This window comes from Saccopteryx leptura, chromosome 4 (assembly GCF_036850995.1).
Source record: "Saccopteryx leptura isolate mSacLep1 chromosome 4, mSacLep1_pri_phased_curated, whole genome shotgun sequence".
Lineage (NCBI taxonomy): Eukaryota > Metazoa > Chordata > Mammalia > Chiroptera > Emballonuridae > Saccopteryx > Saccopteryx leptura.
The window spans coordinates 108,036,645-108,180,823 of NC_089506.1; the positions used below are offsets into that span (position 1 = coordinate 108,036,645).

Below are 144,179 nucleotides of genomic sequence, written 5' to 3' on the forward strand. Positions count from 1 at the left end.
TGGAGTGTCGGACTGGGATGCCGAGGACCCAGGTTCCAGACCCCGAGGTTACCAGCTTGAGCACGGGCTCATCTGGTTTGAGCAAAGCTCACCAGCTCGGACCCAAGGTCGCTGGTTCAAGCAAGGGGTTACTCGGCTGCTGAAGGCCCCACAGTCAAGGCACATATGAGAGAGCAATCAATGAACAACTAAGGTGTTGTAACACGCAATGAAAAACTAATGATTGATGCTTCTCATCTCTGTCCGTTCCAGTCTGTCTGTCCCTATCTATCCCTCTCTCTGACTCACTCTCTGTCTCTGTAAAAAAATAAATAAATAAATAAAATTTAAAAAAAAATTAGCAAAGGACCTGAATAGACAGTTATCCATTGAGGACATATAAATGGTCAATAGACACATGAAAAATGCTTAAGGTCACTAATCATCAGAGAGATGCAAATTAAAACCATGATCAGATGTCACCTCACACCTGTCAAATTGGCTACCAGTAAATCAACAAACAACAAGTGCTGGCGAAGATGTGGAGAAAAGGGAATGCTGTGCGCTCTTGGTGGGAACGCAGACTGGCGCAGCCACTGTAAACGCAGTATGGAGTTTCCTCAAAAAATTAAAAACTGTCTTATGACCCAGCAATCCCACTTCTGGGAATATGTTCTAAGAAACCTAAAATATAATTTGAAAGAATATATGCACCTCTATGTTTATTGCATAGCCAAGATTTTGAAGCATTCTAAGTGTCCATCAGCAGATGAGTGACTAAAAAAGCTGTGGTACATTTACACAATGGAATATTTCTTAACCATAAAAAAGAAAGCAATATTACCTGTTGCAACAGCATGGATGAACATGGAGAGTATTATGCTAAGTGAAATAAGTCAGTCAAAGAAGGATAAGTATCATATGATCTCACTTATATGTAGAATCTAATGAATAAAAAATTAACATACAAAATAGAGACTCGTAGATATAAGAATAGACTACAGCTCTCAGAGGGGAGGGATGCTGGATGTAAAAGGTGAAGGTGAAGGATTAACCAAAAACCCCCAGTGACTCATAGACACAGACAACAGTATGGTGATTCCATGAGGGCAAGAGGGTGGGGGAGGTAGGAGAGAGTAACGGGGGATAAAGGGTGATGGAAGGAGACTTGCCTTGGGGTAGTGAACACACAATACAATATACAGATGATGTATGATAGAATTGCACACCTAAAATTTATGTAATTTTATTAGCCAATGTCACCCCAATAAATTCAATAAGTAAAAATATAAAAACACAAAGACTTCAAAGTAAAAAATGTAAGAGAAAGGCTTAGGAGGTATTTTAGTATTCAATCATGTATGTATTTATGAAATTGAATTTTTTCTCATGTGCCCAGGCTTGTCCTAAAAGCATCTCTTTAAAATTTATTTATTTAGAAATCAAATTTAATGGGGGTGACATTGGTCAATAAGAGTACATAGGTTGGCCCTGGCCGGTTGGCTCAGTGGTAGAGCATTGGCCTGACGTGTGGAAGTCCCAGGTTTGATTCCTGGTCAGGACACATAGGAGAAGCGCCCATCTGCTTCTCCACCCTTCCCCCTCTCCTTCCTCTCTATCTCTCTTTTCCCCTCCTGCAGCCAAAGGCTCCATTGGAGCAAAGTTGGCCTGAGCACTGAGGATGGCTCCATGGCCTCCGCCTCAGGTGCTAGAATGGCTTGGCCGCAATGGAGCATCGCCCCATAGGACAGAGCATCGCCCTCTGGTGGGCGTGCCAGGTGGATCCAAGTAGGGCACATGCGGGAGTCTGTCTGACTGCCTCCCAGCTTCCAACTTTGGAAAAATAAATAAATAAATAAATAAATAAATAAATAAATAAATAAAAAGAGTACATAGATTTAAAGTAAACATCTTTATAGCATTTGAACTGTTGATGGTATTGTGTGCCCATCACTCAAAATCAAATAATTTTCTGTCATTGTATATTTGTCCCTCTTTACTCTGCTCCCCCACCCCTCCCTCTGGTAACCACTTCATTTTTATCTGCGCCCTTGAGTCTCCTTTTTAACATATTTCTCATGTATAAGACATGCCTTTTCCAAAAAATTTGGGATCTAAAAACTGGGTGCATCTTATACAGTGGTTGTAGATTTTTTAACTCACATTTCCCACTTTTTTGTGCTTGTTTTTACGCTCATTGATGAAAACAGTGATTGGTCATCAGACACAGATGAGGACGTGCTAATGGATAGGAGTTTTGACAGTGATGAGGAGTTGTATGAATAAAACTTGAGTTCAATAACTTTATGTAGTACATTTTTTTAAATTTCGGGCCCCAAAATTAAGGTGTGTCTTATACATGGGAGCATTTTATACAAGGGGAAATATGGTATATCCACCTTTGTGTGAAATCACATAATTCTTACCTTTTTCTTAATTTACTTATTTCACTCACTATAATGTTCTCAAGGTCCAGCCATGTTGTTGTGAATGGCAATATATCACAATATATCATCATTTCTCATGGCTGAATAGTATTCCATTGTATATATGTACCACATCTTCTTTATCCAATCATCTATCGAGGGACACTTTGGTTGTTTTTATGTCTTGGCCACTGTGAATAATACTGTGATGAAATGGGGGTGCATGTGTCTTTATGTACCAATGTAAAAGCATCTCTCTCTTTTTTTTAATTTTAGTGAGAGGAAGGGAAGCAAAGACAGACTCTCACATGTGCCCCAACTGGGATCCACCTGGCATGCCCACTAGGGGGCAATACTCTGCTCATCAGGGACCCTTGCTCCATTGCAACCGGAGCCATTTTTTAGCACTTGAGGAAGAGACCATGGAGCTATACTCAGCACCTGAGGTCAACCTGCTCCAATAGAGCCATGGCTGCAGAAGGGGAAGAGAAGAGAGACAGAGAGAAGCTAGAGGGGAAGGGGTAGAGAAGCAGATGGGCGCTTCTCTGTGTGTCCTGACCAGGAATTGAACCTGGGACATCCACACCAGGTCAATGCTCTATTACTGAGCCAACCAGCCAGGGCCAAAAGCATCTCTTAATATGTGAAATCTCACTGATAAAAAAATCTTATTGGCTAAAATAGTCTTTTATTAGTCATGGGCTTATATTAGTCATGATTTTACTTGGTTTTTATTAGTAAATTCTATTAAGTTATCAAGATTAATAAGGTTTTAATTAGTATGAGAAATTGGTAGAAACTCCTTATAAAATTCTCAAATTTCAAGAATAGTTTATAAGTGGATACATTTCATTTTAATTCAGTTCACCTATTCTATTTTGGAGTGTTGACCTGGTGTGTCTATGATGAAAGGACATGATAATATGAAGTGGTTTGGTGGAAATTTTGTCTTCCTGTCAACTGCTTCTGTTGAGTGAAAACTGAGTAACTATTTTTCAGATTCCAAGGCAACACAGTCCTCCCTACAACTGCATGGTTTAATCCTAAACAATGACATTTTAAAAAATCATATTATTGGCCTAAATGTAGTTTAACTATAGAGGTGAAAACTGCTTTATCTTGATTCTATTGATTTATTTGTTGTAGAGTATTCGGCATTTTGCTGGTCTTTGTGGATGTGTCCCTAATCATTATTGACCTACTTGTCACCGATGGCACAAAGTATATTCCTTTGGAATATCGTCTGATTTCTTTATCTATTGCTTTATTTTTTTTAATAGATATTCTTCTTCAAGTATATATAGAAGGGTAAGTTTGATTAATATTTATACAAGCACATAAAGCTATTTTTTACTGCTATGTAAAGCATATAATATCCCCCAAATAATATCCAGATCAATCCAACCAAATGGGTCCCTCTTTATTAAAATAATTCTCCTGGAAGGCATGGTCCACAAGAGAAACAATAACCCAAATCATAACTTCTTCTAGATTGTGCTTTAATATTATTTTTGCCACTGGCACTCCACGCTCTGACAATGTATTCTATTATAGATGATTTCTTCAGCAGGTAAACCACTTTAAGGTTTGCAAAATGGGGTCAGACAGGAATGTGTCTACATGCAAAGTATTAAGAGAAATGTATATATGAAGTCTGTATAGATATTAATATTTCATTAATAGTTGAATCTAAATAAAAGCTGGTAATAGACCATGAACAACCCCCTACCTCAGAAGAAATAAAAAACCTTTGTCAAGGTAGACAAAAGATCTGAGGCATCAGTGAGTGTTGAGACTGAGGCAGCAGCTGATTTTCTCTGCTTGCTGGCTTTCTGAGAAGGTTCATAGGATGAGCCACGCCTTGGAGCTGGATTGCTGTGGGGGTCAGGGACTAAATTCCCAAGGCTCGCTTCACACAGAGCATTTCAGAAGGCATTTAGTCTCCCTTGCTGCTGATCTATCCTTATGCTTTGAGTTAAGGACAGTGCCCACGCCCAGTAACTCAGAGGCTAAAAGGGCTGCCCAGAACTGGGAAAAGCTTTCCCTGGAGCACCGGTGCCTGACGCTGGCTGGAGTACCAGTTTTGGGGAGGAAGGTGCAGTGGACAGAAGTTCAGCTTTCATCAGGGATTTTACTCTGGGTACAAAGCCAGACAATAAGTTTGGAGGTCAAAGCAGTGGACCCTTCTCCCTCTCTCCAGCTCCTCTTTTACATACTTCACAGCTCTAGTTGGTCTAAGACTCTAAACTGTGTCGTGTTCAGCCTCCATTACCCAATAGTACTGCCAAATGTCCTCCCTTTCCCTTGCACTTATGTGAAGGCAGTGCTTGCTTCTTGTTCAATGGTTGGCTGTATCTTATGCTTAAATTGCCATGTCGATGCTCTTGTTTTATATATATATATATATTATATATATATATAAAATAATGAATATGAATATTGTCCCCTTAGTCTAGTTTAGAAAATGAATTTTAAATCATTCATTAAAGTAGAATTCTTTATGAGGATTTAATCAAATAACTTTTGTTTTAAAAAATATCCCTATCTCTTCTTTGGGAAGCATCAACTTATATTTCTTTTGTTTTGTGTTATAGGATCCAACCATATTTTTCTGATTTACTTAATTCCATAGATGCTGTCATTATTGTGATGACTCTGCTAATTGATTTCAATTATGCTTTTAATGACTTTGAGCTTTTAAAAGATATCCCCAGGTAAGAAACATAGGATTTATCTCTCTCAAATATTCCCCTCCCCCTTCATTTTCTGTGGCTGTCATTCTGGGTAATCTTTTTAGCTCCTGATTCTGTGTCAGGTAAGTTTCTTGAAAGTGAAATATTCTGATAAATTTCTACATACTTGGAAACTATAGGCTTGGTGGCTCCACGAAGGGTGTATACACTAAGTACCTTTAGCTGAATGAAGCTTCAATCACAAATTCCTTGCACATGAAATTTCTAGGTTTTTCTACAAGAGAATATTGATTTGAGCATATTGGAAATTTGAGTGATTCCAATGATAATTCTCTAGAAAGGAGCAAACGGGACATCAAACTAAGTGACACAAATAGCAACACACTTGCAGTGTGGTGTATTTACAAGGAAGAAAACTGAGGTGAAGTTAGAATGGTTAGGGATTAGGAAACTAAAAGGTGAACGAGACACTGATGGCTTTTTCTTCTTCTCCCTCTCCCTACTCTGGCGCGAGGAAAAGAAGAGTGAATGTGCACTGGGGTGAAGATGTTGGGTGGCTCACTGGGCTTCTTCATTCTTCAAACAGCTTGCTTCTTTCTGCACTCTAGCTTCCCAGGTTTCAATGAGACCTGACATTATTTGATAGACTTTTAAAGTTGTTTGAAAGTAACTGGAGCCAGAAGGGTCGTCTGACCAGCAGCATCAGCATTGCCCAAGAGCTCTCCAAAAATTGAACAAGAGAAGCACCTCAGTCCCCATTCTAGACTTACGGAATCAGCATGCACAGTCAAGTTAGGGAAGCACTAGTCCGACCATTCGTTCTCTGCCATTGTGTTTTTCTCTGATGTCAGGAAAGATAGCCACTAGCTCGCTTGGAAAGTATCTCAGCCTGCTGCCTGCCTGATGTGTTCGCAGCAGCAGTGTGAACCTCTGTTACCGATGGAAGTAACAAGAACCCTCAGTTTGTATAGATGGGGAAAAGACTGAAAAATACTCATCTTAAACGACAAAAGTTAAATCCGTCAATTCTGAGTGTCCATGATACAACTGTTTCTTTAAACGAGAGATTCTCAGCTCTAGCACTGTTAATATTTGGGATCAGAAGTTCTTTGTTATGGGGCTGTCCTGTGCATGGGTAGTTAGCAGCTTTCCTGAACTCTACCCACTGGTGCACATGCCACCTCTTCACACAGTTGTGACGACCAAAACTGTCTTCAGACATTGCCAAATGTCCCCCGTGTGCCCGGGTGGGAAGGTCGGGGATGCAAATTACCCCCAGTTAAGAACCACTGCTCTAAACTCAGTTTCCATGGACAGATCCTGTTTCTGAAGCGAAAATTGATCTTTCTAATTTATTGTTAGATTGGTATTTTTATTTCGAGCTCTACGACTTATCATTCTGATGAGAATTTTTCATCTGGTTTACCAAAAAAGACATCTTGAAAAGCTGGCCAGAAGGATGGTAAGTGGGCAAAACATGTTTATGATTCAGAAAAATGTTGTGTTTTAGGAAATACTGGCAAGTGTTATATATAATGATCTCTATTTTTGTGCTGATTAATGTTTTACAAATTAATGGTTGTTTTAAATGCTCAGGTTTCAGAAAACAAACAACGATACAAGAAAGACGGATTTGACTTAGACCTGACTTATGTTACTGGTTTGTGAAATTTAACTGTTGACTTATGTATATTAATTTCACATTTTTCTTGTATGTGAGTAATTATGTATTTATTTTGTTCTTGTCTTGTCTAAGACATGTTCCTTCAAAGCATTCTTTACCCATGAAGAGGGATGCCACTGTGGTAGTGTGACATATTTGTAGTTCTAACCCTGACAGTATTTTTATCATCTCAAATTAGGTCTACTTGGTTACAGTACGGGAAGTTGAATGGTTTTCAGCTGACTTCATTTGTTTGATTTAGAATTTATTGAGTTCTAGTAGTTATTCTAGGTCCCAGGGATCCCAAGGAAATCTGTTCTTTTCCCAGAACTCCAGAGAATAATGTCATTGCTTTGTAGATATCAGGATTCTGAGCCAGGAGTCCTGGAAAGCATCCTGGGAGTTTTTGCCATCACTGGAGCCCAGATCTCTCTTTTTTATTATTATTTTGGGTGTTTATTTTTTTAATTTATTTAGAATTTAATGGGGTGACATTGGTCCATAGGAACACATAGATTTAAAGTATGCATTTCCATAGCATGTGAACTGTTCATTGCATTGTGTGCCCATTACCCCAATTCAAAATACTTTCCATTAATGTATATTTGGCCCCCTTTACGCCCCTCCTCTCCTAACCCCTCCCTCTGGTAACCACTTCACTTTTGTCTTTATGTCCATGAGTCTTAGTTTTATATCCCACCTATCTGTGAAATCATATCACTCTTAGCTTTTTCTGATTTACTTACTTTGCTTAGTGTAGTCTTCTCAAGGTCCGTCCATATTGTCACAAGTGGCAGTATTTTAATTCCCACCACAGGGGGAGCTCCAGAATGAGGTCAGCACAAATCTGTTTCTTACGGCTGGAACCAATTGAGCTGGGAACACAGGGGAGTTTAATGGTCATTGCATTGGATAATTTAATATATTATCTTGATTATTCTTAGGGTTGGCTAGCTTTTTTTCTGTCATTCTCAACCCTGAAAGTTTTGTGTGTGTGTGTGTGAAAAAAAATCTAATTGTATGTAAATTAAGTTCTCGTATATTACTTATCATCTGTGACGACACTCACAGTTGTAACTCTCCTGACTTCCAGAACGTATCATTGCCATGTCATTCCCCTCTTCTGGAAAGGAGTCTTTCTATAGGAACCCCATTCAGGTAAGAATATTTACCTGACAAATGCTCATATTTCTCAGTAACCATAGACAGAGGAATTTTAAGTTTAAATTGGCCCAGAGATGGAAATAGTCTCCTAAAAATTTATTCATCCAGGTAAAAAATTATAATTGATTGATATAAATAAGCTTTCGCTGTGTTGCACACCACCCAAAATCTTGGTGACTTATAACAGCAACCATTTGCTTAGCTCATGATCATATGGTTTGTGAATTTGTGTTGGCTTTAACTGGGTGCTTCTAGTGATTGCAGACAGGCTCGGTTCATCTCAGCTGGGCTGACTCATCTACTTTCAGGCACCGACAGGGCATCTGAGGATGGGTTGGATGGCTCCATGTGACGTCTCCTTCTCCAGCAACCTCGTTCAGGCTTTTGCACACCTGTGGCGGTGGCAAGGATCCCACGAGCAGTTTTCCCAATACCATTTATTGAAGAGACTGTCATTCCCTCATTGTACATTCTTGCCTCCTTTGTTGTAGATTAATTGACCATGTAAGTGAGAGTTCATTTCTGGGCTATTTTGTGCCATTGATCTGTCTGTTTTTAATGGCATACCATACAGTTTGCTATCAGGGAAGTGTGATATTTCCAAGTTGGTTCTTTCTCAAGGTTGCTTTGGCTATTCAGGGTCTTTTGTGATTCCACATAAGTTTTAGGATTACTTTTTTGGTGCTGAGAAAACTATTTCATTCGTATTTTGGTAAGGATTGCTTTCTGCAGTGTTGACATTTTAATGACATTAATCCTTTCAATCCATGAGCATGATCTATATCCTTCCATTTGTTTGTGTCCTCTTCAGTTTCCTTCTTCAATGTCTTATAGTTTTCCAAGTACAGGTCTTTTATGTCCTCAGTTCAATGTATTCCTAGGTACCGTATTTTATTCTTTTTGATGCAGTTGTAAATGGGACTGCTTTCTTTTTCTTTTTTTTTTTTTTTCTGAAGCTGGAAACAGGGAGAGACAGTCAGACAGACTCCCACATGCGCCCGACCGGGATCCACCCGGCACGCCCACCAGGGGCGGTGCTCTGCCCCCCAGGGGGCGATGCTCTGCCCATCCTGGGCATCGCCATATTGCGACCAGAGCCACTCTAGCGCCTGAGGCAGGGCCACAGAGCCATCCCCAGCGCCCGGGCCATCTTTGCTCCAATGGAACCTTGGCTGCGGAAGGGGAAGAGAGAGACAGAGAGGAAGGCGCGGCGGAGGGGTGGAGAAGCAAATGGGCGCTTCTCCTATGTGTCCTGGCCGGGAATCGAACCCGGGTCCTCCGCACGCTAGGCCGACGCTCTACCGCTGAGCCAACCGGCCAGGGCGGGACTGCTTTCTTAATTTTTCCTTCTGATCATTCTTTTTTGGTATATAGACCTGCAACAGATTTCTATATATTGGATCTGTATCTTGCAACTTGACTGAATTCATTTATTACTTTTAGTAGTTTTCTGGTGAAGTCTTTAGGGTTTTCTATATATAGTGTTATGTCATCTACAAATAATGACAGTTTTATTTTTCCCTTTCCAATTAGGATGTCTTTATTTCTTTTTCAATCTGATTGCTGTGATTAGGACTTCCAGTGCTGTACTGAATAATAGTGGTGAAAGTGGCATTCTTGTCTTATTCCTGATCTTAGAGGAAAAGCACTTAGCTTTTTATAGTTAAATATGATGTTAGCTGTGGAATTTTCATATACAGCTTTCTATACCCATTATGCCAAGAGTTTTCACTATAAATGGATGTTGAGTTTTATCAAATGCTTTTTCTACGTCTATTGAGATTATCATATGATTTTATATTGTTTTTGTTGATATGATGTTTCACATTAATTGTTCTGTGGATATTAAACCATTCCTGCATTGTTGGTATAAATCCCACTTGATCATGTTGTATAATCTTTTTAATGTATTACTAAATTCAATTTTCTAGTATATTTGCATGTATATTCATCAGGGATATTGGTTTTTAATTTTTAATTTTTATTATTTATTTATTTATTTATTTGGTAGTGTCTTTTTCTGGACTTGGTATCCAGGTAGATTGAGTTTGGAAGTGGTTCTTCCTCTTCAGTTTTTTGGAGTAGTTTGAAAAAGATAGATATTAATTCTTCTTTAAATGTTTGGTAAAATTCACCTGTAAAGCTGTCCATTCCTGGGCTTTTGTTTGTTGGGCGTTTTTTTATTACTAGATCAATTTTATTGCTAGTTATTGGTTGTTTGGATTTTCCTGGTTTAGTCTTGGAAGAGTGTGTGCTTCCATAAATTTATCCTGTTTTTCTAGATTGTCCAATTTTTTTGGCATATAAATGTTCATAGTATTTTTAAATAATTTTTTTGTATTCCATGTTGTTCGTCGTAATTTCTCCTCTTTCGTTTCTGATTTTATTTATTTGGGCTCTCTCTTATTTCCTTTTTGTTTCTTTTTTTGCTTGTTTGTTTTGTTTAGTCTTGCTGATTTGTCCACTTTATCCTTTCAAAGAACCAGCTCTTAGTTTCATTGATTTAAAGAAACTTTATTTTGTTCATGTCTCCTCTGATTTCTATAATTCTTTTCCTTTCACTTATTAAATTCTGTTTGTTCTTTTTTAGTTCCTTTAGGTGTAAAGTCAGATTGTTTGTTAGAGACCTGTAACTTATTTTTAGTTTCATATCATGTGGTCAGAAAGGATACTTAATTTCAATCTTCTTAAATTTGGTAAAACTCATTTTGTGCCCTAACATATGGTCTATCTTTGAAAATGTTCAATGTATTATTGAGAAGAATGTATGTTCTGCTGCTTTGGGATTAAATGTTCTGTAAATATCAATTAACTCCATCCAATTTGGTGTGTCATTTAAGGTCATTGTTGTCTTGTTGATTTCTTGTCTGGAAGATTATCCATGTGTTAAAACTCCCTACTGTGACTCTGTTGCTGTCGATTTCCCCTTTAATGTCCATGAAGATTTTCTTTATATGTTTAGGTGCTCCTATGTTGGGTACATAAATGTTTACAAAGGTTATAGCCTCTTGTTGGATTGATCCCATTGGTATTATGTAGTGACCTTCTTTGTCTCATTACAGAACTTCGTTTTGAAGTCTACTTTGTCTGATATAAAAGTATTGCTACCCCACCTTATTTTTTTGTTTCCATTTACATGGAATATTTTTTTCCATCCCTTCACTTTTAGTCTGTGTTTATCTTTTTTCTAAGATAGATCTTTGTAGACAGTATATATACAGGTCATGTTTTCTTACCCATCAACTATCTTTTGATTGGAGTATTTACTCTGTTTACTTTTAAGGTTATCGGTACGTACTTATTTATTGCCATTTTATTCTTTATACTTATAGTTCTCTCTCTCTATATATTTCCTTCTTGCAATACTGGTTTGGTGATAATGAACTCCTTTAGCTTTGTTTGTTCATTTGTTTGTTTGTTTGGGGAGCTCTTTACTTGCCTTCAATAGCCTTGCTGGATAAAGCAGCCTTGGTTATAAATCCTTGCTTTTCATCATTTTGAATATTTTATACACATCCTTTCTGGCCTGAAATGTTTCTGTTGAGAAATCAGCAGGTCCCCAACTTGGGGACCCTGTGGTCAGGCACTCAATGAGGACAATGTGACCCCTACTCTAGAGCCATACCACTAAATCTTTGTCAGAGTATCCAACTGTAGCACCCCCAGGAGGGGCAAGCCTCAGGTTCAGGTTGGATGCATCCAGCTATGCCCTCTGTATGAGGAAGCTCAGGAGAGCAGAGCCACCAGGGCTTGGGAGAACATCAAAAGGTTCATCGGTGAGGGTGAAGCTGGCTAAGTCTGCAGGAGGAGGTCAAGCACTTCATCTCCGCCCTGCTTCACAACCAGCCAAACCACTCAGCACCCATCAGAGACAAGAGACTCCAAAGAGACATGTTCTGAAGATCTCAGCTATGAGCAGCACTTCCTTCTCCCTGTGGTGCTGAGTTTAACAGGGTAGGGCCAGCAGTAGACATTGCTCTGAGGGTTACTCTAATAATCAATTTTTGAACCATTTGATAGTTGTTTTTGTTGCATAGAGACACATGCATGTGTGTTTCAGATGGATAAGTTTTCTGACATATATTAATGTGGTCATCGTAACTGTATTTTAAAAAATAATCACTGTTGCCCTGGCCAAATAGCTCAATTGGTTAGAGCATCACTCTGAAGCACAGAGGTTTCTGGTTCAATACCCAGTCAGGGCACATACAGGAACAGATTGATGTTCCTGTCTCTCTCTCCTCCTCTTTCACTAAAATCAATAAATAAAAATAAATCACTATTTATTTATTATTTATTATTTTAAAAGTTATACACATATACACATTATATGTATATACATGTACACACTTACATATTCATTTTAGGAAAGCAGAAATCATGAAGGAGCCAAAAAAGTCTCCATATTACCACCACTTACCTAAAATTTACTATATTGTGTTTATCTTTTTTATCTTGCATATACAAATAATTATACCTGTTTTTGCATTTATTTATTTAAATAATGTTTAAGAAGATTTTAATATCCAGATAATTATGTAAAGGACATGTTGATTTAGAAACAGACTTATAGCTACAGAAAACATTTTGACCATTGCCAGATGGGAGAAGTGTTGAAGGGGTGGGTGAAAATGGTTAAGTGATTTAGAAGTACAAATTACAGAATTGTCATGGGGAAGTAAAGTACAGGATAGGTCAGTGGCTTCAACCTTTTTACACTTGGGACCAGTGAAAACAGGAGAATTATTCAGGTGACCACTAAGACAGAAATCACCTAGAGCATAAGTGAACTTGACTAAGGTCACTGAATCTATAATCTTCATTCAACATCAGGGTGGTTAACTCTTTCCTGACTGGCACGAAATTTCTGGAAGACCAGTCTGCAAACCAGTGGTTGAAAAACAATGGCATAGGTAATATAGTCAATAATATTGTAATAAAGAGGTATGGTGTCAGATGGGCACAAGAGTTATCAGGATGATCACTTGTATAATGTCCAATCACTAGGTTGTACACTTAAAACTAATATAATATTGTATGACAATTGTTACTGAAAAATTAAAGAAAATTATTAAAAGACAAAAAAATAAAAAATAAAAGAAACTTCACCCTTGCCAGTTGGTTCAGGTGTAGAGCATCAGCCCAGCATGTGGAAGTCCCAGGTTAAATTCCCAGCCAGGGCACACAGGAGAAGCGCCCATCTGCTTCTCCACTCCTTCCCCTCTCCTTTTTCTCTGTCTCTCTCTTCCCCTCCCGCAGCTAGGGCTCCAGTGGACCAAAGTTGACCCGGGCGCTGAGGATGGCTCCATGGCCTCTGCCTCAGGCACTAGAATGGCTCCGATTACAGCGGAGCAACGCCCCAGAGGGACCGAGTATTGACCCTTGTGGGCATGCTGGGTGGATCCCGGCTGGGTGCTTGCAGTAGTCTGTCTGTCTGCCTCCCACCCCCTGCCCCACTCACTGCTTCTCACTTTGAAAAAATACAAAATAACTAAATAAATAATAAAATAAATGTCAATTCAGATTTAGATCTATATATATAATATATAAGAACCATATATTACTGTGAATTAATGATTTGAAACAAATTTACTTACTGCTAGTTAACCATCTAATTTCCTTTTCTGGTAGCTTAAGCAATATGTATCTATAGTAGAGACCAGTCAGAGTGGTCAAGCACAACTTTGTGGGATATTTGAAAACGATCAGTGGGTTAGATATTTCTTGGAATGTACATAACCTCATATTTCCTGATTCCCCCATATAAGGTGCTAAGTAAAGGACAAGTGAATGAAAGGAAATAACCATTTTAGGTTACTCCTAGAAAATGGGTGTGTTGGTGCCATGTGGATATATGTAAGACATGTGACATGTGTTCCCCTTTCTTAGGAAGTTGTGCAGTTCCTGGATACCAAGCATCGAAACCACTATCAAGTCTACAATCTTTGCAGTAGGTACATGACTAGATACTTTGCTCCTACAGATAGAAAACAGATCACTGTACATAAGAAGATGATTCATTTTTACATTTTATTTAATAAGTATTTGGTAATGGTGGGAAGTGAGTTGAGAAATCTTCATCTTGTGCTGGCCCTATTTGGTAAGAAAAGATAGCTCACCCACACAAATGCCCTGTGTAGCAGGCAGGAAGCTGGAGTGGAGGTAGAACTGTGTTAGGAAGGATCTACTCTAGTGATATTAGGTTTAGGAAAATATTTCTGTTTTTCCTGCCAGTTTGTGTATTGAAGACAGACAATTCAACAAATGCATTCTTGAACCCACTAGGAGTGGGGTGTGAGGAGAGTAGGGCTCTATACAAAGTAAAACAAAACCCTGTAGAAAACATTACATTCCAACTTACTACTCTGTCTCTCTTGATTTTTCCTCTTCCTGTTTATTAGACATTTTCAGGAGACAAGTATTTTTGTTGGCCACATTTGCTTCTATTCTGTGGTGTCTACCCTAGCATAATATTAGTAAGTAGTCTGCAAGAAAATAAAAAGTAAGGCCTATTAAACAAATCAAAATAAGTTGGACTTAAGTTACTCAAGATGGACAAACCACTACTCCCCTTATGTTTTTGAGACCCTTAAGCTTCTTTCAGTGTAGCAGGAGCCAGTCAGAAAGTCCTCTAAAGGCAACTGAGAAATTTCTAATAGAAAAGTATAACTTACTCATAGCTTGACAATTTACTATGTTAGGTATAGAGATATGACCTATGTATCATTTATTTTAGGTGAAAGAGCTTATGATCCTAAGTATTTCCATTATAGAGTCCATCGAATCATGATTGATGATCACAATGTCCCCACTCTGAGGTAAGAGTTATGCCAAGTTGGCTGTTAAAACAGAGCTAAATACATTGGGCGTGATTATTTTGGAAAGTCTTTTAATTCAACTAAAAAATCTTACATTTGAAATCAGTGAAATGGTGGAGTTTTCCAAAGAAGCACAGGATTGGATGGCTCGAGATGAAAAAAACATCCTGGTGATTCACTGTAAAGGAGGCAAAGGTAAAAACACGTTTCTTTTTATTTCTCTTTTTCTAAAGAAATTAGAAAAATATATTAAAGTACAAGAACAAGGTACACACTGCTATTAATCAGTATTAATATTTGTTAACATTTTAAAATATTGGCTTCAAAATTAAAGGAAAACAATGAAAGAGGGATGTAGACAAAAAGGAAAGAAGGAAAGAAAACAGGCATAAAAAAATTAAAGAAGATTGAGCATATTTTTTCTTCATTATTGACTATTTGGGTTTTTCCATTTTTGATTTACCAAAGTTATCAGTCAAAATAAAAACTGTGTTTAACTTTAGAAACGGTCAGAGCACTTTAATTTTATTTAAGATTTTTCTTCAACTTTGTAAGACCCCTTTAAGGTTAAAGGAGCCAATAGCAATGCTATTTCATAAACCAAAAACTATCTGAAATATTTATAGTATAATGATACAAAGAAGTTGGTTTCAGTAAGGGCAAATTTTTTATTATTATTAAGTGAGAGGAGGGGAGGCAGAGAGACAGACTCTTGCATGTACCCCAACCAGGATCCACCCAGCAAACCCCCTAAGGGTGATGCTCTGCCCATCTGGGTTGGTGCTCCATTGCTTGACAACTGAGCTATTTTAGTGCTGAGGCTGATGCACTTAGACCAACCAAGCTATCCTCAGTGCCCTGGGCTGATGCTGGAACCAATGGAACCACTGGCTGTGGGAGGACGAAAGGGAAAGAAGGGGAAGAGAGAGGGGGAGAGAAACAGATGGTTACTTCTCTTGTGTGTCCTGACTGGGAATTGAACCTGGGACATCCATATGCCCCACTGACACTCTATCCACTGAGCCAACCACCAGGGCTGAATTGAGTGATTAACTCATAGATTTTTAACCTTTCTCTTTTCTGTTTAACATTTAAAGCTATAAATTTTAGAACTGCTTTAACTACATTCCATACATTTTTATATGTTTTTGTTATTATTTAGTTAAAAATATTTTCTAATTTCAACTGTATTTGTTTCTCTTGCCCATGGGTTACATAGGAATGTACTTTTATTTTCAAACATATGAGAATTTTTAAATTATCTTTTAGTTATTGATTTCCAGGTGTATTGCATTATAGTTAGAGAGAACACTTTGTATTCTGTTAGTTCTCTGAAATTTGTTTAGACTAGTTTTATGGCCCAGAATTTAGTCAATTTTATCAAATGTTTTCTGTATACTTGAAAAGAGTATTTATTGTGCATTGATATGAACAGTGTTCTAAATACACCCATTAGGTCATTGGTTAATTGTGTTATTCAAATCTTCTATATACTTAATGTCATTTTATTTTGGTTTGATTGATTTTTTTTACAATGTAAGTCCTTTTTCTCACTCACTATCATTAGCTTGGAAGTCATATACTCATTTTCTAAAACTTTAGTAATTACCCTAAAGATTTATTTAGCTATTGATTTTTTTTTTAATTTTTATGTTGACCTTGTATCTAGTAATCTTCCTGAACTCCTTTATTAGTTTTAGGAGTTAGTCTACAGATTTAATTGGATTTTTTTATTCTGAAAATAATGAATATTTGTCTCTTCTGTTTTTATCCCTCCACATTTTGTTTCTTCTACTTATGTTAACACACTGACAAAGCCCTTTGATACAGTGTTAAATAGAAGCAATGAATAGTGTAAATTTTTCTGTAGTTTTTGGCTTTAAAGGAAGTACTATCAATATTTAATAGATAATACAATGTACTTGGTAACTTTTGGTAGATTCCTTTCATCAAATCAAGTTAAGGAAATTTCTTAGTTTTTCTTTATTTTTCAAATTATGAATATATACTGAAATTTAGTGAATGCTTTCTCCTGTACTTTTTGAGATGATTGCAAGGTATATCTTTTAATCTTTGAATATGATAGATTGCATTAATATAGATTTCTGATATAAGATGATCCTTGCATTCCTGAGAAAAATGGTACTCTATGATATATATTTTTTTATATTGCTGGATTCACTCTGAAGATATAAAATTCATTTTTAGCATCTATATTCACAAATGAGAGTAGTATAAAGTTATCTTTCCTTATATTTGTGCATTTTGAGGATCAATTATACTAGTGTTATTAAATGAGTTGGGGAATATTCTTTTGTTTACTGTTTTTAAGAAATTATAAGAGACAGAAATTATTCCTTCCTTATGGATTTGGTAGAAATCTCATCTTGTCCTTTTGGGGGGTGGTGATGAGAAATTAAATATAATTTTTAATGCAATGTTATTGTTCTATTCAGGTTTTCCCTTGTAGAGTAAAATTTTTATCTGAATTTTTAAATTTAAGTTTTAAAATGATGACACAAAGTGTTCTTGCAGTGTTTTTATATTTCTATTATGTTTGTAATTTTGCCCTCATTTTTATTTCTAATATCTGTGTCTCCCTTTATAAAATCAGGAGGTGTTTTTTGGGGGGGTATTTTTTTTTATTTTGTTGTTGTTTTTTAATTTAGTGAGAGGATGGGAAGGCAGAGACAGACTCCCACATGGCACCCTGACCAGCAAGCCCACTAGGAAGGATGCTCTGCCCATCTGGGGCCCTGGTTCTGTTGGAACCAGAGCCATTTTTTTTTTTTTTTTTAAGCATCTGAGGCAGAGGCCATGGAGCTATCCTCAGAGCCCGGGGCCAAGTTGCTCCAACTGAGCCATGGCTGCAGGAGGAGAGAAGAAAAGGAGAGAGAGGGAGAGGGGGAGAGGTAGAGAGGTGGAGAAACAGATGGGCACTTCTCCTTTGCGCCCTGACCAGGAAGGAATTGAACCTAGAACGTCCACACACTGGGCAGATGCTCTACCACTGAGCCTACCAGTCAGGGCTTGTAAAATCAGTTTTATAAGAGATTTTATATTTGTTTCTTGGTAAATACCCTGATGGTTAATGTTATTAAGCATTCTATTTTAACTTATGTTTCATTTATTTCTGCTTTAATATGTACATCATTTTTTCTACTTGTTTTGAGTATACAGTACTTGTTTTCTTTTACTACTTTCTTGAATGAAAAATTTTGCTAATCAAATTGTAATTTTTAAACTTTATTATCTATACATTTAAAGTATGTATTTTCCTGTTAATACTGCTTTAGCTAACTTGCAATTATTTTATAGGTGCTGCTTTTGTTTTTCTTTAGTTTTGAATAATTTATGATGATTCTATTAGTTTGTTTAAGTAATTTCAAATATCCCACAATTTTTTAAACACAGAGATTATGTAGAAGTAATTTTTTTTAAAAAAATCAGGATTATTTTTAAATTATATTTTAAATTAGCTAGTATCTAAGAGTTTCAGCCATATTTTATGACTGATTTTTCTTTGTGTTGGTTCTGAGACAGTGATCTAGAGTCAGAGGATGGTCTATTAGCCAGCAGCATGGGCACCAACTAGGAGCCAGTTAGTGGAGCAAAACGTCATGATCACTTCCGACCTACTGCATCAGAATCTGCATTTTAATTAGATCCACAGATGAGTTATATGCTATTGAAGTTTGAGAAACACCAACGGATATGATTGCTCAGTAATAGCTAGAGAGTTTTTTTACCTTTAATTTCTTCCTCCACTTTTTAATTAAAACTTTGCTTCACCCTGGAACTGATTTAACCATTTTTGTCCAGTGTAGCAAAAAGAGAAATGCAAACTTTTAGCATTGGGGGCCCACTGAAAGCTAACCTTTAGGCATGTTTGAGTCCTCTCTCCTTCTACCTAGAGGAGGAAATAAAAACTAATGCCATCCCCTGCATGGCACGTTTTCCTCAGTTCAGCCAGCCCGGCCAGACTGGCAGGAGAGCCAGCAAGACGACTCTCACGTAGTTGGGTCTATCATGTTCAATTCCACAGATACCTTTGACCTCTCACAAACGCATCACACTTTTGTCATACTCATTCCTTCTTCCTTTATTTTCACAAACAGTGCTTTCGCCACACTTCAGTGAGCCAAGGTTATTCAGTAAATCACACTTCTGCCACCATCTGTATCAGAGGTCCCCAAGACACATCTGCCAGATTCGGTGATTTTCCAGAACGCTCATAGGACTCAGCCTGTAGTCATAGTTATGCCTATGACTTATTACAATAAGAGGGTATACATACACCTGAATCAGCAAAGACAAAAGGTGCATGGGGAAAGTCAACTGTAATTGAAAAAGATAAAATTAAAATAGAAAGAAAAAAATTTCTCAGCTTTTCGCCATTTAATATAATGTTAGCTGTGAGTTTTTTTATTTATGGCCTTTTCTTAGGGTTCTTATCATACTTGGATGTTAGATTTTTCTGCATTTATTGATATGTTCATATGATTTTGATCCTTCACTTTGTTTATGTGGCATATAGCATTAATTGATTTGTGAATATTAAACCAACCTTGCATCTTGGAAATAAACTCCACTTGATCATGGCATGTGACTTTTTTATTGTATTGCTGAATTTAGTTTGCTAATAGTTTGGTTTGGATTTTTGGTCTATGTACATCAGGGATATTAGCCTGTAATTTTAATTTTTTGTATTTTTCTGTCTGATTTTGATATCAAGGTAAAACTGGTCTTGTAAAATGAGTTCAGGAGCCTTCTCCCTCTTCAATATTTTGGACTAGTTAGAAAAGAATACATTAATTCTTCTTTTGAATGGTTGGTAAAGTCCACTTATGAGGCCATCTGATCCAGGGCTTTTCTTTGTTGGGTGTTCTTTTTTGTTTGTTTGTGGGTTTTTTGTATTTTTCTGAAATTGGAAATGGGGAGGCAGTCTGACAGACTCCCGCATGTGCCCGACCAAGATCCACCCGGCATGCCCACAAGGGGGCAATGCTCTGCCCATCTGGGGTGTTGCTCTGCTGCAACCAAAGCCATTCTAGCACCCAAGGCAGAGGCCATGGAGCCATCCTCAGCACCCGGGCCAACTTTGCTCCAATGGAGCCTCGGCTGCGGGAGGGGAAGAGAGAGACAGAGAGGAAGGAGGGGGGAGGGGTGGAGAAGCAGATGGGCGCTTCTCCTGTGTGCCCTGGCCAGGAATTGAACCTGGGACTCCTGCATGCCAGGCCGACGCTCTACCACTGAGCCATCCAGCCAGGGTCTGTTGGGTGTTTTTTTTTATTACTGATTCGATTTTATTAGCAGTTATCAATCTGTTCAGACTTTCTGTTTCTTCCTGATTCAGTCTTGGGAGAATAGTATGTTTCTAGGAATTTATTCATATCTTGCAGATTGTTTATAGTTGTACAGCATAAGAGGAGAGGCCACACTGTGAACCAAGGTCAGCTGCTACTGGTGCTGGTCCTGGGACCACTCAGCTAGAGGCATACTCAGCAAGAGGTATGCCAAGGCCAGCTTCTACCTGCCTGGGGCCTGTAGACTTCTGAGAGTCTTCAGATAAGTCTGCAGTGCTGGCGCAGGCTGGCTTCCCATGAAGGTTAGCCACTGAAAGAGCTCAGACAGTGTGTAAATTGGGTGTTGTGAAGGAGTCACCAAGGTGGGGCAAGAGTATTCACCAGATTCAAGTGGTTTCAGATTTGGTGCCTACCTCTGCTGGCATGCTGTGTGGGAGGCAGGTTCAAAACAAGAACAATGGCAGCTGCTATCACTTCAGTCTCTTCTGGTCCTCTCCCTGAAGCCACACAATTCAGTTCCTACATATATGTCACTGGCACTTTTCAAGCTGTTGTCCCTTTTCTGGGGCTTAGGATGAGTGTTTGTGGGAGAGTGAGTCTGTGCTTGGGCCCTTTAAGAGAAAGCTTGGGTTTCCAGCAGCCCTCCATCTCATCTGGATGGAAACCCTGCTGCTTTTCACAGGCAGATATTGTGGGGACTTCTTCTCTTGGTACTGATGCTCCAGGCCAAGAACCTGGTATAGGGCTGCAACTCCTTGCTCTTCAGTAGCTCTACAGCTAAAGTACATTTCCCAATTCTCAAACACTACACGTGAGTGTGGGACCAATCTGTTTCTCATTTCCATCCTTGTTACTAATCTTGACGTGGCTTTTTCTTTATATCCTTAGTTAGAGAAGTTCTGTTCAGGTTGTCTTCAGATGATTCTTCAGGGTGATTGGTCTATAGTTGTAATTTTAATGTAATTATGGGAGGATGTGAACACAGCTTTTACCTGCTCTGGCACCTTGATTGGAAGTTGTGTTATAAATTTTTCATCATTTTGCATTCGATCTTTCTGTATCATTTTGGTTTAAGTCTCTTGAAAGAGCATGTATTTGTATTATTAAAAAATACAATATCAGAATCTACATTTTTAATGTATTTATTATGATTGTAGACATATTTGGACTTATTTATGGCATTCAATTATGTCTTTTATATTTGTCACAATTTTTCTGTGCTTCTTTTTATCTCCTTTCCTGCATTCTGTGGATTATATCATCCCTTTTTTCCTTATAATAGTTTATTTTGAGTTTCTTGACTTTGACTGCTACTTACCAGTTTGGTTCCTCTCCCCATTTCTGATCCTCTGAGTCTTTCTTGCCTTTTTTTTTAGTTGAGCCATGTTTCTTTCTCCATCATTTCCATGTATTTGATATGGAGGTTGGGGTTTTTCTTTTCCTTTTTCTTTTTTTGCCTTTTAATAACTTTATTATTTTTTTTAAAAAACGTTTTATTTAGAAAATTAAATTTTAACAGGATAACATTGATCAATAAGAGTAGGTTGGGGTTTTTCCAATCTACCTTTGGTGTTCAAACCACCATCTTGAGTTATAAATAGTCTTTTTAACTTAATCATCTTTGTTAGATTTACTAAACTCTAATGCAAATCGTGGCCATTTAATATTATCAGGACACTTATAGGCAAAGTCTTTAGAATTTTTTATTTACTAGAATAAACAGTTTTCACTTATAAAAAAAATGGTGGAAGAGAAACTTCCTTACCAAGTTTGCCAGATAAATACCAAAATATCTGAAATGAAGAAAATATAAATTCCAACAAAGGAAACTCCAAAAACAGTGACCCAGTTACAGTAAAGAAATACTGAAGAAAACAGGGCAGTCAAGCAAGCCTGTAGGTGTCTGGAAAAAGACACAAAAGAGCTCAGAACTAAGATATATAAATTGATTGATTGATTTCATAAATTTATACATATCAACTGTGAAATCTACTTTCAAGAGATAAATAGTAACATCTGTAAGATAGAATTTTGAGATAAAACTGAAAAGCCATAATAAACTTAAAAATGCTGTAGAACAGTGTTCTTCAAAGTTTGTATATTATTATGACATAGCGGGATTATTAATATTAAATTGTCCCTGATTTGGATCTTAAGACTATTTTTAAACCACTTGGAATCATTCTAAGCTGCAGTTTTCCCATCTGTAAAATGGGAATTGTAATACCTGCCTTTAAGGATTATTATAAAACTAAGATGAGTTAATGCATATTAAAATGTATAGTAGAACATGTGATACATAGTAAACAGTGAATAAATGGTAGGTATCAGAATCACTGAGGAGGAAATGGCAATATCAAGTGTAGACTAGGGATTCAAAAAGCTTGGCTATGCACCTGACCAGCGGTGGTGCAGTGGATAGAGCGTCGGACTGGGATACAGAAGACCCAGGTTTAAGACCCTGAGGTCTCCAGCTTGAGCGCAGGCTCATCTGGTTTGAGTATAAAGCTCACCAGTTTGGACCCAAGGTTGCTGGCTCGAGCAAGGGGTTCCTTGGTCTGCTGAAGGCCCGTGGTGTTTTTTTTCCAACGAAAAACTGATGTTGATGCTTCTCATCTCTCTCTGTTCCTGTCTGTCTGTCCCTCTCTCTGACTCTCTCTCTGTCTCTATAAAAAAAAAAAAAATAAAATAAAAAGCTTACTGTGAAAAAACAGAGAAAAATTAGTTGTTCAAGCATTTGGGACTGATAGTGTTTTTTATAAGATAGAGTGAGGGGACCTATGTTTATTTACCAAGGGAAAGGAATTAGAGAGAGAGAGAGAGAGACTGAAGCAGAAAAATGAAGACTGATAAAGTCAAGACACTGATCAAGAGAAGGGGATGTGATCCAGAGCCCAAGTGGAGTATCTGGCTGGATTAAGGAGGAGAAGCTCCTGCCTGACCGGTGGTGGCATGGTGGATAGAACTTTTTTACCTAGAATGCTGAGGTTTTCAGTTCAAAACCCCGAGGTCACTGGCTTGAGTGTGGGCTTGCCAGCTTAAACACAAGGTTGCTGGCTAGATCGTGGGATCATCAACATGACCCGAAGGGCACTGCCTTGAGCCCAAAGGTCACTGGCTTGAAGCACAAAGTGGCTGGTTTGAGCCCAAGGTTACACTGGCTTGAGCCCCCTGGTCAAGGAACATATGAGAAGCAGTCAATGAACAACTAAAGTGAAACAACTATGAGTTAATGCTTCTCATTTTTCTCCTCCCTCTCTCTCTCTAAAATCAGGAAAAAAAATTTTTTTTTATTTTTTTTTTTAAAGAGGTGAAACTCCTTCCATGTGAGATTCAAGGGAAGGGGTAAGGATAGATGTAACCATGGGAAGCCTACAGGGGGGACTCAGGGAAGCAACAAGTTAAGGGAGGTCTCGCCTCTGTAAAGAAAGAAATAGAAGACAGACAGAGTCAGAGGGAAGGTGGTTGGGTTGAATATAGGGAAAATTTTAACTAGATTCCACGAGAACTTGGACAAGAAACTGAAAACAACATATGGACGCGTCTTGGCTGCATTGAAGGCCCAGCTTACATGTTGTACTATTAATTGATGTTATTACCGATATGAAAAGTTGTGTGTTTTTTCTCCAGTAGTTATCTGCACCTCTGGTGTCTGTGTATATGTGGTGGCTTTATCTTTCTGGTGTAGGAATGAAGAAAGTGGGTGCCCAAATTAACCCAAGTGTTAGGCTTTGACAGAGTGGATACAGTCAAAGGCCCAGAAGCAAGGGAAACAGTGTTATTCAGTACTGGTAAAGCCAATAGTGATATTGTTCATTGTGCACCTAGGTGGGTGAGGAAGTAAAAAAGAATAATGAGAAAAAGGATTGTTGTGGGACTGGATGTCATGATAAATTGAAAGGGCAGATATGTTCATTCATTCATGTATTGAACGCCAGGTACTGTCTTGATGCAGGGTATATGACAGTGTACTGAGCAGACATATGCACTTCTCCCATGGAGACCACAGTCTATTGTTTACAAAGAAAAAATGGTATGTATTAGATGGTGATACATGCAACTTATACACATACACTTATCACTCTTCGTGTCTGGAAAATCAGCTCAGTGGCTTTGCTTACTGATTCAAGAATTGAGCGTGTAAATTCTACATAGCAGGCAGGGGTAATGGACATAGCCTGAGAAAGTAAAGCTTAAGGATTGCTGTGAAACATCATATAAGCTGGCATTAAGATGTTTTGCTACCTGACTATGTGAAAGTTTCTTAAACTTGCAAAACCTCAGTTTCTCCTTTCTCATGCTGGGTTATTTATCTCACAGAGTTGTTGGAAAGACTATATGAGATCTTTAAAGCATTACCAGAATTTTAGTTATTATTATGAAAGCCAAGAATTGCATTACATTTAGAGGTGCAAGATGCTTCTTTAGACCTCAGGATGACAAAAGCTCTCTACCGACTCCCATCTAACCAACTTGCTGGATTACATGATGCTCTCCATTCCCTTTGTAAACTCACCTGTTGGTGTCTATTAACATGTTAACAAATGGCAGCTAGTAAGCTTCTCTTTAGTAAGCCTATGTGTTTGTGCTTCTACCAGTGTCTGCCTGTTCTCCTTATTATTATACTTACGTCAGATAATCAAGTATCATGTAGATTTTGAAAAAGGTATAGTTTTATAAAACCTAAGTTAAATGTTTCAAGAAAATTAAATGAAATTGAGTAGCTACAACCAAAATTGCACCTGGATTAATTGCAAGTAAGACTAAGGTAAAACATTGGGAGAAAAATTCCAGTAGTGAAATCTGGAAGGTTCTGCACCTAGATTGCTTTCAAGAATCTGAAACTAGAAATTATAGATGATGCCATGGTTTATGCTATGGGTCTGGCCTTTCCAAGAAAGAATTCCAAAACTTTTGTCCAATAGGAGAAGTTCAGTGAATAAATATACATTTAAGTTTTAAGTGAAAATACGCAATATCTTTTTTTTTAAGTGAGAGGAGGGGGTGAGATACAGAGGCAGACTCCCATATGCACCCCGGCCGGGATCCACCAGGCAACCCCTGTCTGGGGCTGATCCTCTGCCCATCTGGGGCCAATCCTCACCACTGAGCTGTTTTTAGTGCATGAGGCAGAGGCTCAATAGAGCCATTCTCAGCACCTGGGGTCTACGTGCTTGAATCCATTGAGCCACTGGCTGTGGGGGTAGGGTGGAGGGAAGTTAGGGGGAGGAGAAGGGGTAGAGAAGCAGATAGTTGCCTCTCCTGTGTGCCCTCACCAGGAATTGAACCCAGGACTTTCACACGCCAGGTCAACACTCTACTACTGAGTCAACTGGTCAGGGCCAGCAATATCATTTTTATGATTCTCTGCTATACCTGATGTGACTAGATGAGAGGGCATTTACTGTGTCTGCAGTTGTATTATCCATAGCCACAAGAATACAAATCTGCAAAAGTGTTTTCACGGGGACGACACCAGGATTACAGAGACCCAGAGATGTCCTCCAAAACTGAAACATTAACGATCTACACACAACTGAAAGCCAGTTTGTAAGGAGCTTTTATTTATCATAGCATGGGGTGGTACAAAGTCCTCTTTGGAAGTACTTGACTTAGAACAGTGATTTTCAAACTACGGTTGGCAAAGTAAGTTTAGTAGTACATTTAAAAAGGATAGACTAGAAAATAGAGTGCATCTTAAGGTAAAAGGATAAGTTTGGAATTATATAAAATAAGTTCAACATATACTGGTAAGACAAGAGCTACCACCGATATTGTAGACATAAAAAAGCAACATATTTTTTAACTCAGATTTTGTATGGCAGGTCAAAAATGTAAATTAGAATAAAACATAAGGGGCTTTGAGGATAAAATGACATGAAATCAAGGATTTGTTTTATTTTTATTTTTTATTTTTTGTGACAGAGACAGACAGGAAGGGAGAGAGATGAGAACCATCAGTTCTTTGCTGTGGCACCTTAGTTATTCATTGATTGTATTCTCATATGTGCCTTGACCAGGGGGCTACAGCAGAGCGAGTGACCCCTTTTTCAAGCCAGCAACCTTGGGCTCAAGCTGGTGAGCCTGTGCTCAAACTGGTGATCTCATGTTTCGAACCTGGGTCCTCTGCATCCCAGTTTGACGCTCTATCTACTGCGCCACCTCCTGGTTAGGCGATCAAGTATTTGTTTTAAAATGCTTTGGTGGGGTGGGGGAGGGAGAAAGATGGAGGAGGGAGAGAGGGAAGAATGGAAAAAAGAAGAGAGAAAAATTAAACAAGTACACAACAATATAATATGATAATTATAGAATCTTAGGACCAGGTATATGAGGGTTCCTTATTCTGTTCTCTACTTTTATAGATATTTTGTAACATACAAACTTTAACTAAAATGGAAGGAATAATGGGTATTGCAAATGCTGGTTGGCATTTTGTGTTCTAACCATGTTCTTTTATTGATGTTAGAAAAACAGGGTATGTATTTAGTTCCTAATTGACGAGTAACCCTTTAGTGTCAGAGTCCTAGAGCAGAGCTGGTTGCCTCTGCCAATGACTGCAGTCCCAGTAGTAGCAACTCAAGAACAGTACACACGAGCATAGGTGTGTGTATGTACATGGTAGGAAGAAGTCCTGGGAACCTCAGAGCAATGACACAGCTTCAACTATTTCTGACTTGCAATTTTCTTATCAAGCACTTTCAATGAAAAGTGCTTGAATGAAAGAATGAAAGAAAATCAATTCAAAATGACCTCTGAATATTTCTGAGAGCATTTTTATACCATATACTACCATGAACAATGGTCATGAGCTAACTTATTTTCTTTTCTAGGAAGAACTGGAACTATGGTTTGTGCCTGCCTTATTGCCCTTGAAATATTCAGGACTGCAGAGGTAGGAAAGATCTTATTACACACTTATCTTATGCTGACTGAATCTGCTAGTTCTGAAATGTCACTGGTAGGATAGGATGATTCTTTGAGTCATGGTACTTAATGAAATTGTAATTGGAGAGGCTATTAGAAAACCTCTTTCGCATTTCTTTGTTTGACTTGCGTTAGTTATAGCTGATCAAGATAACTCTTACTCTGGGCCAGGACTAGGGTGAAGTCAGTGAGACACTCAACCTTGGGCATAAATGTAAAAGACTGCCAAAATGCTCACAGTTAATATAAATAATATTCTAGTGCAATATCAAAATTAATGCAAAAAATCTATGATGTATATACAATATCAACATTTTAAATAAAGACAAGACCCAACAAGGGCAAGATTAAGATGAGGTTAGAAAGGTTGAGTTATGCAAGTGCAAAAGAGTTCAGCAATCAAGATGCTTCACCTGTTTCAATGTGACCCTACTCTGACCAATTATGGGACTTCCTCCTTTCACACAAGAAAATATGAAGATTGATTAGGTAAGTTTTCTAAAGGACCTTGACCCTCAGAAGTGCTAGGTAGATAAGAGGTGGTGCTTAACAACACAGAACAAAGTCTCTCCCCAGTGTTATATTTGCATAGTCAATCTCTGTGAGTTCTGTGCCCTTTGGACATTTCTAAGAAGACAGAGTGGGCTGTTTCTACTTCTTAAATCAGGGTTATCAGTCTTTTTTCTGCCATGATCTTGCTGAGAAGCTAACCATATACAGGACACACACTCAATAGCTCTGCTCCTCATTTAGCCTACAGTCGAGTTAAGAGAAGCTGTGGGAGGCCCTGGCAGGTTGGCTCAGTGGCAGAGTGTCAGCCCGGTGTGTGGAAGTTCCTGGTTCAATTCCCGGCCAGGGCACACAGGAGAAGCACCCATCTGCTTCTCCACCCCTCCCCCTCTCCTTTCTTTCTATCTCTCTCTTCCCCTCCCACAGCCAAGGCTCTACTGGAGCAGAGTTGGCCCAGGATCTGAGGACAGCTCCACTGTCTCTACCTCAGGCACTAGAATGGCTCTGCTTGCAACAGGGCAATGCCCCAGATAGGCAGAATATCGCCCCCTGGTGGGCTTGCCAGGTGGATCCTGGACAGGCACATGCCGGAGTCTGTTTCTGCCTCCCCACCTCTCACTTCAGAAAAATACAAAAAAAAAAAAAAAAAAGAGTGAGAGAGAGAAGCTGTGGGTTATGCACAATGTCCAACACTCTAATTCCATCATCACCTTTTTTTCTAATTTGAGAAGCACAGGTTATGAAAATGTATGTTCTAGGACAGCAATTTTCAACCGGTGTGCCGCAAGAATTTTTTTAAAATTTTAAAATATTTAATATTTCTATTTTTTAGCTGCAAGAATTTTTAAAACATGCAATACCTGACTATTTAGTCAGGAGCACTGACCTCTTTTCCCTTAGATTTTCAAATAAAAACAGGTCAACAGCCACACAACAAAAGCCATCTGGTGTGAAAGAATCAAAATTATACCTAATTTTTTTGTCAGATCGGCAAAACATATACAATATTCTTCGGTGTGACACAGAATTTTAGTACTTAGTTTATGTGTGCCGTGAGATGAAAAAAGTTGAAAATCACTGTTTGAGGAGAGTTAATATTTAATAAAATACCGTATTTTTTGCTCCATAATATGCATGAGCATTTCCCCCTCCACTTTTGGGAGAAAAAAAAGTGCATCTTATGGAATAGATTAGGAAATATAAAAGGTAAATGTTATTTTGTAAAATTTTGTTTTAGTTGTGTGAGTGTGAGTGTGTGTATGTGTGTGTGTGCGCGCGCACGCGCACGCGTGCATGTGCATCTCCTAACTTTATTAATGTGGATTGCAGCTTTTTCAATAAAGAGTTTGAAAGCCATCTTCCTGGAGCCTTGGGCTGAGAGCCTGGCTTGGGCTGTCCCTCTGTGGCTGCCTCCATCTCCAGGACAGATCACTTAGGTTTTGGGGGTCTCAGTCTTCTCCATATGTAAAGTGGAAACGTAGTAAGACAAACCAGGTGATCTGATCTAAGGTCTTTCCAGCTCTAAAATCACACGTCTTTATGAATCTTTGAATGAGTGCTGACCTCAATGTGGCTTGGTTAATTTCCTCATTTGGGTAGCCTCTGCCCAAGGACTGCTGACTCTGGAAAGTATGTCCACTTAGAAACTTTAAGAATGCCCTAGACAGGAGAGGCAAGTGTAGATGAGCCATGATTGCATTGTCCCTATTTCTACAGGGCAGCCTTCATTATTTTGGAAAACGACGAACAGACAAAACCTCCAGTACTAAATTTCAGGGAGTAGAAACTCCTTCTCAGGTAACTTTTCTTATTAAAAAAGGGGTCCTCTGGGGAAGTGGGTTAAGAGCAACATCTGTCATTTGGTTTTAGTTTAGATTTCTCCCTTAGTGGTCAGGCAGCAGCCCGTGGGTGCCCTGTGACATGCCAGGGTCCCTCCCAGAGGCCAAGGGCAGCACCTCCATTGCAGCCTGAGCTTTGCAAGGTAGCCATAGGCTTCTCCCCTGAGCACAGTTTCCCAGTTTACTTCAGGTTTTTATTTTATTTATTTTTTCCCTTTGCCAAGTCAAGTCTCTACCCATCACCATTTATCTCCAATAAACTCTACCTTCCCCCGCCTTGCAATCATCACACTGTTGTCTGCGTCCATGTGTTTTCTCTCTCTCTCTCTCTCTTCTTTTCTTTTCTTTTTGCTCAATCCCTATCTCTCCTTCACCCAGTCACTCCCCCACACCCAGCAACAGCTGTCAGCCTGTTCTCTATGAGTCTATCTCTATGTTGCTTGTTAGTTAATTTTGTTCATTAGATTCCACACATGAATGAAATCATATGGTACTTGTCTTTCTGTGGCTGGTTTATTTCACTTAGCGTAATGCTTTTCCAGTCAATCCATGCTGTTGCAAAGGGTAAGATTGCCCTCATCTTTATGGCTGAGTAGTATTCCATTTTATAATGTATCATAGCTTTTCTATTCGCTCATCTACTGATGGACACGTGGACTGCTTCCAAACCTTGGCTGTGGTAAATAACACTGCAGTGAACATAGGGTGCATATATTGTTTCTAATCATGGTGTATGATCCTTTCATGTATTGCTGGATTCAGTTTGATAATATTTTGTTGAGAATTTTTAGCATCAATGTTCACCAGGGACGTTGGCCTATAATTTTTTCTTTGTCATGTCTTTCTCTTTCTTTGGAATGAGAATAATGCTGGTTATGTAAAATGTGCTTGGGAGTCTTCCCTCCTCTTGAATTTTTTGGAACCATTTGAGAAGGATAAGCATTAGTTCTACTTTGAATGGTAAACTTCAGCTGGGAAGCCGCAGAGCCCAGGACTTTTGTTTGCTGGGAGTGTTTTGGTTACTGCACCAATGTCACTAGCTGTAACCTGTCCGCACTTTACACCCTCGTGCCATTGCTCATGTGGGCCCTTCCTGGAGCCCCAGTTCCTTCCCAGCCTGAAGGAATCCCTGCTCTTTCAGGTCCTCTAGCCTTTGGTGTTTCTTTTCGGGACTACTTTAATTTACATTATTCTCTAGCTATTTGAAATGGTGACTCTTCTATTGCTTTTGCAGGCAAAGCCCATATCTTACTCATCTTTCTACCCTGGTGTCCCAAAGTACCCCATATAGCACCTCTTCTGTTTGGAGCAAGTGCCTGCTAAATATATGTCGGCCGCATGAACTCCTGCTGTGGGCCCTGTTTTTGGGGCGGCAGGAGAAGGAAGAGAGCCAGCACAGTGGCACGAGAGCCCTGCTCTGTTTGAGTCTTACAGGGAAGAAGGACAGTCACTGTCACGAGCCAGGGGCGCGTGGGGGCGGGGGCAGGGGGGTTAGCTATAACCTTCAAGGACTCTCCTTGTACGTCTTCCCTTCCCCATTTCCTCTGCATCTCTGCATAGTTTCTGTAACTTCGGTCCAGAACTGGCACAGTCTAGCTACAGCAGAAACTCTTCTGACCCAATGCAGGGCCTTGGTGTCAGGAGTTGTGTTGGCAAGGCCCCAGGAGCGAGCCTTCTGCATGAGGTGGTCATTCCCAGATACTGTCACGTTTGGACCCTGCACTGCGGGCCATCCTATATGGACGACATTTCACCCACCCCTGAGTTAAGAACTTGCATGAGCCTCTTTCTTTACTGGCCCTTTCTGGTGGAGAGTATATCAGTTAACTTTATTAACTCTTCCAATGGGTGGCAAGGAGTCGGTGAACTTCTTGGTCCAGTTGATTCAGTGCCAGAACTCTTTAAGCAGAGTGAGCAGCATGCCTTACTCTAAGAGACTGCCCAGAGTTGCCTTGCAAAATGGGAGCTGGGGAAGTGGAAAGTGAAGAAACGCTAGCTGGCAGGGACAAGAGGACAGGGAGCCCCGCAGCCTACGGAGGGCTTTCCACTGAGTTCTCCACGTGCCCACCCTTGCAGGCCCAGGAGGCTACTCGCCACCAAGCTACACCCTTTCCTTGTACTCGGCCACAGCTGAACTTCCTTCCTCAGAGAGGCTTGTTCCAGGCAGTGGTGAACTGCGTCCTGCTGAGATGTAGCGGTTTTGTTGGTTCTCATCCACGGCACTCTTAGTCACAGCAGCCTGTCAGCGACACCTGGCCCCTTTCTTGTTATCTCCCCAGAGCACTTTTTTCTAAGGTAGCTATTCAGTCATCGGGCAGCATTCGCAAAAATCCATAGTTACAGAATGGCAACCAATTAACGTGTCCTTACTTAATTTCTCCCCTTAAATTCTGTGTGAAAAGAAAACACAGACATGTTGACTTTAGACTTTTCATCTCCACTTAAAGCTTTTTTTTTTCTTCTCAGAATAGATATGTTGGATATTTTGCAGACGTGAAAAATATCTATAACTTGACTCTCCCTCCAAGAAAATTACTTACGATAAAAAAATTTGTGATTTATTCAATTCAGGGTAAGTGCTCTATGTATTATTGGAAGATTGGGTAGTGGGGCCAATGTTCTTACAATTTAGGAGAATTTTGCTTATAGTTGTACACACAGACAACCCCAAACCCGGAGCTGCCTTGTTTCATATCCTCACACATGAACCCCGCCCGGGATTGCTACCAGCCCAGTGGTGCTGTGGCTGTATACTGACCCTTAGATGTCATCTCTTTACCATCATTACACTGGGGTGCTCCATCTCCTTCCCTCTTCTCATGTTCTCACTGATATCTGGGGGTAGAGCTTTTCAAAGTAGAACCTCTGACTGAGGAGAGAAGGACCTGTGAGTCCTGGAGACCACTTCCTGCTCATCCTTACCTCTAGACCAAGTTTGTCTTGGCAGGGACATCCCTTTCTTACATCACCACCTTTCAGAGACCTTTCCTCCCTCATCCAGAGGCAGATTTAATGGCGGGCACACCGGGCATGCGCCATGGGCCTGACTTCTGAGGTGCCCCGCAAAACCCCAACTTGACACTTTTTTTAATGATACCAAGTTTGGTTTCATATGTGCAATTTTAACATTAATAGTACAAAATATTATTTATTTACTTAAACATATGATTAACATGTATTTTTATTTTCTCTGTCTCTCTCTCTTTTTTTAAGGGGCCCAATATTTTCTTCTGTGCCCAGGGCCTCAGCCGACCTTAATCCGCCTCTGCTCAGCACCCCAGTCTCCCTTTCCCTCCTCCTCCACCTGTATGTAGCTCCTTCACCTTCAGCAGCTCCATTGAGATGCTTAAATACCTGAACTACTAATGAATTTGATTGTCACAATTTTTTTTTTTTTACAAATAACTACCAAGTAATTGCTTTGGACCCAGACTCGGGCTAGTGTTTCTTTGCCCTTAAGAAATCCCTGGGTGGTCAGCAGAGGAAAGGAATCAGTATATAGATAAAGAGCTGACCATAGTGTCAGAGGCAGACAGAGGCTGGGCCTGTCCAGCAAAGTAAAGCTTTCTAGAGCTCACCACTTAGGTCTTCTTTACCTGGATCTACATAAATACAGGAAGAACTGGGAAAAACCGGGACTCTTTCAGTTCCCTAGCTGTTACCAGTTATTACCAGGAATAAAAGTCCTTATAAACTTCAAAAGATTTTAATAGATTCGTCACCCAGGGAAGCCGGAAAATCCATCCGATCGTCCATCTCTGGGAAAGAAAAGATAGGAGGTGTAGAGAGGAAGCTGGCCTCAAATCTCATGTCCATATTTCTCGGTCACCCACTGTGCATCCCTGTACAGCTCACCCTGAGGGCAAGTGGGAAAGCAGGGACCTGTCCGCATGGAAGGGATGCTGTTAGGTTTGTACCTCATTCTCCCCTCAGAGGGGCGACTCGGGGCGGAGCTTGCAGGCCCACGAGACAGCAGCCAGGCCGTGGGCCACGGGAGGGTGGAGTGCTGGCTTCTCAGGAGCATTTTGATGCCTGGGAGTTGGCATCCACCCAGACAGCCTAGTGTGTTCAGCCTTTTGAGGAGTCACATAAAAATTAGATCTAAACATCTGTTTTTTAACATTTCATTCAATTTTTCAGAAATAAAAGAATCCTTTAAAAATAAATAAAACTACAAAGTCAGAAAATGAATTAAAATTGGTAGTCAAAATATAAAATACTTTAAAAAATACTTTATTTACACCCCCCCACACCCACACACACACCCAAATCACCACCAGTTGTTGGTGGTGAAGAATTTTAATAGATTACCAAAAACAGATTACACAGGTTTCTGGCTTCTGAAAACAATTTCAACTCAGTAGCATTGCCTGGGTGGGAAATTTTGGTCTAGATTTCTAAATAAGCACTGTTCAGGCAGACCCATGAAACACAGCCTATTTTGGATTTATATACAACTTGTATATATGAACAGCTGTTTGTGAAAAGGCTTTGTAGATGGCATTCCTCTACAAAGACCATCATGACAGAGTCACGGGGTGTATGGGAATTATGTAGGGACAGAGTTGTACGGGAGCCTCGTGGAATCCCAGCTCTGTCAGGCCTCCTCAGGGATGAGGCAGGCTGTCCAGCAGGTGGTAGAAAGTAGGGGACACCAGTACCTTGCTCCCCCTGCAAATCAAGCTGGACTGCTTGGTTCTGCAGTGAGGAAGGCAACAGAGGTGGCTGTTGGAGCAGTTTCTTCCAATCAGAAATATAGCCCAAATATAAAACCAACTTAGTAGTGTGAGAACCCATGTTGTACCTGAATTTATACTCTGCCTCTTTGTTAATAATGGAAATAACAGTGTCTATACAAAATTCTATGCATATTAAACTATTCCAGTCAGGCAAACGGGCATTTAGTCTAATGGACTTTTAATGCATTTCTCTAATATGAACAATGAAAACAGGAACAGTTTCTCTAAATCCTAAGCTTAAAAGTGTTTTTAATAAGTTCCAGAATTTCATTCGCTGTCTGAATCTGCTATCATATCCTATCACTGTAACTTCTCTCTTACTATTTTGAGTTTTATTCAAACTCTGTGGAGACAGTTTAATTAAAATGTAAGGCACAGAAGTGGAGAACAGCAGAGCTCACCCACATTTGTAAGTACTCGGGTGAAAGCAAATGAAGAGGGTCATGGGTTTGGTTTCCTACTGTCAGACTAACAGGAAATAGAGGATTTTACAAGTCCAGGTTGCAGTTACTCAAAGACTTCCAGGTAGAGTGTTGTGGCCACCACAGCTGTTCAATGTAATGGGGGTCTAGGCTTACAGAGCCAATGTAAAAAGACCTACAGGGTAAGTTGAAGTTCTTGCTGCACCCATAAAAATACTCAGGCCAAACCTAATGGCATTGGCATTCTTTTGGAATAAGAATATCCCTCCTTTGAGATTGCTATGACCACGGCAGAAAGGGGGTGGGAAGAGAAACATGTGGAAGACTTTGAAATAGGCAGTGTTGAGGGCACCCTTCTGGGTTGACCCCACTGGTCACGTCTTTGAGCTGTTCTACAATTCTGTAAGTGGTAGAAAACTGATAATCATGCACATAATTTTTGTACATAGAAATACAAATTGGCCCTGGCCATTTGGCTCAGTGGTAGAGTGTTGGCCTGGTGTTTGGAAGTTCTAGGTTTGATTCCCAGCCAGGGCATACAGGAGAAGCACCCATCTGCTTCTCTACCCTTCCCCCTCTTCTTTCTTTCTATCTCTCTCTTCCCCTCCCACAGCCAAGGCTCCATTGGAGCAAAGGCCCAGGCGCTAGAATGGCTCTGATTGCAGCAGAGCAATAACCCAGAGGGGCAAGCATCGCCCCCTGGTGGGCATGTCGGGTGGATCCTGATCAGGCGCATGCAGGAGTCTGTCTGTCTGCCTCTCACCCACCCATCCACCCACCCCCGCTTCTTACTTCAGAAAAATACAAAAAAAAAAAAAGGCAAATTAGTAGTGTCCAGTGGAATGCAACTGATTTTCAACCCACTTGTGTCTATTTGTAAATTCATTTCACCATTCCTTATCTGCCTATAAATGTGCTGCACTTAGAGCTAGCTATAACATCGTACTGTTTCTTTCTTAATAAATGAGTTAAACAACTTTTGACGTGTTTTAAAAATGCAAGGTACAGGACAGTGCTATAGTATGCAACAATTTCTGTACAGTAAACAGGAGAGATAAATATGTATTCATATTTGTGTACATATGTGTTTTTAAAACCTGGGATGGGTTCTGTATATTTGATGGCATATGAATAAAACAAGAAATTAATAACAGTAGTTATCTATTTGGGAGTGGAGAAGAAATAGGTGTGGGATGAGTGAGACAGAGCCTTTTCACTTCGTGTCTTTTTTACCTTTAATTTTTAAATCATGCAATTAAAAAAATTTAAATGTGTGGGAATTAATTTAAGCTTGTAAGTGAATATCCTTTTCTTATCGCATGACAAGTATTTGACTTCGTTGAATTCTATATTTCACTGATTTCTGATAGACATCAGGAGAAAGTAGTTCTGCAGCCAGAATGGTACTGAGGGAACTGAGGCAAAGAAACCATGATTCCTATGACAAGCTTAATAATCTTGTTAGTAGAAACAAATGAAAACAAAAAAATATAATATGAGTGAATGACCAAGAATAATTAATATATAACTTTATTAGACTATTTGTTTTAGTTCTGTACCATTAGTTCTGTGCATTTTTTTATTTTTTATTTTTTTGTATTTTTCTGAAGTTGGAAACAGGGAGGCAGTCAGACAGACTCCTGCACGCGCCTGACCGGGATCCACCCGGCATGCCCACCAGGGGGCGATGCTCTGCCCATCTGGGGCATCGCTCTGTTGCAACCAGAGCCATTCTAGTGCCTGAGGCAGAGGCCACAGAGCCATCCTCAGCACCTGGGCCAACTATGCTCCAATAGAGCCTTGGCTACGGGAGGGGAAGAGAGAGACAGAGAAAAAGGAGAGGGGGAGGGGTTGAGAAGCAGATGGGCACTTCTCCTGTGTGCCCTGGTCAGGAATCGAACCCGGGACTCCTGCACGCCAGGCTGACACTCTACCACTGAGTCAACCGGCCAGGGCCAGTTCTGTGATATTTAGCTGAAGTATGCGGGGTTGAGAGGAAGGCAATAAAAATTAACTTGAGGCTTGAGAAACTAGCCCTTTGAGAGAATGCTAAAAAGAAGTGGATCATTTGAATTGAAAAAAGGAACAAGAGCCTACCCAGGTGGGGGCACAGTGGATAGGGCCTCACCTGGGATGCTGAGGACCCAGGTTCAGAACCCCAAGGTTGCCAGCTTAAGCGTGGGCTCATCTGGCTTGAGGGTGAGGTCACTGGCTTGAGCATGGGATCATGGACATGACCCCATGGTTGCTGGCTTGAACCCAAGGTCACTGGCTTGAGCCCAAGGTCACTGGCTTGAACAAAGGGTCACTCATTCTGCTGTAGCCCCCCAGTCAAGGCACATATGAGAAAGCAATCGACAAACAACTAAGGTGCCTCAACTATGAGTTGATGCTTCTCATCTCTCTCCCTTCCTGTGTGTCTGTCCCTCTCTATCTCTCTCTTTCCCACTCTCTCTCTCAAAAAAAAAAAAAAAAAAAAAAAAAAAAAAGGACAAGAAACCATTTGTCTATTTGTCTGTAACTATTTACTGAATGAACACCACAAAAATGTTTGAGTATCCTATACTTTTACAGAAACTGCTCTCTGGGAGCTAGGGAAAGAGGAATTTAGACTGTTACTATAAAACATCATGATTTGAAGTTTGAAGAAAGCAACACATTAGCAAGAAAAGTTGTAAGTCACTTTCCAAAATTTCTTTTTCCTAGAAAGGTGAAGCTTAGAAACTGAACTATAATTCTTTTTTTTTCTTTCCTCCAGCCTCATCAAGTTTGCTTTAAGAGACAGAATGGGCTTGAAGCCTTGTCTTTCAAAGAAAAAATTCAAGCAAACCCAAATGATTCAATATTAATACAGTGGTCTCTCGTCTTTCACAGGGGCTAGGTTCCAGAACGCCATGCAATAGGCGAAATCTACAAAGTACCGACCTTATATTTATTTTATTATTTATATATATTTTAAGGCTTTATTTTGGTTTAATATACTTTTAATATGTTTAATAAATATTTTTATATTTTTATACGGTTTTCGATCTTTAAGGCTAGAAAATGCTTATTTTACCACAAAAATAATTAAAAATTATAAATATATAACAATACCTATACACCGCAAAATCCTGTGATATTGCAAAAAATCCACAATACAAAATTAGATAAATATGATTTAAAAATCCACGATACAGTGAAACCGTGAAAAGTGAACCAAGGTATGGCGAGGGACGACTGTACACTGTTAGCTGGGATATCTTCTCTTTTTAATTCATAATGTTAGAAGTAAGACATTTTGATCTTTACTCTTTTTTTTTTTCATTCAGGTGTTGGAAAAGGCAACGGAAATGATCTAGAAGTACAAATAATAAGAGACCAAAAGATTGTCTTTTTCTGTTCTGCTTCTGAAAACTGTAGGGTAAGGGAAAGCATGTGAAAAAGCATTATTTTAAAGTTCAATGTCAAATCAGCTTGTTGACTTCCCCAAACCCTCACCACAGAGAGGCCATGTTGCTTTTCTGGTAACTATCCAACTCGGTGTCCCTTGGTTTGAATGCAAGTCAGAGCTAAATTAAACTCATTGTTCAAAATAGTGTTTTCATAGCATTTTCCAGAATATACAGTGTGTCTGTAAAGTCATGGTGCACTTTTGACCGGTCACAGGAAAGCAGCAAAAGACAATAGAAATGTGAAATCTGCACCAAATAAAAGAAAAACCCTCCCAGTTTCTGTAGGATAATGTGGCAGCATGTGCGCATGCACAGATGATGATGTAACACCGTGTATACAGCGGAGCAGCCCATGGCCATGCCAGTCGAGATGTGGACAGTACAGAGGAAAGTTCAGTGTGTTCTGTGGCTCGCTAAGTTTGAATCCATGACCAAAGTGCAACATGAATATCAGTGCGTTTATAACGAAGCGCCACTACATAGGAATAACATTACTCAGTGAGATAAGCAGTTGAAGGAAACAGGCAATTTGGTGGAGAAACCCCGTTCTGGTAAGGCCATCAGTCAGTGACGAGTCTGTAGAGGCTATACGGAATAGCTACCTAAGGAGCCCTAAAAAATCTGTGCATGAGCCCACATCGAACTGCACTGAATAGGTATGAAACTGGGAGAGTTTTCCTTTTATTTGGTGCAGATTTCACATTTCTATCATCTTTTGTTGCTTTCCTGTGACCAGTCAAAAGTGCACCATGACTTTACGGACACACTTACTTTCAGTTCAGAGTGATGCTTTGGTTTTCACTTTTCTACATGCCACACCTGTTCCATGGACCCATGAGAGTTTTAAATTCATGTGTCTGGTCATTTTTAGCCATATCTTTTCTTCTCAGTCAATTTTATTATATGACACTAATTCTGAAAGTTTAATATGCATAACAATGACCTAGGAGCTTATAAAGATACCAATTTCTAGGTTGCACCCCATAAGTATGGTTTAGGATATCTGGAATGAGACCTAGGAATCTTTAGACTTAGCAATGCTTAAAATGATTCTAACTCAGATGCTCTACTATGAGAAAAGAAAATGACATTGCAAAAGACCCCAAAGCAATGAGACTGGGTTATCAGTGTTTTCTTAAATATTGAAGAAACACCTAAGACTACAGACACTTTCTGAAACAATAAGAAAGCTTCCTTTGTGGGTCTAGGAAATATAAACTTTTAAAACTATCTCAGGCTTGTCTCTAGTTCTCATATCACCTCTCCAACACCCTTTCTTTCCCTTCTTTGCCCCTCCCCAACTGAGGGCACTCACCAAGGCCTGATTCTTGGCTTTCTGTTCTTACCTCTGCACATACTCTTCCTTGGTTCCACTCATCCATTCCTCTGCTTTAAACTATAATTGTTTTTTTTTATTCACTCAGCACATTTATGAGCACCCACTCATAAATGTGCGGTAGACGTAGAGCTACAACATAGATAGTCTCTGCTCCTAAATTCAAACACATTCATCATATTCATCTCCTCGGGCAGGGGAAACAAAAGAAAAAATAAACAAATGGGACTACATCAACTAAAAAGTTATTTGCACCGTAAAGGAAACCATCAACAAAATGAAAAGACAACCCATTGAATGGGAGAACATATTCACCAATGATACATCTATATGGAGTTAATATCCAAAATGTATAAAGAACTGATAAAACTCAACATCAAAAAAACAAACATTACAATAAAAAAGTGGACAAAGGGCCTGAATAGACAAGTCTTTAAAGAGGACATACAGATGGTCAATAGACATGAAAAGATGCTCAGTCACTAGTTATCAGAGAAATGCAAATTAAAACCAAAATCACCTCACACCTGTTAGAATGGCTATCATCAATAAATCAACAAACAAGTATTGGCAAGGAAGCAGAGGGAAGGGCACCCTTGTGCACTATTGATGGGAATGCAGATCAATGCAGCCACTGTGGAAGGTAGTGAGGAGTTACCTCAAAATGTTAAAAATGGAACTGCATCATCACCTAACAATTCCACTTCTGGGAATTTATGCGAAGAAACCCAAAACACGAATTTGAAAGAATATATGCGCCCTTATGTTCACTGCAGTGTTATTTACAATAGCAAAGATTTGGAAGCAAAGTGCCATCAGTAGATGAGTAGATAAAAAAAAGCTATGGCACATTTACACAATGGAATACTACTTCTCTGCAGAAAAAAGAAAATCTTAAGCTTTGCAACAGCGTGGATAGACATGAAAAGCATTAAGCTAAGTGAAATAAGCCAGTTAGAGAAAGTACCAAATACCATGTTTCACTCATATGCGGAACCTAATGGACAAAATGAACTAACAAGCAGAACAGAGACAAACATATAGAGAAGTGAGCAGGCTGACCGCTGTCAGAGATAAGGGCTGGGGGTGGAGGGTGGGGTGGAGGGATTGAGCAAAAAAGGAAAATGAAAGAGAAAAAACTCATGGACATGGACAACAGTGTGGTGAACAGGTGGGGGAAGGTAGAGGAGGGTATAGGGGGTACATGGTGATGGACAGAGATGGGGTGGTGGACACACAATACAGTGTACAGATGATGCATTCTAGAATTGTGCACCTGACATCTGTATAATCTTGTTAACCAGTCACCCCAATAAATTCAATAAAAAGAAAAAACCTAATCAATCAATATTATTCAAATGAGCTTTTCTTTTGCCTCTGTAAATGACACCTACATTCTCTCACTGGGACCCCCCACATTTGGTGTTACATTTGATAGTCTTTTCGTCTTGGCCTCCTAAATTCTGCTGATTTTACCTTGGAAAGCTTTCTTCACTCCCTTTCTCTCTGTTCCTATTGCTGCTACCTAGTCCAGGACCTATTTGCTCATACCTAGACTTCCACAATCGTCTCCTTATCTTGGTTTTCCTCCTTATACAATGCAGCATACAGAGTCCTACAATATGCATCATGAATACTGCTCTCATTAGGAAAAGATGTAGATAGAGCAGAAGATACACTGTACACCCATAGTCAAAGACAGTTAATATCTTTCTCTCAAGATTCTTATCTGTAAAATAAAGGTAACATTTCAAGTATTATAAGAGTAGAATTGGGTAATATATGCAAAGTTTCCTTGTAAGCTATAAATTACTAAGTACAATAAATGTTACCTAAAATAATTATCAGGCCACCTTGTCCCATAGGAAATACCCTGCCATACTCTTCAAAAACTTTATTCTTATTTGCCTGGCTCTTGATTTCTCAAGATGTAGCCCTATGATACCTGAGTTCATTTCCATCAGTAACTTGACCTTCAGACTCCCTTCCAAGCAGACTGGGACCCCATAGCCCTTGGAACAGAACCTTCTAATTTCTGCTTCATGTGTTCGCTGGTCTTTCTTCCTCTTCCCCCCACCCCCCCCCCCCCCCCAGCCCCCTGTTTGAACTGGATTCTTTGTTCAGAACTCCCATTGATTTATAACAGTGGTTTTCAAACTATTTATACTTGGGGACTGGTGAAAATATGAGAACTATTTTGAAGACTGCTAAGGCAGAAATCACCCTGAGTATAAGCAAATTCAACTAAGATCATTGGGTCTATAATCTTCATACATCAGGGTGGTTACCTCCTTCACAGACTGGCACGGATTTCCTGGTGGACCAGTCCATAGACTGGCAGTTGGAAATACTGATTTATACAGTCCTTTCATGTGCAACTCAATTTCTGCCTCTTCAGTGAAGCTTTCTCATTCTACACCTCCTGTTAACCTCTATGAAACATACTCAGTCTTCATAATACAGCTTCACACATAATTATGTGCCATTTTACATTTTTTTTTTTTTTTTTGAGAGGCAGGAACATTGAGCTGCTCCTGTATGTGCCCTAACCAGGGAATCAAACCAGCAACTTCCACACTCTGGGAGATGCTCCAACTGACTGACCTATCCAGCCAGGGCTTAATTTTTCTTTTTAGAGACAGAGGAAGAGAGAGAGAGGGGAGGGGGAAGGGAAGTATCCATCTGTTGTTCCACTCCCACTCAGTCATACATTCTTTGGTTGCTTCCCATTGTTCAATGCCCTGACCGTGGATAGAACCCACAACCTTGTCAATTTGGGACCACGCTCTTAACTGACTGAGCTCACTGGCCAGGGCTCTACTCTCATTCCTTAAGTGTATAGCTCCATGAATTACCAACCAAGTCTTCACCTTCTTTTGTATTTTTCACAGCGCCTAGCATAGACCTTTCTCATTGGGGTAGCACTGATACACAAGGGTGAATCAGTAACAAAGAAGCACTTAGTATAGCTTCAAGTTGTTCATTCCAGAAACTTGGGCTATTTGGTCACTTCATCTTTCAGGCTCCTATGGACAAGGCCTATGTGTAATGTCATCCAAAAATAACATTTTTGACAAAAAACAGGACCAGTTATGCATTGCTTTTTTTGAATGTGAATGCCAGCTTTAAAATTGAGCTTCATAGTGTATTCTCAACATATGAAAATCAGATGATGCACACACTTGACAGTAATGTTTACTTGGTGAAACTCTGATAGAAAATTAAATACTTTGCTTTTTAACAGTGCTCCACCATAATGCTCAAACACATTGGCCTGTTAAGAAATGTAGAAAAAAGAAATCAAGATACAAACAAGTGGAAGTATATACCATATTCATGGATAGGAAGAATAAACATCATTGAAACATCTATGCCTGACCTGTGGTGGTGCAGTGGATAAAGCGTCAACCTGGAAATGCTGAGGTTGCCAGTTCAAAACCCTGGGCTTGCCTGGTCAAGGCACATTTGGGAGTTGATGCTTCCTGCGACTCCCCCTTCTCTCTCTCTCTCTCTCCCCTCTCTATAATGAATAAATAAAATCTTTTTAAAAAAAGTCTATACTACCCAAAGTAATCTATATATTTAATGCAATTTCTATTAAAATACCAATGGCATACTCCACAGATATAGAACAAATATTCCAAAAATTTATATGAACCAAAAAAGAACACAAATAGCCTCAGCAATCTTGAAAATGAAGAATAAAGTGGGAAGTATCACACTTCCTGATATAAAGTTATTATACTACAAGGCCATTGTACTCAAAATAGCTTGGTATGGCAGAAGAACAGGCATACATATCAATAGAACAGAACAGAGAACCCAGAAATAAACTATCGACTTTATGGTCAATTGATATTTGACAAAGGAGTTAAGAGTCTACAATGGAGTAAAGACAGTCTCTTTAATAAATGGTGTTGGGAAAATTAGATAGGTACTTGCAAAAAAATAAAACTAGACCACGAACTTAAAATATTCACAAAACTAAACTCAAAATGGATAAAAGACTTAAATGTAAGTCACAAAACCATAAAAGTCTTGGAAGAAAACATAGGCAGTAAACCCTCCAATATCTCTCGCAGCAATATCTTTGCTGATATATCTCCATGTGCAAGTAAAATAAAGGACAAAATAAACAATTGGGACTATATCAAACTAAAAAGCTTTTGCATAGCAAAGGACACCATTAAAAAAATAAAACGACAACCCACATAATGGAAGAACATGTTTGCCAATACATCTGATAAGGGGTTAATAACCAAAATTTATAAAGAACTTCTAAAACTCAACACCAGGAAGGTAAACAATCCAATTAAAAAACTTGCAAAGGACCTGAATATATACTTATCCAAAGAGGACATATAGGTGGCCAATAGGGACATGAAAAAAATGTTCAATATCACTAATCATCAGAGAAATGCAAATTAAAACCACAATGAGATACCACTTCACACCTGTCAGAATGGTGCTCATTAAATCAACAACATAAAATAAGTGCTGGCGAGGATGTGGAGAAAAGGGAACCCTCCTGCACTGCTGGTGGGAATGCAGACTTGTACAGCCACTGTGGAAAACAGTATGGCATTTCCTCAAAAATTAAAAAATGGAACTGCCTTTTGATCCAGCTATCCCACTATTAGGAATATATCCTAAGAATCCCAAAACACTGATTCAAAAAAGATATACACCCCCATCTTTATTGCAGCATTGTTTACAATAGCAAGATCTGTAAACAGCCCAAGTGTCCACCAGAGGACGAGTGGATAAAAAAGCTGTGGTTCATAACACAGCGGAATACTACGCAGCTGTGAAAAAGAAGAAAACTTACCTTTTATGATGGTGTGGATGGACCTAGAGATTATTATACTAAGTGAAATAAGCCAGGCAGAGAAAGAAAAATATTGTATTATGTCACTCATATGTGGAATCTAAATGAACAAGGTGAACTGGGAACAGAACAGAGGCAGAGAGGCAGGGTCACAGGGAGCAGAGGGACAGCTGTCAGAGAAAAAAGGGGTGAGGGGATGAGATCAGAGAAGGTGAAGGGACTAGTGAAATTATATATACATAACACAGGGATACAGATAACAGGACAGCAAATCCCAGAGAGAAGGGATGGAGGGAGTTAAGGGGCGGAGGGTGTCATGGGGGGCATGTAGTTTGGGGGTGAGGGGACACTTGAATCCATATTGAGTGGGACACTTGAATCCATGTTAACACACTAAATTTAAAAATTTAATAAAAAAAAGAAATGTAGACAACAGTATCACATTTATAGAAATGATTAACAGTTGTTTATACAGGTCGCGATAGGGCTATGAGACCGAGAGTACTTGGCAAAGAGTAAACATGAACTTGACTGTTATAGTTATTTCGTTATCAGCTATCTCATTGTCTCATTATCTGAATTCCATGTGTTTATTCACAGATAGTTCATGATATCGAAAGAGACAGTGTAATAATTAATCTAAGCAACTGTCCTCTTCTCTGTGATGATGTGAAGGTGCGGTTCCTGTCTTCCTCGGTGAGTACCCAGGAAACAACCTACTGTTATTCCTGTCTAGCCTGTTGAATGATTCTGGTTCGGAGTTTCCTTTGCCTCATATTCCAACGAGGGAAACGAGAGATGTCAACGCTTAGCCAGGGAGGAAGACAAACACAAGTCAGATCCATAACTTTTTTTTTAGAAAAAAGAACATATGTAATTGAACACTTTTGCTCATTTGTTTTTTCTAAATTCTACACAGTTTTCATGTATTGATTTTCACATGAATAATACAAAAACTAAGATATAAAAAAAGACAAAGGTATGTTTTACTGCATAGCAGTGATCACATTTTTTTATCTCTTTAAAACACATGGTTCCCTATGACGTATAAAATACTTCAATGTGAAAATTTTACTTTCCTTTGAATTGATATATACTACATTATAAATGGTATTTTTAATCTAATACTTTATGAGAAAATCTAATACTTTATGAAAAATAAGAATGTCTGCTGTTGTCATTACTGAGTATCACGAGTATAATTTATATCGACCAGTCATAAAATGTTACGTGTGGGCATTACTCTGTATTTAACACATTTCTAACTCTCAATAGTTTCAGTTCATTTTCTTACTGAATCATAAACCAAAACGTCCAATAAGAAAGTATGTCCATCACTTTCAAACTTATGCCTGGGCCCTCCTTTAGCACCTGCCTACTCCCTTTGGGGGAAGAATCTACTAAGTATTGTGTTGGTAAATGTGTTGAAGCAAGTGACCTGTGCAGTCCCCATATTGGATAGTTATCCCTTGAATAATGGAGCCAGTCTGAGCTCTCTCTCTATCATTGGCCTCTATGCACTGATAAGGGCACTGGCCCAGAGGATGCTGGTAGTATCTGGCCTTTATGATTTTCAAGGGCTGTGAAATGAAATCACTTTCAAAAACTTTAGGTATTTCCACCATCATCAATAGACAGTTAGTTATATAATAGAAGCTCCTTGTAGAAATGGATGATGTATTTGTGCATTAATACACATAGGTCCTTAGCAGATTCTGTTTAGCACTATCTAAACCAGATTAAAATTTATAAATAACCATCATAGGAAAAAATACATTTCCTTGAAAATTTTGATAGAAACAGCAATCAATTAAAGCCTTTTCTTTGTGTCCTTAGTGTAATGTTATAGACTACAGTGCTGCACATTCAATGGCTATAGTTGTTTGATAAATTATAAATGAAGGAAGGGATTTTAATCCCTTTAGAATGATTAGTTCTTGGTATCAATTTTATTGTGAAAAAATAACCCTTTTTTTTAACCATGTATTTTTAGGGTCTTCCTAAATACTATGACAACTGTCCATTTTTCTTTTGGTTCCACACATCTTTTATACAAAATAACAGGTATGGTTTATGATATAACCCAGTAGAGACAGCCTATCTCCAATGTCTGTGTAAGGTGTAAGCTCAATTTACAGAAACCAAAAAATCCTTAAGTCACCATTCTTCATTCTTCATTCACATACTTATCTTAATCTGGTTATATTAAAAATATGGTTCTTCTTGAGACCAACTATTGCATTATCCCTAAGGTCTATGCCATATGACTGTGTTATAAATTAAGATGTATTGTAATCAGATGCTGAGTGTGGTAAGAAAGGCCTCCCAGGGAAGTTTGAGGCTGCTCAGTACCTTGAATATGACAGGTCCTCAGTGTGTGTTGATCTACTGATGATTGACCACTACAAATTCTGTGCCAAACTAAAGCATGATCTGAGAGCGCTTCAGCTAGTTTAAGAGCTGACTGAGACATATACATCTAGGGCAAAAGTAATAAGACATGGTAAGTATCCATAAAGACAACTTAAAAATCATCAGTAGCACACTCTTTCTTCTGGAGCACACCGGCTCCCCTCCCTCTGTCATCCCTCAGTGCATATTTCTCTCCCCTTTTCTCCTTAGCTCAAAGGGCCTTTCTACTATTTCTGTAACTTTCTAAATAAACTTCCCCTTATAATTAAAAAAAACCCTCATAAATAGTCTCCCATTCAAAAATGATTACTTATAACTAAATTGGGAACCACTTTTAAAAAGGTAAGTATTAATTGATTTGAAGGTTATTATTCCAAAGGACCTTCTGCCATATCTGGAAACTCAGATTCCTGAGTTTAGAAGTTCTCCACTTTACATATTTGTTCCACGGTGCTGAAAAATTGAGACTATCAGTATCACCATACCACCCAATACAAAAGAAGTTAATATTAAAAAAAACTGTGCAGGGTCCCAGGCCAGTTAGCTTAGTGGTAGAACATCAGCCCAGCATGTGTGTGTCCCAGGTTCAATTACCAGCCAGGGCACACAGGAGAGGTTCCCATCTGCTTCACCACCCTTCCCCTCTGCTTTCTCTCTATCTCTCTCTTCCACTCCCGCAGCCAAGGCTCCATTGGAGCAAAGTTGGCCCAGGTGCTGAGGATGGTTCCATGGCCTCCACCTCAGGCGCTAGAATGGCTCCCATTACAATGAAGCAATGTCCTGCATGGGCAGGGCATTGCCCTCTAGTGGGCTTGCTAGGTGGATCCCATCGGGTGCATGCGGGAGTCTGTCTCTCTACCTCCCCGCTTCTCACTTAAGAAAAATACAAAACACACACACACACACACACACACACACACACACACACTGTAGGCGAGTTTTGAAGTGTCTGTGATTGCATGTGGTATGAATTGATAGTTTTCGTTACATAAATCCTAACCCATTCTTCAAATCTGAACTGCATCTAATCTTACCTCAAGTCCAGTAAGGCAATGGTAAGTTGAACATATAACCTACACACATATAATACACATTTAATGGATTTTGAAAGAGTAAACTTGGGATTGATTAAGAATTTCTTACCAGTTTTCTTACCCGGATGTATACAAACAATAAACTTTGACTCATGACAGAGCAAAGTCCCTCAAATAGACATTTGGATGGAGACTCATTGAGTGCTACTTCTCAGAAGTGGTTCTAACTAAATTTTTTCCTTTGGCGAGGCAAAAGTTAGATCACTCTCCTTCTCACTTTTACACGTTTCTAAAGATTTCTTCAACATTCAAATTTCCATACTACTTGGTAGAGCTGTTTTTATTAGTTAAAAACAGTTTATTAGTTTGAAGTGTCTGTGATTGCATGTGGTATGAATTGATAGTTTTCGTTAGATTTTTAATCACATGAAAATGCCAACTTCATCATTTATAACAGTGTTTTTCAACTGCTGGTCCGAGGACTGGTGCTGGTTGGTCCTCGCACTGGTGCGAAGGAGTTAACCACCCTGAAGTTGTATGAAGATGACAGTCCCAGTGGTCTTAGCTGAATTCGCTTATGCTCAGGGCGATTTCTGCCTTAGCGGTCCCTGAAATAATCCTCCTATTTTCACTGGTCCCCAAGTGTAAAAAGGTTGAAAACCACTGATTTAGAAGACACTATTTTATTACTGGTTTATCACATATATAGTCTCTCTGGCTGACTTCTGTCACATATAGAAACTTACTTTATTAAACCCAGATGTCTTTAATTCCATAAAGGGCAATTTAAAAGTAACATGTTGTTACTGAAATTAAGATTTTTGCATCTCACTAGGAAAGTGGGAGCCCCGGCTCCTGGAATGCTGAAACACAGGAAAGGGGGCGGAGACTAGTCGTGGCCAGGAAATCCTTTTAGAAACTTTTAACAAGTGTGCCCTACTGAACGGCTTTTTTGTAAGCCCTAAAATGTAATTTTTTTTTTCTATTCTAGGCTTTATCTTTCAAGAGATAAACTGGATAATCCTCATAAAGCAAAAACATGGAAAATTTATCGTCCAGATTTTGCAGTTGAAATATATTTTGATGAAGTTGTAGCTGGTATCTGATCAAGTGTAGCTCCCCCTTTAGGATGGAATCATATTCTTCCCAATCCCTGCTTCATATTTATATCTTCAAGACCTATTCCCTTACTGGTATACTTATATTTACATATATGTACATATGTTCTTGAAAAATCTATTAAATATATATTAATAGAAGGGAAAATGTCAATGGTGATTTCTTTTTCCTTTTTGAAGGATTATACTTCACACAGTTTTTAACTGTATTGAGAAATTTGGACACGGTACATGGGAACATTAGTTATCACTTTAAAAAAACTTTAAAGAAAACTCTATCAAAATAATTGAGGTATTTAAGAATTGTGATTCCCCAATAGTGTTGGTTTGTTTCATTTACTTATATATTTTTGGACAAGTATTTATTCCCTGCTTTGTTTTACATTTGCAATTTCAGAAGAATGGTAACTTCTATTTTCTTCTTCCATTTGATTCACAATCTAACAAATAACAGGTTGGCAACAAAGACTGCTTTCAAGCCAGAAAAGTTGGAGAGTAAGGGAGAAGCCCCCACCCCAACACAAGTTGTTTCCTTTACTCTCCTAGCACTGCACGGGCATGACAAGCTTCCTTTAGTCACACACCCAGACATTGGGGAGCGCAGGATCTTATAAATGTGAAAAATAAAGAATCTTCAGGAACTTCTGTTTTTGTGTAACATCACAAGTGAAGTCAAAGGAAGTATTTTCCTGGGGATTTAGATTATTTTAAAATTCACCTGGCCCTGGCCAGTTGGATCAATGGTAGAGTGTCAGCCAGGTGTGTTGATGTCCCAGGTTCGATTCCTGGTCAGGGTACACAGGAGAAGTGATCATCTGCTTCTCTACCCCACCCCCTTCATTTCTCTCTCTCTCCCTCTCTCTCTCGCTCTCTTTCCCTTCCCCTCCCACAGTCATGGCTCAATTGGAGCAAGTTGGCCGTGGGTGCTGATGATGGCTCTGTGGCCTCGCCTCAGATGCTACAAATAGCTTGGTTGCTAAGCAATAGAGCAATGCTGCAGATGGGCAGAGCATCACCCCCTGGAGGCTTGCCAGGTGGATCCTGGTCAGGGCACAAGTGGGAGTCTGTCTCTGCCTCCCCTCCTCTCACTTAATAAAAATAATAAAATAAAATCCACCACCCCCACTAAGGACTGACTTCATTTAAGCTTGGGGAACTCTGTGAAGGAAGGTCACCTTTTCATTATAAGCACCACTTGGTCCTGTGTTCATGGGGAATCATTTTCTCTTTGGTACCAGGTATGGTTTTATTATAAGTACCTTCACTGCCACTGTACCTTTTATTTTTTGTTTTAGGGATTAAATTTAATGGAGTGACATTGATCAATAAGAGTACATAGGTTTCAGGTAAGTTTATTGCATTGTGTGCCCATCACCCAAAGTCAAATCACTTTTTCTTTTAATTAATTGATTTTACAGAGAGAAGGCAGAGGCAGGGGGAACAAGAAATATCAGCTCATAGTTGCTTTATTTTAGTTGTTCACTGATTGCTTGTTGCATGTACCTTGATCATGCAAGCCCAGGATTTCAAACCGGCGATCTCAGCATTCCAGGTTGATGCTCTAATTGATTTTACAGAGAGAAGGCAGAGGCAGGGGGAACAAGAAATATCAGCTCATAGTTGCGCTCATAGTTGCTTTATTTTAGTTGTTCACTGATTGCTTGTTGCATGTACCTTGATCACGCAAGCCCAGGATTTCAAACCGGCGATCTCAGCATTCCAGGTTGATGCTCCATCCACTGTGCTGCCACAGGTCAGGCCCAAAGTCAAATCATTTTCCATTACCATTTATTTGTCCCACTTTATTCCCCTCCCCACGTACACCTGCTCCCTGATAACTATTTCACTTTTATCTATGTCCACGAGTCCCAGTTTTATCCCACTTATGTGTAAAATCATATAGTTCTTCACTCTTTCTGATTTTCTTATTTCACTTAGTATAATGTTCTCAAGGTCCATCCACGTTGTTATAAATGGCAATATTGCATCATTTCTTATGACTGAGTAGTATTCTATTGTATATATGTACCACATCTTCTCCTCCTCCTCCTCCTCTTCCTCCTCCTCCTCCTCCTCCTCCTCCTCCTTCTTCGACAGAGAGAGGGACAGACAGGAAGGGAGAGATGAGCAGCATCAGGTCTTTGTTGCGGCACTTTAGTTGTTCATTGATTGCTTTCTCATATACTGGGGGGCTACAGAAGAGCGAGTGACCCCTTGCTCAAGCCAGCAACCTTGGGCTTCAAGCCAGCAACCTTTGGGCTCAAGCCAGTGACCATGGGGTCATCATATCTATGATCCCATGCTCAAGCCAGTGACCCTGCACTCAAGCCAGCGACCTTGGGGTTTTGAACCTGGGTCCTCTACGTCCCAGGCCAATGCTCTCCAGGTGTCCCCAAACTGCGGCCCCCTGAGGCCATTTATCCAGCCCCCACCGCACTTCCAGAAGGGGCACCTCTTTCATTGGTGGTCAGTGAGAGGAGCACTGTATGTGGCGGCCCTCCAATGGTCTGAGGGACAGTGAACTGGCCCCCTGTGTAAAAAGTTTGGGGACCCCTGCCACTGCGCCACTGCCTGGTCAGGCTGCATCACATCTTCTTTATCCAATCCTCTATTGAGGGACACTTTGATTTCCATGTCTTGGCCACTGTGAATAATAGGGTGAACATGGGGCTGCATGTGTCTTTACGTACCAATGATTTTGAGCTTTGGGGGTATATACCCAGGAGAGGAATCGCTGGGTCATATGGTAGTTCTATTCTTAATTTTTTTAGGAACCACCATACCTTCTTCCATAATGGCCATATCAGTTTACATTCCCACCAGCAGTGGATGAGGGTTCCTTTTCTCCACAGCCTCTCCAGCACTTGAGATTGTTTTGTTGATAACAGCCTATCTAACAGGTGTGAGGTGGTATCTCACTGTAATTTTGATTTACATTTCTCTAATAGCTAATGAAGATGAGCATCTTCTCATATATCTTTGTTGTCTATATATCTTCATGGGAGAAGTATATGTTCAGGTCCTCTCCCCATTTTTTAATTAGATTGTTTGCTTGTTTGTTGCTGAGCTTTGTGAGTTATCTAGTTTGATTGGTTGCCTTTTTGTTTTGTTGTGGGTCCCTTTTGCTGTGCCGAAGCTGTTTAGTTTGACGTAGTCCTATTCATTTATTTTTGCCTTTACCACCCTTGCCTTTGGGGTCAAACTCATATGTTCTCTATAACTGCCACTGTACTTTAAGGCCAAAGTTGTCCTTCAACACTTCTATTTTGGCTTTATTGAAATTATCCTCATTTGATTGGCAAGGCTGTCAACAATCTAGACCAAGTTCAATTCATCAGGAAACAAAGGTATCAACTAAATCATGCTAAATTCAAAACATCTGTCCCCTTCAACAACATCCATATTTTAATAATTCCCTCCAGGCTTTCACAACCAAGAATCCTGACAGGTACCTGACTCAGGGGTTAGAAATAAGAACTTTAAATATTCTTGAGAATAACAAAAGCAAGCTGAAGAAAGGGGGTTGGAAACATGCACAAACATGGGTTAATATATAGTGCTAGAAAAGGGGCCTGCGATAGTGGGGGGAGGCAGGGCAGTTATACGTCAGCTACCCCCCAACAAGACCAGCAGGAAACGCCCAAGCACTGTGTACACACATACTCCATCTGTGCACTGAGCAGACTCACCTTCATTTTTCGCAACACTGATACAGGTTCCGATAAACCCTGCCTGCTTTCCGGACATGGAAAGAACTTGAATTCTAGACTTGATACAGTCCACTGGGTAATAAACAGTGCCTCTGCTAAAACACACAATATTCATTCCTGAAAAACCCTGCACTCTACAGAATGGTCTGCATGGGGGAGATTGGGTTTGGGGTTTGGGGGCAGAGCATTCCAACTAAGCAATGTGGTAACCAGCACACTAACCACCAAGAAGGTAGCCCAGAAATCCTGGAGGTTGCCACGGTAGGTATTTTTTTTAAAAAAGGGGAACTAGGGCAATACTTTAATCAGAGAAGGGCTGGTGGGTGTCAAAGTGGCACAGGTGGGAGTAGAGCTCGGAACTGCCGGAGCTGCTATCATGGTCAGTGCCAGCAGGCAGCCTCTTTGAGGACATGCTGTCAACTTCCTTCCATGCTGTGACTGCACTATTTCGTTAATCTGTGTTACAGAAACCAGTGCCGTACTGTTTCCTTTAAAATTCATGCCACAATAATCCAGAGTGCCAATCAGGCAGACTTAACTGATGGGAGAAAATCCTTCGCTGGCTCAGTGAGGAGTGAGATCTGTTTCTCAATAGTGGCAAACTCCAGTTTTTAAGAATCTTGCTTTTTGAAATAAGGAGACACAGTTGGGGTTCTCTTCCTGTTGCCATAGCATAGGGTCCCCCAGGGGCTGCTTTCTGACCACCCAAGGTGAACAATTATTCGAACACAAGAAAGTTATATCAGAATGTATCAGAATTCTACTAGTTTTCTTAAACAGAATTCAATAACCTGGAATAGAATTATCCAAAACTTAATAGCAAGAAGTTTAACTCTTTTTTAACAAAAGAATTGGCATCCTGCCAAATCAGACATATCACATCCACAGCCCGGTGGGAGGAGATAGTGATTCTAGTGAGCCAAGTTTCATAATAACAGTGTATATAAAGAACTCATATATTCAAATATTAGGCAAATAATTTAATGATATAGAACACTAGAATTTCTCTAAACACAGTATTTCAAGTTGCCATATTTTTGTCTGGAGCACATACAGATCTGAAATGGCACAAATTATACCCCGATACTGAACCATGATTTAAATAGAATGAAAAATAAATTCCTCTGACTTTCCATTCCTTACTCCCACTCTTACTTGCCTCAGACTGTTTCTATTGAAGATATTTTATTAAACCATTAAAGGAGGACATGTGAGGTCGACTGTCAACAGGGTGAGATACCCTGACGGGCACCAGGCAGGGTCCTGTGGACTCGGATCCTGTTCGCTTCCTACAGGAAGTCAGTCCCACTGTTTGCTCATTTCTAGCCCATTCAAATGAAGTACCACTCAGACGGCCAAAGAACAGCAGCCATCCCCAAGTCTGTGGCAGTCAGATGCCTGCACAGGGCATAGCTTAATAAAAATGGTTTTCCTTGTTTCATTGCTTTATAAAGTCACACCCCATATACCGTCATTAAAATTCAAAGACAGCCAGTACCCAAATATGAGGCTGCAACATGAAAGAAGCATGATGGAGTTATGGACCCCAGGAAAAACTGGGTCAGGGGGCAGCCCTGACACGACTCACGGCGGAGCGCAAACACTGCCTTCTGTCTAGAGCTGAGGAGAGCGCTCCAGCGCAAGCACTGGCCCTCAGCCGCCAGACAGGGAATAGGGCTTCTATGGCCCTGGCACTCTGCTCCCTGGATGGATTTGCAATTGAGAGGTTGTCCAAAGAGGACTCTGGAATCCCACCCAGGCCAAGACCCAGAGACAGAGGTAAGGGCTGTTGTCGACCACGAGATCCTCACAAAGTGTAGTAGCACAGCGTGGTCCCCAGACCCTTCCTCGACCAGCCGAGAGGAAGCTCTTTGGGAGAGAATAATGGAAGTTGGCACAGGTGAATGCCACACAGCTTCCCAAGGGCCTGATACTTTGGCCACACCCAACAATATGTCAGAAAGTATAAAATGATCCCACCCAAAAAATGAATGGTACTTGTATTTTAACAGTAGAGCATCTTGGAAAAATCCAAGATGCCCACCCTGAAACTTAAATCAGAAACATGGAATACCTGTATACACATCAGCATACAGGTATATTCTCTTTAAAATCTAGATGGGTATTTTGGTTTTCACTTGGTATACTTCATGTGTTAAGCTGACTTTAAAAGAGACCCTATATCTAGGAGGGGTTAAGTAATCATCTATAATCATCTTCACAAAATATAGTTACCTCTGTTTTTCTGGTGTGATCTGAAACACAGAATAATATTGTGCTTCATTCACAACACATAACCATCGAAACCACATGTCTACATACAGGTTTATGCAAAATCCCTGATCTAACTATATTTAACTTTTTCTGATTAGGTACCGAGGGCCAGAGGCTCACCCTGTATGTCCGACTGAGGACAAGAGCAGCAACTATTATATTTCAATACAATTATTGGGCAGAAATTAAATAATATATAATAGAGGTCCTTCCATAAAGTTTAGGATTTGGGGTGAAAGAATGGAAGACAAGAAAAAGCTCTGAAATAAAAATAATTCTCCATTGGTCTTGTACTCCATGAAGCCCTGAGATGAACGATCGTCCTCAAACACTAGGACTTGGACCTGGGCTCGCCAGAACACTTCAGTCCGCTTCAAACTGGCTCATCATCAACTTCCTGCTGTATTCATAGGCCAAAAATAGTGCCCCATTGGCAGGGAACGCGCGAATCATAGTAGGTTTCAGTCCAGAATATAAGGCCAGTATTCCTAGAAGACAGAATGGTGAGCAAAGACTGAGACGCTCTTCCTTACAGATAGCCCATGAAGCTGCATAGCACAGATATTTTTACGCTTACAAATCCATACAATAGCATTAAAAACTAATATGTGGCCCTGGAGAGGTGGTTCAGTGGATAGAGCATCGTTCTGGCATGCTGAGGTCATGGGTTCGAACAAGAAGCAAACAATGGAACTAAATGAAACTAAGTGGAAGAATGAGTTGATGCTTCTCTCTCTATCTCTCTCTCTCTCTTTCTAAAATCAATAGGAAAAACAACAACAACACTGAAGAAAGGACTCATTTCCAGGTTTCCTTGGACTAATGGAACTAAGTAGACTCCAGGAAACTGAACAATGTCAGGTCTCCCAGCAAAGCTGTTTGAGGCTCAGGAAACAGACACCAGTCCCGCGCCTGCCCAGCTCCTGGTAGATGGAGTTGGCAGAACTGAGGCTTCACACAGGCAGACAGAAGGCAACCAGAGCCATAGTGAGCAGTCTTGCAGCTTCCCCTGGGGTGTGAAGACCACAAGGCATAGGGCCAGTGGAAAGAGCACTGAAGTTCAAGCCCCGCAGCTAGTTTGAGCATTGCCCAGGGTGGCTATGAATTAACCTATCCAATTAGATGAGGGAGGTACAAGTACTTTGTAAAACTATGAAGTATTATGTAAATTTAAAGAAGGGTCGCTGTTAGTAATATACGTACAAGATGTCTGTGCTCTGTTTGGGACACAAATCGAACAGGTTCTGCATACTGTTACTGTGCTCTCTCTTTTTAAAAATCCAGATGGAGGAGTTGGCACCTGAAGCTTTAAGGTGCATAGTGGATGTTGGAAGGACAGGTCTTCACTCACTAGGAGCATAAGATTGGCTTTATACAAACATTAAGTAAAAAATCTTCATCCTCCTATATCCCTCTAAAAATTTACAGGAAATCACCTTCAGAAGTTGCTTACTGCAATTTTAATTCCAAAAAGTCAGGATTAAGGATGTTGCACATCCTTTAAATGCTTTTAAATCCTTTAGTGGTTCTCTTAGGGTCATCTTCTGAAAATATCTGTGTTATATAAAACAAGCCATGCTAAATTCAAAACATCTGTCCCCTTCAACAACGTCCATATTTTAATAATTCCCTCTGGGCTTTCACAACAAAGAATCCTGACAGGTACCTGACTCAGGGGTTGGAAATAAGAACTTTAAATATTCATGAGAATAATAAAAGCAAGCTGAAGAAAGAGGGTTGGAAACATGCACAAACATGGGTTAATATATAGTGCTAGAAAAGGGGCCTGCGATAGTGGGGGGAGGCAGGGCAGTTACACGTCAGCTACCCCCCAAAAAGACCAGCGGGAAACGCCCAAGCACTGTGTACACACATACTCCATCTGCGCACTGAGCAGACTCACCTTCGTTTTTCGCAACACTGATACAGGTTCCGATAAACCCTGCCTGCTTTCCGGACATGGAAAGAACTTGAATTCTAGACTTGATACAGTCCACTGGGTAAACGGCAAGCCAGAGGCAAATTCCACCAACTCCACCACTTAACATCAAAGGGACAGGGCCTAGGGAAGAAAACCAGCAAACAGCATTTTGTCTCAAGAACAGCTGACGTGATGTTTTTAGAGGTCAAGGCAGTGGCTGCAGGTAGGTACAAATATAACCACTCTTGCTGTGGAGCGCAGCTCTCTGAGGCAACCATCACACGCTGAGCACACAGATTCCGGGTGGTGGTCTGAGTCTGCCCCCATCGCGCCAGGACCGGAGCCTCGGTGAGGGTCACACTTAGGCTGGGCACTGTGGCACTGGGGCCCTCCTGCCTCATCCTCCAGAGGGCTGTTCTGCATGGAGCTAGCAGGTGCCCGACCGGGGGGAGTGAGGCTGGAGACCACTGAAACACAGGTCTTTTTCTCAACTTTCTTATCCTGAAGTATTTTAATATTTTAAAGCCCAAACATCCCTGATTCTTCCTTTACTATGAAAAACCAAAGTTGTCTTATTAAACACAACAGTGAAGTCTCGGAGCCTGACTAATCCCAGAATAATTCCAAACCACTGAAGGGAGGTATTTAAGAAAAAAAAGGGGCCCTGGCCAGTTGGCTCAGCGGTAGAGGGTCGGCCTGGCGTGCAGGAGTCCCGGGTTCGATTCCTGGCCAGGGCACACAGGAGAGGCGCCCATTTGCTTCTCCACCCCTCCCCCTCTCCTTCCTCTCTGTCTCTCTCTTCCCCTCCCACAGCGAGGCTCTGACTGCCTCCCCGTTTCCAGCTTCGGCAAAAAGAAAAAAAGAAAAAAAAAAAAGGAATACCACTCATATAAGCCAAACACTGATTTACTGTGTCATGCAGCTAAAAGGAAAAGAACTATAAATTTCACTGCTCTCAAAACACTATCAAGGTTTATTACCAAGTTTTAAGCTTATTACAAGATAATTTATAGGTGATTTCCCATTTATTGCTGATTCCCTCCCTATAGGGAAGGAATTGCTGTATTTCCTCACCCCCAAAACGGAGCCAGAAAATGAACAAATGTTCTTCCAGTGCAGAGGTTTGGGATGACTGCTCCAGCCTGTCCTGAGGAAATCAGCAAGCTCAGAGGAAGGTGCCGGCAACTGCAGGGCCACGTGGCTCCCCAGCATGTGGAAACCCAGGGCAGGTACACCCCCACAGGTGGGCAGAGGGTGCAGAATCGCAGGAACTGCACTTGGGGAAAGCTGACACCATCAACCCAGCGTGAATACACGTACCTAGTTCGTCTTTGGATCTCCCTGACGCAAAAAAAGATCGACTCAGTTCATAGCCTCCAAAAAAAAAGAAATAGCCTGGTACTTCTCGAAGCAAAGTGCTTGAGAGTCCATGGTAGAAGCCCAATGGGCCATCCTTTCCAAGGATACTCTTCACGACGGACCAAACTGTACTGGGGAACAGACAGAGTGTGTTAAAAGACAACCTGGATTAGCACTCAACCAACAGACCAGATTAAGCTCTAGGAAGGAAGCCGCTGATTTTATAAACAGTCTCGGAGAACAAGAGACTTCTTTGGGAAGGAACTATGTCTAGAGAGCAATTATTCTATGACAAGTTGTATCACCTGAACTCTTCTATGGTAAAGAAATTTTATTAAAATGGTTACTATATTTCTAGAAGTCATAGTATCAACCATGTAAAAGAGCTGGAACCCCCCTTTTTATAACAGTGAGTAAGTGAAGTTACAATAAGGAGTATCCAAACCCAGCAAGAATGAATGGTATTCTACCTCCCCCGATTCCCATCCCCTCAATCTTTGGACCTGGTATTTTGGGAAAATTTGTTCAGGTGTTTTAGGGTTGTTTGGTTTTGTGTTAATGTAGAGAAATGAGCAAGGAAATAAATGTTACTTGAAGACAAAACTGAAGAAATTCTATGCAGTGAGCTACGAGTTCCTATAAGGCAAACACGGAGAATTTAGTTCTTAGAGAGGCAGGTATGCAACAATTTTTATTTCAAGTAGATCAGAGTTCCGCAGCAGAGGACGCAGGGCTCTCCTCTCTTCCTGATGGCCTGGCCATGGCGGGCTTTCTCCCTCCAGTGACAGCCAGAACCCACACACTCCCCCAGCCTCTCACTTCGTTCTCAAGTGACCTGGCTTGGGCCAGTGCAGGATCGAGCCCAGAGGTGGTAAGGACTACCTTCTTCTCACAATTATCTCCCTCTGAGGACATCAGAAGGCTCCTCAGGCATCACCCCTTAGCCAGGTCTCTTCCAGCAACCCGCCCTCACTCTGTAATGCAAACATGACAGAGCAATCCGATTGCACACAGTTAGCCTGCCTTCTGATCTGAGTCACCCCCAAACTACCACACACCCCTGTGTAAGCCCAGCTAGGCCTAAAATACAGTCACCCGCTATTTACTTCTGTGCAAGGTGTCCATTTACCTAAGTCCTTTGGGTCTAACCTTTTAACATTCCTTACACTACTTTCAAAGGACAAAAGGGCAACTTTATAGGTGCCGTTAATGGTCTATTTCTTAATCTGTCCACTGGTTATAAAAACATTTCATTTGTGATTACTTTATGACTTTTGGGTGTATATATTTCAATGAAACGTTTTAAAGACTTATACTTTGGGACCTCTGGCTATGAATACTAGATTCAAATTGGCTGAAATGAATCTCGAGGCTGCAGGACACAGGGTTCTGTTACCAACCCTGTCCTCACTTGGGGGGGTGGTCTACAGTTTCTTCCCAGCAGATGGACAGGCTCCGAGTGAACCATAGCAATACCTACCACCAGAACTGTCATCCACCAGGGTTAAGATTAAAAAAAAGCAAAATTTGAGATTAACAAAGATAATCAATTACTTTTCAATTCAAGTAAATTATATTGTATGTATTAGTCACAGAATAACTAGACTCTGTTTTTAAAACTGACTTGGAGAGTGACTTGATCATTGTAGAGAGCTATGCTTACAAGGGTTTCAGAGAGTTTTCAGAACCTGGGCCCTTTGTAGTTAACCCTGAAGGAGTAGGGAGGAGGTTAAGAAAATTACCACTAAGACCTGGGCTGATCAGCCTTTACACCCATGGAATCCTGGGAACGGGCATCAAATACTCATCTCTGAACCCAAATGAGCATTGTGAAGGCTCAGTTCTCAGTGCCCAGGCTGCCTGGCATGCGCTCTCCAACGTGGTTGGGGATCATGCCTTAGGCACACAGCAGGCCGAAAGGGGTATAACTCCTGCTTCTCCCCTTCGGAGCTGTTAAATATCTGTTGGGAGGGGTGGTGGGTCCAACCATCACAGACAGTCTGTTTAGGAAATTACCCTCTGACTGGCAGGGAGGAAGAGGTCTGGAAACACCGTATTTTGGAGTAGATAAATCTGTTTTCTATCTACTATTTAACTTTGGTACAGTATAAAATTGCAAAATACTCAATACCCTAAGGCAACAGAGACCCACGGTTTGTGCCTCGGGTGCTTACTTCTGGCTTTTGGCTATCCTTCCCGACGTCTCCATCTCATACATGGTCTGCAGCCGGCACTTCACGAGCTCGGTGGGGCAGAGCACCAGCGCGGCGAACGCGGAGGCAAAGGATCCGGCAGCAGCGTTCTGCAGATCACTGGAAGGACCACAAGCACAGGAGACCGGTTACCTGCCCCGTTCTCCACTCGTTCAGCACTCACGCTGAGACACTCCGGGGCAGAGGGAGCAGCGCGAAAGGTCAGAAACGAGTGCCCACGGGGAGTCTGCTCACGCCGTTTCATCTAAGGGTTCCACAACCCTCGGAGGTCGACAGCAATATACCAATTCCTATATGGGGAAGATAATGTACCTAGTCACATAGCTCCTAAGTGGAATAATAAAAGCTTTATTCAGAGCGCTTCCCAGACGATGTTCTCTGGTCCGCGAGACAGGGGTCAGAGAAGTCGCATGCAGTGCTAGGATTCAAACCCAGTTCTGCTGACTATCAAGTCCATGTTCTTTTTATTGGTCACAGTGCTTTGGACTGAATGTGTCTCCCATCCCCAAGTTCCTATGTTGAGGCCTTAACCCAATGTGATGCTATTTGAAGTGGGAGGGGCCTTTGGGAAGTGGTTACATTTAGATGAGGTCACAAGGGTGGAGCTCTTATGGTGGGATTAGTTCTCTTATCAGTATCAGTAGAGCCCAGAGAGCTGGCTCGCACTGTCTCTGCCATGCAGCACACAGGAAGGAGCTGTCCCTCTGCAAGCCGAGAAGGCCCTCACTAGACACTGAATCAGCCAGCACCTTGATCTTGGACTTTCCCACCTCCAGAACTTTGAGAAACAAATGTTTGTTGTTTAAGCCAACAAGTCAATGGTATTTAGTTATAGCAGCCAGAAGTAAGGCACACAGTGACACACAAAACAAAACATGGACAGGAGGAAAAATATTACCTATAGTCCCACCACCCTACAACACACACTATTAATGCTTTAGTGTATTTGTCACTGAGCTTTAAATAAGACTAGGTTCTGAGGACCATCCCTGCAAGCCCAAAATCCAACCTGGAGCAACACATAATAACTTCCACAAATGAAAATCCAGAATAAATTTTTAACCAAAACGCTGCTCATTCCAAAAAGATTTCCCAGGTCAACTGATGGCCTCTTGACCTCAGCAATGCAGAGGGCACGAAGGTGAAGGTGAAGCCGGTGTGAGTCAGCAAGTTTGGCGGCTGCAGGGAAAGTGGCTAAGCTAGAAGTATAAATGGAGGTGTGAATGCACATGAATACAAACAGCGAAGTATTCGCCTCCTCTCGTTTAGGACCACCAGCCACCGTCACCAGCAGGATTGTGAAACTGGAATTCAACAGAGTTCAAGAATATGGGGGAAAGGTGCCTGACCAGGTGGTGGCACAGTAGATAGAGCATCGGACTGGGATGCGGAGGACCCAGGTTCAAGACCCCGAGGTCGCCAGCTTGAGCGCGGGCTCATCTGATTTGAGCAAAGCTCACCAGCTTGGACCCAAGGTCGCTGGCTTGAGCAAGGGGTTACTCAGTCTGCTGTAGCCCACGGTCAAGGCACATATGAGAAAGCAATCAGTGAACAACTAAGGTGTCGCAATGAAAAACTAATGATTGATGCTTCTCATCTCTCTCCGTTCCTGTCTGTCTGTCCCTATCTGTCCCTCTCGCTGACTCTGTCTCTGTAAAAAAAAAAAAAAAAAGAATATGGGGAAAGTCTAAGGAACACACTGTTAGGAAGATTTCTCCGACAGTGTTTCATCATGGGAGCACCACTGGCACGTGGAGGACTCACAGCAGGACAACTGGCTCCTGACACTCACCCGTTTAAAGCCAGAATCCTACTTTCACCGGAACAGGTTTCCCGAAGCCTACGGGTAGGAGCCCCTCAGCTTACTGCCCCAAGGATGGAGATCCCCTTATGACCTTTCTCCAAACCAGGAGCAAAAGCTTCCCAGACCTACCACATTCAGTTGTCCTAAAAGTTACAATAAACCAATGGTCAGATAAACTCATGTCAAACATTAGTGTCAAATCAAGGGCCACCTTCAGTCCCACCCTGATATCCTAACCCCTAGTGGCCTGGCCTTGGCACCTGGATGGGTGTACAGTGGTGTCAGGTGTCAAGAGGCTGGCGTGGAGCGGCTCTGTCTCCGGAGGAATCAGACGTCCTTCTGACATTAGAGAACTGGACATCAGACCATTTCCAGAGGAGAGCCAGTCGACACGTAGCTGAGCAAGCGCTCAGCGCTCCAGGGTGCGCCAACCGCCTGCCGCTCTCTCCATCCCCTCCAGCTCCACTCCTGCTTCCGATTGTCAAAACCAAACCTGAAAAATGGTTTCTGCTGCCTTTCATCCAGCAGGTGGACCCATACTCGGCCTCCCATGAGGACTGTCAACCTGCTGACAGGCAACAGTCAAGCAAGGTCATTAACCAGTTTGCCAAGTTTACTGGAACAAAGGTGGCATCGGTAAACGGAACCGCCCATTCGGCTCAGGTGCAGCAATGGCTGGCAAGCCTGAACAAACAACTGGATGTGCTGTTACAATGTAACAAGACCAGATCCTATTAGCAGTGGACTTTGGCTGTCTAATCATCAGCACTCTCCTCTACCAGTGCACACTGAAGGAGGCTGTGCCTAGGGTCTAAGCATTTAGAGCTGGAACTGAAAGAGCAACAGGCATAGGATGGGATTTTGTAAGAATCAACTGTTTATCAACTGTTGGACAAACAATGTTCCCGAACATGCCTGCTGTGACACCCTCCAGACAAAGTCAAAGGAGAACCACTCCGGGCAATGTTCAAAGTTAGAACAAATATTTACAGAAATTACTGCAGAAAATCTCACAAACAGTTCTTTATGTTGGCTGCTCCACTTCTTAATCTTTCCTCTAGATCTGAACCATACAAAACCCCCCAAGCTACAGTCCCAGCTGTAGTCTTATGGAGGGAATGCTGGGATGCTGGGTGGGGGCTCAGAAGACACTGCTGGGGCCCTAGCTTTCTCGACCTGACACAGTGGGCTTGAGCATGTCAGTATCTGCCCCTCATCCCTCGTCTGTGAAACATAACACCCGCTTTGCTCCTCTCCCAGGACCTTGGTGAGGGCCCCTCGAAGTTCTGTCAACTCTAAGAGGGCATTTCCCCATCAGGTGCCAAGCAAATTGTTCTCCAAGATGAAAAAGAACACTCTGAGTTCAAAAAGGAACAGAGTGCCGGTTGGGGCCAAGGGAGACAGGGCGGTGCTTTGCTGTGGAGCTCCTCCCACATCTCTCGTGACTGCTCCCGTGTCCTGGTCTTACCCCTGTGGGCACCTAAGGACACTGGAGGCCTACACCCAGGTCTCCTCAGTACGGGGCCCTCCCTCGAGGGGGTGAGCTACAGTCACAACAGGTTGTTAGTCTCTGTTGTGGGAAACCTCACTCTCCCCATTTGTCCCCTGCTTATTTCGTCACTTCCTCTCTTTCCTGACCTTCTATGTGGGAGGGCCCTAGGATCAGCGTGCAGCCCCCACAGACTCTGGCCCTGGGTGGGTTCATCCAGCCCCTAACTTCTAAAAAGCAGGCTCCAACCATCAAGACAGAATTCCTGCATACAAAAGGGAACATCTTAAGGCTTCTAGGCACATCCAGGAAAACATTTCTGTACAGAAGAAACCTACTTAGTCATCTAAGACCTGTAGTTACAACAGGATTTCAAATTCCTACCAAAACAACCAATAGGCCTGCCCTTTCACGAGGCCGATCTAACGGTTTTATTTCAACTGTATCAACATTCAAAGGAGGCATGGCTAAACATACCAGTGGTCTCTAGGTTCTTTATAGACTTTGTATAATCAATAACCCAGGATGGCAGGACACAAGCCAAGTCTTGATGTTTGCGGCAGACCTGGTCAGAGAAGGTTCACCTGTTCCTTTCTCAGATGCTCTGACCCTTCCTAGAATTCCAAGTTCCTCCTCAAACCTATTTGGTTCAGGCAGCCTCTTCTTTTTGCTAATAAAGTAGAACCAAGAGCATGGGTCACAGCGGCAGCCACGGTTCTTGTCCAGCGCTCCTGCCCCAGGAGAAGCAGCCCCGCCCCCGCAGCCTGAGGAAAGCAGTCTCGAAGACCCCCCATGCCTCGGGGCGCTCCCTATGGACGACTTGCAATCTTCCCTTGGTGCAATGCAAGTGTGAATTCCCATACAGTTACCAGGTATTCATAATGGGCCTGAGGAGTACTTATTTTTGTAAAAGGAACATTGGCCTGACCTGTGGTGGCCCAGTGGATAAAGCATTGACCTGGACCGCTGAAGTCCCTGGTTCAAATCCTGGGCTTACCTGGTTGAGGCATATGTGGGAGTTGATGCTTCCTGCTCCTCCCCTCCCCCCATTAAAAATGAATAAAATCTAAAAAAGAATTATAAAATAAATAAATTAAATAAAATCTAAAAAAAAAAAAAAAAAGAAACATTCTTCTCCATAAAGTATCATAAAAATCTTGATGACACAGCAGTGTTGTTTATTAAGGAAGGCGCGCCAGTGTCCTCAGCTCACCTCAGCTTTGCCTGCTTGTCCAGTCCGACCACCTTGCGCACCACCTGCTGGCAGAAGCCGTAGCACATGAAGAGCACCGAGTTCTCGGCGATGTTGGCGATGAGCGCTGGGCTGGTCCCCTTGTAGAAGCCCCGGAAGCCCACCTGCGCGTAGGTCTTCAGGCAGCAGTCGGTGAGGCCCCTGTACAGGTCGGGGAACGTCTGCATCTTCACTTTCATCGTGTCGAAGGGCTGCCCGGTCAACACACATGCTGTGCCCCCTGCCAACAGCACAGAAGTCTTCTGTAGCACAAGTCTACAGCTGTGATTCAGAGTGTAGCCTTGACTACCCGCTGACGTGAGGGACAGGCAGCCAGCCTACCCCAGCACTGACCTCCGACTTGGCTCAGTCTGACCTCTTGCTCCCCCAAACCTTCTAACCTGGTCCAGTAAACAACACACGCACCCGGCACCCAGCTGCAGCCGTGAAGGAGCTCCCATGGTAGAGGGGCTGCTGTATGCCACCCAGCTGCAGCCGTGAAGGAGCTCACAAGGTAGAGGGGCTGCTGTATGCCACCCAGCTGCAGCCGTGAGGAGCTCCCATGGTAGAGGGGCTGCTGTATGCCACCCAGCTGTAGCCGTGAAGGAGCTCACAGGGTAGAGGGGCTGCTGTATGCCACCCAGCTGCAGCCGTGAAGGAGCTCACACGGTAGAGGGGCTGCTGTATGCCACCCAGCTGCAGCCGTGAGGAGCTCACATGGTAGAGGGGCTGCTGTATGCCACCCAGCTGCAGCCATGAAGGAGCTCACATGGTAGAGGGGCTGCTGTATGCCACCCAGCTGCAGCCGTGAAGGAGCTCACAGCCACCCAGCTGCAGCCGTGAAGGAGCTCACAGCCACCCAGCTGCAGCCGTGAAGGAGCTCACAGCCACCCAGCTGCAGCCGTGAAGGAGCTCCCATGGTAGAGGGGCTGCTGTATGCCACCCAGCTGCAGCTGTGAAGGAGCTCACACGGTAGAGGGGCTGCTGTATGCCACCCAGCTGCAGCCGTGAAGGAGCTCACAGCCACCCAGCTGTAGCCGTGAAGGAGCTCACAGGGTAGAGGGGCTGCTGTATGCCACCCAGCTGCAGCCGTGAAGGAGCTCACAGCCACCCAGCTGCAGCCGTGAAGGAGCTCCCATGGTAGAGGGGCTGCTGTATGCCACCCAGCTGCAGCCGTGAAGGAGCTCACAGCCACCCAGCTGCAGCCGTGAAGGAGCTCACACAGTAGAGGGGCTGCTGTATGCCACCCAGCTGCAGCTGTGAAGGAGCTCACACGGTAGAGGGGCTGCTGTACGCCACCCAGCTGCAGCTGTGAAGGAGCTCACACAGTAGAGGGGCTGCTGTATGCCACCCAGCTGCAGCCGTGAAGGAGCTCACATGGTAGAGGGGCTGCTGTATGCCACCCAGCTGCAGCCGTGAAGGAGCTCACAGGGTAGAGGGGCTGCTGTATGCCACCCAGCTGCAGCCGTGAAGGAGCTCACAGGGTAGAGGGGCTGCTGTATGCCACCCAGCTGCAGCGGTGAGGAGCTCACATGGTAGAGGGGCTGCTGTATGCCACCCAGCTGCAGCGGTGAGGAGCTCACATGGTAGAGGGGCTGCTGTATGCCACCCAGCTGCAGCCGTGAAGGAGATCACATGGTAGAGGAGCTGCTGTATACCACCCAGCTGCAGCCGTGAAGGAGCTCACAGCCACCCAGCTGCAGCCATGAAGGAGCTCACACGGTAGAGGGGCTGCTGTATGCCACCCAGCTGCAGCCGTGAGGAGCTCACATGGTAGAGGGGCTGCTGTATGCTCAGCATCAAAGCCACTGGATACAAAGGTGCGGCATGTGTCCAGCAGTGCTGCCAAAAGGGATCTGGGCTTGAAGCCTGGCTCTGCTGAGATCCTCAATAACTAATGAAACCTGACGGCCTCAATTCCTAGTAGGGTAGGTGTAAGGATCAAATATAACAATGGATGAGAAGGCTTCACATAATGGCTGCTACACAAGTGGTTAATAGCACGCCAGTGATACTGCTGAGGCACTCACGGTGCCCTTCTCCAACAGGTGGCCCAGCTTCAGCGGGTGACGACTATCCTGAACACCAGCACCAACCATGAGGACCTGGCAGGTCCTCAGACACCTACCAAGTCAATGAAGCTATGAATAATTGACAGGAATTAAATCGTCCTCCACTTGCTTAGAGTCAGACCTCCTTGATCATCTCATGCTCCTTAAACACAAGGAAACTGCCTCTGCATCTTCTCTTCAGCATCACAACTGGCCCTGCTTTTATTCTGCAGGAGAGACACTCACACCATGATGTACTCTACACTTTACCAAGGTTGCTGGTGTGGCTTTTTGGTCCTTGATGTAGTTGCGGCAGAAATAACAAGGGGCTGAGGAAATCTATCGGGCAGTGAACACAGCTCACGGGGAGGGCAGACTTTCAACAGCCAGCATTACCTGGGCCACCCTCAGTGAGGTGAGGACCTCAACCCCTCTGGATGCAGTCAGTGAAAATTCAGCTTAACGAGGCAGAGAAATGTATCATTTTCAAAATATTCCAATCAAAAAAGGCTTTTGGTTTGTTTGTAACGTTGGCATTTGAGAGAATAAACTTCCATGATCTAAAATGCCACATCCCCCAACTATGCTAGTTAAACAAGGCATACTGCAACAGAGCAGCCAAAGTAGGGAATACATACTTTTACAGTTCTCAGACCTGCTATCCCAGGTTTGCCCTTGGTGCAGCTAAACCTGGGATGCACGCTGCCTCATCGCAATAAGGACCCAGTTACCATCCTCTTCAGCTCCTTCCCCATCCGAGCTGCCCAGGGTCCCGAGCCTGGCTGGGATCTCCCACAGTCACTGCTAACAGCAACAGTACCAGCTTCCCATTTGAGGAGCTGGACTAAAAATCTATTTGGAGGGGAGGTTCGCTTAAAAAAGAGACACAGAAGAACCTATGTGTGTTGCACCCACATCACCTGGGATTTCGAGTGGCTCTGCTCTTACACACTAGTCACTTCCATGAGTGGGCTGTGTCCACAAAAACACTCGGGCCCTCTGTTCCTGTCCAGCAGAAATCCCAAAGCCCATGTAGAGAGCTGGGGTGGTGAAGGCTCCAAACTAACCCACCTCCAGGAGGACTGCTGGCCCGTTCGTAGTCTTAACTCAAAGAGGCCACCAAACCAGACAAAGAACCAAGCAGCTAAGGTCCTCACCTTGTCTACACCGTCAAGTTGTACAAGCTCAAACAAATCTATCCGGGCCTCTTTTCTATAAACACAATGAGCGCTAGGCCCTGGTCACTAAAGGCCCTTCTAGCTCCATTGTTTGAAGACTGAGACCTTTCCCCAGTGGGTGGTTGCTTGCTATTTGCATTCTTTAAAGGGAGTTCTTAGGTCACAAACGGGAACCTCCTCTGCTCATCGCCCAGGAGTCCCTCATTAGGCTGAGAACACAGAACATCTGCAGAGAAGCATGCTCTAGGAAGCCACACAGCCCAGGGCAGTGCTATATCACAGAAGAGTGATGCTGCTTCCAGGGCAGGAAGAAACACCAACCACAGTGACTAGGAAAAGTAAGTGTTACCATGCATAAAAGCCCATACATGTTCACACTATTGTAAAAAGGCAGCACCAGCAAATGCCTTACACACCAGACTCCTTACCATATGGTTGCAATTTATAGTTTTAAAATTCACTGTAAATTATAAATGCGGCACACAAATGCCTTTCTAGGAAAAGGTAAGCTTTTCAACTCTATCACAATAGATCTGACATCTTTGATAGACTGACTGCCTGGAGGGTGTTTACCTTATTTCCCCATGTATAAGACACACCATTTTTTGAAAATTTGGGGGTCTAAAAACTGGATGTGTCTTAGACAGTGGCTGTAGATTTTTTACCTGCATTTCCCCCTTTTTTACACTTGTTTTTACGCTCATTGTTGAAGACAGTGATTCGTCTTCAGCTGAGGACACAGATGAGGACAAGCTAATGGATGGGAGTTTTGACAGAGATGAGGAGTTGTATGAATTTTATGATGAATAAAACTTGAGTTCAACAACTTTATGTAATAGATTTTTTTTTTAATTTGGGGCCCCAAAATTAAGGTGCATCTTATACATGGGAAATGCGGTAATTCCAAAAGCTGAGAATCTCTCTTGTGGTTAAATATCCGCCCACTGCAGAGACCAAGTGGTTCCACTGTTTCCCTGCCAGTGTCTGAATGCGGTCTGGATGGGCAAGGGGGTTGGCACGGGGCCCTAGGGGCTGCAGCTGGACTCCACAGCAGCACGAGGGGCTGTCCCAAAGGCACACAAAAGGCAACCGGCCCTCAGCGGGCGTGGGGGCGGGGCACTCCTGTGGGCTCTGACCTGGGAGCTGGGGACCTCGCCCTGCGCTTCTTATCAGTGCCTGCCACATGCTGTCTCTAGCCTTCGTTAGCTTACGCTGGCCTTTCGGTCATGGTCATGGGAAAAGACTTTGTTCACCTCTTAAGCACAATTTCTTTTTCACAATGAAGAGAATGACAGGATGAGAGTAGTAGGTGGCCATCTGAAGGCACTTGATCTATTGAGACACAAATTCCACTGGGAAAGAGGATGGTGGGCAACCATCCCCCTGGCCTCTCCAGCTTTAGGAGCAGCGACCCAGTACAACAATCGGTGTGGGAGGCAAGGGTAAACCAACGTTTTCATCTGAGGAGTCTGAGCATTCGAGTGCTCGTCCAGCCCCAACATAAAATGGATCTGGAGAACAAGTTACTGACCACCCGCTTCCCATTCTGTCCTTTGCATCAGGCTTAGCAGAGGTGAGCTTTCTAAAGAGTGGCCTGTTACAAGCTATGCCGGGGAGTACTTACCTGTGCCCTGTGGGGCCACAGTCTGCATCGTTCCCCAGAAAATCCTAGGGCCTCACATTACCTTTCCGGGCTTAACACTACAGTGACTGCTGGTTTCATTTATTGAAGGCAATTCTAAAGGCTGCCCTCTTCTCTTTCCCTGGTGGTAAGGACAGTAACGGGATTCCGTGAAGAGATGTCACAGTGTTATTTTTACACTACAAGGGCTTTGAAGACTGCCAGGCTTGGAGTGGAATACCAAGTCACCTGCATATCCCAGCTGTGTGACAAAGGACAAGGGACTTCAGCTCTGAAGTGTGATGTTTCCCAGCTATAAACTGGGACCTTCCTACCCTGTAACCCAACTCATACAGTTTAAATATAATGGGAACTACTCTGTACTTAGAATTCAGAATTACACTTCCGTTAAGTGGATTCATTCTGAGTTACACCATACTGATTTGGGGGTGAGAAAGGAAATATTTTCACCACGCTCTCTCTCGATCTCACTGGAGGAGGTGCCTGTGGAGGAGAGGACAGAGCTTTGTCCAGGATTACCTGCAGCCCCGGCAGTGAGGTCAATGGCAGCTTGGATGGCAGGATTGGACTTCATGTTTGCCCACACCTCCGCTGGGCTCTGTGGAAGGCAACTTCCTAAAGCTTATGACAGGTGCCTCATATCCCTGGGAAGAGACAAGAGTTCATCATCAGACAGGCCTCGGTAGCCTCCCTTTCTCCAGGCCCGCTGCTGCGTTACTGGACCAGAACTTCTGGGAGCTGGGAAATTAGCTCTGGGTTGCTCCAAAGGGAGAAGGCTAAAGATGTCAGTGTGGCTTAGTGACTGGCCTCCCTTTTAACCCGCCTACCGCATCCTCACAAAAAGCTCACAGATCAAAAGCCTTCCTTGAGTATCAAGGCTACAGCCACTAGTGAAGGGCACTTCAATATAATCTTTCAGAAACCTAGAAACAAACGCCGAATAAGTGAGCCAGCCACATCGAACTAGTTTTCAGAAGCCTAAGTTGAACCATTACTCAACTAGGCTCAGTTCTAATTTCAGACAGCAGCCTGTGCTGGGACCCTTGGAGAACGTCACAAAACAGATAGTCTGAAAAAAAAAAAAAGAGGTTAGGAGCTCTGCCAGTGACACATGCCTGGGTCTGAATGCCAGCAGGGTGGCCCCTTGGGCCCCTAAGCCGGAGAGGTCCCCACCTACGCAAGGTGAATAATGAAAGTATTATTATTATAATACAAATAACCACATGGACAGATGTGATATTGATCTGTGACCATGCACCACAAATTCTTAGAATGAACAACTACCAAGCAGAGCAGAAAACATCAGTTATAGTCATCACGGCCCCCACCAAGGCTCTCAACTGTAAAGTGCACAGGGTTCACCTGGGACCCTTGCTGAAATGCAGATTCTGACTGCTAGGCCTCCAATGAGACCAAAAATGCTGCCAGTCGACATGCTGATAATTCCTGACCACCAAGCGCACTTTGAGAAGCAACACCCGCTCCCTTGTGTCCCAAATTTGCTCAATAAAAATGACCTGGGACACCTGTTAAATATTCAAATAACTAGGCCTCTCTCCTGGAAAATTTGACTCAGTGTAAAAACTAGCATTTACTCCTGTACCTTTAGAAAAAAATCAACTATGGCAGAGGCATGAACTTAATATGGACTAAAAAAGGCAAGATGGCCCATTAACATAAAAAAATAATCAATTCAGCAACCAATTCTGAATGGTTTTTAAACTATGTAAGCGATGTATCTGTTAACTACAAGGAACAGTTTTCATCCTTCCTTACACTGAAGATCTGTGTGGTCCCAGACAGGCCACCTTTCAGGAGGGGGTGGGTTGGCTGGTTTATTGATGGAACACCAATGTCTTCAAAATGTCAGCAGAAAGTAATTTTAATCACCAAATGTTTTTCAACCACTTGAAGAAGGTTGCCAACAATCAGACACCAAGAATCTAACTTTCTTTACAAAAAAAATTTAAAACCAGCAACAACCAAAATAGTTCTTAAAGCAATAAGGTTTGAAGCACAGACACCATTTAACATTATTGATAGGCCCAGAGGGGCAGTACCAATTACTAAGATTGATAAGATGGTGGCCATCCAGTGTCTGGAGAAGGATATCAAGGTCCTAATCTAATCTCTCCCTTTTCCCAGATGGAAAACTGAGGCCGGAGGAAGATGACTTGGATGTGTATCAAGGAGAAATCACACAAACAGGGCACATCCAGTGTGGCCTCTGAGTGCAATCCTTCCTTTCAGAATGGACATCGCTTTCTTAGAAGTAAAGAAAGGCACAGCAGATCCTATGATGTCACTGTGACTCCAACCCCTTTAGGTAACCTGAATTCATACACGTCAAATCCTACAAACAACTACTTGTAGAATTATTAGGCTAGTAAATAGTGATAGGAATGAACACATTCAGTCAGAAAATATGGGCAACGGATTCGAGTCATGCGTAGCTTTGGCTTGAAGAAGACGGCTTGACAGAAGCAAGACTGATCAGCGGGAGTTAAAACTGATTGGTAAGCCTTCAGTACCACCTGGAATATAAAAACGCAACCCTTTCAGGGTCCTTTTACTCTCCTTTAAACGACATCAGGGTCTGACTTCAGGAGAGATAGCAGCGCTGACAGTGCAACATGGCACAGCAAGAGGCCGCTGTCCATCGGCTCCTGGGGCATAAGGGCGCTGGGATGCCAGCCAGCCTCGCCACTGAGCCGCCAACGAGGCACTCTTCCCCGGGGCCTCGGTTCCCCGTCCGCACGAGAGGCAGCCGAAGAAGACGAGTGTCAACTTTCTGTCCCCGGCGCTGACACGCTCGCGAGCTCTGCCCAGCAATCTGTAAGGGCCTCTCATTCATTAGCGCCTGGTCGTCCCGGGCGCAGGGGCGCAGACGGCACGGAGCCCCGAGGCCACAGGATTCTGCGTGAGCAGGGACGGGCAACACCTCCGGCAGGTGCGCGCCGGAGGGAGAGGCCGCGCAGCCCCCGCGTCTCCGCCGCGCCCGGGGTGCACGCGGGTCCGCGAGCACGTGCGCCGGCCGGCTGCCATCCCGGCGGCCCGGGGAGGTCACCCGCCCCGCCGCGGAGGCCCGCCCGCTCCCCGCTTCCCGCCGGCTCCCTGCAGCCCGCGAGCGCCAGGCCGGGCTGCGCTCACCGCCGCGCCCGCCGACCGTGTCCTTGTCTGGCTCCGGCCGCCCGCAGTCACCTCCCGCTCTGCGACGGGGGTGGCCGCTTAACCCCCACGTGGGCCACGGGGCGGCCCCGTCCCGCCCCGCCCCGCCCCGCCGGGTGCCCGAGGCGGGCGGCCCTGGGGCGGCCGGTGCTCCGGCGGGCGGGCGGCGCCGCGGGAAGCGGAAGTCGGGGCGGGGCGGGGGCGCGCGGAGGCCGTGGGCTGCTGGGCGCCGTGGCCGGGCGGGGCTGAGGGTCGCCGGGTGGCCGCGCACGGGCCTCGGCTGCCGAATGGCCTGCGGTCCCCTGGGCTGCCGGAGGCCCTTTGTGCGCCGGCTCCCGCAGAACTCAGGCGGGGAAGGGGCCGGAGGTGTAAGGTGTCGGAGAACTGACAAGTCTTCAGGGTGGCTAACCTTGCTGGGACTCGGGGCTGGAGGCCTTAATTTTACATTGTAATTGAGTACAAAAGGAAAGGAAGTGATTAAAAATAAATTCACTATTGCCGGTGGGGGAAAAACATTTTCCATTCTGCCACTGATGAAAACTATAAGTCCAAGTCCGCCTCTCTGATCTTTAGGCTATTACTGTGGCTCTCTGGCCATGTATTAGAGCACTGCTCAAAGAAGGTGTTGCATGCCAGAGTAAAGGAATTTTTTTTAGGGCCCTAGACACAGTCAAGGGTCCGGATCTGTTTCTGGAGCTGCTCAGTGTCACACTCAGTCACAGCCTGCAGACTGCTTTGCTTCAGGCTTCATTTCTACATAGGATTTTCCTCCTTAAAACGAGATGGAGTTTTTTTATTTTAGTTTTCTGCCCTGTTTGTGTATGGTGTTGGACTATTACCAGTGTAACTGATTTGGGGGAGCTTGAATATCTGACATGCCAGACAACTGGATAGACCTCCCCGAGGGAGGAGGTGCTATGAAAGACTCCACACTCACGATAAATGGGGGCTCGTGTCAAAACGGCATAAAACTGCCATTACAGCATCAGCACTTGGGTACTTGGGCTTCTAGAACAAAATTTAATTACAGAAGCAAGCCAGGGCATTTCAGTGACTTGCCCAAAGTAACATGTAACACACCTAGTGGGAAGCAGATCCAGGAACATAACCTCCTGTTACAACATCCTGGAGGCCTGAGGGACTACAGTGTCGCCTGGTCTGGTGGCTTTTGCAAACTGGAAACAAGGCTTGGAGGAAGGCTTATTAAAGACAGACCCAAATCTCCTGTTAATATTGATAGATTAGAAGGAGCTCTGTACTTGGAGACAGGACATTTTCCTAAACACCCCTGTGTGACCTTTAGTGAGTCATTTAACCTAGTAAAGCCTTTGAACTGCCTGCTCTGGGCGCAGTTCCTCGTGTGCTGCCTGCTACTGCAGATCCCCGTTGGCTCAGTCATCCCTCACTGCCCACACTTTGCTTGTCTCTGTTCCCAAACTGTTCACATCCCCCAGGCCTTCCACATTTCTTCTCTTCATCTTTCCTCAACAACCTTCTGTTGGAATCCATGGGAGTCCGAAAAGACCAGAGTAACAGGCTTTATTAAAAGGAAGAAAGGAACCCTGCTGGGCACTTCTCCGGGGGGAGAAGAGCGCCAGTTACAGACTAGGGGCAAATTTTATAGCATTTGGGAGAGCCTGAGGGGGTACTGAGTCAAAAGTTCTGGTATGTTCCCTTTTACGGTTTTATGATTTCAGCTTTCTGGAATGGTCCTTCTTGGGGTGGTTGATCAGCTTTCTGGAACTCTTCTGCCTCAGGGGCCATTATCCAGTAAGTAAGGGTGAAGTCAGGCAGATAAGCGGAACATCAAGAGGGCAGTTTGGAATTCACGTATCTATCACCTTCAGCCTTAATTTAGTCTGTAAACTGAGAAGCAAGCAGGAAACTTCCCTGCGGAATTTTAACTCCTATTCTACAGGAGTTGACTGTTAGCACAAACTCTCATGCGTTTTTCCTGTGCTTGCTGTTTTGCTTGCTGTTCTGTGAATGATACTGGTGAAGAAATAGCCTTAGAGGGACAATTCCCTTGCCCAGCATTGTACAGCTACAAAGGGAGGAGTTGAGATTCATCCAAGTTCTTTCCAATTCTAGTTCTCGTTCAATTCTGGTTGTTCAACAAGGTTCACGTTCTTAAGCACTCCGCTATACAATAATACCTTCCAGAAGGCTTCCTCTTAGAAGCAAGAACTAGAAGTTCTTTCTCATGAAATTAATCTTTCTCCATAATATTTTATAAAAATCACCTCAGCAGCTTGAAATTGCTTACAGCAATGGCTCTCTCTGCTCTCTTTGTTTTGGGAATAGAGAAACAAATGGACAAATGTCAAAAAGTTTAACATCTCTCAGCTCAGAGAACTGATTGGTGGCCCCTGAGTCATGAAAGTGTCCATGCAAACCTTGTCCTAAGGGTGATTGCCCAGGAATCTGATGTCCTCTTGAGAACAGAAGTTTAGATTAATCACTGCTCTCAATGTAGGAAGGTCAAATAGTATTTCAGGTCTGGGTTCAAAACTGCAGAAAGATCAATGCCCTGGTCTCTTTGCTCTGGATAGCTGTTTGCTGCACTTGGGATTACACAATCCAGGGGCATCACTGCAGCTGGCTCTGTGATGAAGGGGCGGGTGTGACATAGGACAGAGGTGATGGGACAGGCAGAGTGGCTAGAAGGAGCCTTTGCTATTTCAACAGAATTTCACAATGCACAGGTTAATGATACTGAAAGGAGAAATAATTTCACCACTTGAAGGATTTTGGCCCTCAGACTATGTGGGTGTTTTTAACAAAGTGCTAGTTGGAGTTACAAATAATTTAAAAACATAAATAATCTCTGATTCAAGGGTACTTTTAATTGATAAAAAAGAAGGGAAAATGCTTTGATTACACAATTTCAACTCCCAGAGAATATTCTTGGCAGCTGATGTAACTTTCATTGAACAAGGCTCTGTCAACCCCAACTGAGTGCTGGAAACACAGAAATGAAAGAGACAGTGGCTAGCCTCAGAGAAACCTCAGCCCAGTGGGGGAGGAGGAGGAAACAGATCGCTACAATCTGGGGATGGTGTGTGGCAAGAGGGGTGTGGGTAGTGTGGCCTCCCAGAGAAGGGTGTGAGCAGAGGATGGAAAAGAGGGTTTCAGGGGAGACCCCCAAGAGAGCCCCATATCACAGTGAGTTTTGAAAGGTAAGTGGCCTTTTTAGAAAGGGATAAAAAGTCTGTTGATGTACAACTTAGGGCTCTTAGTTGCAACCAACAGATGCAAATTCTGGCTGATGGAGCACAGAAGGACACAGAGTGATATTCATGACCACTGAATGTGTAATGGAGCACCCTGAATGACCTCCCGAAACAAGTCCCCAAGCCCACTCAGGACAGGTCAGCCGTGGAAACCACAGCTGCAGCTCCTGCAGAGTTCCAGATGGCATAGTCTGCACCACTGTCCCTGCTGTTTGAGGGTCTCTGCCTCTTAGCTACTGCTCTTCCAAAGCAGGGCACTTCCTCACCAGCTTTCCCTGGCAAGTCATTCCTATGCCATGCCCACTGCCTTGTGTTGCTCATTTCCAAGTTGATACGTAGATGCAACTGATAGATGGAGCTGGGGTCACCTGCCTGTACCCTGCAAGGGGGCTGAGATTTCTGGCTTCCGGCTTGTAGAGACAGGAAATTCTCTGATCATGGGCAAGGTTTTCAAAGGGGCAAGCAGCCAGAAAACAGGACACATGCCCATACCAGAAGGACCAAGCGTTCCTTTCCGAGGAAATGGCAGGTGCAAAAGGCATGAGGTGTGGAGCAGAGCAGCACATTCAGGGGATGTGGCAGTCTGGCTCTGCTGGGAAAGGGGACAGGGGACTGGGGTGAGGGAAGAGCCACTGGCTGAGTTCTCCAGTGATCCTGAATCTACTAGATCTACTCACTGTCTCCTACTGAGAGTTACTCCTTGTCTGGCCGGGAGCCTTGCCTGTGGTGTGTTTTAGGCACTATCTGTTGAAATGAATCATTGAATAAATCTGTTGAGTTGCATCACTCTTGTGGTCTACTAGTATGATTGCAGGCATATGCAGTCGTCTCTCTCTCTCACACACACATGCATCTTTTCCTACAACTGTGCCTATCTGCAATAGATACTTTCTAAAGGCTAATTTGCTTTAAATACAGGAAATATTCAGTTACTAACTCTTAGAGCCACATCCACACCTATAGATGATGCTTTCATTTAGATGTAACATCAAAACTGGTTTTGAAATTGGTAATAAAATGTGGCTTAAGAAATAGAATGAACAAGAATATGTCTCAGTAAAAGAAGTGAAAAACATTACCAAATTTGTGCACCTTTCACACTCACCAGATTAATAATGCAAAGTCGGCATGACCAGCATTTCCTAAACATTTAAAAACTAGGAGGCCATTTCTGTCTACCTTCTCTTCTATGATGGGAATCTGAAGCTACAAAATCTCCTTGTAATTGGTTTGTTTAGTAGAAATGCAAACTTATCAGAAGTACCATATGAATAACTTTTCTCCTTGAGGTTATTTTTTTCATTTCTCATCTTCACACATGAAAACAATCAGATACATCTCTCTGCGTTTTCAGAAGCAACATGCACTCACATTCAGTTTGATTGGCCAAAGAAGTGCTGCCTCGGCCCAGGGACATGACCATCAGGTCTGGAGGAGCAGCTCATAGTTTGTCCCTGTTAACCAGAGTGGAGCAGGCAGCACAAGTGATGGCAGGGCAGTTGTCTTTGAACCATCATGCTAGACTGTCTCAACCCTACAGTTTTGTTTTGTTTTGTTTTAAAGATTTTAGTTATTGATTTTATGAGGAGGTGAGGATAGAGCGAGAAGTATCAACTCATAGTTGCTTCACTTCAGTTGTTTATTAATTGCTTGTTGTATGTGCTTTGACCGGGCAAGCCCAGGGCCTTGAACCATCATCCTCAGCTCTATCCACTGCGCCACCACAGGTCAGGTACCCTACAGTTCTTAAATCTGCCTTCTTCTCACATGTATTTTGGTCACTGTGATAAGTAGTTGATTTGACATTTAACACTGTCCTCTTATAGAGAATCCCCTTCTATGAACAATAAGACAGCCAAAGAAAGGCTTTCTATTGTATCCCCCACCCCCAGGAGATTTTGTATACTATCATTTAATATATGGTTAAAAATTACACTTGCTATTTTACACCAAAAAGTGTGAGAGGATGCTGAGTAGGACTTCTCTTGTCCCAAACTGGTGCTAAGGCTCAAAGCTTAGGCAAAGAGATTCTAAGCACCATGCATCCTAGAGAAAGCCACCACAGTGGGTTGATAACACCTCCTTGTAGAGTTAACCAAGAGGAACCTGTTGCCAGTCATCCGTCAGCCTGACCCTCCATGCCCAGGGTCTGTTTCACAGCCTGAACTGACAGAGGAATCAATCAGGTGGCTGGGGGACATTTTTCTCATTAGTCAGAGGCAAATTGTAGGGGGCAGGAGCTGTGCAGGGCTTGTGTCGAGAGGCCTGTTCCTCTCCACAAAATCGTTGGAGTCACCAAACATTGAGGGGAAGATGCCGCGGACCAGCACAGCTCCTAATAATGGTGCGGAATTAAGGAAACACACTTGTCAAAACAAAACCGATGGGACCGGGAGGACTCTTCAAACTGCCTGGCAGTATCTGAGTGCCTCATAGCCCCAGTTCGCTTTATTATATAGACCTATGCAAATCAAGGACCCTGATACAAAGTTGCACATCAAAGGCTAAGACAGGAACTCTCCCAAGGCAAAAACAGGATACATGAGTGAAATTTACAAACATCTGAAACAAACAGAGAGTCAGAGGAAGGGCATGAATATTGCTTCCAGCAACCCAAGGAAGCAAGTGGAGTGGGTGCAAATACTCAGCATCATAGCCAATATGGAGATAGAGGGGGGAGAACTTAGCCTTTTGCTAAGCCTCCAATCTATAATGGCTTTTTGCCATTAACAGTCCACAACAGGAAGACATTTAGCTCTCTCTCCAGCTGTGTATACTGTCCAGGCAGCTGAGCATGATGAGCGTTTCTAGAGAGAGTATGGTGTGTGTCTTGGGACAGCTGAAGTGCTGGGTTAAAGAGACAGTGGCCTGGAGAAGGGCAGCAGGACTTGCAGCAGTTCCCATGGCTCTACATGGAAGAGAAGATCCATTACAGCAGTGGTTCTCAAAGTGTGCACCAGGTGCACTGGTGCGCCCTAGAAGATTTCCACTTGTGCATTATGGTATTCCAGAGAACTATGTGCCTGTTGGGGGCCAAATAAACCAACAGGGTTTTTGGAGTTTAGATTTTGGGGGGACAGAGAAATGGGGAATTGGCTGTAAGTTGACAGTCTGCCCAACCCCGTACCTCACTTGCCTGATTAGGTTGCAAAAGGCTGTTAAGCTGTGGTGCTGAATTGTTTACACTACCCCCCTCCCCCATGTTTCCTGGAAAGACTGGAGGCAAGTTTCTTCTATCCTTTGTTTGGTGTAAAGTTAAGATGATATGTATGGTGGTGATTTTCTGTGCTCAATACAATTAAGAGTAAAAAGAGAGGAATTCTTCAATGTATTAATAAGGCAATGAGAGTTTGCCTTTCAAATAAATGCCCAAACATTGAAGAAATCACTAGGACACATCAGGCTCATATTTCTCATAAACACAAGAATGAAAAAACTTAACACATTTGTGCCAGGACCTGCCAAATTTACTAAATCTTACTAAGAATATATCTATATATATAATAAAATAACTTTTTGTCATTTTTTAATTTTTTAACCCCTCTTTTTAAGGATTCTAAAAAGCATAACTCAAAAACTGTAACAAAAATGTTTCTTAATGTCAGAATAAATTTAATTTTGTCGTATTTATTCATTTAATTACCATAAAAGCATGTTCGGACTTTATATTTTTTTCTTTAATATTTGACTTAATTATTATAATGTATTTCTCAGAAATTTGTATATAGTGCCCCTACAATTATTTGTAGGATTTTAAATGTGCCTGGACTTCAAAATGTTTGAGACCCACTGCATTACAGGAAGAGGAGGAGCCCTGGGGCTTTCCTGGGAGCCAGAGGAAGTGATACCCGGAAGAGGGCATGGAGTGAGCTAATGACAGCAGCCTGGAAGCATGGCTGACCTTGGCTGAGGGACTGCTCCTCCACCAAGCGGGTGGGGCTGGGGCAAACCTGCACACCATCCCCTCTAGAACACTGCACACCATGGTCTCTGAGGAGTCTCACGTGGGCAGAGACTACCAGCATCAGTTGGACCCAGAGCAAGGCCAGTTCAAAGGGCAATCTTTTCTTTCCTATCCTCTTCCTGCCCTGTCCTCAAGAAACTGAACTCTGTAGGGGAGGAGAGACATTGGAGTTGAAATTGTATCAAACTGAATTATCAGAATGAAAGGATCTGAAAGTTCAAAGGTTGGTCTGACCACCCTATTTTAAATTACAGCCTAGCTCAGGGGTCCCCAAACTACGGCCCGCCGCATGCGGCCCCCTGAGGCCATTTATCCGGCCCCCACCACACTTCCAGAAGGGGCACCTCTTTCATTGGTGGTCAGTGAGAGGAGCATAGTTCCCATTGAAATACTGGTCAGTTTGTTGATTTAAATTTACTTGTTCTTTATTTAAAATATTGTATTTGTTCCCATTCTGGTTTTTTTTACTTTAAAATAAGATATGTGCAGTGTGCATAAGGATTTGTTCATAGTTTTCTTTATAGTCCGGCCCTCCAATGGTCTGAGGGACAGTGAATTGGCCCCCTGTGTAAAAAGTTTGGGGACCCCTGGCCTAGCTCCTCCTTACTCTGCCGTATTTTTCATTTTCTGTAGCATATCACAGACTATATCATGTACTTATTATGTCTCTTGTTATTCTGTCTCTTCCTCTCTCACCTCTACCTTCACCCCCAAATGTAAACTCCACAACAGCAAGGATATTTGTTTGTTTGTTTTAAGTGACACACACACACACACACACACACACACACACACACACACCCGGGGACAGACAGACAGGAAGGAAGAGAGATGAGAAGCATCAATTCTTCATTGTGGTATCTCAGTTGTTCACTGATTGATTTCTCATATGTGCCTTAACCAGGGGGCTACAGCAGAGCCAGTGACCCCTTGCTCAAGCCAGTGACCTTGAGCTTCAAGCCAGTGACATTGGGCTCAAGCCAGTGACCATGAGGTCATGTCTATGACCCCACACTCAAGCCAGCAACCTTATGCTCAAACTGGTGAGCCTGTGCTCAAGCCTGCAACCTTGGGGTTTCAAACCTGGGTCCTCAGCATTCCAGTCCAACACTCTATTCACAGCGCACCGCCTGGTCAGGCAGGGATCTTTGTTTTTAACATATTTCCCTGGATCTAGACTTATACTGTCCACTTTGGTAGCCCCTAGCTACATATCACTCTTTAATTTCATTACAATAAATATAATAAATAAAATTTAAAATGAGTGGTTCGTGCAGTAGCCACATTTCACTGCTCAGTCGCCACGTGTTGCCAGTGGCTGCCATATTGGGCGGGCGGAAATGGATCACTGAAATTCCTGCTGAACATCACTGGTCTGGAACAGGTGCTGGCACAGTGTGGTGCTCAATAAGTAATTCAATGGCTGAGTTCTTTTTCAGACAAGATAGTTTAGCAGTTAAGAGAACAGGTCTATAAGAAAATTGCTCTATTATTAGTAGGTGTATAAACTTAGGTAAGTTACTTAGTCTTTCTATAAATGCCACTAGACACTTAGTAATCTATAAACACTTAAAAGGTACATTTACAAAACTGATTATTCTGAGCAAGCACACACAGATATGATCACTGAAAAAAAATAGGAGAATAAAGGGATGCATCCATTCTTTGAAAGGGCCAGTATATTTGCAATATAGCCTAGAGATTAGGGCATGCTCGCTCTGGCATCCGATGCCTGAGGAGAAAATCCCAGCATGTCTTCCTGATGCTGGATGATTACAATAAGTCTTCTGGAGTGAGAAAGGGGGGAAAATATGGTTCTACCAATTGATGCTCTAAATCTCTCCCATATTACCCAACTCTACCACCTTCATTCAAATAATTGATAAGTTTCTTATTTGCCTCATTGTTTATATCAATAGTTAATAACTAAATGAATTAAGTTTGTCACAACAAAACAAAATTAATATATTGTTCTGTGCACACTAGTAAAAATATAGGCATTTGTTTATTTATTCAACAAATATTGACTGACCATAAATAATATGCCAGGCATGTTCTAGACTCTGGGAATAAGGCAGTAAAAAAGTCTGAACAAGGCCCCTGCTCTCACACAGCTTATATTCTAACGAAGGAGGTTGACAATAAATAAGCAAACAACAGAATTGGCAAGATCTGCAAGCCCCATGAGGCAGGAAGCTTGTCTGTCTGTACCCTTCTATAACCCAAGTGTATGTATTAAGTGAATGAAAATGAAAGGTTATGTCAGATAGTGGTGCCTGCTGGGAAGGCAACACAACTTGGCAATGTGATGGAGTGGGAGTGTTGAGCTCAATTAGAAAGATGGGAAAAACCAATCATGGGACAATTTTAAAGAAGAGTATTGGCCCTGGCTGGTTGGCTCCATGGTAAAGTGTTGGACTGTCATGTGGATATCCCAGGATCAATTCCTGGTCAGGGCACACAGAAGAAGGGACCATCTGTTTCTCCACCCTTTTCCCTCTCCTTTCTCTCTCTCCCTCTCTCTTCCACTCCTGCAGCCATGACTTGATTAGAGCAAGTTGGCCCGGGGCATTGAGGATGGTTCCACGACCTCTGCCTCAGGTGCTAAGAAGAGCTTGGTTGCTAAGCAACAGAGCAACACCCCAGATGGGCGGAGCATCGCCTTCTACTGGACTTGCAGGTTGGATCTCAGTCAGGGGGCATGCGGGTGTCTGTCTCTCTGCCTCCCTTCCCCTCACTAAAAATTAAAAAGAAGAAGAAGAGTGTTCCAAGTAAAAAGAATATTCCACGGCAAAGCTGAAAGACGTAAAGTGAGGCTGCGTTGTGCCTGTGCAAAGGACAGAAAAACCAAGTGGCTGGAATGCAGTGAGCAAAGTGAGGAAAGAGATAGAGAAGGAGGTCAAAGCAGTGGGTGAGGCTGGCCATTCAAGGCATTTAGACTTAGCTCTTTGCCCTGCATCAATCCCATTAGATAAGATTTCTCTCTCTCTCTCTCTCTTTAAAGATTTTGTATTCCTTAGCTCAAAACATCTACAGAATGCATTGCCAAGTATGTCAGCTGCCCTCACTCTTGTGTAATAGAAATGTCTTTCCAGTTTGGGGTCATGAAGGAGACAAACTATATACTTCTGTCCTTCTATCACCAGAAATGGCGCTTAATCTGCTCAGTGTTTCTGGCTATGTTGGGTTTATTGGTGCGATTGTGAAATCTTACTCTCTCAGGGGGTGGGAGAGGGTTCTATGTGCAGTTTTGGATTTTAAACAGGTGAAAAGATGATCTGAATTATTTGCAATCATTTTGGAACGAGGTAAAGAAACAATTTTAAGAGATTAAGAATGGGAGACAGAAGCTAGTTAGGTGACTATTACAATAGTCAATTCTCAAGACAATGGTGGCTTGGAATAGGGGTCTTGAATGATGGGGAGAGGTATGACAGAATCGCACATTCAGATTTCAATCCTTTGTAGTCTTTGGTGGGGTGGGGGGGCAGTGCATGCGCGCACACAATAAAATATTTTATTCAACATGAGATTATTTCTGTCTCCAGGGACACTTGAACATTACAAGTGCCTCCAAGGGTCATTGCACGTTAATTCAGGTGGAGAAGCAGTTTCCTGAGGGCGTAATTTGAGAGAGCAGGCAGCAAAAAGAAAATGATCTCAGCTAAGGTGACAGTTGTAGTCCTCCAGCCCACTGGGAACTACCAGCATTGTGCGGAAAACTGCTCAAGACACAAACTCTTGTCAGGAGAAGAGGGAGCCTGGCTCAGTAAATAAAGCATGGACCTGGAACACTGAGGTCGCCAGTTCGAAACCCCAGGCTTGCCTGGTCAAGGCACATACAGAAGTTGATGATTCCTGCTCCTCCTCCCTTTCTCTTTGTCTCTCTCTCTAAAATGAATAAAATTTAAAATAATTATTAAAAAAAAAAGAAAAAGGGCTAGTTTCAGTCAATACATTCTTTCTCCTTGACTATATAGTCATCCCTCACTATATCGTGGTTCCCTTTCCATGGTCTCACTGTATCACGAATTTTTTGCTATATCGTGGGATTTTGCAGTATATAGTTATTTTTCTATATTTATTGTTTTAATTATTTTTGCAATAAAATAAGCAAAATAAGTGTGGGAAAGGTTAATAACAGTATGAGAAATGTTTATAAGAGTGTGGGGAGGGTTTGTGAAACCTTAAAATATACAGAAATAATAAATATAAGGTTGCTACTTTGTGTATTTTCGCCTATCACGGGGGTTCTGGGTCCTAACCCCGCAATAGATGAGGGACCACTGTACAGTAATTAACAAGCACAAAGGAAGGGGCAATCTATAAATCTCTAGGCTAATTTCCTAAAGCCTGTTCACATGCATTTCTTTGTGTTTGCACAAAGGTCACTCACACAGTTTCTTAGTGTTTTCATTAAAGAAACCTGCTTCTCTATGTTTGCAGCAAGGATTACATTTACATCACCATTCACACTCAGGGCATTTTAATTAAAGTTCATTAATCCAAGTTATAGAGGTAATCATATAGGTGATTCCCTACAGGAAGCTTTTGCTTATTGGGATTTAAAGGCATTCTTTGTATTCCTTTTAAATTTTTATTTTTCAATTACACTCACTATTATTTTGCATTAGTTTCAGATGTACAGCATAGTGGTGAGATGATCATATACTTTACAAAGTGCCTCCCCCCATTTCCAGTTCCCACCTGGCCTCATATACAGTTACTACAATATTATTGATTGTATTCTCTCTGCTTTACTTTTATATCCATATAACTATTTTCTAACTACCAATTTGTACTAATCAATCTCTTCACCTTTTTCACCCAGTCCCCGCAGTCCTGCTCCCTCTGGCAGCCATCAGTTTGCTCTCTGTATCTGTGAATCTGTTTTTATTTTATTTGTTCATTTATTTTGTTCTTCAGAGTCTACATATAAGTAAAGTAATATGGTATTTGTCTTTCTTTTTTTTCTTCTTCTTTTCCAAGTGAGAGGAGGGAAGGTAGACAGACTCCTGCATGCACCCTGACTGTGATCCACCTGGCAATCGGAGCCAATGCTCTGCCCAACTGGGGCCATGCTCGCAACTGAGCTATTTTTAGTGCCTGAGGCTGAAGTTCCATGGAGCCATCCTCAGTGCCCGGGGCCAATGCATTTGAACCAATCAAGTCATGGCTGTGGGAGGGGAAGAGAGAGAAGGGGGGGGTGGAGAAGCAGATAGTTGCTTCTCCTGTGTGCCCTCACCAGGAATCAAACCTGGGACATCCACATGCTGGGCCAACGCTCTACCACTGAGCCAACCAGTCGTGGCCAGCCTGAAGTGTTTCTGATGAAAAATCAGCTGACAACCTTATGGAGGCTCCTGTGTAGGTAACTATTTGCTCTTCTTTTTTGGATTTTAAGATTCTTTCTTTGTCTTTAATCTTTGGCATTTTAATTATGACATGTCTTGGTGTGGGTCTCTTGAATTCATCTTGATTGAGACTCTCTGTGCTTCCTGAACTCGTATGACATTTTCTTTCACAGATTTGGGAAAGTTTTAAGCCATTACCTCTTCAAACAGATTCTCCATCCCTTGTTCACTCTCTTCTCCTTATGGCACCTCTATGATGGAGATGTTGTTATGCTTGATGTTATCCCAGAGTTCCTTAGACTTTCTTCATTTTTCTTAAGTCTTTTTTCTTTGTGATGCTCTGCTTGAGTGGTTACTGTTACCTTGTTTTCTAAATCACTGCTTCATCTAACTTTCTGTTGATTTCTTCTAATGTATTCTTTATTTTACCCCTCCCCAATCCCTTATGCTGGAATTCAGTAGAGGCAACTGGGACACCTCAGACAGTACAAAGCAGCTGGCAGCCTCTGGTTTTAAGGAGGCAGCACTGGGAACTTACAGGTCCAGAGCCCCATTTCCCACCACACCCTACCACAAGGATGGTGCCCTGAGACAAAGGTGACCTGGTTGTACAGTGGACACCCACATCCTCAGGTGATATAGGGCATTTTTCTATGGCCCAGGTGACATTGCCCCACTGAGATCCCAGAAGTCCCAGTAATGCAGGCAAGAGAAAACAAAAACTTGCACAATAGCGCCACCTAATGGAGAACAAAAGAAGGACCTCTACTTATCAACCTGCTAAACCGTTAAAAGCAAAACAACAGTACTGTACTTTAAGAGTTCAATATATTACCATATTTTCCCATGTATAAGACACTCCCATGTATAAGATGCACCTTCACTTTGGGACCCAAAATTTGAAATAAAATCTATTACATAAAGTTATTGAACTCGTTTTATTCATCAAAAAATTCATACAACTCCTCATCAGTGTCAAAACTCCCCTGCATTAGCTTGTCCTCATCTGTGTCTGATGACGAATCACTGCCTTCAACAATGAGCACAAAAACAAGCATGAAAAAGAGGGAAATGCAAGTTAAAAAAAATCTATAGCCACTGTATAAGACACACCCAGTTTTTAAACTCTAAATTTTTTGAAAAAGGGTACATCTTATATGGGGAAATACAGTAATTCCCAGGCAAAGAAAGACTACATCAAGCATAATGAACAACCAAGGAGAAAAAAGGGAGGTCAGATACAAAATTTAAAACCTCCAGAAAATAAAGACGTGTAAGGTTGTGACTTAAATGCCATAACATTCAAGATTGCAGCTCTGAAGAAATGAGATACAAGAAAACTCAGAAAAGCATTTCAATTAGCTCAGAAATAAAAATCAACAAACTAAAAGAGGACTTCACCAATAAGATTGAAACTATAAAAAGAACCAAACAAAAATTCTGGACCTGAAGAACTCAATAAATGAGATGAAGAATGAATTAACAAGCTTAGGAAATAGAACAGATCAGATAGAGGAAAGAATAGGTGATATTGAAGATAAAAGTCTAGAAATGACTCTGATAGAAGAAGAGAGGATTAAAGAATAAATGAAAAAACTCTATGAGGACTCTCTGACTCTATTAGAAAGGGCACTATAAGGAAAATGAGTATGCCAGAAAGAAAAGAGAGGAAGAAGGGAACAGAGAGCTTATTTGAACAAATAATGACCAGAACTTCCCAAACCTATATAAAGAACTGGACTGTTTAATCCAAAAAGCTAATAGAACACCTGATTATCCCAATATATAATAAAAAGGCCTTCTCCAAGGCACGTTATATGAATCTGTCAAAAATTAAAACAGCTTGACCGGGCGGTGGCGCAGTGGATAGAGCATCAGACTGGGATGCGGAAGACCCAGGTTCGAGACCCCGAGGTCGCCAGCTTGAGTGCGGGCTCATCTGGTTTGAGCAAAAGCTCACCAGCTTGAGCCCAAGGTTGCTAGCTCAAGCAAGGGGTTACTTGGTCTGCTGAAGGCCCGCGATCAAGGCACGTATGAGAAAGCAATCAATGAACAATTAAGGTGTTGCAATGTGCAATGAAAAACTAATGATTGATGCTTCTCATCTCTCCGTTCCTGTCTGTCTGTCCCTATCTATCCCTTTCTCTGACTCTCTCACTGTAAAAAAAAAAAAAATTAAACAAAAAAAGGAATTATTTAGGTAAGCAGGGAAAATAAAATAGTAACCTATAAAAGAAACCCCATTAGATTGTCATCCGATTTGTCAAAAGGAATGCTACCCCTAGGAGAAAGTGTAATCAAAATATGAAAAGAAAAATTTGGTAAGAATTATATATCCAGAAAATCTGTGCTTTAGATATGAAGGAGAAATAAAGGCTTTTCCAGACAAAAAAAGCTAAAAGAATTTACCACTATAAGACCTACATTATAAGAAATGCTAAAAGATGCTCTTTTATTGAAACAAAAAGATAAAAGGATACAAAGCTGTGATTAAGGTGAAAGACAGACAGACAAGGAGGAAATGGCAACTCTTAAAAAAGAATTAGTGGCTAGGTTGAGTATATTGAGATTGAATTTAGTGGGAGTATTTTTATGTATTTTTCACTGTTGGTGTGAGAAAGATGTATTTTTAAAACAAATGCCTAAAGAGCCTGTGCTTACCACTCTGTACCCAGATCCATGTCCCAGGTTCACTTGAAGGGCCTGCGTTATTCCTTCTTCTAGTGTGTTTCTTGTGAATTTCTTGATGATGACATAGGTGTACGGTATTGTTTTCCTTTGAACTTCCTTGCCTAAGTGAGAATCTGACCTTCTGTGAACAGTTAGGCCAAGGTTGGGAATTTACATTTTTAAAGCTTAATCTGAAAGTTGGGGAACCACAAAAGGTAACTAAATGGATAACATACAAAAAAGACATGACTGACCTCTAGGAATGTATATATGGCCAATCACTTGAATTTCAAAAGCAAGCTATAGTAGCATGGAGAAAAAAAGCCCTCACGTCCTTCCCAGATAACTGATGATAGTCTCCAGTGGTGACCATGGCTACCTAGATTATTAGAAAAACACACATAGTAATCCATCATTCATATGCATTAACACAGAAGTCACTAAATTTTAGAGCTCGGTGGCACCTCCTTGTATCACTTGTTCTGCTCTTGATGGTTAGCAAGAATAAGAAGTTGTAACACTTTATTTGTGCTATTTAGAAAAGTCTCAAAGATTATCTCAATGCTAGAAAGACAGGAATTCTATAGCATCTTAGGGTGAAAATGTTTGGGACTCTAGAATGGCTCAATGAGGAAAAAGGAGAAGACAAGGCTCAGGATGCAAATGGTCTCTAGGAGCATGTCCATGCAGGGCTGTCAGCTTGCTTCAGACCAGGCTCGGAAGACTGTGGAGATGGGCCACCTGGAAAGTAAAGACGGAATCATTGTGTGTTTAGTGTTTCCTTTCTTCTGAATCTTATCTGAGCACGAACTACAGTCAGACAGGTGAAGTCTAAGGAATGTTCTGGAGTTCAAATTACATGCTATTAAATGAACAGGTTATTCCAATGCTAAACTTGCATTCTTTCACTGGAATATGGTTGGTTTTTCTTCCTAGCAACAACAACAACAACAAAAACAGGATGAAAGAAAGGGAACAATACTTGGCAAACCATGACAAGAAAAGATCTTGCCCAGTTAGGCTGTGTTGGCATCTTTGTTTCTTCTCAGTGAGGTACCTTATATTAGAAAATAATATGTAAATGAAGCTACTGTCACCTGTCCTGCTATCTCCTGTATATATTTGAGTGTTGGGTACTCAGTTTCACTGTGAACATTCAAAAAATATTGGTGCATATCTGAAGAAGAAAGACAATGTTAGAGAAGGGAATAGATAGAATTCATATCAGATGAAAATGTTTGATGGTATTAGGAGTATGTGTGTCAGAGAATGGAAGACTGGAGCTCATTATGCAAGTCTGAGCTCACCAGTGAAAGAGGAATCTGTTCTGTTTGAATCCAGAAGGTATGCTCTCCACTCCTGCCTCCATGCTAAAACAAACAATTATAGATAACCTTGCACAAAAGAAACCCAAACACTTCTGCAGCCTACCTGGTCAGCCAACCTGGTCATGCATATTAAGATCTAAGCATACAGACTTTTTAAATATATTCTTCATTGCGGTTCCTTAGTTGTTCATTGATTGTTTTTCTCATATGTGCCTTGACCAGAGGACTACAGCAGAGCGAGTGATCCCTTGCTCAAGCCAGAGACCTTGGGCTTAAGCTGGTGAGTGAGCCTTGCTCAAACCAGATGAGCTGTGCTCAAGCTGGTGACCTAGGAGTTTCAAACCCGGGTCCTCCGCATCCCAGTCCGAGGCTCCACTGCCACCGCCTGGTCAGGCTTAATATCATTTCTTAATAAGAAATAATCATTTAGCCCTGGCTGGCTAGCTCAGCAATAGAGCGTTGGCCCAGTGTATGGAAGTCCCAGGTTCAATTTCCGGCCAGGGCACACAGGAGAAGCGCCCATCTGCTTCTCCACCCTTCCCCCTCTACTTTCTTTCTATTTCTGTCTCCCCCTCATGCAGCCAAGGCTCCATTGGAGCAAAGTTGGCTGAGCTGTGCCTCCTGGGTGCTGAGGATGGCTCCATGGCCTCCACCTCAGGCGCTAGAATGGCCCTGGTTGCAACAAAGCAATGCGCTGGATGGGCAGAGCATCGCCCCGTGGTGAGCTTGCCAGGTGGATCCCAGTCAGGCACATGAAGGACTCTGTCTCTCTGCCTCCCCACCTCTCACTTCAGAAAAATACAAAAAATAATAATAATAATTGAGAGCCAATGATGAGCCTCAGTATGAACATAAACATAAGCAGACATGCTTTCTTTTTTTACCCTTTGAAAAAAAATCGAGGACATTTTGTTAACTTTTATCTCTAGTATTACCATTTTGTGATCCTACTCATTTCTTTTAGTTACCCTTTTTGCCACCATATATATGGCTATCAAAGCACATTCATATCAAATTATAGTGATTTTTCATACTTATTCAAGAGTAAGGAAAATTTAATTTTCTCTTTAGCTTTATAGTCTTAGTTAATAGCACATACCAGGAGCTTAACAAGTTTTTGTTAATGACAGAATGGAATTAGGGACACTACCCTCATGTCCTTATATATTAGGGCGGTGTTTCCCAACGTGGTACCCATGCCCCACAGGGGGGCAATTCAATAGTTAAGGGGGGCAATTTGAAAATGGACTCGACACGACTTTAACTCTTTCACCCTGGGCCATTTAAATGCAATGCTAGATATCAGTGCCAAATTTAACAAAAAATGCAATCCTTAAATAATTGCGGTAAATAATTATTAAGTATAATTTCGTTTGACGGGACCAAAATATCAACTGGGTGATTGGCGTCATCAAGTAAACTTCATCCTGGGTTCACCGCGGAGCGTGCGGTCTGCCGCAGGGAACCCCGGACGTTTTAAAAACTCGCTAAACAACGCAGTTATTCTCACCTAATTGGCCCATCGCAACTTCTGTAGTGTTTCACATCATTCAGTTGGTGTTAATTTGAAATAAGTGTCAGTCAAAACTGTTGTAAAAGCTTGTTGATTTAATAAATATACATATATATATTGTATAGATATAATTGGTAAGTATTTGATTTTATTTTTATCAATATTAAACTCTTTATTAAGTACTTCTTGCATCGGGGCTAGAAAGCAATAATATTTTATAAATATTATTGGGGCTATAATAGTGCATGCATGACAATTTTAATTTTAGAAGCATAACTTTCCAGAAAATTTTGTCAAGTGGAAAAAATATAGATACCTTTTGATTTGCAGTGGTAGTGTAGTAAATGTGTTACATACATTTAAATAAATATGAATTTTTAGTATACGTTTACTCTATGTCACATTGAATATATTTTAACACATATTTGAATATTAGTTTTTAATTAATCTTATTTTTATTATAGCCCATAGTAAAATGAGTGGTGCAAGCAAGAAAAAAACTCGTCAATATTTGGAGGAATATTTAAAATTTGGGTTCATACCCGCTGTTCACGATGAGCGGATTCCTTTTTGTCTTTTATGCCAGAAATGCTTGACCAACGAATCAATGAAATGACGTCATCTTGAGGCGCATTTGAAGGCGAAACATAGTGCTCATATTAATTCAGATTTGAGTTACTTTAAAACTTTAAAGAAAATTTTTGAAAAAAGAACAACATTAAAGTCTCTATTTACTGCTCATACTTCAACTAATAATCGTGTTCTTGAGGCTAGTTATCAAATTTCTTTATTCGTCGCTAAAACTGGAGAAAATCACACTATAGGAGAGAATTTAATAAAACCGTCAATATCAGCATTTCTTAAAACGGTTCTTGAAAAAGATGACAAAGATGTAAAAGCTATGCCACTCAGTAACAATTCTGTTAGCAGAAGAATAGACGAAATGAGTGAGGATATTGAAAAACAACTTATTGAAAAGCTGAAAACAAGAAAATTCTCCTTGCAAATGGATGAATCAACTTTGAGAGACAGTGAGGCAGTATTGATAACTTACGTAAGATATATTGATAAAGGACATTTTGCTGGAGAAATGTTGTTCTGTAAAAGATTAGAAAGCACCACTACCTCCAAAGATATATATAATAAGCTAAAAAACTACTTAGATGTCAATGATATATCAATGAAAAATATAACATCTTGTGCTGCAGATGGTGCTCCCAATATGATAGGCAAGAAAAATGGCTGCTTAAAATTGATGAAAGATGCGAATCTAGAAATGGTTCTTGTGCATTGTGTTATTCATAGGGAAAACTTGGTAGCTAAAAACATCTCGCCTGTTCTGAATGAAGTATTACATACAGTAATAAAGTGTGTTAATGCTATTAAAGCTAGTGCCAAATGTGAGCGTCTTTTCAAGCTATTTTGTGAAGAACAAAATGAAGACCATGTGAGACTTTTACTTCATACTGAACTAAGATGGCTATCTAAAGGAAACTGTTTGAAAAGATTTATGGAACTGTTTGATACTCTTAGTGATTTTTTAAGCGACAAACCTGAAATGAAGTATCTGTTAACAATAGATGGTAAAGCATTTGTGAGTTATTTAGCCGATATCTTTGAAAAACTAAATATATTAAATAAGCAACTTCAAGGAACAAATAAAACTCTTGTCGATGCAAAAGCAAAGATATTTGGTTTCATTACCAATATTGAGTTATGTCAGAAACATATTAACAACAAAAACTTTAAACAGTTTCATTGGCTCCAAAAATGTGAAGTAACTGATACCGCTTTACTTGTTATTGTCAATCATTTGAATATTCTATCAGCTGATTTAAAAGAAAGATTTTCTGATTTAAAACAAATTGATTTCCCAACATGGATGATGCAGCCAATGTTAGTGGATTTGTCTGATATATCAAATATGCAGTATCAAGAAGAACTCGCAGAATTGCAAAATGATGAGTCAGTTAAAGCTTTATTTAATATCAAAGGAGCGATGGCATGGCTTTGTGAAGAAACAGAAATCAAATACCCAAATTCAACCAAATGTGCAAGAAAACTATTGCTACCGTTTCCATCTTCATTTTTTAGCTGAATGTGGATTTAGTGCTATAAATGATTTACTGGTAAAAAAAAAGAAATTGGCTGGATATAACACAACGTGGAGACTTGAGACTAAAGCTAACCAAATTGGAACCTAATATAAAATCTCTGTGCAGCAAGCATCAAGCGCAAGGGTCACACTAAATTAAAATAATAAATTAATATAGAAAAATCTGTATTAAAATTATTTGGAATTTAAATTTCTGTTTTTCATTATATGTTTTGAAATTTTACTTACTGTGTTTTGTTAACAATTTCATAGTGATTTCTTCCTAGAACCTATCATTTATGTTTATTAAGTGAACAAATCAATTTTTTAATGTTAAAAATTATGTATGTTACATGGGGGGACATAAAACTTTTAGAAAGGTTAAGGTGGGGCATGGCACAAAAAAGGTTGGGAAACACTGTATTAGGGTCATTCAAGGGTCATCTCTAATGCTTATGTCAAAAGGGAAAATTTAAATAGTACCTTTTCTTCAAGCCTTTTGCAATTATAGATTGTTTTAGTGTCAATACACCAGAGATAGAAGCATTTTAGTGAGAGAAAGCAATCCATGAATATACCTGATTTACTATTGAAATTAAGTCCTAGGTACTCCAAAGGTACCAATTTCCAGTTATAAGAAAAATAAGTACTAGGAATGTAATATACAATATGATGACTATAGTTAGCAATGCTGTATGCTATATAGGAAAGTTGTAAAGAGTTCAATCTTAAGAGTTCTTATCACAAAAAAATTATTTCCTTTTTCTTTTTTTTTTTAATTTTATTTATTCATTTTAGAGAGGAGAGGGAAAGGGAGAGAGAGAGAGACAGAGAGAGAAGGTGGGGAGGAGCTGGAAGCATCAACTCCCATATGTGCCTTGACCAGGCAAGCCCAGGGTTTCAAACCGGCAACCTCAGCATTTCCAGGTCGACACTTTATCCACTGCGCCACCACAGGTCAGGCCACTTTTTCTTTTTTTAAATTGTATATACAAAAGAAGCTAAATGTTAGTTGAACTTATTGTAGTAATCATTTCACAATATATGTAAATCAAACCAGCATGCTGTATACTCTAAACTCATACAGTGATGCATGTCAATTATTTCTCAATAAAACTGGAAAAGAGAGAAATCTATTAAAAAATTAATTTTAAAAAATCATGTTGTATACCTGAAACATACACAATTTTTATTTGTTAATTATACCTCAATAAAACTGGAAAAATTTTTAAAGAAAAAAGGTTATAGCCCTGGCCGGTTGGCTCAGCGGTAGAGCGTCGGCCTAGCGTGCGGAGGACCCGGGTTCGATTCCCGGCCAGGGCACACAGGAGAAGCACCCATTTGCTTCTCCACCCCTCCGCCACGCTTTCCTCTCTGTCTCTCTCTTCCCCTCCCGCAGCCAAGGCTCACTGGAGCAAAGATGATGGCCCGGGCGCTGGGGATGGCTCTGTGGCCTCTGCCCCAGGCACTAGAGTAGCTCTGGTCGCAACATGGCGACGCCCAGGATGGGCAGAGCATCACCCCCCTGGTGGGCAGAGCATCGCCCCTGGTGGGCGTGCCAGGTGGATTCCAGTCGGGCGCATGCGGGAGTCTGTCTGACTGTCTCTCCCCGTTTCCAGCTTCAGAAAAATGAAAAAAAAAAAAAAGAAAAGAAAAAAGGTTATAGTATATTCATAGAATAAAATACTACTCATTGATGAAAACAGATGAACTATTGATATCTGCAAAACATAGTACTGCAGCCTGACCAGGTGGTGGCGCAATGAATAGAGCGTTGGACTGGGATGCCGAGGACCCAGGTTCGAGACCCCGAGGTCGCCAGCTAGAGCATGGGCTCATCTGGCTTGAGCAAAAAGCTCACCAGCTTGGACCCGAGGTCACTGGCTCAAGCAAGGGATTACTCAGTCTGCTGAAGGCCCACGGTCAAGGCACATATGAGAAAGCAATCAATGAACAACTGTGTCGCAATGAAAAACTGATGATTGATGCTTCTCATCTCTCTCCTTTCCTGTCTGTCTGTCCCTATCTATCCCTCTCTCTGACTCTCTCTCTCTCTCTCTCTCTCTCTCTCTCTCTCTCTCTCTGTCCCTATTTTAAAAAATGCATACTTCATTATAGTACACTTTAGAAATTACAAATCTAATATATATATAATGGGAGAATGCAAATGAGTCAGACGGGTCAGAGAGGAATTCAGAAATGGAAGTTGACCGAGAAGAGTCACAAAAGAAGTGTGGGGAGTGATGGAAATATTCTGTCTTGATGACACTGGTGGTTCTATGGGGGTTTCTATTTGTCAAAACTTGTTGGTCTGTAGCCTTAAAATGTGTGTAAGTTATTGTACATAAATTATGTATCAATAAAATTCATTTTATTTTTAAAAAGAAAATCCCAATTTTTATTCAGAATAGGCTATAAACACTTAAATATAGAATAAGTATTAAAAGAGATAAATATCACTTTAAAAAAAAGACAATAGCTACTAAAATTTGGAAATGAGTGCACAGCATTGAAAGGGATAATTTATGACAAGAAATGCATAAAAGAGGAGAGGAAAAGGACTAAACTTGCACAGGAAAACAGAGATAAGATGCAGTCAGAAGAAAAAAGACTGTTGTATGCATAAAACTGTCTTTTGTACAAACCTAATGGTAACCACAAAACAAAAATCTGGAACGGAGACACATAAAATAAAAAAGAGGAAACATAAGGAAAATCATGGAATACCACAAAAACTAAAATAGCAGACAAATATAAGGGGAAAGAAACAATGGATACAAAGAGCAATCAGAAACAAAAGATAAAAGTTAACTCAAATGGATTAAAGACCCACAACAATAAAATACATGGAAGAACACATAAGTACTAAACTTATATACCTTGCTCTCAGATCGGTTTTTGTGAACCTGACCCCAAAAGTAAAGGAGGTAAAGGCAAAAAAGTAAATGAGTGGAACTACATCAAACTAAAAGGCTTCTGCACAGCAAAACAAAAAGGCAACCAACCAAATGGAAGAAGATATTTGCAAATGATATCTCTGATAAGTGACTAATATCCAAAATATATAAAGAACTCCTACAACTCAACAGCAAAAAAACAAACAATACAATTTAAAAATGGGCAGAGGACTTGAACAGATATTTTTCCCAAGAAGACATACAGATGACCAAGAACTATATGAAAAGATGCTCATTTTTGCTAGCTACAAAGGAAATGCAAATCAAAACTACAATGAAATACCACCTCACACTTGTTAGAAAAGCTAATAGAAAAAAGGCAAGAAATAACAAATATTGTAGAAAATATGCAGAAAAGGGAACCTTGTGCACCGCTGGTAGGAATGCAAATTGTACAGCCTCTATGTAAAACAGTACGGAGATTTCCCAAAAAAATTGAGAATAGAGCTTTCATATGACCCAGCAATCACTCTTCTGGCTATCAACCTGAAAAATTTGAAAACACTTATTAATAAAGACATATATACCCCTGTGTTCATTGCAGTGTTATGTACAATAGCCAAGTTTTGGAATTATCCCAAGTGCCCATCAGTAGATGAGTGTATGAAAAAGCTTTGGTACATTTACACAATGGAATGCAACGCAGCCATAAGAAAGAAGGAAGTCTAGCCTGACCAGGTGGTGGTGCAGTGGATAGAGCGTTGGACTGGGATGCTGAGGACCCAGGTTCGAGACCCTGAGGTTGCCAGTCTGAGCGCGGGCTCATCTGGCTTCAGCAAAGAGCTCACCAGCTTGAGCCAGCGCCCAAGGTCGCTGGCTCAAGCAAAGGGTTACTCGATCTACTGAAGGCCTGCGGTCAAGGCACATATGAGAAACAATCAATGAACAACTAAGGTGTCGCAACAAAAAACTGATGATTGATGCTTCTCATCTCTCTCCTTTCCTATCTCTCTGTTCCTATCTAACCCTCTCTCTGACTCTCTCTCTCTGTACCTGTTAAAAAAAAAAAAAAGATCTGTGACAGTATAATTAAAAAAAAAAAAAGAAAAGAAAGAAGGAAGTTTTACCTTTTGCAACAGCATAGGTGGGTTTGGAGAATATTATGCTATGTGAAATAAGCCAGTCAGAGAAAGACAGGTGCATGATCTCACATGTATGTGGAATCTAATGAACAAAATGAACCGTTAAGCAAAATAGAGTCAGACCCATATAGAGAGCAGGCTGACAGCTGTCAGGGGTGAAGTAGGAGAGAGAGGTAGAGGGATAGGGCAAAAAAGGACAAGAAAAAAAAAAAACACTTATGGACACGGACAACAGTGTGTTGATTCCTGGAAGTGGAAAGTGGAGGAGGGCACGGGAGTATAAATGGAGATGAACGAGGACTTGACTTGGGGGCATGAACACACGATGCAGTGTACAGAAATGTGTTATAGAATTGGGCATGTGGAATACTATCAGCCACATAAAAGAAGAAATTTTAACCCTTTGCAACAGCCTGAAAGGCATTATACTAGTGAAATAAGCCATTCAGAGAGAAACAAGTACCACATGATTTCACTCACATGTGGAATCTAATGAACAAAATGAACTCATAAGCAAAAAAGAGACTGACAGAGAGCTGTCAAGTTGTTGGGGGGAGGGGGAGATGTTAGGTGAGGAGGGTGGAGGAATTGAGCAAAAAAGGAAAAATAAGGAGAGAAAAATCTCATGGACCTTGGCCAGGTGAATCAGTGAATAGAGCATTGTCCTGGTGTGATGAGGTCATCAGTTCTATCTCTGGTCAGGGTAGGTTCTAGAAACAATCAATGAGTGCACATGTAAATGGAACAGCTAAGTGGAACAACCACTTGATGCTTCCTTTTCTCTCTCTCCCTTTATCACTTTTTCTTTCAAATCGGTGGAAAATATTTTTTAAATCATGGACATGCCCTGGCCAGCTGGCTCAGTGGTAGAGCGTCAGCTTGGCATGTGGATTTCCTGTGATCCCTGACTGGTTTCCCAGGCAGGACACACAGGAGAAGCGCCCATCTGCTGCTCCACCCCTTTCCTTCTCGCTTCTCTCTCTCTCTTTTCCTCTCCTCCTGCAGCCATGGCTCAATTGGAGCAAGTTGGCCCTAGGCGCTGAGGGTGGCTCCATAGCCTCTGCCTCGGGTGCTAAAATATGGCTCTGGTTGCAACAGAGCAAGAGCCCCAGATGGGCAGAGCATCACCCCCTAGTGGGCTTGCAGGGTAAATCCCCGTCTGGTGCATGTGGGAGTCTGTCTCTGCCTCCCCTCCTCTCACTAAATAAATAATTTTTTAAAAATCATGGACGAGGTCAATAGTGTGGTGACTGCTAGGGGGAAGGGGTGAGGAGAGGTGAAGGTGGGTACGGGGGGATAAATGGTACTGAATGGAGACTTGACTTGGGATGGTGAACACACAATGCAGTGTACAGATGATGTGTTATAGAATTGAAACCTGTATAAATTTGTTAACCAGTATCACCCCAATACATTTTTAAAAAAGGAAAAAAATCTTTCTAACAAGTCTTTAAAGTTTCCTTTGCTCTTTTTAATTTGTCTTACCACACTAATGTCAGAAGCATGGTTTTGGTGACAACAGCACCTGTATGTTGTCAGCTGAACTTCAATATTCAGACTGGAATGATGCCAATGGAAACACAAACATGCCATTAAGCAGGCAAGAAGACAGTGAGAGAACCTTGCTGAGGAGTCAGGAGGCTTCTGGGCTGACACTTACTGGTCATACAACTTGATTGACTCACCTAATTTCTCTGAAGCTCATTTTTTCCCATTAGTAAATTGAGGATAAAAATCCTTGCTCTGCCTCAATAGTTACCATGATGATGAAATTAAATAATGTATGTGACAGTTCTTTGAAAAATTTTATTCAAATTGAAATATGAAATTTTTTTAAAAGATCATTAAAATGGTTGAAAATTAAAAACAACAACAGCGACAGCAGGATTAGACTGATAAAGTGACTAGAGGATTAAAAGTTTTCTAGGATGTGTAAGTCTCCAAAGATGGTACCCAATGAGCCACTCCTCCTGGTATTTGAAGGGAAGTAGAGTCCCCTTCCTTTGAATCTGGGCTGTTCCTATGACTCTTTTTTCACAAATAGAATGTCACAGAAGTGATGTTCTGTGACTTTCTATGCTAGATCACAGAAAGCTGTGAAGCTTTAGCCTGAGCCTTGTAGAGCATTCACGCCAAGCCAACTAGCTTCTTTGTAATAAATCCAAAAACCCTAAGGTGCTATGCTGTTAGGAAGCCCAAGCAAACCAGGTAAAGAAGTTCAAAAGAAGAAAACCTTTTTTCCCCGTTACCCATCTTAGGTTCATTAGACTGACAACAAACAGATTAACAAGAGAATAATAAATAAAATATATTAACACAAGCATCACACACACACATATCTACCTGTATGTTGTCAGTTGAACTTCATGGGCACACTCAGAGATGAGTAACTCAAAAAGGCAGTTAGAACCTGGATTTATATAGCATCTTAACAAAAGAACCACACATTTTTAGAGAAGTGACAGGGCTAAGGCAAAGGACTTGGAGTTCCTAGGGTAGCAAACTGTGGGAAGGCAAATGTATGGGGCAACTAAGATAAGGCTGGTTAGTAAAGTTGGTTATGTAGATTCCTTTAGTGCTATCTTTGGGTTGATAAGGCTCTCAATTTGTCTTCAGTAATTTACTTTTGTTTTTTATGGTAGAGAAGGGAGAGGGAACAACTTTATAAATTTATGTTTCACTTTTAGGCATATAGTAGAAGAGCAGAGAGAGCTTTTCTTGTCTAGACAGGGTTGGGCAAAAGTAGGTTTACAGTTCTGAGTACATGAAACACAATTTATTCTTGTATTATTTATTACCATATTTCCCCATATATAACATGCACCCTTTTATGAAAAATTTTGGGCCTAAACACTGGGTGAGTCTTATACCGTGGTTGTAGTTTTTTTACTTGCATTTCCCACTTTTTTTGTGCTTGTTTTTGTGCTCATTGTTGAAGACAGTGATTCGTCATCAGACACAGATGAGGACAAGCTAATGGATGGGAGTTTTGACAGTGATGAGTTGTATAAATTTTATGATAAATAAAACTTGAGTTCAGTATCTTTATGTAATACATTTATTTTTCAAGTTTTGGGCCCCCAAATTAAGTTGCGTCTTATATATGGGAGCGTCTTATACTTGGGGGAATACATATTTATTGTATTATTTTCTATACAAACAAGTGTAAGCCTACTTTTCCCTCCACCCTGTATTTGCTTCTTCTCAAAGGCTTACATTTCAATATTAGCCTTATATCAAAGTGGCATGTTTTGGGTCGCATATTTTGCTGCCCTTCAGAGGCTGTGGGCGGGGGGCTATTTACGCTGACATTCCAGATAAGCTATCAGCTATGTGAGGGAAAAACTATCTTGGACATCCAGTTCAGACTAGCTGTTGTTATCCGACTGCAGCCCCATATGGGACCCTCAGCAGGAGCTCTCGGCTAAGTCCAGTCAGCCACAGATCCACAAGAGGCAATAGATTGTTGTTTTAAGCCTCTAAGTTTTAGAGCCATCTGTTACGTAGCAATTGGTACAGACATAAACTGGAATACAGAGTGATTTTGTTTTTTCATTTTCACAGAAGGCTTGTTAAGTTAATTAGTATTGAATTTCATAAGACATTTAGGACAAAGTCATTGATGTATATCAGGACCCATTTTATTGAATTTGCTGCCTCTTGCCAAAGACACATTGTTCTAAAAAGTATGTTTCAAGGGGGCACTGGGAAGATAACGATTGGTGAATTAATGCTTGAAGAAAAGAAGGAGAGCCCGATCAGGTGGTTGCTCTGTGGCTAGAATGTCAGACTGGGATGCAGAGGACCAGGCTCGAACCGAGGTTGCCAGCTTGAGCGTGGGCTCACCTGGTTTGAGCGCAGGCTCGCTGGCTTAAGCATGGGATCATAGACATGACCCTGGTCGCTGGCTTGAGAAAGGGGTCACCTGCTCTGCTGTAGCCACCCAGCCCCTCTCTGTCAAGGCACATATGAGAAAGCAATCAATGAGAAACTAAGGTGCAGCAATGAAGAATTGATGCTTCTCATCTCTCTCCCTTCCTGTCTGTCCCTATCTGCTACTCTCTCTGTCTCTGTCAAAAAAAAAAAAAAAAAGGAAAAGAGGAGGAAAACATTTTCTACCTTCACTTTACATTTTTGTACCTTCCATAAATTACTATTCTGGAAAATTGCATAAGTTCAAGTTTTTCTAAAGACAGACTTATTATTTTCAAAATATATATATATATTGTCCTCCTGTGGTTTAATTTGTGGCCAGTGAGAACTACTCTAATGATTATCTTTAAAGTCAGGCTTGTTGAGGTATCATTTACATACATAAAATTTACACTTTTTAGATGTACAGGCCTGTGAGTTTTGATAAGCGTGAAAGGCCATACGCAGAGTCAAGATACAGAGTATTTCAATAAGCCCCAAAAGATTCCTCACACTCCTAAATACTCAGTCACCTTCTTCCATCCCCAGCCGCTGGTAACTACCGATCTGATTTCTATTCCTATAGCTGTCTTCTTTACATTGTCGTATACCGGTAAGTGGAATCACACATTCTCTTGGGTTTGTCTCCTTTTACTTAACATATTGCCTTTGATATTACCCAAAATAATAATCTGTTCCTGCACCAATTCTTTCACTTTTCATTTATATGTATGCATAGCTAGGAATAACTTTAAAAACAAACAAACAAGAAGCCCTATGGTCATTTCAGTGTTTCTCAAAGCTTTGTCTGAGGACCACCTACACTGGGGTGCTTGTTAATCTCTCAGATTCAGACCTACTGAGTCAGTGTCTGAGCTACTCAATACACTGTGCTGGCAGCCACCCGCATGTGATTTTTATGCATCACTGAAGGCAGAAACAACCCTCAGGTATTTCGGAATGGACAAGAAGGTTAGCTCCTTGTGAGTTTGAACCTAGCTCTGCTATTTACTAACTGTATGAACTTGTGCAAATTACTTAAACTATCTGCACCTGGTTTTTTTTCTTTGTACTTGGAAATAATTTATTTACCAAACATTTTTTAACATCTATTATGACAGGCACAGTTCTAGGAACTAGGATTGCAGCAGTGAATAAGGCAAAGTCCAATCCTTCATGGAACGCAGAGCAAGATAACCAGTCTGTAGAAAATAAACAAAGTTTTGAGGTACCTTAGTTAAGATACAAAGTAGGCTACTTGTAACAAAAACTTTTAAATAAGACAGAAGTGTTTTCTCCTTTTTTCTTTTTAACTGTCTAGAGGAGGTAGTGAGGAAGGAGGTAGGATGGTTCCATCATCCTCATCTCTGCAATCTCTTCTCTCTCCATTCCCTAACTGCTTTAGCTCCCATCATCTTGTCTGTATTCCAACTAGGAAGAGGAGAAGAAAAATTTTGTGGGGAATGCATGCCAATATATATTTTTTAAGGTACAGCACTTCTATTCACATTCTATTGATTAGATGCAGGTATAACTATCTGCACAGGAGGCTGGAAAATGTAGTCTCTGCTGCTGTGGCCATGTGTTCAGCTAAAATTCCAGAGGAAAGGATAAAGGATATTAGTGGTCAACAGCAACCCCTGCCAGGAGGCTACTTTAACCAGGCCAGTCAATGAAGGCTAGTTGAAGGGGCAGATAGTAGGGCAAGGCCAATTTTCAGTCTCCGCCTTGTGACCCTCAGCTGGGCACACTCATATAGGGTACAGCCTCTCCTCTTTCATACAGCAGGTGGGCAATTTACAGAGTCTGCACTGCCTTAAAGTTGATTAAGATCACGAAGATTGGGACAGGATCTTACCCAGAGAAACTGTAGAACTGAGATGGAAGTTTCAGAGTCCTTTTCCAACTTAAAAAAATTTTTTGAGGAATATATAAGAAATCAAAAATCACAAAGTATTAAGTGTGATTTTGATGGACTTTATTGTACTGAGGATGGATTTTCCACTGGATATCAAGTGATATCAAACTAAGTATTAATACATACTGTATTCCTTGGTAAGATTTTTGTCTTGATCTGGGTGGTGGTTTTAAGATGGCAGATTAACTCTGTGATGATTCATTTAGCACGTTTTCATCAAAACCTTTACGACTCATGCACTTTTCTGTATTTAAGTTATCCTTTAATTTAAAAAAAAGTGTACTGTGTTTAGAATTGTCACAAAGGTTCTATCAGGACCAGTTGAGTCTGAGCAAGATCGGCTCAATGTTAGCTGTGCTTTTAGCATCACAGAAATGTTACTAGCAATACTGACAGTTGTTTGAAACGACAGGGAAAACGTGGATGACAACATTCAACCGCTGGCATGGCATCCTAGGCTAGAGGTTCGGCGGCAGGGCGTTCGCCCGCATCCCTGGTAGGGCCCGTGCGCATGCGCCCCAAACCTGAGCGCCACCCCCACCCCCACCGTCTGCGTTCTGGGTCTGTGTTCGCCGCTGTGCTGGGGGCAGTATACTGCCGAGCCTTTCTCTAGCATCTTTTTATCTCTAAAGCCAGTTCTGAAACATAAAACACATATCTCGTGTTGACTCTACCTCAAGAATATAGACTTAAAAGATATACTAATTTATCGGGCAGCTTGTCCTACTGGTAACTTCCTTTTTAAATCTCCTTGGTGGCCATGATCCTACTAAGACTATGGAGAGCGCTGCGGGTTTTTGCCCCTAAACTCTGCCCGACAGCGTCAGTTCTCCGCCTCATCTAACGGGCGCCGTCTGCAGCGTTCGCACAGCCCATCGCTCGTTCCACTGCCCTGGCTCCCGGGTCTGGGTCCCGCCTCGGCCTCCGTGCCCTGGCTGAACCCCAACGCGGACTCCAGGGGTTTCGCCGCGAGGATGGAGCCGCCGGCGAGCCCGGAACACAGTTTTCTGGACCGTGTTGTCCACCCGGAACATGACGGAAGGAACGCGTCCGGCGGAGGACCGGAAGAGAGAGAGGCGGGGGACGTGTTTAATCGATGACACGTTAGTGCCGTTCACAGTTCAGTTTCTTTCTGGGTTATGTTGCCTTCGGTCTCTGCGATCCTACCCCTTTGCCCCCTTTCCCGCCTCCCTTTGTGCTCGGGAGGCCCGGAGGCGTCGTCAGCGGCTGTGGTTGTGCTGCTCCGGGCCCTGCACGGACCGTTCAGGTACCGCCTTTCAGCGCCGTTGCCTCGGGTCTTCCTGCAACTCCGCGCCCGGCCGTATATTCAGTTACCGTTCTCCGGCTTCCTGAGGCCGCTACTGTAACCCGCGGGGTCCTAGAAGCCTTTGCCTTACTTTACATCTGAGGAAAGGGAAATCCCAGAAAGATAAAATGACTTGCCCAAGGTCATGGTGTCCGTGGGAAGCAGCGCCGGTCACTTTCCCGGTCTGCTGTCTTGTGCTCTGTCTGTGACACACCGCGCCTCGTCCTCCTACCTCTTCTCCGCTAGTTTTATACAGGCTCCAGGCCGAGGTTTAATTTTTTGCCTCCCAAGGCTGTGATGACCCCACTTCTGCCTCCATTTATTCTGTCGTTTACTGTCGAAAGTGCTGACGGTGTGGCAGCACTAGTGTTAAGATCCTGCCTCACGGAGCTAGCTTATCCTTGCACCAAAGCTGCGATTCAAGCAGAGTAATAGCCGAGGTAGTATAGCTAGCACGGAATGCTTTATTAATTTGAAAAAGTAGTTGCTGGGTGAGCGAAGAGGGACACTGAACTATTGTAGGAGAGTTTCAGAGCATCCTTTCTGGAAAAGAAATCTGAAATAATCTGAAGGCGGACCAAGCGTTGGAGTTAGTTAGCCGGGCAAGAAAAGGAGTTGTGGCTTATTTGATGTCGGTATTTGTTCTCTGAGAATCCTCATGATTGTGAAAACTTAATTCTGTGTGTATTCCGTGCAGTACGATGTGGGGTCACTCTGGTAAGCACAGCACTGAAGCAGGTAGCAATAAGAATGGGAAGTTGTAGCTGGATGGAGGAGCAAAACTGCGCAGGTAGAAGTGACAGGATGTGGCATACGATGAGATAAGTGTAGGACAGTCTGAGCAAAGATCTCAGCTGGCTGCCTTGAAGGCTTAGGACACCTAATGTTAACAGAGGAATGAGCAAAAGCTTTGAGAAAGCTTTTAAAATATGTCCTAGTTTTTGGAATACAAAAACATCTATTTATGGTAAGAGCCCGTTCAATACAGAAGGGTGAAAAAGGGAAAGTTAGTCTGCGAGAGAAATTCTTGAGTGTGTTTTTGGGTGTGTGGCATTTGAAGTGCTGATGAGATGCTCTCGGAGACACGCTCAAGTGGGAGGTTAGAGCTAGAGTTTTATTATTTTAGTGTTAAGGAGTTACTTCCTATACATGATATTTTCTGGTATAAATATACATTCCATGGTACTATAGCAATCTTGAAAGGAAACATTGACATACAGGCTATAAGTGATACTCTTTCTCCTGATTGCCACCTTTCTGTTTACCCTTACTTTAATTTAATGTTCACATGTGAAATGATAATTAGAGCGTTTTCCTAAGTTGAGTAATATCATATGTTGAATATTATAATGAGGATCCTTCGTACTGATTATGAGGATACTAGTTATGCAATGAGTTTTTCATTTTAATTTTTAAGTGTCTGATGTATTACCTTCTGACATTTTTATACGCAGCTCAAATAGTTTGTTTCAGCATTTTTGGAAATAGCCATTTTCTTTTTTATTTTTTTAAGATTTTAGAGACAGAGAAAGAGATGGGGTGGGTAGGGAGCAGGAAGCATCAACTCAAAGTAGTTACTTCTCATATGTACCTTGACCTGGCAAACCTGGGGTTTCAAACCTGTGACTTCAGCATTCCAGATCACTACTTTATCCATGGTGCCACCACAGGTCAGTCTCCATTTTAATCTTTTTTCGTTAAGGGGTCCCTAACCTGGCACTACCATTTGCTGGCTTTGAGAACCTGATATATAGTATCTAACCCAGGGGCTGATGCAGGGTCTTTGAGATCAATTGCATCAGAACCCACCTGGATCTTGGTTGAGTGCAGATCCTTGGACCCTATTCCAAACTTACCAACTAAGAATCCTAGTGATCTAAGTTTTAAATGAACTCTATAGGGCAGTGGTCCCCAACCCCCTGAACTGCAGACCGGTACCGGTCCGCAGAAAAAGAATAAATAACTTAACATCATTTCCGTTTTATTTATATTTAAGTCTGAACAATGTTTTATTTTTTAAAAATGACCAGATTCCCTCTGTTGCATCCATCTAAGACTCACTCTTGACGCTTGTCTCGGTCATGTGATACATTTATCCGTCCCACCCTAAAGGCCGGTCCGTGAAAATATTTTCTGACATTAAACTGGTCCGTGGCCCAAAAAAGGTTAGGGACCACTGCTATAGGTGATTCAGATGACCTCTAAAGGTTAAGAATCACTTAACCTCTTTCAGCAGCAGTCTCTTCTGTAAAACAGGAATAATAAAACTGTTTGGATTTTAAGGATTTCAGTAACAGCTATTCAAATGTGGTCCTCTGACAGGCACCATCAACATTATTTTGGAACTTGTTAGAAATGCAAACTCTCAAATCCTTTCCCAAAGCTACTGAATCGCAATTCCTTGGTGTTGCCAAAGAATCTGTGTTTTAACAAGTTTTCTAGGGAAATTCCTATGCATTTTAAAGTTTGAGAAACAGTGCTCTGTCCTGTTTGCTTCCAGAGAGGAACAATAAAAATTCTTATTTACTAATATATCATCAGTGCCTAGTGTAGTGCCCAGCACAAAGTAGATATTCACTAATTTAATGAATGACTTTTTATACACTAATCTCTTACTGAAACTAACACAGTCATTAGTTTTTAAAGTTCTTTAATATTGGATATCAAAATATTCTTTTTTCTGTTTCATTTTAGATTTAGTTTACAAATGATGATTGGTTAAATGGCACCTAGCTCCTGAGAAAGTTGACCAGATTAGCATAACACTCAGAATTATTTTAAAAGAAAGTAACCTTTTTTAGATAATAGTTTCTTTATTTTTATGTTGTTTAATTATGACTTTTTAAAGAGGTATTATTATATGATATTAAGAGTAGGGCTTTGGCAGTCAGCCAGATTTGAGAATAATAAATTGAAATTTATTAATCATGTCAGTGTTTTGCAACATTTTTTAAATGTCATGAAGCACATAAAAAATTTTATTTGTACCAAACCCTGAGGTGAATGGAAGGAGGCAACAGATGGGAACACCCACAGTCCTAGACCTCTCCCAGCCATCCCAAGGACTGGGCGATCAGACTCAGCACATCGGCAACCCATTTGTGGCACATTCATGTGTCATAGGCCTTAGTGAGCTCTGAGCTTTATGACCTTGGGAAGTTACTTCACTTCTCTGGTTTACAGTTCCCTCACCTGCAAAGTGGGGATAATACCTTCTTTATGGCCTCTCCAGGCGGTGGTGCAGTGGATAGAGCATTGGACTGGGATGCGGAAGGACCCAGGTTCCAGACCCCGAGGTTGCCAGCTTGAACGCGGGCTCATGTGGTTTGAACAAAGCTCACCAGCTAGGACCCAAGGTCACTGGCTCGAGTAAGGGGTCACTCCGTCTGCTGAAGGCCCACAGTCAAGGCACATATGAGAAAGCAATCAATGAACAACTAAGGTGTCGCAACGAAAAACTGATGATTGATGCTTCTCATCTCTCTCCGTTCCTGTCTGTTTGTCCCTCTCTCTGACTCTGTAAAAAAAAATCTCCTTTATGGAGTTGACGTGGATATGAAAAAATTTACCAAAAAAATGTTGTATAAGACTAGACACATAGTCCACGATGGCGAACCTTTTTATAAAAACCGCCCACTTTTGCAGTGCTGGTCAACCTGGTCCCTCCTGCCCACTAGTGGGTGTTCCAGCTTTCCTGGTGGGCCAGTCGCGGTGCTGCACAGTTTGGTTGCTCCAGGCTACCGCCCACCATGAAACATGGGGCGGGAGGGACCAGGTTGACCAGCCCTGCAAAAGTGGGCGGTTTTTATAAAAAGGTTTGCCATCATGGCACATAGTATATGTTTAATATGTGTTAAATTGCTGTCATTATGGTTAACAACAATCATAAAAAGCACTAGTTCTATAATGGTGATATACAAATATTTAATTATGTTGTACACCTGAAACTAATATGACATTAAATGTCAATTATACCTCAGTTTAAAAATAATATGAGCCTGACCAGGCATTGGCACAGTGGATGGAGCGTCGGACTGGGATGCGGAGGATCCAGGTTCGAGACCCCAAGGTCACCAGTTTGAGCACAGGCTCATCTAGTTTGAGCAAAGCTCACTAGCTTGGACCCAAGGTCGCTGGCTCAAGCAAGGGGTTATTCAGTCTGCTATAGCTCCACGGTCAAGGCACATATGAGAAAGCAATCAATGAACAACTAAGGTGTCGCAACGAAAAACTAAGGATTGATGTTTCTCATCTCTTTCCATTCTGTCTGTCTGCCCTATCTATCCCTCTCTCTGACTCTCTCTGTCTCTGTAAAAAAAAAAAAAAGTCTGTCAAAAAATAAAAATAATACGAAAGGGGAAGGGCTTGTATTGAAAAATTTAAAAACACATAGAAATCGTTTTTTGCCTGACCAGGTGGTGGCACAGTGGGTAAAGTGTTGGACTGGGACGCGGAGGACCCAAGTTCGAAACCCCAAGGTCACTGGCTTAAGCATGGGCTTCTCCGGCTTGGGCACAGGGTCATCAGCTTGAGGAAGGGGTCACTAGCTTAAGTGTAGGATCATAGACATGACCCCCTGGTCGCTAGCTTGAGCCCAAAGGTCACTGGCTTGAAGCCCAAGGTCGTTGGCTTGATCCCAAGGTTGTTGGCTTGTGCAAGAGGGCACTTGCTCTGCTGTAGCCCGCCCCCTCCATCAAGGCATACATGAGAAAGCAATCACTGAACAACTAAGGAGCTGCAATGAAGAATTGATGCTTCTCGTTTCTCTCTCTTCCTGTCTGTCTGTCCCTGTCCCTCCCTCTGTCAAAAAAAGAAAAGTTTTTTTTGAGTCCTTTATTAGTTTGCATTGTATTTTTAATTTTTCTTTAATACATCTTTTCAGGACAAGAAATAATACCCAAAGATATTTTGGCACTAACAATGTGACCTATAGCAAGAAAGATGGGAAGTCCATTCCTACCCCTGAGATTTCCAAGCAGGCAGAGAGCCAAGACAGTGTAAAGGAGAATACAAAAAAAAGCTTGTTAAATATCATTAAGGGCATGAAAGTTGAAGTAAGCACAGTGAATGTGCAAACAACAAAGCCACCAGGCAGAAGACCAAGTAAAAATTTGGAGGATACAACTGGCAGGCTTCAAAAAGATACAAAAGGTCCCCCAAAGAGGAGGTAAGTAAATTATATTACAATTTGAATGTTTTTTGAAAGTAAGTTTTGGCCCTGGCCAGTTGGCTCAGTGGTAGAGCGTCGGCCTGGCCTGCAGGTGTCCCGGGTTCGATTCCCAGCCAGGGCACACAGGAGAGGCGCCCATCTGCTTCTCCCCCCCACCCCCCTGTCTCTCTCTTCCCTTCCCTCAGCCAAGGCTCCATTGGAGCAAGGTTGGCCGGGCGCTGAGGATGGCTCTATGGCCTCTGCCTCAGGCACTAGAATAGCTCTGGTTGCAACAGAGCAGCACCCCAGATGGGCAGAGCATCGTCCCCTGGTGGGCATGCCGGGTGGATCCCAGTCGGGCGCATGCGGGAGTCTGTCTGACTGCCTCCCCATTTCCAACCTCAGAAAAATACAAAAAAAAAAAAAAAGTTTTGAAACTCTAGTAAGTTTTCTTTTAGAAAATAAAAATGTTAAATCTTTAGTCTATTTGCAAATGTTTCTTCAAATTCAAATCAAGAGCGCTTACTCTTCCCTAAATTCATCTTCCTCTATACTTTTGTTGCAGCCTGATAAATCCATTTTCTTTTTACCTGTCTACATTTGTCTGCCTTCTAAATCCAACAACAGCTTTTGGTTCTGCAAAGCTTTTCCTAACCCTCCTGTCCCTGATCCCATTTCTCCTTTGTGTATATAGATTATATATGGACTGAACACTGATTAGTCTGTTAAAACCTTTATCTCTCTCTACTCTTTTTTATATTGTCACTAACATTTTAAAAAACACCACATTTTTACTTAATTTTCCACTTGTTTGATTTACCTTCCCTGCGGGACAGATACCTCTCAGAGAAAGACTTATGTGCCTCATTGCTTCTCTTCCAGGATTTAGCAGAGCTAAAGGAGTAATGTTAGACAATGCTATGCTTTACTATTACCAGTGTCTCAGGGAACAAAATGGATTCATAGATTTGCAATTATGTAAAATACTCATCCATTTATAAAATAGAGACATGAAACAGTTCTAGAAAAACTACAAACTAAGTATCTGCAAACAGATCATCTTAAGTGCATTTAAAAACTGGGTATGTGAAACCTATGCTAAGCCTTTTGTAAAGTGGAACTTTACAAAGTGAAACAGTTACTATTATTGTATATGATTAGATATCATTTACAAAGTTTACATCATTTAATGATCACTGTTCAGTAATCTGTTTTATGTATGTGGATTTTGTCCATTGTTCTGCTCTTCTGATGAATTTTCTGAAGGCTAGACAGACTTGCAGCAAACTTGTGTACTCATTTTAACAGTGCAGGTGTGTGGGGAAGTAGTGGGCAGTGGTCAACAATAGTTATATCCTAGATTTGAATCACATCTGTACATCCTGGCAGAATTTTTTAATTTAAAATTTAAAAATCTTTTTAAAATTTTATTTACTTATTTTTAGGTAAGACAAGGGGAGATGCCTGTGCCAAGAAGAGGCATCCATCAACCCCATGTTGGGCCGATGCTCAAGTACTGGGCTATTTATAGTGCCTGAGAATGATGTGCTCCAATGGAGCTATCTTCAGTGCCTGGGCAACACTTGAACCAATTGAGCCCATGGGCTGCTTGAGGGGAAGAGGGAGAGGAGGAGGAGAAAGAAGCAGATGATCACTTCTTCTGTGTGCCCTGACTGGGAATTGAACCTGGGATGTCTATGCACTGGACTGATGCTCTATCCATTGAGACACAGGCTAGGGCCTAAAACAGTGTTTTAAATAGAACATATGGGATATACTGAGTTAATGGGGGCTAAATATCAGTTTTTAGTTAAACAGAGACTGTAATAATTACTTGAGAAATTCCACCTAGCATAAATTTTTAGCATGTTGTTTACAACTATTTTATTTGACTTCCTTTGATCAGTGCTCTGAGCTTATGTGGTGTCCTCAAAATATTGTAATTACTTGTACTTGTTAAGAGTATTATATTTCACTAATTATAAGTGCAATCAGTGATATTTTAACATTTGCGGTATAGTTTAAATGGCAGTATTTTATTATAGTGATAAATACAGTGCCTCCACCTTAATATGATTTTTAAGTTAGTATTGTGCTTTAGCAACTATTCATTCCACATTTAAGTTTATATAAAACTGATACCTAATATTTAAGAATTCTTGGCCCTGGCCGGTTGGTTCAGTGGTAGAGCGTTGAACTGGCATGCAGGAGTCCCGGGTTCGATTCCCGGCCAGGGCACACAGGAGAAGCGCCCATCTGCTTCTCCACCCCTCCCCCTCTCCTTCCTCTCTGTCTCTCTCTTCCCCTCCCACAGCCAAGGCTCCACTGGAGCAAAGTTGGCCCGGGCGCTGAGGATGGCTCTGTGGCCTCTGCCTCAGGCACTAGAATGACTCTGGTTGTAACAGAGCGATGCCCCAGATGGGCAGAGCATCACCCCCAGGTGAGCATGCCGGGTGGATCCCGGTCAGGCGCATGCGGGAGTCTCTGACTGCCTCCATTTCCAACTTCAGAAAAATTAAAAAAAAGGTTGATTTTTGTCAGAAATTGAATGATACTTTTTTTTTAAACAAAAAATATTTTCTATGAAAAAATTATTTTACTAGTGGCCTAATAAGTAAGGCCTCTGTTTCCTTTCTCATTTGTTTTTATTTTCTTTTTCAGAAGTGAGTCCTTGAGTCCTGAACTGGTGGCTGCTGCATCTGCTGTGGCAGATTCTCTCCCATTTGACAAGCAGATGACCAAGTCAGAGCTGCTCAGGCAGCTCCAGCAGCATGAGGAGGACTCAAGGGCACAGAAAGACGGGGAAAGACCGAAAATTAGGTCAGTGAATCAAACAGTTATGTCGGTAATGCCAATTTCTCAAAATAGGCTTTTTTATGTAACTGATGAGGAATCTATATGATATATTCATTTATATGTAAGATGTGCCTCATAAATGGAATAGTAGCAGTTTGGTTTTTTGTGTTTTTTTAAACTTAAGTAAGATTACAGTTTTTAAAAAACCAACTGAGGCCCTGGCCGGTTGGCTCAGTGGTAGAGCATCCGCCTGGCGTGCAGAGGTCCCGGGTTCAATTCCCGGCCAGGGCACACAGGAGAAGCGCCCATCTGCTTCTCCACCCCTCCCCCTCTCCTTCCTCTCTGTCTCTCTCTTCCCCTCCCACAGCCAAAGCTCCATTGGAGCAAAGATGGCCCGGGTGCTGGGGATGGCTCCTTGGCCTCTGCCCCAGGCGCTAGAGTGGCTCTGGTCGCAGCAGAGCGACGCTCCAGAGGGGCAGAGCATCGCCCCCTGGTGGGCGTGCCGGGTGGATCCCGGTCGGGCGCATGTGGGAGTCTGTCTGACTGTCTCTTCCCGTTTCCAGCTTCAGAAAAATAAAAAAAATTAAAAAAATTTAAAACAAAACAAAACAAAACTGAGTGGTTAAATTTTTCTTTTCAGAAGTTACCTATTTCTTATTCCTGAAAAAGAAATGACAAATTCAATAATGTTATTGAAAGTAAATAAATAATAGGATAAGACTGTTTCTCTGAGAAGATTTATTTCTTTCAATTAGATGATTTTCCAGTTTTATGCACAGTGTGATCATCTTCAGACCTGTTATCTTTTCCCCCATAATATTAAGTTTTAGCTGACATTTTCCACTTCTCTCGTCTCTCATTGTTTTATGCCAGGTTAGACCCCCTGCTGCTGAAATGTAGTCAGAGGTGGCGCTGCTCTGTCTCACAGAGCAGTCTAAGTCGGTGGTCTTGAGTGAGCATGTGTGCAAGATTTATCTCAGGAAGTGAGAAAAATACAGATGACCAGATTGTCCATCAGATAACTCATTTATTGTATTTGAACAAATAAATATGGCTAACTTTTAACTTTAGTTTTTCAATCTATGTTATAAGTATATAGATATTGATTATCTATCAACTGCTCTAGATGTTGATAGTTTTACATAAGTGACACTTGATTTAGGTTTGAAATGAACACACTGGAAGACCATCTTTAAAAAGGGAAACAAGTCTAGTGGTCTGTGGAATGCAAATGTTAATATGTGACATAACCTTTTATTTAAGTGTAACTTTTTATGTTGTAGTACTGCATAGAAGTGAAATAAAAGTTAAGTGATATGAATCGTGGTTTCTGCTATTCCATAGGTAAAATTTGTAATACACTTGATTTTTTTCTTATTTCAGTTTCAGTAACATAATATCAGATATGAAAGTTGCCAAGTCCACCACAGCTAGAGTTAGTACAAGACCAGTTCATCAGATTCAGTTTGATGAAGGATCTGACAGTTATGCTGACCAAGAGAAGACCACTGATCTTAGAAAAAGGTATTGAAATTTTGCAGTCTATTTGGTTTTGTTTGCTTCAGTCTAGGTTTATTTTATCTCTGTGCATATTGTTGCTGTTAGGTATCGAAGCACTATGGATGCGTTTATATCGGTCTCCTTACTCTCCGTGTACCATTTCCTAGAGAGGAAAAGATGTTTTTAGATTAGCATTCCTATACTTTTCTGTAACATAAATTCAAAATGGGCCCTGCCTTACCTCTACCTGTGGGAAACAGAGGTCACCTGATTTAAAATAAGTAGAGCTGACTGTATTCTGAACAAATGAACATTTTGAGAAAAGCGTATATATTCATTCTGATATATGCCTAGCTATGTATGTTCATATACCCTTTTCATCTCTCTAATTATCTTTCTTCATACCTAGAGAAATAACCCACCATCAAAGAAAAAACATCCATTAAAAAATGGCAGATTGTTCATATCAATTTAAATTTAGCAATTTGCAGTTCTTATAAATGCTAAGCTATGCCTTACATATTTTATAATAGAAAGCTGTTTATATTTACATAAAGTTTCTGTTTTTTCTCCCAAGCCCATAAAGTGATAATTGGGGATGAGGACCAGATATTTAGCATTGTCTGACAAAAACTAACTCAACTTTAGAGCAGATATGCTCAGTAATGGAATGTTTTTGATATATATTTTATGGATTTTAAATATCTCAGCAATTTCAGTTAGCTTCTTACAGGTAACTAGTTTGTACAAAAAGATCAGAAAAGATAGTCAGCAATTAAAGGAAGTTCAAGAGGTTACAGTGACTTTGGAAGATTATTTGGATTACTAATTTAAAGTGATTTTATAGCTATGACATAAACTAGAATGTATATTAGAGTTTTACTTAACATTTCTCAAGAATATCTAAGTTGAATCTTCTTTGAATCCATTTTTGAGATAATTCCATGCAACTACATCAGAATACTATATCATAGTTTGATTTTTAATAGTATTAGCTATCATTAAAAACTAGAAGGCAGCCTGACCAGGTGGTGGCGCAGTGGATAGAGTGTTGGACTGGGATGTGGAAGGACCCAGGTTCGAGACCTCGAGGTCACCAACTTGAGCGCGGGCTCATCTGGCTTGAGCGGAGCTCACCAGCTTGGACCCAGGGTTGCTGGCTCCAGCAAGGGGTTACTCAGTCTGCTGAAGGCCCGTGGTCAAGGCACATATGAGAAAGCAATCAATGAACAACTAAGAAGTCGCAACGCGCAACGAAAAACTAATGATTGATGCTTCTCATCCCTCCGTTCCTGTCTGTCTAATCCTCTCTCTGACTCTCTCTGTCTCTGTTAAAAAAAACAACTAGAAGGCAGCAAGGGAGAAGCTAAAAATGTAAGAAAGGGGTTTATGTGCATGTAATGACTCTGTTAGAAAGCTGACTAAAGGCCTGACCGGTGGTGCCACAGTGGATAGAGAGTCGACTGGGATGCTGAGGACCCAGGTTCAAAACTCTGAGGTTTCTGGCTTGAGTGTGAGATCATTGACATGATCCCATGGTCACTGGCTTGAAACCCAAGGTCACTGGCTTGAGCGAGGGGTTACTGGCTCGGCTGGATCCCCCTGGTCCAGGTATGTATGAGGAGAAGCATTCAGTGAGCAACTAAAGTGCTGCAACTATGAGTTTATGTTTCTCTTCTCTCTCCTGTCTCTGTCTCTCTCTATCTCTCACTCGCTCACTCTTGCTAAGAACAAACAAACAAAAATAACAACAACAACAAGAATGACTGAAGGACTCTAGAGTAAGGGGAAGCAATGGTGAGATACTAAGTGGTTCACCTGCTCTAACTTGGGCTGTGATGGCCTGAGACAGTCCAACCCTGGGCTGATGTTTTTAGTTAGAGATGGAGAGGTGTGAGTCACAGAGCACTGGCTTTGGAGTCACCCTGGCCTACCTCAAAATCTTGGCACTGTACCATTGACTAATTCTGTGACTGGGGACCGTCAAAGCCCCATCAGTCTGTTTCCCCATCTATAAAATGCTGAAAGTGAAGCCTAGCTTAAATGTCTTTCTTGACGAATAGGAAAGAAACATGTATGTGTAGCAGGGGCACAGCAAACACGCATTTCTTTCCCTTCCTCTTTAACATTTGCTTTTCAAATTCCATACTTTGCTGAATCATTCCCTCTTTTCTGTGAGTAAAGATAATTTAATCCATCATCCTGTTCCTTGACTTGAAGTTGAAGGACTGCTGGGTGGGGAAAAGAACGCAAAGCACTGAGGACGGTTCTGGAAAATAAATGCCTTTGCTTACAAATACTTGGGAACCCACCAGAGAAAAATGTGTGATGTGAGATCACCTTGTCTAATTTTAATATGGTATTTGCATTTTTCAGTTTAATTTAGTAGAATAAGTAATTTGATCCAGAAAATAATTCAAAATTATTTTAAAAACTAATGTTCCCTTTATAAACTGATTTTGTTTTTTTGTTTGTTTGTGTGTTTGTTTGTTTTTTGTGACAGAGAGAGAGAGAGAGGGACAGATGGGGACAGACAGACAGGAAGGGAGACAGATGAGAAGAGGCAATTCTTCATTGCAGCACCTTAGTTGTTTATTGATTGCTTTCTCATATGTGCCTTGATGGGGGGGGGGGGCTACAGCAGAGTGAGTGACCCCTTGCTCAAGCCAACAACCATGAGATCATGTCTGTGACCCCACACTCAAACAGCGACCCAGTGCTCAAGCTGGTGACCTTGGGGTCTCAAACCTGGGTCCTCGGTGTCCCAGTCCGACGCTCTATCTGCTGTGCCACTGCCTGGTCAGGCATTTCATAAACTGGTTTTAATCTGCCTGTAAATGTACTCAAGTATACATGTGGATTAAAGCATAAAGCAGTTGATTAAAATACACAAGAAAAAGTTACCTCTCTGACATTAATTTTAAGAGTTAAAAATACTTCTGTAAAAAAAGTTAATCATTATTTTAAAATTATAGAACAAGTGGTTTGTACGTGGAAATGTTTTGCTTATCAGTGCAGTTGTTTATAATTATAATTTGTAAATAAACATGAAGTGTTTTCTGCCTTTAAGACAGATGTTGATTTTAACAGTTGTGTGTGTGTGTGTATCTGTGTGTATTTGTGTGCCTGTTTGAATTAATCTTGTTTGGGACTCTGCTTCTTGGACTTGTATGTCTATTGGCTTTACCAGGATAGGGATGTTTTCAGTCGTTATTTTTTCTAATAGGTTTTCAATCCCTTCTCTTCTGGTATCCTTTTGATATAAAAGTTGTATTGCTTGTTGTTGTAGGTTTTCAATCCCTTCTCTTCTGGTATCCTTTTGATATAAAAGTTGTATTGCTTGTTGTTGTCCAAGAGGTCCCTTAACCTATACTCTATTTAAAAAAATTTTTTTTTCTACTGTTCTATTGAGTGTTTTCTGCTACTTTATCTTCCAAATCACTGATTTGATCTTCTGCTTTATCTGAAATAGCTATTGAGTTCATCTAATGTAGTCTTTGTTTCCATTTTTGTATTCTTCATTTCTGACTGGTTCTTTTTTAAGGCTTTTATCTTTTTGTGTAAGTTCTCACTGAGTTTTTCTAGTTTTCCCCTGAGTTCACTGATCATTTTTATAACCAGTGTTTTGAACTCTGCATCTGATAGATTGTTGTCTCTGTTTTGTTTAGTTCTTTGTCTGAAGTTTTGTTCTCTTCTTTCATTTGGGACATGTTCTTTTTGTCTCATCTTCATTTTGGCAGCCTCCTCTGTTTGTTTCTGTGTATTAGGTAGATCTGCTTCATCGCCCAGTCTTGGCAGCGTGGCCTTATGTAGTAGCTGTCCTTTGAGTCCCAGTGGCCATAGTCTTCCTGATCACCTGAGCCAGGTGCTTCAGAAATGTGCCCTGTGTGAGTTTTGTGTGCCCTTGTGTGGTAAGTAAGCCTTCATTGCTGTTGCACATCAGTGGATGGGTGGGATTGACCCGCAGGCTGACTGGTTGTGAGCACTGGCCATGACTACAGTGAATGAGCTGTTGTTTGGGGCTGACCCTATGGAGTGGGATTTGCTATAGCAGGGCTCTGGTGTCTGCTGTGCCCACCCTTTGGATGTGTCATTTGTGGAGCTAATTGGGTGGTGCTCTGGTGTGGTCAGAAGCCAGCTGTGTGGTGGTTCTGGGGCCTCTTGGGTAGGGCTCTGGTGGAGGCCCAGCTCAGCTCTTACCTGTATCCAATCCCAAAGCCACTTGGTAGGACCTGCAAAGTGAGCTGGGCTTGGAGGTGCCTGGGAGAGGCCATGCTGTGAACTGAAGCTAGAGGCTAGCTGCCACTACTGCCAGTCTGGGGGCCACTTAGCAAGAGGTACAGGGCACACCAGAGCTGGCCTCTCCCTGTTTAGGTTTGGTTGGGACCTCTCAGAGATTGACTGGAAGTCCACAGCAAGGACTGAGGCTGGTTGCTTGTGAGTGACGGAAGAGGCTTTGCTGTATGCACATGTTGGGTGGCGTGGGTTCACAAGGAATCACCAGAGTGAGCGAGTGTGATGGAGACTCATACGTGGCACCAGCCTGCACCTACAGGCTGGGTTGGGAGAGTGCTCAGCAAAGGGACAGAGGCAGCTGCCAACACTTTTAGGACTGGAGAGAACTCTAGTCTACAACTTGAAGCCAGACAATTCAATTCTTCCCCGTTTGTCCCTGACACTGGAGCACAAAGCTAGTGAGTTCCTCAGTGAGTAAGTTTGTGCATGGACCTTTTAAAAGAGTGCCTGGGATTTCTTCCTTAACAGCCCTCCCCTTCACCTGGACAGAATCCTGGCTGATTTTCACAACCAGATGTTGTGAGCACTCCTCTTGGCACTAGTGGTCCAGGCTGGGGGCCCCAGTGTGGGGTTGGAACGCATCATCTCTCAGGGAGGACCTCTGCATCCGAGTCATCCCTCTGAATTCTTAACTGACACACATGGGTGTGAGACCAGCTGTTTCTCACCTCCACCCCTCCTGCTGGTATCACCAAGGCTGCTCCTTTACATCCTTAGTTACAGGAGTTCTGTTCAGCTCGTCTTCAGGGGGTTCTCAAGTTTAAAGGTCTGGTATCAGTCAGTGGAATTCTTTTTAATATCTGCATTGAATATTTTATATAAAATTTTCCTCATAAACATTTTATTGACAGTGATAATATTCATTAATTTTTTTTCTTTTTTTCTTTTTTAGTGTTAGGAAAAATATATTCAAGGGGAAGAGACTTAATATTTTTGATCTTCAGGCAGCTACTGAAAAAGCACCTGAAACAGGTTTGTTAAGTAAAAAGCACTATTTCTCAGATATAGAAAAATTTTGTCTTTCAAAAATATCCTTAATGTTTAATTGCATAATAATCAGGTATTTGAATACTCCTTCCTGTTATTGACCTGGATCCTGCTTATGAATGTACTTGTTGCCATGTCTAGCCTCAGTCAGATTTTCCTCTTGAAATGTTGCATTCTGAGAGACAGTGGGAGACGAGGCCATATGAATCCAGAGCCGTAGATTGGCTATTAGTTTAGGATAGGACATTAATGATTTACCATTTCCAGTGTACCTCTGCTCTTACGGAAACATAGCTGGTTTCTGCCCTAAGGTAACTTACTGTCTGGACAAGGAGATGGCATTTATACAAGTAACTTACTGCTTTAGTGATTGCTTAGGAAACAGGAAGACAAGCGTTTGGGGAATATATTTAGCAGACTTGTAGTACATTTTTCTTAACACAGTCTGTTCTCTTTTCTTTGAGCAACAAGTCAGATCTTTAAAATTTACTATTTTAAGTCTAATAAAAAGAAAAACAATAGTGTCCTGTTGCTTGGCATTAAATTTGACATACTGATAAATGAAGAAATTCAATATAGATGATCTTCAGCTTACAAGTATCTTCCATTTCTAAAGATTGTTAGTTAGCTTTGTAGACCTTGGTAGAAATAATTTTATATATATATATATATATATATATATTTTTTTTTTTTTTTTTTTTTTTGTATTTTTCTGAAGTTGGAAACGGGGAGGCAGTCAGACAGACTCCTGCATGCACCCGTCCGGGATCCAACCAGCATGCCCACCAGGGGACGATGCTCTGCCCATCTGGGGCGCTGCTCTGTTGCAACCAGAGCCATTCTAGTGCCTGAGGCAGAGGCCATAGAGCCATCCTCAGTGCCTGGGCCAACTTTGCTCCAATGGAACCTTGGCTGTGGGAGGGGAAGAGAGAGACAGAGAGGAAGGAGAGGGGGAGGGGTGGAGAAGAAGATGGGCGCTTCTCCTGTGTGCCCTGGCCGGGAATCAAACCCGGGACTCCTGCACACCAAGCCGACGCTCTACCACTGAGCCAACCGGCCAGGGCCAATAATTTTATATTTGATGCTTAAGTTCCTAGGCCAGCCTCCAATGGCTCATTTAAACTTTCTGTCATTTACTTATATAAATATTTGATTTTCCCACTGTTCAATAAACTCATGCTATTAGCAGCATGGTCTCATTATCTTTTTGTACCCAGCAACACCTCGCCAAATGGCTTATAGGTAATAGGAATTAGTTATCTTAAATCTAAATCCTTTTTTGAACAAATAAGCTAAAAGAATATATCCACAGAGGGAAGAAGTTAATTCAGTCAGTGTTTGTTCATATAATTGAGGGCGAGCTGAGAGAGTACTCCCTGCCCCTTGTATTATACAGACTGCATCTGTCCTGTGAGGCAAAAAAGAAACACAGGCACGGGGCTGTGTCACCTCTCCCCTGTTGAAGTGGCTACTGTTAAGCTTGCCTCAAAAAGGGAATTTGCTGTCGTGGCAACCATTGTTGCCGATCTAATGAACAGCCAGAAGAGGCACTTGGACTCTTGAAAGAGACAGCTTGCTTTTTTAAAATCAAAAATCTTATTCCTAAAACTGAAATTAGCTAGCAAGGAAGTACTGAAGTTATATGTAGTTTATAAAACTATAAAGTAATTATATTTTAATAAGGAAAACAATACACAGATTTATGTCAGTTTACTCTAAGGAAGGTACTGTTTTAATAAGCTATACTTGCATGAGTCTAAAGAATGTCATTTGTCCCCAGTTAAGTACAAGAATAGCAATAATGTGCAAACATAAATTTAGCATTTATTTACTGTTGTTTCCCTACTTCCTAAAGTAATGCCTGATTTATAGTTGGCATTCAGTAATTATTTATTGACCAAATGAATGAATCCTTGTGTCCCATGATTTCCACATTTTGTTCCCCACTAAGTTCTTACCAGTGCTACAGAGGAATATAGTCATAGACTCTGTTACTTATCCTTGAGTAATCTAGAGCTCAGAGGCAGTTTAGCTTAATGGAAAGAGATTTGGTATTGGGTATCTGGATTATTCAACTTCAGATTCTCCCATACTAACCTCTCTGAGTTTCCCTTTCCCCACTTATAAAAAAGGGCTAATACACACATCTCGGTGATTTTATGGGGTAAAGTGTCAAGCACAATGATGGATCACAGTGGCCATTCAACAAATAGTTGCAGCAGTTAGCATTAATAATAATGATGATGCTGGTGATGAGCATCATGAGAAAGACATAGGTTGATCAGTATCCACTGAATGAATTTAAAAAATGTGACCATGATAATTATTTTACTGTTATGATTATTCTGTAGATGTGGCTGATAAGCCTAACTACTGTGATCTTATCTCTGTATCAGATGTTCTAGGTCAACATACTTATTATCTATTAATAGTATCAGTGTGTGGTCAGGCATGGTCATACATGAACTTTCATATATAAGTCTTTGTATGGACATATGCTCTCTTTTGGGTAAATATTTAGGCAGAGGATGGTTGCATGATACATGTACTCTTAACTTTTTAAGAAACTGCCAAACTGTTTTCCAAGGTGGTTGTACCATTTTACATTCCCACCCACAGTGACTGGTGGGAATATGACTCATTCGTGAAAGATGTTTTAAATTTCCAAAACAAGCAATATGATGGTGCTTATAAGCTAATATTATACTACCTTACTCATAAGGAGCTGGTTGTCCGGATTAGATGAACTAATGCACCAAAAGCATTTAGCACAGAGTAAGCATTCAGTAACTATTGATAGTATAATCATTATCATTATAATCATATTAATTTTTCTTTGGTCTTTATTAGTAATATGTTAGTGACTATAATCTTAACAGACTAAAAATAAAGATAAGCAGGCTGGATTTTAAAGATCATAATTACACCCTGGCCGTTTGGCTCAGTGGTAGAGTGTTGGCCCAGTGTGTGGAAGTCCTGGGTTCAATTCCCGGCCAGGGCACACAGGAGAAGCACCCATCTGCTTCTCCACCCCTCCCCCTCTCCTTCCTCTCTCTCTTTTCCCCTCCCACAGCCAAGGCTCCATTGGAGCAAAGTTGACCAGGGCGCTGAGGATGGCTCCATGGCCTCTGCCTCAGGCACTAGAATGGCTCCAGCTGCAACTGAGCAATGCCCTATTTGGGCAGAGCATTGCCCCCTGTTGGGCATGCCAGGTGGATACTGGTCAGGTGCATGCGACAGTCTGACTGCCTCCCCGCTTCTAACTTTGGAAAAATACAAAAAAATGATCATAATTACACATTGTATATATAAAAAATATTCACCTTTATAAAAATATTTTTTTTTAATGCACATTTCTTTTTTCCAGTGGAAGGGGGCAGTGAGACTTTAGGGGTTGATTCATTATATAGCACTGTGGTAAAAGTTAAGGCTTGCAAATACTGTAGTTGTAGTCTTTATATATCATTTCTGTTTCAGTTTAGCTCTCAGAGAGTGACCTTTGAGTTTAATTATGAGCTTTAAGTTACGACCATGTTGTACCAACCCAGTTGACTATAACATTTTTTAAAAGAAAGATACTGACATTGACTTGTGCTTGTGTCAAATATTTTTATTATACAGAAACAGCACCTTCACTTTGGGATGTGGAATTTGCTAAGCAGTTAGCTGCCGTCAGTGAACAGCCCTTTCAAAATGGTTTTGAAGAGATGATCCAGTGGACGAAAGAGGGGAAGCTGTGGGAGTTCCCGATTAACAATGAAGCAGGTAAGTCTCAACTCCAGAGATTGAGAGTAAATCTGGCAGATGTTCAGTTATAGAGTCTAGATGTTTACATGAATTTCAGACTTTGTGTAGATATTATCTTCATAATGTCTTCAAAGAAATGACAGTATTTTTGAAAAGAATGTTAGAATTTCAGTTAATTCTTAATGTTTGGTAAGAAAAATAAAGTAGTAAAATTATATGTCAAAAATGTGCCATGAATTTCTGTGCCTAAAAAGTGTTGAGAGCCGTCAGTGCTGACGGTTTTCTATCAATAGTTACTATGCAGAAGATTGCCTGGCAAATCTTCTGATACACTAAATACTGGCAGGAGATTGTACTTCAATTCTGGAGACTATTACAACTCTTAAAGTCTTATGCTGGTATCTTTTATTTATAAAACCATTGCATTGATGAGATACAAGGTTTTTGTACTCAAAGCCACTCAAAGCGAAAATGTTAAGAGGCTTTGAAATTCTTTGGAACTCTTTGGCTGTGCATAGGTGCTTTGAAGTGGTAATAAAATAACTATCTACTTTCCTGGAAATTTTTCTGGAGATGTCACCTCTTCTACAATCAAAAGGAAGGCATCGTTACTGTGCTACTTATTTTTTATTGCAACCATGTTGTCATTGGTTTCAGTGAATTCTACAGTTGTATTTTCAATTAAAAGAGATTCACTTGCTTTTATGTTAAGATTAGAAGTTGCAAACATCTCATTAATTATTGGGAAAATGTAATCCATATTTGTAGTTTTATGCTCTTACTGTAATATTTTAATTTTTTATAACCTTTCACTTATTTGGATTAATAAGTAGAATGGAATCTTGAATATCAGAAATACTTATTTTTTCAAAGATAAATATAAGATATAAATATAGAGACTGACAAATCCTTTAGCAAATTCTTTTTTTTTTTTTTTTTTTTTTTTTTAGAGACAGAGTGCGAGAGTCAGAGATAGGGACAGACAGAAACATAAAGAGATGAGAAGCATCAATCATCAGTTTTTCATTGTGGCGCTTTAGTTGTTCATTGATTGCTTTCTCATATGTGCCTTGACCATGGGGCTTCAGCAGACCGAGTAACCCCTTGCTCAAGCCAGTGACCTTGGGTCCAGGCTGGTGAGCCTTTCTCAAACCAATGAGCCCGTGCTCAAGCTGGCAACCTTGGGGTCTCGAACCTGGGTCCTCCGCATCCCAGTCCGATGCTCTATCCACTGCGCCACCACCTGGTCAGGCAGCAAATTCTTATATTTTGTATATTTTATAATATATGTGGTAACATAGCATACTGTATTTCATTACACAACAATTATATTTCTTAAAGTTTTATGGTTTCTATATTCTGTAAGGTATCAGAGTAAAGAAGAAAATAAAAATAAATGAGGACTTCTCAGTTGTGCAAACCTGAGTACAAATCCAAGCTCTGTCAATTATTAGCCATTTGCCTTTGAGGAAGTTATTTAACCTTTTGAACCTTATTTTTCTCATCTGTAAAATTAAAGATACCTTATTGGGAGAATATAGGAGTTAAGTAAGAGAAATTAATTGAGTTGCTCAGCACAGTTCTTGGCCTGTAATACATACGAATAAATATTAGCTCCTTTTCCCTGCTGTATAATCATAGTATTTTTTTTTTTCTTTTTCTCTGAAGCTGGAAACGGGGAGAGACAGTCAGACAGACTCCCACATGCACCCGACCGGGATCCACCCGGCACGCCCACCAGGGGCGATGCTCTGCCCCTCCGGGGCGTAGCTCTGCTGCGACCAGAGCCACTCTAGCGCCTGAGGCAGAGGCCACAGAGCCATCCTCAGCGCCTGGGCCATCTTTGCTCCAATGGAGCCTTAGCTGCGGGAGGGAAAGAGAGAGACAGAGAGGAAGGAGAGGGGGAGGGGTGGAGAAGCAGATGGGCGCCTCTCCTGTGTGCCCTGGCCGGGAATTGAACCTGGGACTTCTGCACGCCAGGCTGACGCTCTACCACTGAGCCAACCGGCCAGGGCCAGTCATAGTATTTTAAATGGAGCAAAAAACTAGCAAAAAACAATGTGTGATATTAAGGAACGATTTCATTATTTAATGAAACTTGGGTGTTCTAAGTCTTCATGTTTAAACACATGATTTTAAAATCCAGCACTGAGGTAAAATAATGTGTGACTGTATTTAGGAGAGATAGTGAAGTGTAGTGGTTAGAGGAGTTCAAGTTCCTGAATGAGTTATAAACTTAATCTCTCTAAGCCTTGCCTCCCTCATCTATAAAATGATGGGAATAATAATAGAACTGATTTTTATGGGATTCTTCTTAGAAACAGGTGGGATTATACAAGTAAAGCATCATCACCATCATCCTGGTTTCTACAGCAACAATATTGTGAGTGGATTTGCTGCTGTAACTATTTTCTGTTCTCTACTATAACATTTTTTAAAAGATTTTATTTATTCATTTTAGAGAGGAGAGAGAGAGTGTGTGTAAGAGAGAGAGAGAGAGAGAGAGAGAAGGAGCAGGAAGCATCAACTCCCATATGTGCCTTAACCAGGCAAGCCCAGGGTTTCGAACCAGTGACCTCAGCATTCCAGATTGATGCTTTATCCACTGTGCCTCCACAGGCCAGGCTCTATCATAACATTTAAAAATTATTAAATATTAGCAAGGATATTGTGTATTTTCTAGAAACCACCAAAAAAGATAATAGGAAAGCATGAATTGGTGGTATATTGTGATCAACAGTAAAATGCTTAAATTCATTAAGGTCTTGAGTGCCCAAACTCCAAAGGAATTTATCATAACTTTCACCTGGTTTTGGAGAATGGAGAATGTTTCGGTTTTTTGTTTGTTTGTTTATTTTTTTTTTTTTTATTCATTTTAAAGAGAGGAGACAGAGAAGGAGGGAGAAGCAGAAAGCATCAACTCCCATTTGTGCCTTGACTAGGGAAGTCTGGGGTTTCAAACCAGCGACCTCAGCGTTTCAGGTTGATGCTATTACCCACTGCGCCACCACAGGTCAGGCGGAGAATGTTTAGTTTTTTTCTTCATTTTTAAAAAACTTTATTTTTATTTATTTATTTATTTTTGAGAAACATCGAAGTGTTGATTTATGCATTTATTGTTTAATTCTTGTTTGTATGTGCCCTGACCAGGATTTAAACCTACAACCTTGATTTTTTGGGAAGATGCTCTAACCAGCTAGGCTACCCAGCCAGAGCTTAATTTCTAAAAAAGGGTCTGTTTTTTGGTCAGGTTGTGGAGATAAATGTGAGAAGTATCTATATATACTGTACATATAGTGTTATTGATGCTTCAGAGTTGGAAAGGGAGGGCTCTCATTTCTAACTCCTAAGACAGTTGTTATCTGAAGGAAAGATATGAATGGAACTGTGGAAAGGTTCTCACTTTGGTCACTCCCCTCAATACAACTTAGGACCTATTGAGTACTTGGAAAGACTGGCATTAGAACATACAATAAGTAGCAGTGGAAACAGTTTATAGTGAAAATGACTGAATTTGCTTCTGTGCCTTGTCAAAAATAATTGGCCCTGGCCAGTTGGCTCAGTGGTAGAGTGTCAGCCTGGTGTGTGGAAGTCCAGGGTTCAATTCCCTGTCAGGGCACACAGGAGAAGCACCTATCTGCTTCTCCACCCCTCCCCCTCTCCTCTCTTCCTTTCTCTCTCCTCCTCATCTCCTGCAGCTATGGCTTGATTGGAGCAAGTTGGCCTGGGGCACTGAGGATGGCTCCATGGCCTCTGCCTCAGGCGCTAAAAAATGGCTTCTGTTGCAAAGGAGCAATGCTCCTGATGGGCTGAGCATCACCCTCTAGTAGGATTGCCTGGTAGATTCTGATCAGGGCCCATGCAAGAGTCTGTCTCTGCCTCCCCTCCTCTCACTAAAAACAAACAAACAAACAAAAAAACAATTGGTTATTGCTATTAACTAGATTTACACTTTATTTGTTACAACTTATTTTTAGCTGTATTCAGTAATATTTTATGCATGTGGTAATATGTAAAGCCGAATTAAGTTAGTTAGACAAAGAATTAACCTGTCACCTTAGTTGATTGTATACCATATGGAATTTTTTTCCTGTATTTAAGTTCCATTCTCTCTCATTTTCTCTCTACTATGTTTCTTTGTTTATTAAAAAGATATTTTAAATTTCATAAAGATATTAAAGTTTACTTGTGAAAAAGTCAAATAATATAAAAGAATAGGGAGTATACTTTACCTTACTTCTTTCCTTTTCCTGAAACAAGCATTGTCAGTAGTTTGGTGTGTGTCCTGTTGGTCCACTTTAACTGGCAGTTGCATGCTTCCCTGTTGTTTTGTTTTGACCTACATGGGACAGTCCTATGCATATATTGTTCTGCAGCATTTTTTTTTACTTAGCAGTGTGTCTTGGAAACATTTCCTGTCAGTACACGGAGATCAACTTTATTCATTTTAATAGTTCTATAAAGTAGAACTATTTCACATTTATTTAATAGTTCTATAGTATGCCATTATAAGAATACACTAAATTTATTATCATTTTCCTGTTGATAGATGGAGCTGTAGTTCTGAATCCTTTTATATTTGTCCTTTGGTACATGTTTGAGTACCTTTAATTCCTAGAAGGGTCAAATAATAGGTAGATTTTAAATTGCAATAAATATTGACACATTCTATTCTAGAAAGAACCCATTGACCCTCCAACCAACTATTTGAAAATCCTATTTCTTTACACTCTACATAGTGCTGATTGTTTATTACTCTTTCAGATAGATGTCCAGGGCAAAAAGTGATATCGTTGGTGTTTTTATTTGCATTTCCCATTTACTAACCAAATTGTGCATCCTTCTGTATGTTTATTGGCTATTTTATATTTGTTCTGTGATTTACCTCTCACATCCTTTGGCTTTTTCTTTTGGATTGTTCTATAAGATGTAGGAACTTGAAACATTAAGGACTTTTATCCTTTATCTGTTACATAGTTGGAAATATTGTTTCCCAGTCTGTCTCTTTTCTTCCTTTTTAAATTTAATTTTTTAAGTGATAGTAATTTTATAGTTTAATATAAAATTTATAATACGGTATGATCGTAAAGTCATGGTGCACTTTTAACCAGTCACAGGAAAGTAACAAAAGAAGATGTGAAATCTGCACCAAATAAAAGGAAAACCCTCCCAGTTTCTGTAGGATGATGTGGCAGCATGTACGCATGCGCAGATGATGATGTAACACCGTGTATACAGCGGAGCAGCCCATGGCCATGCCAGTCGAGATGTGGACGGTACAGAAGAAAGTTCAGTGTGTTCTGTGGCTTGCTAAATTTGAATCCATGACCAAAGTGCAACGTGAATATCAGCGCGTTAATAACGAAGCATCACCACATAGGAATAACATTACTGGGTGGGATAAGCAGTTGAAGGAAATCGGCAGTTTGGTGGAGAAACCCTGTTCTGGTAGGCCATCAGTCAGTGACGAGTCTGTAGAGGCTACATGGGATAGCTACCTAAGGAGCCCTAAAAAATCTGTGCGTGAGCCCACATCAAGCTGCACTGAATAGGTATGAAACTGGGAGTTTTCCTTTTATTTGGTGCAGATTTCACATTTCTGTCATCTTTTGTTGCTTTCCTGTGACTGGTCAAAGGTGCACCATGACTTTACGGACACACTGTATAAAGTAATAACTTTCCTATTCTCAGAGCCAACCTCTTTCAATCTTTTGGCTGTTTTATTCTTTGCTTTTCTAAATTAAGAGCTTAATTCTGTTATCCATTTTAGATATTACCTGGAGTGTGTGTCTTCTCCTCACCCTCTCAATGTAGATGTCTCACAGTTCCCGTTAGATCTATAGTCATTGTTTATATCAGTATAACTATAATTTCATAAGCTTCAGAACAATCCTTGGTAAGGGATTCTGTTTGTTTAAAATCATGTTTCCCGACACCATGGGATTCTTTAACCTAGGAACTTTATTTTTCAATTGTAGATATTTTAAATTTTTTCTTTTGTTATTTGATGATTCAAGCCTCCCAGTCTCTCTCTTTTCTATTTCTCTTTTTGTTCTATGCTCTGGGAACATTCCTTAACTTCAGTTTACAACCTTTCTTTTGGGGTTTTTGTTTTTTGCTATCATATATCTAAACTCCCTTTTTTAAAAAATTGCTATTATTCTTCATATTAGATTTTTGTTTTATTCCTATCCACATGCTTTTAGTTTCCTCAAAGGGTTTTTGTTTGTTTCAGAGTTTGATGAGGTGTAGCTGCTATTTCATTGAGATACCATGTATGGAATGGCTCAACAGGATAGAAATTTGATCTAATAGTTCAAGTTCCAGGTCAGTAAGCAGCCATGCACCACGGTGTTATCCAAGGTTCCAGGTTTCTTCCATTTTATTTATTTTCCCTCCCTTAGGGTATTGTTCTCATGTGTGATTAAAGATATTTACAGGAGCATTGTGCTCAGGCTCACAAGAAGGGGGAAAGGGTGCAGTATAAGCAATTCCACTACCTTAAAGGCTCTAGCCTGAACTGTCACATGTCATTTCTGTTCATATTTCATTGCTGAAAATTTAATTATGTAGCCATGCCTAATCCAAAAGGGGCTGGAAAAGTAATGTTGCTGAATAGATGTGCACAAGTTTTTAGTTCTTCTACTATGAAAAAAAGATAAAATGGAATTTGGGTAGGTCATGTCAGTTTCTGCCAAGGTATTTCTCACTTATATTAGAGGCTTTCCCAAAATGTCTGCTGTCCTTAGGATGTTTATTTTTACTTTAGAATAAGACATAAAACGCTGTTTATTGGATATGTGTGTGTGGGTGGGACTTGTTAGCCCCTGGCCTTCATTTCAGAGGACTGTGGAAGGAACCAATCTGGAGACCATCACAACTCTGTATTTCTAATAGTGAGAAGTCTTTCAACCACCTGACCTGAGGCGAGGCTGCAGCAGGCTCTGGCTGTGCGCTGAGAATTCTGGGCGGAAGGACATAGGAGGTTCTCTCACCATTCAGCATACAGACCTTCACTTAGTTCCTCTGGGATCAATTCAGTGACATTTCTTTTTTCATTTTGATATCTCCAAAAAGTAAACTGCTAATCTTTGGGAATGCATGGTGTTGTCACCTGGAGGTACAAGTGGAAGCCGGGACATGGGTCTTGGTTTCACTGATCCTCTGTATTGTTTTTTTTAGCCTCTATGTCATTTATTTCGGCTCTGATCTTTATTATTTCCTTCCTTCTACTTCCTCTGGGTTTTACTTGATGTTCTTTTTCTAGTTCTTTTGTGTGCAAGGTTAAATTATTTATTTGAGCTTTTTCTAGCTTCCTAAGGCATGCCTGTAGTGCTATAAACTTCCCTCTCTGGACTGCTTTTGCTGTGTCCTATAAATTTTGAGTTGTTGTATGTTCATTTTTATTTGTTTCAAGGAAATTTTTTATTTCTTCCTTGATCTCATTGTTAACCCATTCATTATTTAATAACATGTTATTTAGTTTCCAAGTGTTTGAGTGATTTTCAGTTTTTCTATTGTAGTTGATTTCTGTTTTCATGCCATTGTGTTCCAAGAAGATGCTTGATATGATTTCAATCTTCTTAAATTTGTTGAGACTCGTTTTGTGTCATAGCATGTGGTCTATCCTAGAGAATGTACCATGAGCACTTAAAAGGAATGTGTATTCTGCTGCTTTGGGGTGAAAGGTTCTGAAGATATCTATTAAATATAGTTGATCTAGTGTGTCCTTTAAGTCTGCTGTTTCTTTGTTAATTTCTTTCTTGAGGATCTGTTCAGTGATGTTAGTGGGGTATTAAAATGCCCTACTATATATTATAGTATTGCTGTTGATCTCGCACTTTATGTCCATCAAAGTCTGCTTTATTTATTTAGGTGCTCCTATGTTAAGTGCGTAGATTTTTATAATGGTTATATCTTCCTGTTGGATTGCTCCCTTTATCATTATGTAGTGACCTTCTTTATCCCTTACTATAGCCTTCGTTTTAAAGTCTATTTTGATATAAGTATTGCTATCCCAGCTTTTTTATCCTTTTCATTTACATGAAATACTTTTTTCCATCCCTTTACTTTCAGTGTGTGTGTGTATCTTTTGTTTTGAAGTGTGTCTCTTGTAAACAGCATATGTACGGGTCCTATTTTCTTATCCACACAGCTACCCTATGTCATTTGGTTGGAGCATTTAATCCATTTACATTTAAGGTTATTATTGATATGTAGTTGTTTATTGCCATTTTATTCTTTAAATCTACATTCCTCTTTTACTAGATCTTTTCCCCCTTTGTTCTGTGTACAGCAGGCCCCTTAACATTACTTTGTAGCATTGGTTTGGTTGTAATGAATTCCTAGAGTTGTTTTTTTTTTTTGACTGGGAAGTTTTTTATTTCTCCTTCAAGTTTAAGTGATACCCTGCTGGATAGAAATGTCTTGGTTGTAGGCTCTTGTTCTGCATCACTTTGAATATTTCTTGCCATTCCCTTCTGGCCTCAAGTGTTTCTGTTGAAAAGTCAGATGTCATCCTTATGGGGGCTCCTCTGTAGGTAATACACTGCTTTTCTCTTATAGCTTTTAGTATTCTTTCTTTATCTCTTAATTTTTGCATTCTAATTAAGATGTGTCTTGGTATTGTCCTTTTTGGGTTCATCCTTAATGGAACTCTCTGTGCTTCTTGAACTTGTATGATTTTTTTTCCTTCATCAATCAGATTCTCTCTTTCTTGTTTTTTCTCTTCTCCTTCAGGAACCCCTATGATGCGGATGTTATTTCTCTTCATGTTGTCACAGAGCTCTCTTAGCGTTTCCTCAGACTTTTTCAGCCTCTTTTCTTTTTGCTGCTCTGCTTCTGTGCTTTAGTTTATCTTGTCCTCTAACTCGCTGATTCAATCCTCAGTTTCATCCATCCTGCTTTTTTTTTTTTTTTTGAAGGGGGGGGAGGAGCTGGAAGCATCAACTCCCATATGTGCCTTGACCAGGCAAGCCCAGGGTTTTGAACCGGCAACCTCAGCATTTCCAGGTCGACGCTTTATCCACTGCGCCACCACAGGTCAGGCTTTCATCCATCCTGCTTTTAATTTCTTCCAGTGTGGTCTTCATTTCTGATATTGTATTTGTCATTTCTGACTGATTCTTTTTTATTATTTCAATGTCCTTTTTTATACTTGCTATCTCTTTATTTAGGTGCTCATTGTGTCCATCCATTGTTGCTCTAAGATCTTTGAGCATCTTAACAATCATTATTTTAAACTCTGCATCCAGTAATTTGTTTATTTTCATTTCATTCAGTTATTTTTCTAGGGATTTCTCTTGTTGGTTCATATGGGTTGCATTTCTCTGCCTTCCCATTTTGTCTGTGTATAAGAATGGTGTGGCCACAGGAGTCTGATAGATATGGCCTCTGTGTTCCCTAGGTGTAGTCTGTCTGAAGGTCCACCACCCCCTCTTCAGCTGCCTTGGACATTTGAGCATGGGCGTTGCCGGTATCGACCCACTGAGGCAGTTGCTGTGGCTTCCACCTTGCCTCTGTGGGCGGGACTGTGTTTGTGTGCCTGGGCTGCAAGCCTTGGCCAGCTCAGCCTCCACACCACACCCGAGGGTGGGACTGCACTTGTGTGCCTGGGCTGCAAGCCCTGGCTGGCCCCCGGCCTTTGCCCAGCCCCCACAGATGGGACCGTGTTTATGCATTTGGGCTGCAAGCCCTGGCCGGCCCCCTGCCTCCACCCCCCACCCCCACAGGCGGGACTGCACTCCTGCGTCCAGCCTCAAGTCTCAGCTGTTCCCTGGCTTTCACCTTGCCCCTGTGGGCAGAACAGCATGCCGGACTGCTTTCGTGCGCCCCTTCCACCACCGTGGCTGCCCCTGGCCTCCACCCCTTCAGGGCAGGACTGCCCTTGTGTAGGGTGTAGGGCCTATGTCACAGCCGCCCTGGCTTCTGCCCCCACAGGCAGAACTGCACTCGCGCAGAGGCCGCAGTGACAGCCAGCCCCGGCTTTCGCCCCAACCCACAGGACCACACTTTCGTGTCCCTCCGCCGCCCGCCTTCGGAGACCACTCAGCAGTGTGGGGGTGGCGCTGCAGCTCAGACCTTAGCACTCAATACTGTATCCCTGATGGCTCCCTACTTCTAAGCGATTCTTTGCTCTGACTGCAGCAGGAGAACTTCTGTTTGACTGGTGACCTGCTTCCCTTTGCTGGTATTGCTCCCGCCACTCGAGTCCCACCAGGCTGCCGCTCGCTCCCGGAAGCTGGGCTGCCCTCTCTGCGTTTCTGCTTTTCCTACCAGTTTCAGTGTGGCTTCTTCGGTGATCCTTGGTTAAGAGTCCTCTTAGTTTAGTCCAGATTTTTTTCCAGATGATTGTTCTTAAAATTAAGTTGTAATCCACTTTGGTTCTGGGAGCTGGAAGTTTGTATGTCCACCTACTCCATTGCCATCTTGTGCCCCGTCCTCATAGTTTTTTTTAATTATTTTCTCCCTTTAGCTCACTTCAGGATGATCTTGCTGTTTTTTTACTAGGTGCTCGAGGTGGGAGTTTAGATGATTAATTTGAGACTTTTCCTATTATGCATTAATTTAGTGCTATATAGTTCCTGCTCGGCACTGTTGTAGCTGTGTCCCACAAATTTTGATTCATTGTGATTTCATTTTTATTCAATTCTGTGATTTTTTTAAAATTTCCTTTGAAATTTCCTCTTTGACTCATGAATTATTTATGTGTATTAATTCCCAACTGGTAGAAGATTTTTCTGTTCTTTTCTGTTACTTTTAGTTTGATTCCATTATGATCAGAGTACTTACTATGTATTATTTCAATTATGTTAACTGTGTTGAAGTTTATTTTGTGATTCTGGATATGGTTTAGCTAGGTGAGTGTTCCCTAGACTCTTGAAAAGAATTTCTGTACTGCCATAGTTTGGTAGAACGTCTGTAGACATCAATTTGATCCTGGCGGTTGTTCAGTTCTATATCTTTGCTAATTTCCTACCTCATGGTTTTCTAAATTGCTTACAGTGAAATACCTACCTATAATTGTGAGTTTTTCTATTTTTTTATTTCCATTCTTTTTTTTTTCCATATATTTAGAAACTCTGTTGTTTGGTACATAAATAATTCAGATGCTATCTCTTCTTGGTGGATTTACCCTTTAAGTAATATTTCTCTTTTGCTCTAGTAATTTTCTTTGCTCTGAAGTCTATCTAATATTCATATAGCCACTCATGCTTTCTTTTTTCATTTTTCTTTTTTCTTTTTCAAGTAATGCTAGCAAGATACACTGTATATTTCCATGTATAAGATGCACCTTTTTAAAAAAAAATTGGGGGTCTTAAAACTGGGTGCATCTTATACAGTGGTTGTAGATTTTTTTACTTGTGTTTCCCATTTTTTTGCACTTGTTTTTGGCTCATTGTTGACAATGATTCATCATCAGACACAGATGAGGACAAGCTAATGGATCAGAGTTTTGACAGTGATGAGGAGTTGTATAAATTTTATGATGAATAAAACTTGAGTTCAAAAACTTTATGTATTTTTTTTTCTTTCAAATTTTGGGCCCCAAAATTACGGTGCATCTTATACATGGGAGTGTCTTATACATGGATAAATATGGTATCTTTCACCATCCTTTTACTTTCAACCTTCCTGTTGAAGTGAGTTTCTTGTTGATATCATATATCCACTTTGCCAATCTCTGTCCTTTGATTAGTATATTTAGCTCATTTAAATTTAAAGTAACTATTGAGTTTTTCAGATGTAAGTCTCCAATTTTATTTGTTTTCTGTTCATTTTCTCAAATTCTCATTTCTCTGTCTTATCTTGGCTTCCTGTGGGCTGCTAGAACATATTTTAGGATTCCATCTTGTTTTATTTAAATATTTTTTAAGTACAGCTTTATTTCCTTAGTGGTGGTTTTATACATTAAAATATAGTATTTATTAGCAGTAATGGCTGCTTCACTTTGAATATTTACAGTATGCTAAGAGTTGTATAAGCTTTGTGTCTATTTCATATTTACAAAAAACCATGAAGAAGAATGCTGTTTTAATCTTTATTTTATGCCTGAGGAAACTGGTGCTCAGAGAAGTTAATTATTTTGCCCAGTTATTAAATTGGTAAGCAAACCTAGGTCTGATTTCAAAGTTTATGCCTTTAATTGTAATACTACATTACATAAACATTAACTTTTAGACTTTACTAGGTGCTCGAGGTGGGAACTTAGATGATTTATTTGAGACTTCTCTCCTTATGCATGCCATTAGTTTATTACAACTATATATTGTAATATAGTTCCTGCTCAGTGCTGTTTTAGCTGTGTCCCACAAATTTTGATTTGTTGTGTTTACATTTTCATTCAATCCTGTGGGGTTTTTTTTAATTTTCTTTGAGATTTCCTCTATGACCTATGAATTATTTGAATGTAGGTTTTACATTCAGAAATGTAATGTAATATATTTTCTCTCATTTTTTTAGGTTTTGATGATGATGGTTCAGAATTTCATGAACATATATTTCTGGATAAACACCTGGAAGATTTTCCACAACAAGGACCAATTCGCCACTTCATGGAGCTGGTGACCTGTGGCCTTTCCAAAAACCCGTATCTGAGTGTTAAACAGAAAGTGGAACACATTGAGTGGTTTAAAAATTATTTTAATCAGAAAAAGGACATTCTAAAAGAAAGTGGCATACAGTTCAATTGAAGACCATGGAAATTTTTATATCAAGCTGTTGGAGATTGATATTATAACCAAATAAAATAATTTTACTAGAAGTTTACCTATATTATATTAATTATTACATCTGATTTGAATGGTCAAATTGTTTAAAAATATATAGTGGCAACTGAAAAATATTCTTGCATGAAAAGAATTATCAGCATTCATAGGTTTAACTAGTAATTTTTTTTAAGTGGGAGGAAGGGAGACAGTGTGACAGACTCCTGCATGCACCCTGACTGGGATCCACCCAGCAGCCTCGTCTGGGACTGATACTCGAATCAGCTGAGCTATTTTTAGTGCTCAGGCCCACGCTTGGACCAAAAGTTTATCCATAACACCCAGGCCAACCCTCAAACCAATCGAGCCACTGGCTACTGGAGGGGAAGAGGGAGAAAAGGGGAAGAGGTTAGGGGGAGAGAAGCAAATGGTCTCTTCTCCTGTGTGCCCTGACTGGGAATCGAACCAGAATCCACCTGACAACCCCTGTCTGGGGTCAATGCTTGAATCAACTGAGCTATCCTCAGCACATGGGGCCAACACTCGAACCAATCAAGCCACTGGCTATGAGATGGGGAAGAGAAGTAGATGGTCACTTCTCATGTGTACCCTGACCAGGGATCGAACTCAGGACATCTACATGTCTGGCCAGTGCTCTATCCACTGAACCTACTGGCCAGGGCCAATAAATAAAATCTTAAAAAAAACCAAAACACTAGAAAACTTGAAGTAGACCTTCCTTAACCTAATAAGTGACATTTATAAAAAAAACTTACATGTCTCCCTTCCTCTCACTTTATGGTAAATCATTAGACCATTTTCTTTAAAGTAAGACAATTTATTTTCTACATTATGCGTCCAGCCCAGGGGTCCCCAAACTTTTTACATAGGGGGCCAGTTCACTGTCCCTCAGACCGTTGGAGGGCCGGACTATAAAAAAAACTATGAACAAATCCCTATGCACACTGCACATATCTTATTTTAAAGTAAAAAAACAAAACGGGAACAAATACAATATTTAAAATAAAGAACAAGTAAATTTAAATCAACAAACTGACCAATATTTCAATGGGAACTATGCTCCTCTCACTGACCACCAATGAAAGAGGTGCCCTTCCAGAAGTGCGGCGGGGGCCAGATAAATGGCCTCAGGGGGCCACATGTGGCCCGTGGGCCGTAGTTTGGGGACCCCTGGTCTAGCCTGTGCAGTATAGCAAGAAAAAGAAATAAAGAAGCTGTTGGGCTATTGGGATTAAAAATTCACTCTATGGTAATCTCCAGTGTATCACATCTTCTCTTTGAGTGTGAGCTGAACCTGAGACTTGCTTCTAGCAAATAGAGTATAGCCAAGGTTGGTTGTAGTTGCTCCTTTGATTGGGTTATGTTCTGGGCAACAGTAATGAAATTATTTAGTCAGTCTTGTGATCACATTGAGTTATATAAGATTTGGGTGAGTATTCTTCCATCTTTGAAGAAGTAGACTAGCATGGTGTAAGAAGGCTTGTGAACGGGCCACATGGCAAGGAACTGCAGGGGCTACTAGGATCTGAGAGCAACCACCAGGTAACTGACAGCCAGCAACAAACAAGGACCTCAGTTCTACTGCCTCAAATAAGTAATTTCTACCAAAAGCCATGTGATTCTTGGAATAGGACTATAAGCTCTAAAAAGGACCACAACCGCCTGACCAGGCAGTGCCGCAGTGGATAGAGCATCGGACTAGGATGCGGAAGACCCCGAGGTCTCCAGCTTGAACGTGGGCTCATCTGGTTTGAGCAAAAATTCACCAGCTTGGACCCAAGGTCGCTGGCTCGAGCAAGGGGTTACTTGGTCTGCTGAAGGCCCGCGGTCAAGGTACATATGAGAAAGCAATCAATGAACAACTAAGGTCGCAATGCGCAACGAAAAACTAATGATTGATGCTTCTCATCTCTTCGTTCCTGTCTGTCTATCCTTCACTCTGACTCTCTCTCTGTCTCTGTAAAAAAATAAATTAAAATTAAAATTAAAAAGGACCACAACCTGGCTGATACCTTGATTGCAGCCTTGTGAGACCCTGAACAGGGTGCGCAGTTAAGTGACACACAGAAACCGGAAGATAATAAAGGTCTGTTATTTTAAGCTACTAAATTTGAGGTAATTTGTTATGTACCAACAGATAATTAATATAGAAAGAAAGAAAACTTATTAGCCTTTGTAGAAAACAAAAATCTGTAAATTTTAGGAATTAATAGAATTTAGCACATTTGTAGTTGCATTTTTATATATTGGCAAAAAGCAGATAGAATATAATTAATAAAATGTCATTGATAATAGCATGAAAAATATAAATGAATAAAATCTTAATGAAAGATATGTAAGAATTTTACGAAGGAAATGTTTTAAAACTTTAGTGAAACAGTAGATAAGAAATATTTGAGTAAGATGAATAAGAAGTTCATAAATCATGAATAAAGGAGGTGGGGGAGGTAGAAAAGTTTGGTAAAGGAGAATAAATGGTGATGGAAGGAGACTTGACTTGGGCAGTGAACACACAGTGTAGAGATGATGTGTTATAGAGTTGTATACCTGAAACCTACATAAGTTTATTAAGCAATGTCACCCCAATAAAGTCAATACTTTTTAAATGAAAAATAGTTAATGGATAAGAAGACTCACTATCATAAAGATATATTCTTTCCAAATCTATCAACAGCTTTAATGCAATTTCATTAAAAATGCCAGCGGGGTTATTCATGCAACTTCCCAAATTTTGATAAAATCATAGAAGAAAGAAAAAAAAAAAAAACAAAATAAGAAGAACCAAAATACTCCTGAAAAAGAAGACAAGGTGAGGTAAAAAAAAGTTGCCTTGCCTCATAAGCTATCAATCAAGACATGAAGCTATAATAATTAAACAGCAGGATATTGTACAGGGAAAGTTGGACAGACGGATAGAACAGAACTGAGCACACAGAAATAGACCCGCTAGTATACCAAAACCTGGTGCATGACAAAGGTGGCATTGCGAATCCATAGGAAAAGACTGAATAGTTAATAAAAAATGTTAACACAATTGGTTATTAAGGAGAAAAGTGGATTCTCTGCTTCACACTGGACAAAACTAATTTTAAGTCTGTTGTATTTAAAACAAGAAAGAATTTTAAATAAAATTAATTGCTATTTATTCATGCATTGGAACACTGTATAGAAGTTAAGATGATTAAAATTATATACACATTAACAAATTTCAGAAACAATGTTGAGTGAAAAATAAGTTGTAAAACAATGCATGCAGTATTATACCATTTCTATATAAGTTCAAACACTGAATTTTGAATGTATTGCTTAGAACAATAAATGTGATTATAAAGAAAAGTATAGGGTTGCTATATTTCAGGGAGGCAGGGAGATAGGCTATGGGGTTGAAGAGGGAGTTTTAACGGTACATTCTACCTCCCAAGTTGCATGGTAGGTTTACAAATGACTTTTATTATTTTGCTTTAAAGATTATATTACAGATTTTTTTTGTATGTAACAACATTTCCTAATATTTAAAAGAGTGAATGAAAATGGCTAACTGAAAGATCTGCAGAGTTTAGCCATAGTTTTAAAAGATGACCTCCATAGTTGAGACCATGATGTTAGGAACAACATTTATTTGGCCATTTACACACTTCATTCTAAAGAGTATTATTCTTAGGTTTTTGCCTTGTTACTATTCTTTAAATTGCTCTAAGATTTGCTTGAATAATTTGCTTTAAATTATGCAAAGACAACAAAACCCTCTTAATCCTAAAGTTGCTTTTAAATTTCATGCATTTATACATGTATGTAAATTGACTATTAAATTAGGAAAATTTTATTCTAACCAAGGATTAAGAGTCTGAAGAAAACCTGCTTTCTAGAATATAGTAATCCAAAGACTAAACAATTACTAGGGAGAGCGCATAGCTGCTGGATTACGCTTGTGATTTAGTGCCTCTAAAATCCTGTTAGTTGTAAAAGAAATGAAGGACTAATGTCTTCCAAGATCTCAGTAGCATCTTTATGATGAATGGAATATGGATGCTCCTTTTGAACATAGTACAGAATGTTAGAGCCAAAAACATACATGCGTAACACAGAGACACAGACAACAGTGTTATGATAGCCTGAGGGAAAGGGGACTGGGGGTAGAGGGAGGCAAGCAGAGGTGGGGGGAATGGGGACAGAGAGACAGCGCCAGGCAGAGGGCTCATGACGCGGTGTGCAGAGCATGGTTTGTCGAGTTGTGCACTTGAAACCTGTATGGCTTTACAAACCAATGTAATCCCAGTAAATGCAATATTTTTTTCTCAAAATGTTAGAAAACAGACATAGTTCCCCTAAGAGGGAGCATTTTGTATATCTGATAGTGGTTTACCTTTACCAATTTTAATTCTGACAAATGTAATGTTTCTGTCTTGCTTTTAAAACGGAATGCAATAGCCAGTCTGAAATAAATTGTTAGTTTTGCGTGCCCTACTATTTGTTGAACAGTTCAGAGGACAAGGAAGCCAAGAGAAATGCTCTGACCTTGTTTTGCTTTTTCCTTAACTTGACATTTCTACAGTGCCCTCCCTGTATTTTTCTTTCCTGTCTTCTGCTTTCTTCTCTGCTTTGAAGTCAGAAACTTAATTCAAATCTCCATGTCACTATGAGCGGTGATTGTGAGAACGCAACTTAATCTCTCAGCCTGTTTGCTCCTTTGTAAATCATAATTATAATTCCCATCTCACAGGATTTATAGGCAGATGTTAGAGCTGAGCCAGTGTGTATTCTGCAAAAATAATGTCAGTTTTCTTTCTCTGTACTCCTACCAGGCCCCCAATGTCAGGAAGGACACACAATTTTTTTCACAACTCAACATTTATTTGGGAATGGCAGCTGGCTCCTTTTATGGTTTCAGATCTAGTTATCATTACCTTGAAACAAAACATTTTTTTATGATGGATAGTATTTTCCTTGTCATTCAATATCCATAAACAGTCCCTTCCTCACTATTTTCCTCACTATGTAGTGTACTCCTGCTTTTGCAGGCAGAAATGGGGACAGGGAGAGGTTGGAATGGGAGACTTGCCCTCTGATGGCTCTGTGCTTGGTCCTATTCCTGACAGCTTAAGCTCACTCCTGCAGAGAAGGAGCCCAGCTCTGTCCAAATGAACAGATGCCCTTAATGAATGTACTACTCTATGTTCTGCCTTGATATCTCTTTGGGTGTCCCAAAGAAACAGAATGAAAGGAGATACTCCCATAGCAACAAACTGATAATGACTAATACTTGTGCACTGCTTGTATAACATGGGAAATGTTTCAAATCTATCGCCATTCATTCATTCGTTAAGCTGTTCCTGAGCTCTGCCACATGCTGGGCCTCTAGTGGACATAATGCCTCCCTGGAGAGGCATTCCCTGGTCTTTGGGTGTCATCTTCAATGTCACTTCTCCAGAAAAGCCTTCTCTCCCGGATTGTTAAATAGTTCTTCCCTCTTATCGTCTAACAGCGCTCTGTTTCCTTTACAATATTTCCCTATCCTGATCTCCTTAAGGGTAGGGGTTGTGTCAGCTTCTGTCACCCTTCTGAGCCCATGTGCTCCAGACCTGGCACATTGCTGGGCCCCAAATAGGTGCTCAGTAAAACCAGTTGAGTGAGTAGAAAGCAAGAGGAATAAAACATGCTCATGGGAAACAGAAAGTTAAAGATTCCATTGTTATACACTGTGACAAGTACCAAGGGAGAAAAGTAGGTTGTGGGCACAAAAGACAAACATTTCGTCAGAACATGGCTGAAATTCTTAGCTTCTCTCTTATAGGAAAACTGTCTCAGGCCAGCACTTTCTGTAAATGGCTGGGTAGATCTCTTCATTCTGGGGTGCAGAATTCGAAGGGCTATTTGCTCACAGAGATAAATTAAGCATGTACATTCTCCAAAATCAGCTTTGTTCATGATAAAAATAATATTCTTTTCTCTATATGCCACACTCTTTATTGTCTGTGTCATAAATGGTTTAGAACTTGGGAACAGATGAGGCACACTATTTATCATCCTTTCTCATAGTTTTAAGGGTAAATATCCAATTCTTGAGTTATCCTTTAATCTGCTCTCCTTATCATTTATTAAAATAGGTTAAACTGGCATGATTATATTTTAGAAAAATACTATTTTTCTCTTTAGGAAAAGGAAAGAGGAAAAAAAATGGTTTACATTGTCTGTTTATCACAGTACAGAATTAGAAATCCCAGTCTTCGTGGGCGCCCAAAAAATGAGTAAATGGCCAAAAATAAAATAAAAATTCTTTCATAATTCCCTTCCTGGAATTCAGTATTTTAGTTTGGTGAAATTTAATATGTCTGAAAAGAAAGGTATAAATTGCTGCAGAATGTAAAATATGATCAAGTCAAAATACCCAACAGGGGGAAATAACCCCATGTCTATCAATGAATGAATGGATAAACAAAATGGGTTACATACGTCAGTTCGACCTTAAGAAGGAAGTTCTGACATGTGCTACAATATGGATGAACCTTGAGGACATGATGCTTGAGTGAAGTAAGGCAGTCACAAAAGGACACATTATCTGATTCCATGTATCTGATGTACCTGGCATAGTGAAATCCACAGAGATAAAAAGTGGAATGGTGGCTGCCAGGGGCTGAGAGGAGGAGGAATGGGGAGTCATTATTTAATGGGTCCAGAGTTCCTGTTTGGAAAGATGAAAAAGTTCTGGGAATGGATGGTGCTGATGGTTGCACAACAGTGTCAAGGTACTTCATGCCACTGAACTGGACACTGAAAGTAGTTAAATGGTAAATCTTATGTTCTATATATGTTACCACAATAATACATTTAAAAAATATGATAAAGTGTTTAATAAAGACCTTTCAGCCATTTGAAGGAGGAATGCTCTGTTCTCAGGCAAAGCAGAGGACCGCATACCACCCCAGGAAAGATCAGAAGTTAGCCAAGGGCACAGGAAAGCTGGAAAGGGTGCCGTTCCTGGCGCTGGATGCTCACTCTTGCACTAATAATACCATCTCCTTCATCGTGGCTCACGTCATCATAGCCACTACTGACAGGGTCCTTTTCTGCTGATCGGCCTGGTGCTGTGTGCTTCATGTGCATTTTTGGAACATTCTCTAAAATAGGTATTATTCCCACTTACAGGAATTGAATACATTTCCCAAGGTTGCAAATAATATAACCCTAGATGAACAACTCTAAAACCAAGTATTTTTTTTTCAGTGGCCCTGAAGAATAGATTTTAGGAACAATTATATGGATAATCTGGAGTAAACAGAATAGTAATTTCTTCATTTGGGTTTTAGTGAGATCTGCTCATGGGATGACCACAAACATAGGAAATTCAGAGTGATAATGTTTAGATGAAAAATCGTTAGTTTCAGAGGGGTGGGGGGCTGGAGGGCTGGGTGATAAAGATGAAAGGATTAAACAAACAGACAAACAAAAAACCCCTCATAGACACAGACAACAACAGTATGGTGATCACCAGAGGGAAAGGGGGTGGGGCACAGGTAGAAGAGGGTAAAGGGGAAATAAATGGTAATAGAAGATGATGTGTTATAGAATTGTACACCTGAAACATATCATTTTATTAACTAGTGACACCCTATTAAGTCTAATAAGAAATTTTTAAAAGACAAATCATTAGAGCTTAACTGGCCGGTTGGCTCAGTGGTAGAGCGTCGGCCTGGCGTGCGGGAGTCCCGAGTTCAATTCCCGGCCAGGGCACACAGGAGAAGCGCCCATCTGCTTCTCCACCCCTCCCCCTCTCTTTCCTCCCTGTCTCTCTCTTCCCCTCCCGCAGCCAAGGCTCCATTGGAGCAAGGTTTGTCCGGGCGCTGAGGATGGCTCTGTGGCCTCTGCCTCAGGCGCTAGAATGGCTCTGATTGCAGCAGAGCGACGCCCTGGATGGGCAGAGCATCGCCCCCTGGTGGGCGTGCCGGGTGGATCCCGGTAGGGTGCATGCAGTAGTCTGTCTGACTGCCTCCCCGTTTCCAACTTAGGAAAAATACAAAAAAAAAAAAAAAGGAGGAATAACAATACAATGAAAGAGTTTGAGGGGCTAATTCAGTGGAGCTATTTGGGACTGATGGGGCTGGGGAATTAAAGCCAGAGTGCTCAGAGGAGCTAATGTCACAGTAGCAATAACAACAACAAATCAAAAGTTTTTTTTAATGGGCTGGTAAGTAAGAAAGAGCAACCAAGAAGTCGTTTTTCCAGTGTCATTGCCAGCGTAAGGAAATTGTAGACTCTAGGTCAGCTTGTAATAATTCTGGAACTGGTGACTTAGATAGGCCACGGATGTCTGACTGGGTATATCTCTATCTTCCATACCATCACCTAGCGCGTCAGGAAAAGAAAAGGAAGGAGAGGAATCGGGTTTGCCATACCCTTGGCTGCTGAAATGCTTATATGGGAAGGGAGTTTGAAATGTCCTAAAATGAAGTATCTGATTTAGATCGATTGAATTTCATTATATGCAAACAGCTTGCTGCTAATTCATTACTTTGTAAAATCAAGAGATCTAAATAAGATTAAGATCTTTTTAAACTTTATGAAATATAAAAAATTAAGAATCCAATTACTTCCATCACATAAATTGACTTTGGTTAATTAATGCACTGACATATTAAGCTACAAACTGGCCTTTACAGTCATGGGTCATGTCTACATCAAAGCTGTTAGCCTAACTTGGAGGTAAAGGCCCAACTAACAGGAGTCAGGAATTATGAAGTATGTCCCACAAAATCCCCAAACTGAAAAAGACAAATATCTTTTCCTAATTCTCATTTTATAGCTGGAGCAACTTGAGGCCCAAGGGAGTAACTTGCTTATGGTTTTATAGTTCATTAATAGCCGAGCTGAGATCAGACCTCAGACATCAGACCAAGGACCCTTCCACTGTCTCATGTTCCTCTTCTACATCAGTTAGTAGCTTCAGCAGGTAAGAATTATTTACT

The 144,179-nt window shown here is 41.2% G+C and overlaps 3 protein-coding genes across 5 annotated transcripts; 2 read left to right on the top strand and 1 right to left on the bottom strand.

The window, feature by feature from the left end:
- Positions 1-518: 518 nt before the first annotated feature.
- LOC136404219 (phosphatidylinositol 3,4,5-trisphosphate 3-phosphatase TPTE2-like) lies at positions 519-48,632 on the top strand. Its single transcript, XM_066383619.1, has 16 exons — positions 519-577; positions 3,552-3,713; positions 5,000-5,119; positions 6,461-6,560; positions 6,695-6,758; positions 7,855-7,919; positions 13,815-13,875; positions 14,662-14,743; positions 14,850-14,938; positions 26,880-26,941; positions 29,200-29,280; positions 31,788-31,893; positions 37,794-37,885; positions 44,681-44,776; positions 46,074-46,144; positions 48,518-48,632. Exons 1-16 carry the CDS (start codon positions 519-521, stop codon positions 48,630-48,632), a joined length of 1,425 nt encoding a protein of 474 aa, XP_066239716.1.
- Positions 48,633-53,319: 4,687 nt separating this feature from the next.
- On the bottom strand, positions 53,320-72,811 carry SLC25A15 (solute carrier family 25 member 15). Its single transcript, XM_066380962.1, has 7 exons — positions 72,667-72,811; positions 70,036-70,160; positions 64,628-64,886; positions 60,083-60,220; positions 57,870-58,039; positions 56,532-56,690; positions 53,320-55,116 (listed from the first exon to the last, which is right to left on the bottom strand). Exons 2-7 carry the CDS (start codon positions 70,088-70,090, stop codon positions 54,992-54,994), a joined length of 906 nt encoding a protein of 301 aa, XP_066237059.1. The 5' UTR covers positions 70,091-70,160; positions 72,667-72,811; the 3' UTR covers positions 53,320-54,991.
- Positions 72,812-103,742: 30,931 nt separating this feature from the next.
- On the top strand, positions 103,743-138,796 carry MRPS31 (mitochondrial ribosomal protein S31). 3 transcript variants are annotated; one of them, XM_066380964.1, is made up of 7 exons: positions 103,743-103,977; positions 108,899-109,183; positions 111,830-111,985; positions 113,345-113,485; positions 118,650-118,729; positions 122,366-122,509; positions 134,954-138,794. In XM_066380964.1, exons 1-7 carry the CDS (start codon positions 103,850-103,852, stop codon positions 135,181-135,183), a joined length of 1,164 nt encoding a protein of 387 aa, XP_066237061.1. In that variant the 5' UTR covers positions 103,743-103,849; the 3' UTR covers positions 135,184-138,794. The 3 variants fall into 3 exon arrangements, with proteins under 3 accessions (XP_066237061.1, XP_066237063.1, XP_066237060.1); XM_066380963.1 differs by having other exon boundaries at positions 103,745-103,977; positions 111,827-111,985; positions 134,954-138,793; XM_066380966.1 differs by lacking the exon at positions 108,899-109,183 and having other exon boundaries at positions 111,827-111,985; positions 134,954-138,796.
- Positions 138,797-144,179: the final 5,383 nt, after the last annotated feature.

Coding starts and splice junctions, on each gene's coding strand:
- MRPS31 (XM_066380963.1), top strand. CDS start 103,850: ATGTTGCCTTCGGTCTCTGCGATCCTACCCCTTTGCCCCCTTTCCCGC. Junction 109,184..111,826: donor AAAGGTCCCCCAAAGAGGAG/GTAAGTAAATTA, acceptor TTTCTTTTTCAG/AAGTGAGTCCTTGAGTCCTG. Junction 111,986..113,344: donor GGGGAAAGACCGAAAATTAG/GTCAGTGAATCA, acceptor TTCTTATTTCAG/TTTCAGTAACATAATATCAG.
- LOC136404219 (XM_066383619.1), top strand. CDS start 519: ATGTGGAGAAAAGGGAATGCTGTGCGCTCTTGGTGGGAACGCAGACTG. Junction 5,120..6,460: donor CTTTTAAAAGATATCCCCAG/GTAAGAAACATA, acceptor ATTTATTGTTAG/ATTGGTATTTTTATTTCGAG. Junction 14,744..14,849: donor CACAATGTCCCCACTCTGAG/GTAAGAGTTATG, acceptor ATTTGAAATCAG/TGAAATGGTGGAGTTTTCCA.
- SLC25A15 (XM_066380962.1), bottom strand. CDS start 70,090: ATGAAGTCCAATCCTGCCATCCAAGCTGCCATTGACCTCACTGCCGGG. Junction 64,887..70,035: donor CCTCACTGCCGGGGCTGCAG/GTAATCCTGGAC, acceptor TGCTGTTGGCAG/GGGGCACAGCATGTGTGTTG. Junction 55,117..56,531: donor CAGTGTTGCGAAAAACGAAG/GTGAGTCTGCTC, acceptor TCTGTCTTCTAG/GAATACTGGCCTTATATTCT.